General features: G+C 43.9%; 3 protein-coding genes across 4 annotated transcripts; all 3 read left to right on the top strand.

The window, feature by feature from the left end:
• Positions 1 to 12,583: 12,583 nt before the first annotated feature.
• LOC135525342 (claudin-1-like) lies at positions 12,584 to 15,836 on the top strand. The gene is made up of 4 exons (XM_064953045.1): positions 12,584 to 13,085; positions 13,464 to 13,628; positions 13,894 to 13,984; positions 14,779 to 15,836. Exons 1-4 carry the CDS (start codon positions 12,866 to 12,868, stop codon positions 14,954 to 14,956), a joined length of 654 nt encoding a protein of 217 aa, XP_064809117.1. The 5' UTR covers positions 12,584 to 12,865; the 3' UTR covers positions 14,957 to 15,836.
• Positions 15,837 to 27,858: 12,022 nt separating this feature from the next.
• On the top strand, positions 27,859 to 129,552 carry LOC135524744 (prolyl 3-hydroxylase 2-like). Of its 2 annotated transcripts, XR_010453012.1 has the most exons (16): positions 27,859 to 28,486; positions 95,826 to 95,978; positions 98,042 to 98,231; positions 101,584 to 101,715; positions 105,549 to 105,676; positions 111,444 to 111,533; positions 111,934 to 111,974; positions 112,464 to 112,555; positions 113,166 to 113,293; positions 121,175 to 121,270; positions 121,812 to 121,962; positions 122,509 to 122,626; positions 127,557 to 127,632; positions 127,760 to 127,900; positions 128,124 to 128,512; positions 128,573 to 129,552. XR_010453012.1 is itself a non-coding variant. In XM_064952531.1 (15 exons), exons 1-15 carry the CDS (start codon positions 28,067 to 28,069, stop codon positions 128,223 to 128,225), a joined length of 2,058 nt encoding a protein of 685 aa, XP_064808603.1. In that variant the 5' UTR covers positions 27,859 to 28,066; the 3' UTR covers positions 128,226 to 129,552. The 2 variants fall into 2 exon arrangements, 1 of the variants encoding a protein (XP_064808603.1); XM_064952531.1 differs by having other exon boundaries at positions 128,124 to 129,552.
• Positions 129,553 to 135,827: 6,275 nt separating this feature from the next.
• Positions 135,828 to 142,107, top strand: LOC135524743 (oxygen-dependent coproporphyrinogen-III oxidase, mitochondrial-like). The gene is made up of 7 exons (XM_064952530.1): positions 135,828 to 136,510; positions 136,896 to 137,039; positions 137,409 to 137,519; positions 137,610 to 137,751; positions 140,618 to 140,836; positions 140,947 to 141,051; positions 141,547 to 142,107. The coding sequence occupies exons 1-7, from the start codon at positions 135,967 to 135,969 to the stop codon at positions 141,629 to 141,631; spliced, it is 1,350 nt and encodes a 449-aa protein (XP_064808602.1). The 5' UTR covers positions 135,828 to 135,966; the 3' UTR covers positions 141,632 to 142,107.
• Positions 142,108 to 144,179: the final 2,072 nt, after the last annotated feature.

The raw sequence follows: 144,179 nt of genomic DNA, 5'->3' as shown, positions 1-144,179 counted from the left end.
CAGTCAGGTTTCAAGACTAGTCATTCAACTGAGACTGCTCTTCTCTGCATCACGGAGGCGCTCCGCACTGCTAAAGCTAACTCTCTCTCCTCTGCTCTCATCCTTCTAGACCTATCGGCTGCCTTCGATACTGTGAACCATCAGATCCTCCTCTCCACCCTCTCCGAGTTGGGCATCTCCGGCGCGGCCCACACTTGGATTGCGTCCTACCTGACAGGTCGCTCCTACCAGGTGGCGTGGCGAGAATCTGTCTCCTCACCACGCGCTCTCACCACTGGTGTCCCCCAGGGCTCTGTTCTAGGCCCTCTCCTATTCTCGCTATACACCAAGTCACTTGGCTCTGTCATAACCTCACATGGTCTCTCCTATCATTGCTATGCAGACGACACACAATTAATCTTCTCCTTTCCCCCTTCTGATGACCAGGTGGCGAATCGCATCTCTGCATGTCTGGCAGACATATCAGTGTGGATGACGGATCACCACCTCAAGCTGAACCTCGGCAAGACGGAGCTGCTCTTCCTCCCGGGGAAGGACTGCCCGTTCCATGATCTCGCCATCACGGTTGACAACTCCATTGTGTCCTCCTCCCAGAGCGCTAAGAACCTTGGCGTGATCCTGGACAACACCCTGTCGTTCTCAACTAACATCAAGGCGGTGGCCCGTTCCTGTAGGTTCATACTCTACAACATCCGCAGAGTACGACCCTGCCTCACACAGGAAGCGGCGCAGGTCCTAATCCAGGCACTTGTCATCTCCCGTCTGGATTACTGCAACTCGCTGTTGGCTGGGCTCCCTGCCTGTGCCATTAAACCCCTACAACTCATCCAGAACGCCGCAGCCCGTCTGGTGTTCAACCTTCCCAAGTTCTCTCACGTCACCCCGCTCCTCCGCTCTCTCCACTGGCTTCCAGTTGAAGCTCGCATCCGCTACAAGACCATGGTGCTTGCCTACGGAGCTGTGAGGGGAACGGCACCGCAGTACCTCCAGGCTCTGATCAGGCCCTACACCCAAACAAGGGCACTGCGTTCATCCACCTCTGGCCTGCTCGCCTCCCTACCACTGAGGAAGTACAGTTCCCGCTCAGCCCAGTCAAAACTGTTCGCTGCTCTGGCCCCCCAATGGTGGAACAAACTCCCTCCACGCGCCAGGACAGCGGAGTCAATCACCACCTTCCGGAGACACCTGAAACCCCACCTCTTTAAGGAATACCTAGGATAGGATAAAGTAATCCTTCTCACCCCCCCTCCTTAAATGATTTAGATGCACTATTGTAAAGTGGCTGTTCCACTGGATGTCATAAGGTGAATTCACCAATTTGTAAGTCGCTCTGGATAAGAGCGTCTGCCAAATTACTTAAATGTAAATGTAAATACATTTCACATGCTGTTGTGCAAATGGAATAGACAACAGGTGGAAATTATAGGCAATTAGCAAGACACCCCCAATAAATGAGTGGTTCTGCAGGTGATACCCACAGACCACTTCTCAGTTCCTATGCTTCCTGGCTGATGGTTTGGTCACTTTTGAATGCTGGCGGTGCTTTCACTCTAGTGGTAGCATGAGACGGAGTCTACAACCCACACAAGTGGCTCAGGTAGTGCAGCTCATCCAGGATGGCACATCAATGCGAGCTGTGGCAAGAAGGTTTGCTGTGTCTGTCAGCTTAGTGTCCAGAGCATGGAGGCGCTACCAGGAGACAGGACAGTACATCAGGAGACGTGGAGGAGGCCGTAGGAGGGCAACAACCCAGCGGCAGGACCGCTAACCTCCGCCTTTGTGCAAGGAGGAGCAGGAGGAGAACTGCCAGAGCCCTGCAAAATGACCTCCAGCAGGCCACAAATGTGCATGTGTCTGCTCAAACGGTCAGAAACAGACTCCATGAGGGTGGAATGAGGGCCCGACGTCCACAGGTGGGGGTTGTGCTTACAGCCCAACACCGTGCAGGACATTTGGCATTTGCCAGAGAACACCAAGATTGGCAAATTCGCCACTGGCGCCCTGTGCTCTTCACAGATGAAAGCAGGTTCACACTGAGCACATGTGACAGACGTGACAGTCTGGAGACGCCGTGGAGAACGTTCTGCTGCCTGCAACATCCTCCAGCATGACCGGTTTGGCGGTGGGTCAGTCATGGTGTGGGGTGGCATTTCTTTGGGGGGCCGTACAGCCCTCCATGTGCTTGCCAGAGGTAGCCTGACTGCCATTAGGTACCGAGATGAGATCCTCAGACCCCTTGTGAGACCATATGCTGGTGCGGTTGGCCCTGGGTTCCTCCTAATGCAAGACAATGCTAGACCTCATGTGGCTGGAGTGTGTCAGCAGTTCCTGCAAGAGGAAGGCATTGATGCTATGGACTGGCCCGCCCGTTCCCCAGACCTGAATCCAATTGAGCACATCTGGGACATCATGTCTCGCTCTATCCACCAACGCCACGTTGCACCACAGACTGTCTAGGAGTTGGCGGATGCTTTAGTCCAGGTCTGGGAGGAGATCCCTCAGGAGACCATCCGCCACCTCATCAGGAGCATGCCCAGGCGTTGTTGGGATGTCATACAGGCACGTGGATGCCACACACACTACTGAGCCTCATTTTGACTTGTTTTAAGGACATTACATCAAAGTTGGATCAGCCTGTAGTGTGGTTTTCCACTTTAATTTTGAGTGTGACTCCAAATCCAGACCTCCATGGGTTGATAAATTTGATTTCCATTTATCATTTTTCTGTGATTTTGTTGTCAGCACATTCAACTATGTAAAGAAAAAAGTATTTAATAGGAATATTTCATTCATTCAGATCTAGGATGTGTTTTTTTAGTGTTCCCTTTATTTTTTTGAGCAGTGTATTAACCTGTATAGTGATTTAATCTGCATCATCACCCTGTTGAATGCTGGTATGTGGGTAGAGCGAGAGCGAGAGAAAGCAGGCATTCACATCATGTTAATAAAAATAGGCAGCGGACCGTTTGGCCCAGGGCACTGTGCTCTTTGAGCTGTGTGCTGTGCCTGATGCAGGAATGACATTGGACTGGTTTGAGAGCAGCAGTCCAGAGGCCTGTGCTAAGAATGAGTCACCTCCAATACATGCCAAAGCAGTCCTCCGCATGTATTCAATTCCATCTCTGCTATAGGCCTCAGCCTACCACGAAGGGACGTTTTGTTTTACTGCATTACTGGTGTTACTTCCTGTACGTAATGTAGTTAGTTAACTTTGGTGAAGAGAATGTGTAGTCTGTAGTATGTAGATAAGGTACATAAAACAAAACAATGAAAAGAGTTGTATTGCAAAGAAACTGGACAAATTAGTTTATTGTATAGTTAATGTACATGTAGGTCTACATCATTATACTGTACATTGTAACCCATTAAGTGTGACCAAATTATGACATTTTAGCAGACACTCTTATCCAGAGCGACTTACAGGAGCAATTGGAGTTAAGTGCTTTGCTCAAGGGCATATCAACAGATTTTTTTTCAACTAATTGGCTTGGGGATTCAAACCAGCGACCTTTCGGTTACTGGCCCAACACTCTTTTTTTCTTCTTTTTTTTTCTTCATTTTACCCCTTTTTCTCCCCAATTTCATGGTGTCCAATTGTTGTAGTAGCTACTATCTTGTCTCATCGCTACAACTCTCGTACGGGCTCGGGAGAGACGAAGGTCCTCCGATACACAACCCAACCTAGCCGCACTGCTTCTTAACACAGCGCGCATCCAACCCGGAAGCCAGCCGCACCAATGTGTCAGAGGAAACACTGTGCACCTGGCAACCTTGGCTAGCGCGCACTGCACCCGTCCCGCCACAGGAGTCGCTGGTGCACGATGAGACAAGGATATCCCTACCAACCAAGCCCTCCCTAACCCGGACGACGCTAGGCCAATTGTGGGTCGCCCCATGGACCTCCCGGTCATGGCCGGTTACGACAGAGCCTGGGCGCGAACCCAGAGTCTCTGATGGCGCAGCTGGCGCTGCAGTACAGCTGCACCACCCGGGAGGCTCTGTCCCAATACTCTTAACCACTAGGCTACCTGCTGCTCCATGTTCCTTTCCCAAGAGCGTCATTATTCTGTGAGATTATTTGTGTCCTTTCTGGTCCCCCCCCCCAAAAAAAATGCTGTTTAAATATCCTAAGTATGATTTAACTGATCAAATACGTTCTAGATCTATGTCAACGGTCACAAAGTTCAGTAAGTAATAGGAAGGTGAATAGTGTTTGGGGATAATGAGAAAGGGATAATGCTACATTTGTTATTAGGAAGTGATCATGATATTTCAGGGAAAAACAGGTCAGTATGTGAGATGCTCTAGTTCACAGATCTGACTGCCACCTGTCACTTGTCTTGTAGATGTTACTTAGATGGTCCACTAGATGGCAATCTTATCCCAGAATGATAATGGATAGTTAAGCAACAAGGCCCAAAGAGGTGTGGTACATGGCCAATATACCACGGCTAATGGCTCTTCTTACGCACGACGCAACACGGAGTGCCTGGACACAACCCTTAGCCGTGGTATATTGGCCATATATCACAAACCCCTGAGGAGCCTTACTGCTATCATAAACTAGTTACCAAAGTCATTAGGGCAGTAAAACTAAACGTTTCGTCATACCCATGGTATACAGTCTGATATACCACGGCTGTCAGCCAATCAGAGTTCAGGGCTCTACCCACCCAGTTTATAGTACCAGATATACTCTACACTACACACAGTGCTGCTCCACATGTATGTACATATAACAATTAGCTGGCTGGTTTAACTGAATGTGTCTGTTTTACCTAGTATGACCTTCGCCCCCGACATTCAGTGAGTAGCCTTGCATTGATTGTGCCTTGCTCCTCAAGCCTGTGACAGCATACAAATGACAAGATAAGAAATTGGAGGCCTGTTTTAGTTGTTGTGGTTGTTAACCTATTGCATTTTTGAGGATACTGTACATTCTATCCAGTGACTATACAGCAGGCCTGGGTTCAAATTATATTTTTAATATTTTAAATACTTTGAACATTTGATGTAGCCTGCCTTGAGTGCCAGATAGGCATGATCTGCACTTTTGGGACTATTCTATTGCTCAGTCAATCACGGATAAATTATTTGAAATTATTTCAAATAGGATTCGAACCAATTAGTGTTGAGTGATTAAACCAAAATATGTGTTATTTTGAGTTTTTTTTTTTACCAACTAGACCTAATTGACCAACATTGGTTCAATGATTTATTTATTTATTGAATCCATTGTGGTCTGAGACAGTGAGATGAGACAGTTGCTTCGTGAGGTATCTCTACCTGGAAATACATGATCTAAGATTGATAGTTGGCATTCAGCAGTCATAAAAGTATGCCTTATTTACCTTGAAGAACTTGTGAAATAGTGATGTCAGACAGCATCTCTAATTTACTTTAATTGTGACCAACCTGTGATAATGTGCAGCTCAATATCTGTAACACACACAAATACAGGTCCTAAGTGTGATCTAATCAGGATTGTTTGTTAATTAGCCTACTAAACCTCATTTCCAGTAATCAGAACTGGGTGGACCAGCATAGTGCCCCTCCTCCACCTTCTTGCTTTTGTGTGATTCCTCCGAGCTTTAGCTACAGCTCATCACCTTGAACGTAAATGGTGTCTCTATCTCAGAGTGGGACTGTATTATGATTATGGATACAACTGCTCAAGGGACAATAATTCTGCTCTAATTATCCATTGTCATATTCTGAACATGACGCGGACCCCCGGACACATCATGATGAGGATGCTGGCCTATATTTCAGTGGAAATCAGTATGGACTTGGGCCAAACAATGGAGTATCTAATTTCCCCATGCTACTGAGGCCACTGTGTTCTTGGGGACCTTCAATGCTGCAGAAATGTTGTTGTACCCTTCCCCAGATCTGTGCCTCGACACAATTCCTTCGACCTCATGACTTGGTTTTTGCTCTGACATGCACTGTCAACTGTGGGATTTTATATAGACAGGTGTGTGCCTTTCCAAATCATGTCCAATCATTTGAATTTACCACAGGTGGACTCCAATCATGTTGTAGAAACATCTCAAGGATGATCACTGGAAAAGGTCAATTTCGAGTCTCATAGCAAAGGGTATGAATACTTATGTAAATAAGATATTTCCTGAGTTTTTTTAAAATATCTCCTAAATTTAGGACTGACAAGGACTGACTTGTTTATTATGCAAATTTCTTTTACTGTACTTTTTGCAATTTATAAATGTGTTACTCAATGTGGTTATATGGGCTTTAGTAGTAAAGGCCAAAATCTATATTTTTTCAAATGTTTATATTTTTTTGGATACCTAATGAGGTCCTAAAATTAAAAATCAAATAGCTAAATGATCCATAGTATGACCATCTTAAAACAATTCCATGTGTCAGCTTATCACCACCTCGCCTCACCCAACGGCTTATAAATAATACATAGTACAGTGTAAATTACAGTACAAGATACATCAAATGGCTTTGTCTCTTCACAGTCCCCTTTGTGCAGTAAGGTATTCTTTTGTACATGTTTTAATATGGTTTTATTTCTAGCTTGAGTTACCTGCACTGGCAGAGTTCCATGTAGTCACGGCTCTATTTAATACTGTCCGTTTCCCAGCCTCCGTTCTGGACCTGGGGACTGTGAAGAGACCTCTGGTTGCATGTCTTGTGTTGTACCAACGAGTGTCCGAACTGTTTGCCAACTGCTTGAACAGGTAGTTCGATACCTTCAACACATCAATACCTCGCACAAAGACCAATAGTGATGCAGTCAATCTCTCCTCAACTTTGAACCAGGAGAGATTGACATGCCTGTTACTGGCACATTCCCTCCGTGTACATCTAAGTGAAATACATGCTGCTTTGTTCTGGACCACCAACTGCAATTTACCTAAGTTCATCTTTGCCGCACTTGACCACACAGCTGGGCAGTATTCCAAGTACGACAAAACTAGGGCCTGTAGAACCTGTCTGGTCGTCTGAGATGTCAAGAAGGCAGAGCAACGCCCTGTCACGGACAGATCTGTTCCCATTTTAACAACCATTAAGCCTATATGTTTTGACCATGACAGCTTGCTTTACACTGTCCTCTAGTCTTTTTTCATCTCTTCCACACCTACTTTGCTGAACTTAAAACTACAGTGTTTGTCTTTCCTTATTAGGTTCATTATGCAATCAGTTTGCTAATCTTGTCAACAAAAAAGTGAATAAACTGGTTGGCAATATCAAAGGGGTTTGATATAAACAAGCCATTTGCCTCAATGAAGGATGGCGCCAAGTTTGCTTTCATGCCTTCAATTTCATTTAAAGTACTCCAGAAATTTTTACAATTGTTCTTTATATCATTTATATTTGTTCCACAGTAAAGTTCCTTCTTATTTTTGTTTAGTTTAGTTACGTGATTTCTAAATGTACTGTATTTTTGCCAGTCTGCTATGTTGTCAGACTTATTTGCTATTCTCTTTGCCTCATCTCTCTCATCCATGCAGTTTTACAATTCAGCGTCTCTCCATGGGGATTTGGCAGTTCCAACAATCCGTTTCTTGATGGGTGAATGCCTATCAAGTGACTCCTAAGTGGTGCAGCGGTCTAAGACACTGCATCTCAGTGCTAGAGGCATCACTACAGGCCCTGGATCAATTCCAGGCTGTATCACAACCGGCCGTGATTGGGAGTTCCATAGGGCGACGCACAATTGGCTCAGTGTCGTCCGTTGTAGGCTGTCATTGTAAATACGAATTTGTTCTTAACTGACTTGTCAAGTTAAATGAAATATCAGCAACAGAAGAAGCAGTTTCATAAATGCTTCAAGTGTAGTGTCAGGCTGTTCCTCAGAACAACAAATATTTTTCACTTATTCGACATAGGAATCATTGCAAAACCTCTTGTATTATCGTTACTACACAACTGTAGGTCCGGTCTTTGGAAAAAAAATAATCTAAATATGTCTATTATAATATGATCACTACATCTGGTGGGTGTACACTGCTTTAGTGAAGAGGCGACTCCAGGATGCTGGCCTTCTAGGCAGAGTTGCAAAGAAAAAGCCATATCTCAGATGGGGAGCGTTGCTGCATAGCTATTTTCAGGTCACTCTAGAGATGTTCAATCAGGTTCAAGTCCGGGCTCTGGCTGGGCCACTCAAGGACATTCAGAGACTTTTCCCTAAGCCACTCCTACGTTGTCTTGGCTGTGTGCTGTCATGACATTGGCCTGGGGGGGTAGGTTTATGACAGTCATAAATACCTCTTTCCCCCTTTTTCCTCTCTCTACCCTACTGATGTTACATTTGCAAAACCATTGGTTAACAGAGATTCTGGGAACATCAGAAGGTGGGGGGAAATGAACTATATTCTGGTAATGCGACCAATTGAACATATGCGGTGGTACTTAATGAATATGATGTCAGTTCGGTTGTCATCTGAGACAGTCTCATCAATGATAAGATGACAAACTCTACAGTGGAAAGTCTACACATCAGAGTTATCGGATTCACATGGAATTGTTGTTCAATTTAAATGTTTGAATATGAAATTATTCGTGTTGGGCTGAAATGTGATTTCAGCTTCTAAAATGTTGGATTTGTGTTTTCATAAGACAGGGTTCTGCTCAATCAGTGGCTCGCCCCTGTGAAGGGACATGGGCTATAAAACTTTTCAAACACGCCCTCCTCTCCCTTCCTATATAAGCCCTATAACCTCATGTTCCGAGGATGTAGGACGATGGTCCGATGTCAGAATGGTTCAGATAATAACTACTGAATGAAGCTAACATCAGCGTCAGCTTTGGTTGCGAATGGTATGAACTTTGAACTCTTATTCACTACAGAAGTGATACCTCCGAGCCGTTGAGTTAGCAACAGCAGATGCAACGAGGGTTAGGAAGGAACAGACAGAGTATCCCGTCTATCACCCAACGACGTTACAATGTATTCAACTGACAGAGAGATTCTTCAAAGGACTCGGTTTGGCAACACGGCATTCCATCTACCACCAACCTACCGAAGCGCAGCTCAGAGTAAATATTTATTGCATTTTCCTTTTCCAAATGGGCGGTAATTTAGAATGCATCAGATACTGTATTTACGATAGCATAGCTTCTCCCTGTGTCCCTCAGTCTTCCCGCTCTTTCACTCAAATCCATCCCTTTTCCTTTGTGTAACAAGCTGTCATAGCTGTTCCGTCTGCTAGTGTCACACCCTGACCATAGTTTGCTTTGCATGTTTCTATGTTTTGTTTGGTCAGGGTGTGATCTGAGTTGGCATTCTATGTTACATGTCTAGTTTGTCTATTTCTATGTTTGGCCTGATATAGTTCTCAATCAGAGGCAGGTGTTAGTCATTGTCTCTGATTGGGAACGATATTTAGGTAGCCTGTTTGGTGTTGGGTTTTGTGGGTGATTGTTCCTGTCTCTGTGTTTGCACCAGATAGGGCTGTTTTGGTTTTTCACATTTCTTGTTTTGTTAGTCTATTCATGTATAGTTTCTTTATTAAAGAACCATGAATAATAACCACGCTGCGTTTTGGTCTGCCTCTCCTTCAGCGCAAGAAAACCGTTACAGCTAGGGACATTTTCCTTTATGACGTAATTTGTAATCAAGTTATGATTTAATTATGTGTGTGTAATTACTTAGGTATTTAGTAAATAAATAATTAAACCCTATTTTGTATTGCTGATTCAAATTGTTAGCCAGGGTTCGTGCAGATAACCAAGAATTTACAACTTTCAGATGAGACTGAATTAAGATAAAGATTGATATTGACTGCTATTGATGTAAAATATTACTAGGTCTTTAAGAGTTTATTCGGAAGATAACTGCTCTATAAATAGTATTTTGTGGTGCCTGACTCTCTAGTTAATTACATTTACGTGATTAGCTCAATAAGGTGATATTAATTACGGAGAAATTATTTTATAGAATAGCATGTCATATCACTTAATCCGGCATAGCCGAAGACACGACAGTGCTGCTTAGGGTCGTTGTCCTGTTGTAAGGTGAACGTTTGCTCCAGTCTGAGGTCCTGAGCACTCTGGAGCAGGTTTGCATCAAGGATCTCTCTGCACTTTGCTCCGTTCACCTTTCCCTTGATCTTGACTAGTCACCCAGTCCCTGCCACTGAAAAAACATCCCCCCAGCATAATTCTGCCACCACCATTCTTCACCGTAGGGATGGTGCCAGGTATCCTCCAGACATAACGCTTGGCATTCAGGCCAAGGAGTTCAGTTTTGTTTTCATCAGACCAGATGCTTTTTGGCAAACTCCATGCGGACTGTCAGGTGCCTTTTACTGAGGAGTGACTTTAGTCTCATCACTCTGCCATAAAGGACTGATTGGTGGAGTGCTGCCAAGTTGGTTGTCCTTCTGGAAGGTTCTCCCATCTCCACAGAGGAACTCTATCAGAGTGACCATCAGGTTCTTGGTCACCTCCCAGACCAAGGCTATTCTACTCCGATTGCTCAGTTTGGCCCGACGGCCAGCTCTAGGAAGAGTTTCGGTGGTTCCAAACTTCTTCGATTTTAAGAATGATGGAGGGCACTGTGTTCTTTGGGACCTTCAATGCTGCAGACATTTTTTGGTTCCCTTCCCCAGTTCTGTGCCTTGACACAATCCTGTCTAGGAGCTCCCTGGACAATTCCTCTGACCTCATGGCTTGGTTTTTGCTCTGACATGCACTGTCAACTGTGGGATCTTATATACACAGGTTTGTGCCTTTCCAAATCATGTCCAATCAATTGAATTTACCACAGTTGTAGAAACATCTCAAGGATGATCAATGGAAACAGGGTGCACCTGAGCTCAATTTCATGTCTCATAGCAAAGGGTCTGAATACTTATGTAAATTAGATATTTATGTTTTATGTTTTTTATACATTTGCAAAGAAATTCTAAAAACCTGTTTTCACTTTGTCATTATGGGGTATTGTGTGTAGATTTGTACATTTTCGAATAAGGCTGTAACGTAACAAAATGTGGAAAAAGTCAAGGTGTCTGAATACTTTCCGAATGCACTGTGTGTAAATGTGATGTTTCAGGTTTTATATATATATAAATATAAAAGTTTGCAAAAATTCATTACAAAAGGTTTTTGCTATGTCATTATGGGGTATTGTGTGTAGATTGATGAGGGTGGGGAGACGATTTTTATACATTTTAGAATAAGGCTGTAACGTAACAAAATATGGAAAAAGTCAAGGGGTCTGAATACTTTCCGAATGCATTGTATGTAAACATAAACTGTGTATGTGAAACATTTAAATACCGTAAACATGGCTAACGTAAACTCACATAAACTCGTACATCGCCTGGGTCCGTACAATTGCCCTTATTTTAGCGCCCCAATAACGTCATACTTCCAGATCAACTGTAATGTCAATACCATTGTAAAGCACAATTTCTCCCCTTTCCAACAGAATCAATTACATGACTTAAACGCGGCCCGTTTCTGCATAATTCAAGAAGGCAATGAGCCCCGTCGGGTCTTTTTAAAAATGGCGGGTGGGGAAGCGAAACTAATGCGTGACAGTGAGAAGGAGAGATGTTGTGTGGGAAAATAGCTTTTTTCACTCGGTCTGTCCAACATCACCTTATTGCCTCTAAAATGTAAATAAAACACTATAAATAGTTTATATATTGTGTCATTACATACCTATTTGAAGGTTTGTGTAGAATTTGAATAATGGTGCTAAAGTGACCTTAGAAGTAAACAGTGGCTTTGAGAATGATGATCACATGCAATGATGACGAAAAAAATTACTAGGTATCCCCCTTACCCCTGTCACTGTCCATTTCTTGTTTTTAAAGGATGATAGAAGTGTTACACCTGGTGGAGAGAGATTGTAAGACATAAATAGTTGCTTTATGCCTGCTGTACGTTACGACATGACACGTCAAGATGTAACGGAGGGTCAGTTCTTTTCAACTTTTCTCCAATACTATAGATCCATAACCATGTCATCAACGCTTGAATAGAAACCTAATTCACACCCCCGATTTTGACTCAACACAGTCGCTACAGTCCCATTAGTTTTCTTTGTAGCCTCGTTTGAATGTTGCGGTTGCGCACATTTGTACGGAATGGGGTGAGTTTATGTTAGTTTTAAATACAAATTGCATACATAACCTGACAATCCTGAAAATGTAAGACCATTTATTTAGGCCTAAAATCAACTGCATTGGTTGGATTTAAAACTGGTTTGGATTTTGTGTAAACTGGGGAAAAATCACCAAGTGTTTGATTTTCATATGGGTTGGAAAAACGTAATGATAAGCAAACTCATTTAACAGCTCAGACTATGTCATAAGCATACAAATATGAATTATGTGGAAGGCCATCTAATGTGAATATATTGTAATGAAATTAATAAAACACAATTATCACAAGTAGTATGTGAGTGACTATAGCAGATTAATACACATCACAGCTTTAGTTTTGTGCCGTGGAATAAATTTGTCTCAGTTGATTTTCACGTAGTTCTTAAAAAAAAGAAAAATAGGGCATGAATGATAGAGGGAAAGACTATCACACCCATTATGAGAACGTGCTGAGCTTTTCATAGAAATCGATCTATGTATAACCACTAGCATGCGCTCGAGAATTGTCCCGCAGACGGTTTAAATAGCCAAGAGTGGATGCACTACTCACTGAACACAGGCGCAATGCTGAGAGTACGAGATAACGGTCCACAACGCGGCAGGAATTCAACTTTAACGGAGTTCGGTTTGCTTCAATAGATTTAACAGACATTGAGAATCAAGGACATTTCTACAATTTAAATATTAAATTTTCCACTGTTCATGTATTTTGTCTATTTTTCATCAACTCTCATTTTAGTAGCCTTTATTATCAAACATAATTTCATCGGAATACCATGACGAGCTCTGCGGTTCAACTTCCCGGTTATGCTCTTGCTTTGATCGGTCTTGTTGGCTCAGTGATTGCCACCACTATGGTGGAGTGGAAAAGGCACTCTTACACAGAGAGCACGGTAACATCAAAGGAAACGTACCTGGGGTTATGGATGTCATGCACCGTCGACGCCACAAGACACACGATGTGCGTCAATTACAAGTCACTCTTTCACCTGCCATGTAAGTTTTCCTTAGTGTCTGCCATCATCACCCACTATTCGATCACTAGTGGTCACTCACCTTCAGAGCAGGAACAATATAGCTTAATATAATGGTAGGCTACTTGTTGATGCCCGATTACAATGAAAAGATACAAATAAGCCTAATAATACACAATACATGTTGATAATTGAAACAGATGACTACAACCATTTATTATTACAAATCATACTTGTTCACACACTGTTCCAGTGTCTATGTTCTTTCTCTCAGTAAGTTTCACACTGACTTGTGACTTTGATATGGATGTGTTCAATGTAGCCATATTCAATCTTAGTGTATGTCCGACTGAGTGTTGAGAGTATGCGTTGGCCTTTGACATTTGCCCTGTGCGTATAGCGGAGATTCTGACCACCCGAGTGGTGATGATCCTCAGTGTCCTATTGTCAGCCATTGCGGTGCTGGTAGCCACGCTGGGGATGAGATGCACCCGATGCCTGGAGGAGGATGAAAAGCAGAAGGATAGAGTAGCCATTGTTGGAGGATTCCTCTTCATCATTTCAGGTACAGTCGGTTACATTATCATATCAGTAATGAAAGTTGTTTTTATTGATTTAGCTCTGAACAGTAAATGCTACATTGTGAAATGCCAAAAAATGGTCCCATCTGATACTACATAACTCTGTGCTTTAGCGTACAGCTCTGTACCATAGCCCAAAATGCTGCTTTTACCACTGAAAATGCTGATTGTTTTAACTCTAGGTTGAGTGAGAGAAGCTGATATGAAATAGTGTGTAATAAGATGTTCTAATATTGCTCTTCTCTGTAGGTGTTCTGGCCATATCGGTAACCTCCTGGTTTGCCAACGCCATCATCTGGTCCTTTGAATTCTCAGACTCCCCTACTTCCTTACATAACAGGTACTGTCGAGTAGCACGGTAGCAGCATCATCCACAACTCTGTGTTAAGAATTGTAATAGTCTTTAGGCTGAGCCTTATGAATGCACTACTTTTGACCAAGGACCCATAGGGGCGTTAGACTAGTAACCGGAAGGTTGCAAGTTCAAACCCCGAGCCGACAAGGTACAAATCTGTCGTTCTGCCCCTGAACAGGCAGTTAACCCACTGTTCCTAGGCCGTCATTGAAAATAAGAATTTGTTCTTAACTGACTTGACTAGTTAAATAAAGGTAAATAAAAAAAAAAAAAGGGTGGATCTAGTCAAAAGAAGGGGACAAAATAGGGAATAGGGTGCAATTTGTTGTACAAGCTAAGAAACTACACCTGGCTGTAGTGCAATTTATATCAAATTGTTATTTCGATTTAGAATTCTACACATAGTTTATTTAAGCAATAAGGGACGAGGGGGTCTAGTGTATGTCCAATATACCACAGCTAAGGGCTGTTCTTACGCACGACGCAACGCATTGTGGAGTGTCGAGATACAGCCCTTAGCCGTGGTATATTGGTTATATACCACCAACCCCCGAGGAGCATTATTGCTATTATAAGCTCGTTACCACCGTAATTAGAGCAGTAAAAATAAATGTTTTGTCAGACCCGTGGTATACGGTTTGATATACCACGGCTGTCATCCAATCAGAATTCAGGGCTCGAACCACCCAGTTTTTAATCTGTGTTTCGCGGCTGATGTGGACTACATTCTGTGGTGTTGACTGGGTGTGTTATTTTGTGTTTCTTTTTTAAACCGATAGGTTTGAGTTTGGCAACGCTGTGCTGGTGAGCTGGGGTGCAGGTATCTGCTCTGTGGTGGGCGGATTTCTCCTGGGCTGCAGGTATCTGTGGAGTTGTCCCCAGGGCTCACGCTCCGTCTCATCCTTCACCCAACCCAAAGTAATTCCTGGCACCAGGCCTGGCACCCACTATGTTTAATGGGCCACACTAAGCCTAGAGGACGCCCAAGGAAGCTCAATTCGTTGAGGCTTAAACCAGAGAGCCTCCTACTCACACTGAAGGACTACAGTAGAGCAGAATACGTGTAGTTACTCAAGTACTCTACTGTGTGTGACTCGCCTACATTATGATTGTGAGAGTTCATTTGGGAGGTCTGTGTGCTCCATGAAAGTATTTTTCTAATGAATTGTGTTTGGATGTGTGAAGATGGTTGGCTGTGGTCATGATGTGTAACACCTACCATATCTCTGTTTTCAACCTCAAGTCAAGTGCCTCCACTAAAGGAATTTTCAAATATTGCCAATGTAGCTACCATTTCATTATATACCATCACCAATGTACAGTGCTGCAGAGTAGTGTTCCTATGACTCTCAAAATGTACAGGGGGGATTAAGCAGGAAATCCGGAATCCCCTAACAAGGGCTTCTGGGAAAGCTCAGAATTCTGGTAATGTTACTGGAACTGTGCAACTCTACTGCAGAGTAAGCTTCCATAAATATCAGCTTGATTGAACTGTGCCTGATTGTGTTCTGTTGGGGCCAACAGATTAGAATACACCTTCCATTTAAATGATTTTCACTTTTCACCAAGGGAATGTATTGGTTTGGACATGCAGATGTGCATACGGTTGGTTGACCTATGACATTTCACATGACAATGTGTTCAAATTTGTACATTTGAAACGTGCACTTTAGAGTGCACTGTACTGCAATATTCCATTAATTTAGTATTTGATCACGTGCTATATATGGTAAACTTGTCATAAATCTGCTGTTATTATTATCAAGATGAATTTGCATAAAGATACTTCATTAGATAAAGATACTACTGAATGTGTGTTATGTTTTACAGCCTTCAAATTATGTCCTTTTTACATTTTCTCTTTCTTTTGTTCTATTTGACTCTTTCAGGTTTCAGTTTTTTTAACCTACTACCATACCCCGTTCAAAGGCACTTATAACCTACTACCATACCCCGTTCAAAGGCACTTATAACCTACTACCATACCCCGTTCAAAGGCACTTATAACCTACTACCATACCCCGTTCAAAGGCACTTATAACCTACTACCATACCCCGTTCAAAGGCACTTATAACCTACTACCATACCCCGTTCAAAGGCACTTATAACCTACTACCATACCCCGTTCAAAGGCACTTATAACCTACTACCATACCCCGTTCAAAGGTACTTATAACCTACTACCATACCCCGTTCAAAGGCACTTATAACCTACTACCATACCCCGTTCAAAGGTACTTATAACCTGCTACCATACCCCGTTCAAAGGCACTTATAACCTACTACCATACCCCGTTCAAAGGCACTTATAACCTACTACCATACCCCGTTCAAAGGCACTTATAACCTACTACCATACCCCGTTCAAAGGCACTTATAACCTACTACCATACCCCGTTCAAAGGCACTTATAACCTACTACCATAGCCTGTTCAAAGGCACTTCAATATTGGTATTGCCCATTCACCCTCTGAATGGCACACATACACTATCCATGTCTCAATTGTCTCAAGGCTTAAAAATCCTTATTTAATCTGCCTCCTACCCTTCATCTACACTGATTGAAGTGGATTTAACAGGTGACATCAATAAGGGATCATAGCTTTCACCTGGTCAGGCTATGTCATGGAAAGAGCAGGTGGTCCTAATGTTTTGTCCACTCAGTGTATAATAATCAGTTGTAAATTAAAACATAATACTGTACTTGCATCAGCATCAAATGCTTTTGCAAATCATCAAATGTCTGCATTTCTCTCTCTCCATGACCAGGGTTAGCTATTGGAAATCCCATACACATGTAACAGGCGAGAACTGAAACAATCCGCACTTGGCGTCCATTTTAGGGCAGAGTCTATTTAAGGCCGTTTCAATAAAACACTCAGAAACACTACTGATTCCTGGTCCTTTCAGTGAACAACCTGTCAGTTGTTTGACATTTGACAGTAGGCCCATGTTTCTCATGCCATTTGAAACAATGTGTATTGAAACCAAATCACACTAAGCCAGTTCTTTTCACACACACATCACACAATGATAAGATCATTATTTCATGTAATTTGCTGGACACTAACTAGGGGTTAAACTGCTCTTGTATGGTAAAATGCACCAATAGACATTACCTTATTTCTATGTGGGTGTATTCTTTCCATAAACTGAAAGAGTGGATGGTTCTTCTGTCTGACTAGTTCTGTTCTGTTGTTTCACTCTATATGAAGGTCCTTTATGTCTCCATGTGGGATTTATAATATAAATGAAAAGGCCTAATGAGATGCCAGGTTATTTCATAAATGTATTAATGTTGCCAGGAGAAGCCTAGTAATGGACTAAAGGAGCCGAACGTGTCTCATTTTAGTCCAAGGACCTGACATGTTCTGTTTAAAGGCGAATTGGCTCTGGAAGCCAAAACAGCCGAATACTCCATCTAAACGTGAATCGAGTCTCCATTGTGTTACAGTTCTAGAAACAAAAATCCCTTTACTTTCATATCACATCAAAATAATTTCACAAATTCAAAATACACACGGTTTTACTGGTTTTAACACAGTTAGGTGCTTCTGCACCTGCATTGCTTGCTGTTTGGGGTTTTCGGCTGGGTTTCTGTACAGCACTTTGTGACATCAGCTGATGTAAGAAGGGCTTTATAAATAAATTTGATTGAATTTGATTGATTACAGACGACAGTATTTCTCAGTGACAACACATTTGTGGCGGTTGTCTTCCATTTCCACACAGGTGTTCGGAGATGCAGATAGCTAATAGTCCACTCGGTCTCCCTTCTGCATTTCCATTACATTACATTTAAGTCATTTAGCAGACGCTCTTATCCAGAGCGACTTACAAATTGGTGAATTCACCTTCTGACATCCAGTGGAACAGCCACTTACAATAGTGCATCTAAATCATTTAAGGGGGGGGTGAGAAGGATTACTTATCCTATCCTAGGTATTCCTTGAAGAGGTGGGGTTTCAGGTGTCTCCGGAAGGTGGTGATTGACTCTGCTGTCCTGGCGTCGTGAGGGAGTTTGTTCCACCATTGGGGGGCCAGAGCAGCGAACAGTTTTGACTGGGCTGAGCGGGAACTGTACTTCCTCAGTGGTAGGGAGGCGAGCAGGCCAGAGGTGGATGAACGCAGTGCCCTTGTTTGGGTGTAGGGCCTGATCAGAGCCTGGAGGTACTGCGGTGCCGTTCCCCTCACAGCTCCGTAGGCAAGCACCATGGTCTTGTAGCGGATGCGAGCTTCAACTGGAAGCCAGTGGAGAGAGCGGAGGAGCTGTTTGCCGGAAACAAGCGCTGTAACATGGAAATATAGCCGCGTGGGAACCCTAACCTTATTAAGGGGTGGATCAATGTAACTTTTTTCTCTTGTCTATTTGTCCATGAAAAGTCGTGTTTGTAGTCTATTTTAACTAGACTAGCCGGAAAGACCCAAGATGTACAGTTTAAGATTTTCAGTTGGTTTAGTCAATTTCTTTACAATGCCAAAAATATCCCATTCTAGATGACAACTAATTCAATCCAGTGTGCTAGTATATTTTGAAATCAGAATAGCCAGGTTGGTTAGCTATCGTTTACCTTCAAATACTGTACTTCCACATACAGTACTACGATCTGACATGATGTGAGACACCGGCACTGTTTTTACTCTGGTCTGGTTGGTCTGTGACAGGGTCAAGGCAAGGACCAAGGTAAGGACCCTATTAGTAGTGATGTGTGCATGATGCAAAGGAGAGGAGGAAGGGGAGTGGAGTCGATAGGGACATCTCCAGTTGACGCTCACTATAAATCAGTGTACATAAGATAGAAACCAGTACCCCCATATCTCTCTTATTAAACCTAGCTAGTGCATAATGAGACATGATGTAATGCATTAGTCCAAATCTGACAACAGTGTGGCTTTTGTGGCAAGGACAAAATTAACACAAAAGTGTTGAGGTTTTCAGATTTCATAGTCAACTAAATGCTATTCCAATATAAATGCTTTTGTCAAACCTCTCTTTGGATGTGCAATTGAGACAAAGGCTGTAATGACTCGAGTTGGAAGCCTGTTCAAACTACGCCAAATACAGTATTGCAGTTAAACAAAACAAAAAACATTAGAATTAATAAAAGAGCACCTATGCATTAGCACTTCTGTTGTTGTGCCATCAACTTTCTTAATATATATATTTTTTACAGTATTCCAGTCACTGAGGATATCCCGTGGATCTTCATCCTCTTCCTCTCTTACCTACCCACTGCCCGGAAGGTCAACTTTTTACTGGCAGCTACATTGCGTAATGTTATTATACTAAGGTGGCTGGCTAGATAAGCGATTCTTCAGAAAGACAGGAATTACATTAACTCCTGCCTCACCACAGTTTCATTATGAGATGGGCTGTGGGCGAGGAGTAGAGCATAGGCCTGAGACAGAACACATTCACTAGTATCACTACTGTGTACCTAGTAACGAAACAAACAGAAATGGCTTCCTACTCAGAACGGATGGGAAGCATACTCCCCATTCTCCCGTAAGTCTAGAATTAGCATATCTACTGCAGGTCCGAGAATTGTCCAGACCTTAACCTCTGACCTAGAAGCAGGGATAGGACACAATGAGATGGTGGTATGCATAGGAAATAATTGTTCTGTGTAGTCCATTCAGTTCTTTTAATATTGGGTCCAGGCATAGAGATACATACTGTACATGTATGCATGTTCAATATCAATGGTTTACATAATAATTTATCTCTATGGGTCCAGGTCCATCCATTCTGGATTATCCCTATACTAATGCTCTGGGAGAACCTTGAAGTTAATCACAACATCCTTACTGATTCAAATGCTCGTACTAGATACCAAAGGTTCTCAGTGCTGATCAAAAGTTCATGTTGGGAGAAGTAGGGTGGCAAGTAACATTTGTCAATGTGCCCTTGAGCAAGGCACTGAACACTTAAATTACTAAAGATGTCAATGTAAAATGAGTGAGAAACGAATCTTTATCCTAAGTGTTGCTGCCCACTCCCTTTGTACCAATTGCATTTCATCAACAATATCAAAACAGAAAGGGTGAAAATATGACAGGAAACATTCATTACGAGTTGGCGCGAAAGTGAAAGTAAGGCATTATGGTCCGGTACCGCGTCCGTACCAGACAAATAAATAGTTGGGGAAGCCTCCTACGCCTTACCAGGAAAACCTGAGGGAGAGGTTATTTTCCTGGCACCACTCCGTCAGGGCCCTCACCTCCTCCCCATAGTCTGTCTTGTCATTGTTGGTAATCCCCTTACCACGGTTGTGTCGCCTGCAAACTTGTTGATTGAGTTGGAGACATGCATGGCCACGCAGTCAAGGGTGAACAGGGAGTACAGGAGGCGCTGAGCACACACCCTTGTGTGGCCCCTGCATATGGCAGGTGTTGTTGCCTACCTTCCCGATCTGGGGTCGGTCCATCAGGAAGTCCAGGACCCAGTTGCACAGTGTGGGGTTCAGACCCAAGGCCCTGAGCTTAGTGATGAGGTTAGAGGGTACTATGGTGTTGAAAGCTGTAGTTGATGAACATCATTCTTACATAGGTATTCCTCATGTCCAGAAGGGATAGGGCAGTGTGCAATGAGATGGCGATTGTGTCATTTGTGGATCTGTTGGGGCGGTATGTAAATTGGAGTGGGTCTAGGGTTTCAAGTTAGTTGGAGGTGATATGATCCTTGACTAGCCTTTCAATGCACTTCATGATGACAGAAGTGAGTGCTACAAGGTGATAGTCATTTAGTCACCTTTGCTTTCTTGGGTACAGGAACAATGGCGGGCATCTTGAAGCAAGTGGGGACAACAGACTGGGATAGGGAGAGATTGAATGTGTCCGTAAACACTCCAGCCAGCTGGTCTGCACATGCACTAATGAAGCGGCTTGGGATGCGTTCTGGGCCGGCAGCCTTGCGAGGGTTAACACGTCTTACTCACGTCGACCATGGAGAACGAAAGCTCACAGTCCTCATGTGGTAATGTTGTGGTGGTCCACGTCAGCAGCACTGTTTTTCTCGAAGCGGGCAAAGAAGGTGTGTAGCTTGTCCGGCGGGAAGACGGCAGTGTCTCAGTTGTAAAAGTTAAATGACAAATCTTTACAACTAGGCCCCTATTGAATTAAGGCCAGGCACCACAAGCTGAAATGAAAATGTTGCATTAGTATTTGGTAGCATTGCCTTAAAATTGTTTAACTTGGGTCAAACATTTCGAGTAGCCTTCCACAAGCTTCCCACAATAAGTTGGGTGAATTTTGGCCCATTCCTCCTGACAGAGCTGGTGTAACTGAGTCAGGTTTGTAGGATCTTTGCTCGTACACGCTTTTTCAGTTCTGCCACAAATTTTCAATAGGATTGAGATCAGGGCTTTGTGACGGCCACTCCAATACCCTGACTTTGTTGTCCTTAAGCCATTTTGCCACATTTTGTAAGTATGCTTGGGGTTATAGTGGCGGCAGGGTAGCCTAGTGGTTAGAGCATTGGACTAGTAACCGAAAGGTTGCAAATTCGAATCCCTGAGCTGACAAAGTACAAATCTGTCGTTCTGCCCCTGAACAGGCAGTTAACCCACTGTTCCTAGGCTGTCATTGAAAATAAGAATTTGTTCTTAACTGACTTGCCTAGTAAAATAAAAAATAGTCCATTTGGAAGACCCATTTGCAACCAAGCCATTTGCAATATGATCAATACCCATAGCTTGTAGGGAGGCAGGGTTGCCACGGTGTAAGGACCAGTAGTGTCTTGCCATGGGGTAGTCTTCATTGCCTACCTGTATGGCATACTTGTGTTCCGCTACGCGGTCTTGAAGGTGTCTCTTTGTCCGTCCAATGTAGAACACATTGCACTGTGGACATTCCAATCTTTTGCAGTTAATTAAATGCTTGACGTAATACTCCAATTAGGAAGCTGTGTCAACAAAATAGTTCTTCTGTGCAATATTACTGCAATGGTTGCAATGGTTACATTTAAAAGAGCCCTTGGGTTTGTGGTCAAGCCACATTTTTTAAGAGTCACCAGGAAGATAACTGTGGACTAATTTGTCATTTAGGGTAGGACATCTCTTAAAGCTTATGACTGGTGGCTCAGGAAAGACTTGGCGTAGAAGCAAATCACTTTGGATGATTCCCCAATTATTTATAATTATTATTTTAATGTTCTCTGCTTCAGTGCTGTATTTTGTAACAAAATACACTCTCTCTGATGTATCACGAGGCGCTCCCCTTCTCAAACAAGTTCTCTCTGTCAAGTAATCCAGCCCTTATACCTGCATCTTTCAGGACATGAATGCTGTAGCATTGATTCAAGAAGTGATTCTCCAATTCTGTAGATTTGTTTTCTGATCACAAATTCTGCAGACTCTTTGTAATTGGCCATATGTAATATTGTCTTTTAGCCTTATGGGTTGGAAGCTGTCAGCCCTCAGAATGATATTCCCATCTTCCTAAAGATTGATGTGTGCAAACAACCTTTGTCATTTTTACCAATGTCGAGGTCCAAAAAATGAATGTTATTCTTGCAGTACTCCATAGTTAGTTTGATGTTAGGGTTAATGAATGTTATCCTTGCAGTACTCCCTAGTTAGTTTGATGTTAGGGTTAATGAATGTTATCCTTGCTGTGCTCCATAGTTAGTTTGATGTTAGGGTTAATGAATGTTATCCTTGCTGTGCTCTATAGTTAGTTTGATGTTAGGGTTAATGCTGTTAAGGTATTGGTGGAAGGAAATAAATTAATCTTCTGAGCCGGACCAAAACAGGCAAACATCATCAATATAGCGGCCCCACCATATAATCCGGTCAAAGAAATGGTTATTAGAAGGATCCAAAATGAAGTAATTTCCCCATTTACCCAAGTACAAACCAGCATAGGAAGGGATGTAGCTCCCATGGCACACCCTTTGACCTGTTTAGAAATACGGTCCTGAAAGATAAAGATGTTGTGATTAAGAGTCCATTCAGTCAGTGAGTCAATTAGCCCAGTCAAAACTGTTCGCTGCTCTGGCCCCCCAATGGTGGAACAAACTCCCTCACGACGCCAGGACAGCGGAGTCAATCACCACCTTCCGGAGACACCTGAAACCCCACCTCTTCAAGGAATACCTAGGATAGGATAAAGCAATCCTTCGCACCCCCCCATATAATCCGGTAAATGATTTAGATGCACTATTGTAAAGTGGCTGTTCCACTGATGTCAGAAGGTGAATTCACCAATTTGTAAGTCGCTCTGGATAAGAGCGTCTGCTAAATGACTTAAATGTAAATGTAAATGTAATTAATTCTGTAGGAGGCATCTCAGTTTCAGGTCAAGAAATGGTCAATAGCTGCCAAACCTTGTTCATGCTCAATGGTGGTGTATAGAGACTCCACGTCCATGGGGACTAAAAGGAAGCTGTACCTATATTGTTCAATTCCTTCATGTTGTTCAACACATCTGTGGTATCTTGAAGATGGGCTGGGAGTGATGCCAGAAAAGGCTTAGTAAAGTCATCAATGTACTTGGAGATGGGTTCTGTCAGACTTTCATTACCACTAATGACTGGCCTGCTGGGGGGGTTTTCAGGATGTTTGTGGACCTTTGGAAGAAGATAAAAAGAAGCCAGACTGCCATTGAAAAGAAATTTGAACTCATTGTCTGAAATATAACCATTCTCCTTAGCTTCTGTGAGGATCCCTTTCAATTCAGTTTTTAGGTCCTCTGTAGGGTTGAAGGTAAGAGATTGGTAGAATTCATCATTGTCTAATTGACGGTAGGCTTCTGCCACATATTTAGCTTTACTCCACACTAATGTATCGCCACCTTTGTTTTTTTTAAACCACAATCTGTTCATTTTTGGACAATGATTCAACTGCATCCCTCTCTGTCTTATAAAGCTTACATCGTGTTTGGTTGGAGTCAATTTTACCCTTAAACAGATTCTCCACATCAAAATTCACTTTCTTGGCAAATGTTGTGTACTACTCACTTCACAGAACAGCGCAAACTGTCTCTAACCAGAATAGAAAGAGGAGAGGGAGGCCCCGGTGCACAACTGAGCAAGAGGACAAGTACATTAAAGTGTCTAGTTTGAGAAACAGATGCCTCACAAGTCCTCAACTGGCAGCTCCATTAAATAGTACCCGCAAAACACCAGTCTCAACTTCAACGGTGAAGAGGTGACTCCGGGATGATGGCCTTCCAGTCAGAGTTGCAAAGAAAAATCCATATCTCAGACTGGCCAATAAAAATAAAAGATTAAGATGGGCAAAAGAGCACAGCCACTGGACAGAGGAACTTGAGAGGAATGAGAGCCCGTTTGCGCTGTTCTGTGATGGGAGCAGTACACAGCGTTGTATGAGATCTTCAGTTTCTTGGCAATTTCTCGCATGGAATAGCCTTCACTTCTGAGACCAAGAATAACCTGACAAGTTTCAGAAGAAAGTCTTTGTTTCTGGCCATTTTGAGCCTGTATTTGAACCCACAGATGCTGATGCTCCAGATACTCAACTAGTCTAAAGAAGGCCAGTTTTATTGCTTCTTTAATTAGCACAACAGTTTTCAGCTTTGCTAACATAATTGCAAAAGGGTTTTCAAATGATCAATTAGCCTTTTAAAATAATAAACTTGGATTAGCTAACACAACGTGCCATTGGAACACAGGAGTGATGGTTGCTGGTAATGGGCCTCTGTACGCCTATGTAGATATTCCACAAAAAAATCACCCGTTTCCAGCTTCAATAGTAATTTACAACATTAACAATGTCTACACTGTGTTTCTGATCAATTTGATGTTATTTTAATGGACAACAAATGTGCTTTTCTTTCAAAAACAAGGAAATTTCTAAGTGACCCCACACTTTTAAACAGTAGTGTATATATTCCCTTTAGTATATAGAGCACTACTTTTGCCAGGGCTCATAGGGCTCTGGTCAGAAGTAGTGCACTATGTAGGGAATAGGGTGCCATTTGGGACACATATTATATCAGCCTAGTGTGGGGGTTTATTATTAAAGAGAGATACAGTTTGTCTCCATGGCGCACACCAAAACGTGGAATAGTAAAATCTTAAATCTTATCCCTTTGCCAAAACATGCTTTCGGCCCCCGAGCTCAGAGGAGTTGCCGACTTTTGAAAGTTATCCAAACAATGATTACATTTTTTTTGACTGGAGAGTAATATGATGCCTTGCCGATTTGTTGTTGTTGCTCATATCTCGCGTCAGATGTATTGAAGGGTATTGGCTCGACACATTATGGTTCACCACAGTTCCAAACACATGTTTACATTGACAGAGGTGCCTACAGAGTTATTGGTAATCTACTGAGAAAGTTAACTGTTGTGCAAAGATGACCTAATTGCTGGCTTACTAAACCGATGTTCACGTTGTGATGGGCCATATACTTTTCACTGTTTAAAAGCATTGAGTGCCCTCTACTGGGGTGGCAGGGTAGCCTAGTGGTTAGAGCATTGGACTAGTAACCGGAAGGTTGCAAGTTCAAATCCCCAAGCTGACAAGGTAAAAATCTGTCATTCTGCCCCTGAACACTGTTCCTAGGCTATTTTTTGTATTGCTATCCTTGTAGGGACCAAGGAATTGATTTCCATCCAAAATCCTATTTTCACTAACCCTAAAATAAGAATTTGTTCTTCACTGACTAGCCTAGTTAAATAAAGGTAAAAAAAATAACAGCATTCATTCCTTCAGCAACAGTTGGGTTAGGTCGAGGATTGTAATTACAAAGGCTGCAATTGTATTCATGAGTTAGCTAATCATCCATAGAGTATTCCATAGGTAAGAATTTGATGGATCACTTGCATGGATTAATGAGTTGCCAACAGGTATATGGGACAGTTGATATACAGTTAATATCACAATCCATATGGCTCATATTGTGGTATACAAATAGTTATTCTTCCCCATCCAAAATATTGATTCATAGATACTGTATGCTGTCTTAAGATCTTGTTGTTGAAAGGAAAAAAGCCGAGTTCCCCAACAGGCAGGTGGGTGATTTGACAGCTCTTTGGTCTTGGCCATAGTGGAGTTTGGAGTGTGACTGGTTGTGGACAGGTGTCTTTTATACTGATAAGAAGTTCAAACAGGTGCCATTAATAAAGGTAACAAGTGGAGGACGGAGGTGCCTCTTAAAGAAGAAGTTACAGGTCTGTGAGAGCCAGAAATCTTGCTTGTTTGTAGGTGACCAAATACTTATTTTCCACCATAATTTGCAAATAAATTAATAAAAAATCCTATAATGTGATTTTCTGGATTTTGTTTCTCTCATTTTGTCTGTCATAGTTGAAGTGTACCTATGATGAAAATTACAGTCCTCTCTCATCTTTTTAAGTGGGAGAACTTGCACAATTGGTGGCTGACTAAATACTTTTTTTGCCCCACTGTATATGTGATCGTATACAAATGTAAGCAAGGTTTGAAAGGATTATGTTTTAGTCTGTTTGGGCCTCTTGCAGTCAATTTGCAATCTACAAATGCTTTGTAATTATGGTCCGGCCCCCTGACCATCACCTCAAAATCGGCCCACGGCTGTATCTAGTTGATGATCCCTGGAATAAAGTATTGCTGATATACAGGTAACTGCCAAAATAAAGGAAACACCAACATAAAGTGTCTTTATAGGACGTTGGACCACCACAAGCCACCAGAACAGCTTCAAGTGTCTGGAAGTCTTCTATGAGAAACTCCATCATTTGGTGTTTTGTTGGTGGTGGTGGAAAACACTGTCTCAGGCACCGCTACAGAATCTCCTATAAGTGTTCAATTGGTCTTAGTTGTGGTGACTGATACTTTTTTTGTATTTCTATCCTTGTAGGGACCAAGGAATTGATTTCCATCCAAAATCCTATTTTCCCTAACCTTAACCCCTTAATCCTAACCCCAATTGTAACCCTAAACCTAACCTCTAAACCTAAAATAGCATTTTTCCTCAAATGTCTCCCAATTTTCCTTGTTTTACTATCCTTGCGAGGACTTCTGGTACCCACAAGGGAGAAACAGAAACACACACACACACACACACACACACACACAAGCCTTTAAACCCCCTATGCTCTTTTGAGACCCCTCTTTCAAAGTCACTGAGATATCTTCTAGCCATGGTAATCAACATAATAGGCAACTGGTTATTGACTCTAAGCATGATGTGATGTTAATTAACTCAGGAATCACACCTGTGCAAGCACCTGCTTTCAATATATTTCCTTGTTTTATTTATTTTGGCAGTTACCTGTATATGCCATAGGGGCAAGTAACGAAGCTCTGCAGAAAGTACTAGAAAGAGTATTGGGGCCAGTAGGGGGAGACAATATACAGTGATTGAACATTTTCAGAGCTTGTCACTCGAGAAGATCTGAGGTACCGTGGCGTTGTTCCACTCTAGCCATTCTTCGATCTCAGAACATGTTTGGTTAAAGGAAAACAGGGAATGAAAAGGGTCACATTTAACATTGTGTCGCCAAACTTGTGTATTTGTAGGAAAATATAGACTAGAATGTAGACATGTAGCGTAGCCTTATCCAACAGTACTATACAACTGAACAGTAGTTACTGTATCCCGTGTGTTACTAGTACATATTCTAGATATACATGTTGACACTAAACAGTAAGCTACGTCCAGTTAGGATTTATATGTTTTGTTATGAAGTAGCCTATAGATTTAGGCTGATTGTTGCTATGATAAAATAGTTATGTCATGTAGTGCCATCGGGCAATTCATAAAGCTTAGTCTAGTAACTTTACACTTTTGTCAAATGACTGCTAATATCGTAAGAACTCAGTGATTTGTCACCATTGATTAATCGCAGAGGAGTCGGAGTTAGTGGCGCGAGAGTGGGGGGGGTCATTACAGAAAATGTTTCCTTGACTGAAGTAGTCCCATTTACGCCCCGCCATTACCGTCCGGAACATCTGCCAAAAGACTCATTGAATGGGAAGCAAACCTTTTTCAACGTTTAGCCTACCACGTGACTATCACATCTTCTATCTGGACTCCGCAAGCTGCCCTGGTAATTTTATCACAAAACCGAGGAGCTTGTGCAAACTGGTGCGCTTGAAAAAAAGATAACTAACGCCGAAGATGGATGTTGTGCATTTTTCCATTGGTAGTATCTTGTCGATTGCTCTTCAAGCGCTGTTGTTGTCTTCTTCATATGGTTCGTTGGAGCCCTACGATCTTTTATACAACAATGCCGTCGAAGCATTTTACAGAAATGACTATAAAGATGTGGTGCGACACATGGAGGGTGCGCTCAGAAGCTTCGCAGAAGTCCGCCAGACTAAAGTCCGATGTCGGCTGAGATGCCAGAACCAGCACCCGTTTGATTCCGCCTCCATGGACCTGCAGTTCTTTGACGTGGTTCTCCGAAGATCCTATTGTCAGAACGAGTGCATTGAAGAAAAAGTTGGAACACAGTCCATGCACAAAATCAGCGAGGATGTCATCCAGGATTTCCACAGGCGAATCCCGTACAACTATCTTCAGTTGGCTTATCAGAAGGTAAAATATATTTTAGTAAATCTCACCAACAACTTTTGATGTAGTTATTTATTATATTAGTCATCTTTATTAGGCTACAGTGCATCATTCGGTGTCCTACACAGGCCACTGCAATAAGCTCTTGCGCAGCTGTATTCTCACCCAGCTGCTGCTGCTGCTGAGCAACGTGACGCCGTCTCTACCCGGTGAGCTGTTGACTGTGTTGCAGTGTTGTCCTTTCCGTAGCGACGGGAGAAAATACCCAATGTTACGTATATCTGATATAGCCTACTGTATCAGTTTTGTTGCAAATCTTTTTGGGGACTTGAGTGAAACTTTGTCTTTCCCATCCTTACTGTCTCCAATTACTAGCGTAAATATAACACAACTGGCTATAGTAGCACAGGTCCGACACTGAGAGGGTAATTTCCGTCAGTTATATGAAGCATCTTCACAAAACGTACTATTTCTCTAAAGCTAGCACGACTTTCTAACACACGCATGCACATCCATAGTAGGCCTACACACACCGCAGGTTATGGAATTGTGATAGCACCTCCCCCACTATGTCTCTCCCTGCATTCATTCATAACGTTTTCCAGAGAATACCTCTGCCATTGAATCGAAACAGGTACACACATCGGTGAACTTGTTCTCCATCAGAGAATTTCACGGTTCCTTTTTTTATGGCCTGATGTTGTGCCGGTGTCATGGCAACAGCTGGCAGCAGCCACAGAAGTGTGTGTATGTGTTTGCTTTGGCTGCCAGTTACTCCTCGATAACCAACCAGCCCATTACACAGACACTACTACACTGGTATCTGATTACTTATATTTGTATTTATTTAACTAGGCAAGTTGGTTAAGAACAAATTCTTATTTACAATGACACCTACCTTGGCCAAACCCCAATGACCCTGGGCCAATTGTTTGCTGCCCTATGGGACTCCCAATCACGGCCTGATGTGATACAGCCTGGATTACATGGTGGTGCCCCTCAAATCCAGATTTGACATTGGACTGTCTAAAAACACAAACCTGTATATGCCTGCCTAACAACATTTCAAAAATAGTGAATTATTCCCATATCTAAAGCACCAACAACATAAAATCTATTTGATCAAGATCTATTTGAACTGTGAAGAAATCTCAAGTGCCCCGTTCACCGCTCACCTCTCCTCTTTAACACTAGAACCGCTAAAGCAGTCATTTTCACTGGTCATGATTTTATAGTTGTTATTACTCTGCCATTTAAAAAAAGTCAAGCCCCCTTACTTCATTGACTTGTCCTATATAAGTCTACATAACACACTGAGCTTGTTAGAATCTTAATATCACAAACAGAACTGGAGTGTAGTTATAACCAGTTTTAGGGCATGTCACTTCTTCTGACAGTAGGGCTTGCTCCTTCTTCTGACAGTAGGGCCTGCTCCTTCTTCTGACAGTAGGGCCTGCTCCTTCTTCTGACAGTAGGGCCTGCTCCTTCTTCTGACAGTAGGGCCTGCTCCTTCTTCTGACAGTAGGGCCTGCTCCTTCTTCTGACAGTAGGGCCTGCTCCTTCTTCTGACAGTAGGGCCTGCTCCTTCTTCTGACAGTAGGGCCTGCTCCTTCTTCTGACAGTAGGGCCTGCTCCTTCTTCTGACTGTTAAAAGTGCATCTGATAATCACCCTGATAATTGCCTCAACTGAACCTAAAGTATTCCCGAAACAACTTTCACACATATAACAGCAGACTAAATACATTAAGAAAAGTATGATGGGGTAGAATGGGCGAGTTAATGAAGCAAACAATGAATAATTATGAAATCACCAATTGTGAATGAAGAACAGGTCTGGCCATTTATATTGATCCATTCTAATCTTAAAGTGGTATGTACCCGATATCAGTCCACTAAATAAAAGCAGTAGTCTATTCTGACCTACTTGGAGAAGGCCACACAGTGAGAGCGTGCGTACTTGTACATGCTGAACAGCTTTCAATATCTGGGAAAATATCCACATTGGGCAGCGGGTGAGCAAGTGTCTGAGAATGTGGTGGTGAGGCTTGTTGAACTTTAATGTCACCATGGACAATTTCTTCACTTCACTGTCAATGGCGAACAAGTTGCTTGCAAAGAAAACAAGTCTGGCCAGCCCCATGAACAAATACAGGAGCTCCCTCCCTCTGCACCAAATAAGGCACCTGCACAGCCATGGTACAGCACAACAGTGCTGAAGAATGACAAGATGACAGGGACACGATAAAGAGAAAACCAGAGACGATTACGCACAACAAACCAAACAAAAGTATGTCAAGTGTCGAGTAAGTGAAAGTTACCAAAATTGTGTCAACTGTTAGGAAAAGAGAACAGCTAAATTCAACTGTCAGAATGACTGCTCATTAGCTTGAAGGGGGGTGGGGAGTGGTCCGCCGAGACCCAGCGGTTCTAGTGTTAAGGTCTACACTGAGTGTACAAAACTTTAGGAACACCTTCCTAATATTGAGTTTCACCCCCTTTGCCCTCAGAAGAGCCTCAATTCATCAGGGCATGGACAAACTGTCAAAAGTGTTCCACAGGGATGCTGATCCATGTTGACTCCAATGCTTCCCACAGTTGTGTAAAGTTGGCTGTATGTCCTTTGGGTGGTGGACCATTCTTGATACACACGGGAAACTGTTGAGCGTGAAAAACCCAGCAGTGTTGCCGTTCTTGACACTCAGTTCCTGGCACCTACTACCATACCCCGTTAGGCATTTAACTCTTCTGTCTTGCCCATTGACCCTCTGAATGGCACACATACACAATCCACATCTCAATTGTCTCAAGACATTTAAAAAAATCATTCTTTACCCTGTCTCCTCATCGACACTGATTTGAAGTGGATTTAACAAGTGATATCAACAAGGGATTTAATTTAATTTTACCTTTATTTAACCAGGCAAGTCAGTTAAGAACACATTCTTATTTTCAATGACGGCCTGGGAACAGTGGGTTAACTGCCTGTTCAGGGGCAGAACGACAGATTTGTACCTTGTCAGCTCGGGGGTTTGAACTCACAACCTTGCAGTTGCTAGTCCAACGCTCTAACCACTAGGCTACCCTGCCGCCCCAAGTGTTTTTTTGGAAAGAGCAGGTGTTTTGTCTACTCAGTGTATTATAGTAATCATCATCATCATCATCATAATAGGGGGCATGTTTAGGTCATGTACTGTAATTGCATGGCGTTGGCCCAGCCCTATAAATCTGTGCTCAAAGGAAAAACGTATTATGATATTTTCAAGCAGAATAAAAGACTCAAGGGCGGCGCAGTGGTTAAGGGTGCTGTACTGCAGCGCCAGCTGTGCCACCAGAGACTCTGGGTTTGCGCCCAGGCTCTGTCGTAACCATCCGCGACCGGGAGGTCCGTGGGGCGACGCACAATTGGCCAAGCGTCGTCCGGGTTAGGGAGGGCTTGGCCGGTAGGGATGTCCTTGTCTCATCGTGCACCAGCGACTCCTGTGGCGGGCCGGGCGCAGTGCGCGCTCACCAAGGTTGCCAGGTGCACAGTGTTTCCTCCGACACATTGGTGTGGCTGGCTTCCGGGTTGGATGCGCGCTGTGTTAAGAAGCAGTGCGGCTTGGTTGGGTTGTGTATCGGAGGACGCATGACTTTCAACCTTCGTCTCTCCCGAGCCCGTACAGGAGTTGTAGCGATGAGACAAGATAGTAGCTACTAAAAAAACAATTGGATACCACAAAATTGGGGAGAAAACAGGGTAAAATAAAAATAATAATAGGCTCAAAACAAGGAGTTAACTAATGTCTCCATGGCTGTTTTCTAGATAGCCTCCTCCACATGTCTCTGCATGTCTCCCAGCGTGTTGATGTCTTTATGAACTGGCTAAAATGTGACATATCACCTTGAGGTACAAAGGTAGATCTGAGGCATTCCTATTGGCTGGCCTAATACGACTTTATCGATAAGAGCAGGCTCTGTGAGTGTGTGTCGAGCTGGCTGCGCGTTCGCGGTGTTGTCGAGCCGGGGGCACATGCGCGTTTGGGTGTTGTTGAGCCGGGCACGCGCGCGTGTGGGTGTTGTCGAGCCGGGGGCACATGCGCGTGTGGGTGTTGTCGAGCCGGGGGCGTGTGGGTGTTGTCGAGCCGGGGGCGTGTGGGTGTTGTCGAGCCGGGGGCGTGTGGGTGTTGTCGAGCCGGGGGCGTGTGGGTGTTGTCGAGCCGGGGGCGCGTGGGTGTGGGTGTTGTCGAGCCGGGGGCGCGTGGGTGTTGTCGAGCCGGGGGCGCGTGGGTGTGGGTGTTGTCGAGCCGGGGCCGCGTTCGCGGCGTTGTCGAGTCAGGGGCACGTGCACGCGGGTGTTTGTGAAAATATACAACATTCCTCCACTATTTAACATTCCAGCCTCGCACACTCACCACTGGACCTGCTCTCTGGCATAATGGCCCCTTTCGGGCCTGGCAGCAGACGGGCCCACAGACACCAACACAGACACGCCAACTGTTCTACTCTAGTCTGACTGGTGCGTGTCCCAATTCTCCAACCATTTTGCCAGGCAAATATTTTGTTTTCCAGTTGTTTGCTTTACTAAAAGGAGAGACATGCCAGGCTTGTGCTGGAGGTAAAGGGAGACTCTTGTTCTGCCCTAGGTAGCCCCCAGTAGTAGCTGGTGGTTGGCCAGAGCTGGCTCCACATCCTAAAGCCACAGCAGGATCAAAAGCCCTCAGCGGGCCCTGGACTCCCAGGACCTAGTCTCATCGGCTCCTAGGCTATGTTGCTTATCTCCAACATCCTGGGGAGGGTGACCGGTAGGCCACTCTGAGGGATGTGTGAACTGTTGTGAACCAAAGATTCTAACCACATTCTGTCCATATAGGCCCTGTAGGTGATGCTTTTTGGGGGGGATGTCTCTCTTTAATGACTTGTTTCCCGTGCCCATGTTTTGACATTTTGTTTGTGGCTAGGAAAGTTATTGCTTTATTGTTCATCATTTATTGCCAATTAACCACAACACATTTATAGAGACAAAGGAACGAAAGAAATTTAATCACTTAAACATCTGTATTTATTTGGGATTTGGCTAAGGTCAGAGGTGATTTACAGCTCTAAATAGGGCCAGATGGCCCAACTGTTTGATTTATAATTAATTCATGAAGTTATATGACACATGAGAACAGTCTGCCTTTGCAAATTCCATCTGGCCCACCCTATGACACATTGGACTGCACGTTGCTATGTATCTCATTGTGGATAAACTGATTTCCTATTGTCACTTTGTTTGGGAACCCCACTGTCTGGATCCTGCTGTTCTTGAAGCCACAGTGTTCCACAGTGTTTGTCTTTTATTGTTGCATTGTCGAGAAGGAACCTGCCAGTAAGCATTTTGTTTGACGGTGTATCCCGTACATATGTGTAATAAAACCTGAAACCTCCCTCTCCGGAGTGCCACGTTTTTCACCAGTTTTCGCTCAAGGCTCTACACACATGAGCAATTCAGGTACTTGTTTCTCCACTGAGAATGATGGTTTGATATCCACTCAGCAGGCTACCTGTTGTTGATCAGCTCCAACCCTCTCCTACATGGATCTCTGAGATGAAGACGTGGGCTGGACTTCCGTGGACCTGAGGAGGGGGAGGGGGGGGGGGGGGGGGGGTCGTGACCTTAACCAATTACTAGGACTCATTTTCCACTACGCAACAATGTAGTGATCATCGTGGCATCTGTCTCCTTGAAAGCGTTGTTGTCACACTGATCCAACTAGCCAACCAGCCAAGAAGAGAAGGAAAGGGAGTAGAACCCCAGCTCGGAGGGGATCCCCACACCAAATGGATCCCCAGCTAGGAGGGATCCCCACACCGAATGGATCCCCAGCTAGGAGGGATCCCCACACCGACTATATCCCCAGTTAGGAGGGATCCCCACACCGAATGGATCCCCAGCTAGGAGGGATCCCCACACCGACTATATCCCCAGTTAGGGGGGGATCCCCACACCAAATGGATCCCCAGCTAGGAGGGATCCCCACACCGAATGGATCCCCAGCTAGGGGGGATCCCCACACCAAGTGGATCCCCAGTTAGGGGGGATCCCCACACCAAGTGGATCCCCAGCTAGGGGGGATCCCCACACCAAGTGGATCCCCAGCTAGGGGGGATCCCCACACCAAGTGGATCCCCAGCTAGGAGGGATCCCCACACCAAGTGGATCCCCAGCTAGGAGGGATCCCCACACCGAATGGATCCCCAGCTAGGAGGGATCCCCACACCGACTATATCCCCAGTTAGGGGGGGATCCCCACACCAAGTGGATCCCCAGTTAGGGGGGATCCCCACACCAAGTGGATCCCCAGCTAGGGGGGATCCCCACACCAAGTGGATCCCCACATCGAATGGAAGCCCAGCTAGGAAGGTTGGAGTTGGAAACTGGGGTTTTTCGAGTAGAAAAATATCTCCCCCCACATTTCTATTACACAATGTTCTAGAGCAGTATCTGGCATGGGGAGAGCAGATCCTGGTGTTGTCCTCTGTTGCTGATAATTGAAGAGGATTTAAGAGCTGAGAAGGAGGAAGGGGTCGAGGGACTGAATATTATTTACATCAAACAGAAATCCATCCTATAATAGCGGCGTCATGGTGACTCCAGGATAGAGAGAATTTGTCTCTGGAACCTGTTGATAAGGGATATTACTCACTGATGAAGGATAGGAGCTTAGACAGGGAAGATGCTTGGTGAAAGAGCCAGAACACAACCTTCGTCTCCACATTCCTGTGTTGAGTCGGCTCCAGCCCACAGGTTTAAGGACCAGGAGCGATGCAGGGTTTTTTCTATATGCGGTGGCCCACCGACTGGAAGTGTCATTGCTAGCTTTCCCCCGCTAGTAGCAGTGCACATTCATTTCTGCATGTGTGTCACTCCTGAATCCACCACTGATTGGTTGACTCTGAAGCGTGCCGTTACTAACTTACTGCACTGTGCCCACGGTGATCATGGCTGGCCCTAGACAGAGTGGCACTGGGCACGGCCAAAGACTGTCTGCATGACTGCCTCTGAGCGGATACCAGCACAGCAGGAATGTGGGAGCACTCTCCCTAATGAACTGTTCTGTGTTACAGCATCACACTAATGCTCTCTACCTCATTTAACAATCAGAAGGCTAGGGGAAAGGAGGGAAGATGCTGGGAAGCACTGCCTAGAAGACTGCAGTGTTTGCGACGGGAGATGAGGCTGCAGAGAGGGAGAAGAGAGAAACCTGGCCAGGAAGTGACATTCTCAACTGTGTTGACATATTTGTAAAGCCTTAATCAATCCGCAGAGACAAGTTGGTTGTCCGTGCACTCATTTCTGCATCCAGGAGCAGGGGTAGTGTATACTGGGTAGTGTATACTGGGTAGTGTACACTAAAGGCAGGACAGGTGCTTCTGCTGTTTGTTTGATATTGGGTCCAGCTCCTTGCTTTAGATCAACCTGGGAATTTGGCACAATGACACACAGTGCATTCCTAATCATGTGTAATGTATTGGAGGAGCACAACATCCCTCATCATGGCAGGGAGCAGTAGCCTGTTCCAACCAGCCGGTGACCAAAGTGGAGGGTTTCTCTTACTTATTCTTGTTTTCATTAAAGAGGCGTTCATCAGTTTGTGTGGAGGGCTCCGGCTTTGGCATTGAAGTGAGAGAGTTTTGTGGTTCCTGTTTGCTCCGTGGTGTGTGAGTGCGCGTGTGTGTGGTGTGTGAGTAAATATGTGATGCGATTTCTTGTGTGGCCTGTGAGGGGACGAACTTGAGTGTATCCTTGGGAAGGATCCTGTCTATGGAAAAAGGTGAAGTCTCTTGTCATGCTCAGCATCTGTTAAACTTAACTAATGTGACTATATGATGTAGGTTTAGATCAGCTGTGGGACCTTCCATCTTATCAGTTCTGAATGAACTATCTGGGAAGTGAAACTTCGACAGCTTTGTGAGGATGGACTGCTGTGAGGCCAGACAGCACATCCAGAGAGACCAAAGGGCCATTTGTCTATGGAACCGACCATTTACTGTTAATCCATTTTACTGTTAATCCCACAGAACTACACTATGGGCTTTGAGGGGGCGCTGTAGAGGGGGCGCTGTAGAGAGAGAGCGCTGGGTTAGGGTTGGGGAGGATTGAGATGATGAGGGGAAAGACTAACTGTGGTGGATTCTTCCTGGGTGTGTCTCACTGTCCAGTCTGTCACAGTGGGGAGAAATTAGAAGGGGGTTGTGTACACTGGGTAGTGTACACTAATGGCAGGACAGAGTTAGTCACCACCAGTTTGGGGTTTTGACTAAGATGACATTGACTGATATTGTGTTCTTATGTTCTTGATTTAAGAAAGAGTCCGTTTTAGCATTGACTAAGCCCTTGTCTGAGAAGTTTCCACATGGAAAGGGACATTCTCAGAGTTTGCTGAGGGATCTTACATCAGTCTATACTGTAGCTAATTCTGCCTGGCCATGTGCTATAAATTCAGCTAGGTTCTCATGTTGCTTCTCTCCCCTGCGCAGTATTTCCTGGAAGTTCTGGAGAGCTGATGTGTTTAGGGTGGGTGCTATCGAGGTCATGGGGGCAGGAAGTACACTCTATTTTTAAATATTTGGAGGAAAAGGACTTTGAAATTGTCCTCGTCTTTTTATTTTTTCAAATAAATCTAGATGTTATCTTCTGTGAAGCCTGGACCATTGCTTAATTAATTGTACATCTGAGGAGATTAGTCTAGCTAGCTTGCATTCTGTGTGCTGCACATTCATGCTATGAATTGAACTCTGTTCTACTGAATTGAGTTAAACTCAGGGAGGACGACTACCCCAGAGTATTGAAGCCATGAAGTTCAAGGCAAACTGTGGTACTGCAGGCATTATTTGCAAAAAACAGGATCTTCCATTATAGTGAATATACCATTTTCCAATCTTAGTGTTTAATAAAAAAATAAAAAACAATCATGGTACCAATAATTACTTCTGTTACACCAGTTGTATCTCCTATAACTGATTATTTTAAAATCACACACAGAAGAAGTTATAAGGATAATTCAGTTGCTAATAAAACATTTTTAAAAGGGTTTATTGTAATAAGAACATTCTTATTTACAATGACGGCCTACCACGGCAAACCCGGGCCAATTGTGCACCACCCTATGGGACTCCCAATCACGGCCAGATGTGATGCAGCTTGGAATCAAACCATGGACTGCAGTGACACCTCTTACACTGAGATGCAGTGACACCTCTTACACTGAGATGCAGTGACACCTCTAACACTGAGATGCAGTGACTTAGATTACTGTGTCACTCAATGGCAGCCTGCAGTACCCTGTAGGCCTTTAAGTTGAGATACTCAATGAGAGGGGGCAGCACTGAGTTAGCCTGCAACGTCACTTCCTGGAGTAGCTCACTCTACATGTTATGTCTACATACATTTCCCACACAAGACGCCATCTTAACCGACTTTCCTGGCTTGAAATGCGAGTCTTCACATAGGAATGAATTGTGTCACATGATTGATGGCTTTATCCATTCATGTGTACAGTCATTGGTTAAACTTGACTGTTGTCCTCTGTAGAAATAGAGAATTGCGGAGCTTTGGTATGTGGCTGGGATAGTATAGCAGTGGCCTGGTCCTCATATGTCAGTGCAGATCCATATGTCTCTGATTACCCACTGGGATTCAATCAACACAACCACACTGCAGGAGCTGATCTGGGGCCTGTGTTGTGCAAGCCATGTCCAATCAGACAGTAGGACAAATGTAGTAGCGCTGTTGGATGACATTTACTTTCTGATGCATGAGTCCAATGTGGCAGCTATGTTAGTATTGTTTAAGGCCTTTTGAAATGGCATGTATCCTTCAAAGTCTCCTTCAATGTCTCATGTGATGAATAGGGTTGAACAATTCAGGTATCTTCCCTTTCCAGGAATCCTGTTTTAAAGATTCCGGATATCTTGCTAATATTCTAATGGGTATTTCTGGAAAATCTGGGGATTTTGGAAAAGTTACCAGTTTTACAACCCTAGTTCTGAGAAGACTTAAACAGTTAGTGCGTCTTCAAGTTTCTATATGATGTGAAAAACATGTGAGTCAGAGGTGCAGTCGCTCTCAGCTCTCACTCGTCAATCCCAAGGCTGAGGTTGTTTCCTGTGAAATTCAATTAGAGGTGTTCATTGTTTACCCACGGTCTCTATGCTGTCATCAACTCTAGACCCGAGTTTCAGAGAGGCTGTATAACAAACACATGTGTTTATATGACTATGTGTGTCTGTGTGGTGTGTGAGAGGGGGGGAAAGAGAGCGGGGGATAGAGTACAAACTAAAGGCCAATCTGTTTTGAAAAGCTTGGCTGGACTCTTGATATGGAGCTCTTTATAACACACCATAAAAAGACAACCTTAATCTCCATGGCTCAGAATTTGTCCAGACGTCCATCCTTCTTGTCAGACAACTACCAAATGTGCAACGTAGTGATGCACTGATATTACATTTTTGGCCGCACCGATATCCAATATTTTCCTTGCCCAACAAAAACGATACCGATAACTGATATTTAACATTTTAGCGGCCTTATAAGAATTCTAGTACAGTTAAATGCATCATCATTGTGTGGTTTTCTTCCAAGATGGCATAGCAGTTCAGACGTCTTTTGTCCTCGTCTTGTCGTGTCCCATATATATATATATATATTTACAACTATATTTACAACTGTTTTCACATTTTTTTTCTCCATAAACTCATCTTAAAAACACTCTCCTGCAACCCGCCTCACCAATTTATATTTATAAAAAAGTATTATTTACCTCAACTCTGTAATACTCCAAGAAGCTAGCCAGAAACTCCAAGAAGCTAGCCAGATGCTAGCCAGACGCTAGCCAGAAACTAGCCAGAAGCTAATCAGAAGCTAGTTCAGAAGCTAGTTAGCTTATTTACTGGCAAATCGTTAGTATTCAGCTAACCACGGTTTGTGGTCATCAGCTATCCTTTAGCTCGAAAATCTATTGCCAGTTTTGTACGGCGCAGCGCGGCTCGGAACGGAACATACCGGACCAATTTTTTTCTCCATGTCCCTGGATTTCAACCGCTAACTCTGGACATTCATACCTGGATCTCACAGCTAGTTAGCTGCTATCCGTGTGACTATCGGCTTTCGTCAATTCCGGAGCAATTCCATCAATCACTCCTGGGCTGCAGTCACCTATCCGGACCCATGTTACTGCCTACGTGGAGCCCCACCAGGCCTTCACAACTGGACTGCCGACGTTATCTACCCGAAGGAGTTATCCGGCTGGCTCCTCCGTCGCGATGTTACCTGAACGCCCATCTGCGGCCTGCTAACCGCTAGCTGTCTTATCGGCTGCTATCTGAATAGATAATCGAACAATTTATTTATTTTTATTATTATTTTATTTTTCCTTTTCCTTTATTTTTCCTTCTTGGGCCTCTATAACTTTTTTTTTTTTTTTTTTTTTGTACTACACGGAACCCCACTAATCTACTGACGGAACGCAAGAGGTGGCTAATAACAGACCTCCATCCTATGCAAGCTTGCTACCGATGGCCTGGCTAGCTGTCTAAATCGCTGTGACCCCCAACCAACCTCTCCACTCACTGGACCCTTTTGATCACTCGACTAAGCATGCCTCTCCTTAATGTCAATATGCCTTGTCCATTGCTGTTCTGGTTAGTGTTTATTGGCTTATTTCACTGTAGAGCCTCTAGTCCTGCTCACTATACCTTATCCAACCTATTAGTTCCACCACCCACACATGCAATGACATCTCCTGGTTTCAATGATGTTTCTAGAGACAATATCTCTCTCTTCATCACTCAATACCTAGGTTTACCTCTACTGTATTCACATCCTACCATACCTTTGTCTGTACATTATACCTTGATGCTATTTTATCGCCCCCAGAAACCTCCTTTTACTCTCTGTTCCAGACGTTCTAGACGACCAATTCTTATTGCTTTTAGCCGCACCCTTACTCTACTCCTCCTCTGTTCCTCTGGCGATGTAGAGGTGAATCCAGGCCCTGCAGTGCCTAGCTCCACTCCTATTCCCCAGGCGCTCTCTTTTGATGACTTCTGTAACCGTAATAGCCTTGGTTTCATGCATGTTAACATTAGAAGCCGCCTCCCTAAGTTTGTTCTATTCACTGCTTTAGCACACTCTGCCAACCCGGATGTTCTAGCTGTGTCTGAATCCTGGCTTAGGAAGACCACCTGAAATTTTAATTCCAAACTACAACATTTTCAGACAAGATAGAACTGCCAAAGGGGGTGGTGTTGCAATCTACTGCAAAGATAGCCTGCAGAGTTCTGTCCTACTATCCAGGTCTGTACCCAAACAATTTGAACTTCTACTTTTAAAAATCCACCTCTCTAAAAACAAGTCTCTCACCGTTGCCGCCTGCTATAGACCACCTCTGCCCCCAGCTGTGCTCTGGACACCATATGTGAACTGATTGCCCCCCATCTATCTTCAGAGCTCGTGCTGCTAGGCGACCTAAACTGGAACATGCTTAACACCCCAGCCAACCTACAATCTAAACTTGATGCCCTCAATCTCACACAAAATATCAATGAACCTACCAGGTACCTCGCCAAAGCCTTAAACACGGGCACCCTCATAGATATCATCCTAACCAACTTGCCCTCTAAATACACCTCTGCTGTCTTCAACCAAGATCTCAGCGATCACTGCCTCATTGCCTGCATCCGTAATGGGTCAGCGGTCAAACGACCTCCACTCATCACTGTAAAACGCTCCCTGAAACACTTCAGCGAGCAGGCCTTTCTAATCGACCTGGCCGGGGTATCCTGGAAGGATATTGATCTCATCCCGTCAGTAGAGGATGCCTGGATATTTTTTTTAAATGCCTTCCTAACCATCTTAAATAAACATGCCCCATTCAAGAAATTTAGAACCAGGAACAGATATAGCCCTTGGTTCTCCCCAGACCTGACTGCCCTTAACCAACACAAAAACATCCTATGGCGTTCTGCATTAGCCTCGAACAGCCCCGTGATATGCAGCTGTTCAGGGAAGCTAGAAACCATTATACACAGGCAGTTAGAAAATCCAAGGCTAGCTTTTCAAGCAGAAATTTGCTTCCTGCAACACTAACTGAAAAAGGTTCTGGGACACAAAAGTCCATGGAGAATAAGAACACCTCCTCCCAGCTGCCCACTGCACTGAAGATAGGAAACACTATCACCACTTATAAATCCACCATAATTAAGAATTTCAATAAGCATTTTTCTACGGCTGGCCATGTTTTCCACCTAGCTACTCCTACCCCGGTCAACAGCACTGCACCCGCCACAGCAACTCGCCCAAGCCTTCCCCATTTCTCCTTCTCCCAAATTCGTTCAGCTGATGTTCTGAAAGAGCTTCAAAATCTGGACCCCTACAAATCTGGACCCTTTCTTTCTAAAATTATCTGCCGAAATTGTTGCCACCCCTATTACTAGCCTGTTCAACCGCTCTTTCGTGTCGTCTGAGATTCCCAAAGCTTGGAAAGCAGCTGCGGTCATCCCCCTCTTCAAAGGGGGGACACTCTTGACCCAAACTGCTACAGACCCATATCTATCCTACCATGCCTCTCTAAGGTCTTCGAAAGCCAAGTCAACAAACAGATTACCAACCATTTCAAATCTCACCATACCTTCTCTGCTATGCAATCTGGTTTCAGAGCTGGTCATGGGTGCACCTCAGCCACGCTCAAGGTCCTAAACGATATCTTAACCGCCATCGATAAGAAACATTACTGTGCAGCCGTATTCATTGATCTGGCCAAGGCTTTCGACTCTGTCAATCACCACATCCTCATCGGCAGACTCGACAGCCTTGGTTTCTCAAATGATTGCCTCGCCTGGTTCACCAACTACTTCTCTGATAGAGTTCAGTGTGTCAAATCGGAGGGTCTGCTGTCCGGACCACTGGCAGTCTCTATGGGGGTGCCACAGGGTTCAATTCTTGGACCGACTCTCTTCTCTGTATACATCAATGAGGTCGCTCTTGCTGCTGGTGAGTCTCTGATCCACCTCTACGCTGACGACACCATTCTGTATACTTCTGGCCCTTCTTTGGACACTGTGTTAACAACCCTCCAGGCAAGCTTCAATACCATACAACTCTCCTTCCGTGGCCTCCAATTGCTCTTAAATACAAGTAAAACTAAATGTATGCTCTTCAACCTATCGCTACCTGCATCTACCCGCCTGTCCAACATCACTACTCTGGACGGCTCTGACTTAGAATACGTGGACAACTACAAATACCTAGGTGTCTGGTTAGACTGTCAACTCTCCTTCCAGACCCACATCAAACATCTCCAATCCAAAGTTAAATCTAGAATTGGCTTTCTATTTCGCAACAAAGCATCCTTCACTCATGCTGCCAAACATACCCTTGTAAAACTGACCATCCTACCACACCTCGACTTTGGCGATGTCATTTACAAAATATCCTCCAATACCCTACTCAACAAATTGGATGCAGTCTATCACAGTGCAATCCGTTTTGTCACCAAAGCCCCATATACTACCCACCATTGCGACCTGTACACTCTCGTTGGCTGGCCCTCGCTTCATACTCGTTGCCAAACCCACTGGCTCCATGTCATCTACAAGACCCTGCTAGGTAAAGTCCCCCCTTATCTCAGCTCGCTGGTCACCATAGCACCTCCCACCTGTAGCACATGCTCCGGCAGGTATATCTCTCTAGTCACCCCCAAAACCAATTCTTTCTTTGGCCGCCTCTCCTTCCAGTTCTCTGCTGCCAATGACTGGAAGGAACTACAAAAAGCACTGAAACTGGAAACACTTATCTCCCTCACTAGCTTTCAGCACCAACTGTCAGAGCAGCTCACAAATTATTGCACCTGTACATAGCCCACCTATAATTTAGCCCAAACAACTACCTCTTTCCCTACTGTATTTTATTTATTTTGCTCCTTTGCACCCCATTACTTTTATTTCTACTTTGCACATTCTTCCATTGCAAATCTACCATTCCAGTGTTTTACTTGCTATATTGTATTTACTTTGCCACCATGGCCTTTTTTTGGCTTTACCTCCCTTATCTCACCTCATTTACTCACATCGTATATAGACTTGTTTATACTGTATTATTGACTGTATGTTTGTTTTACTCCATGTGTAACTCTGTGTCGTTGTATGTGGCGAACTGCTTTGCTTTATCTTGGCCAGGTCGCACTTGTAAATGAGAACTTGTTCTCAACTTGCCTACCTGTTTAAATAAAGGTGAAATAAAATAAAATAAATAAAAATGAACTTTGGGATTGGTGGGTCCCCTGCGGGATGGTTGAGCTAATGCGATTAGCATGAAGTTTTAAGTAACAATAACATTTACCAGGACATAGACAGTTCTGATATTGGCAGAAAGCTTAAATTATTGTTAATCTCACTGCACTGTCCAATTTTCAGTAGCTATTACAGTGAAATAATACCATGCTATTGCTTGAGGAGAGTGCAGTTTTGAGCATGAAACGTTATTAATAAACAAATTAGGCACATTTGAGCAGTCTTGATACAACATTTTGAATAGAAATTTAATGGTTCATTGGTTCAGACTAAAACTTTGCACATACACTGCTGCCATGTAGTGGCCAATATCTAAATTGCATCTGGGCTGGAATAATACATTATGGCCTTTCTCTTACATTTAAAATATGATGGTACAAAAACAATACCAAAAAAAATGTTTTTTCTTTTTTGTATTATCTTTTACCAGATCTAATGTGTTATATTCTCCTACATTCCTTTCACATTTCCACAAACTTCAGTGTTTCCTTTCAAATGGTATCAAGAATATGCGTATCCTTGCTTCAGGTCCTGAGCTACAGGCAGTCAGATTTGGGTTTGTCATTTTAGGTGAAATTTAAAAAAGGGGGTAATCCTTAAGACTAGTTAAATAAAGGTTACACACCACACTGAACATGGCATTTACGGATGTCCCCATTACCAGTAAAACATAATCAAAACCTATTTATTTCACTTACTTGCTGTGCTGTTTTGTTGTTCATTTGTTCAGTTGTTCCATTCTCAACCAGGATTTCTATGAAACGCTGTTTGGGTCTTTGTGAAAAGATACACAATTTGACGTGTCAAATAAGCTTGTTGACCAATCAGGACCTGAATATGACTGCACATCACATAATAATTTAACACGACCATAATTTTTTAACATAGTTATTACACATTGATTACACCATCACTCGTATTTCATATGTCACAACGATTCATCGATATGTATGCTATGATGCTGGTAAAGTTGTCTCACACACCTATAGTGCTGGTCATAAAAACAGCTAGCTAGCTCATGGATGCAAATGATGTCCTTCCCTCAAAAACATAGCAAAAATAAGGATAAGGATTAGTCACAATAGTGGACTTTGCGGTTAGCCTTCAAAATAAAAGTATGTCATTGACAGTGAAACAAATGAATTCAAATAGTAGAATTATGCCATAATTGAATAGATGATGCTAAACGAGGTTGGAATGTTATTTTATAAAATGACAATTTGTTAATTTGACAATCTGTTGAAATCACACTATTTGACTTTAGAATTGCATTGGGGGCATACTCATTACACTGTACAGCCTTACCTGTGGATCAATGACATGGGGTATCAGTCTACTCAGTGACACCCAGAGAACATTCTCGTCTTAGCTCTTATTGCGGGACTCTGAAACAACTGAATTGAGCCACATTTATTGTCAACCTATGTGTATTGAACATTAGTCCTGAGGAAAAACAATACTGCGTGGATGTTTTGGAGAAAATGTTAAACATATTTGGGGTATTGAGTAGCCTGATACCCCGTTTCATTGATCCCCAGTCCTTAGGCAAAGCTGTACAGTGCAATATGAATGTCAACACACAATAGGCTGACTGGGGAGGTGATTTCACACAGTCACAGTCCTCACAGTTGTGTTCTGTGGGTGTCACTGAGTAGACGGATACCCAATTTCATTGCTTCACATGCCAACCTTGTTTAACATTATCTCTGCTAAATATGGCATGATTCCACCAATTTTAACCTTCTGCATCACTTTCAAAGAGGTACTTTTATTTTGAAGGTCAACCACAAATTCCACTGTTGTGCCTAATCCTTATTGTGGCTGGCTTCACAACACAACCCAGTCCGGTCGAGTGTCATTAGCCAGATGAAACTAGCTGGCTGATTATAACGTTAGCTTTGGGCAACAGGGTTAAGTAGCTGGTTAGCTATTTATTTTCTTGAACTGAAGTTAAATTTCAATAGGCAAGTGGCGACCTAGCTAATAGTTACTCACAAAGATTCCTAAATCATTGCTAAGAATAATGTAAATGACTGCAGTTTCTACTGGTCATTGTTTTCAGGCTGGTTGTATTGGTGCTAGCTAGGTACCAAGCTAAAGTTAGCTAGCTAGCTGCCCCAGCAGTGGCGTCGATCAAATAAGGCTTTATTACCAACGCGGTATTGTAAACACATTGTTCATGGCCGGTGTTTGCAGACTTTTTTGTACAGGAGTGCTGTGTTGCATGTGTAGTCATATAGGTGTGCACGTCTGCTTTGACATCCGTTTTCAGGAATACAGCAAGTTCATGCTGGCTTCCCCGTTGATTGTTATTGCACCATTGTCTTAGATGTTTGGTTATTGAAGCTGCACTAAGTTTATTTGAGACACGTTTTACGAAAAGTGTCTCACTGTCTTCACTCTTCCCCCAGACAGCCCTGCTGAAAAGTCCAACATGTGGCAGGTGCGCAAGTCTTGACTTCCACTAGGTTATTATGACAAAATGTAGTGCTGAGGGAGAGGGTGTGTATGTTGGCATCGTCTACCACTTAGGCCAGATGTCCTCGCAGAACCTTCACTGTACATCCCATGGCTTCCCCAAAACTCTGGGTTATGTATGTCACGACCCTCACGGAAAGACTCTATAGAGTTATTTCACAAGAAGATGTTCCGCTGGCTTACAGAGCACCCCAAGCAGATTAGCTTGGTTGATGGATGGGATGTGGAGAGAGTTTGAGAAGGGGATGGCTGGGATCTGGCAGGTCCTGATGACGATAGCAGTCGGTTTGGGTTCATGCCTTTTGGATAACAAAGCCTTTGTCTTGTGAAATAAACCTGTTTAATAGCACTAGGGAGAGAGTAATTGGGTTTATGAGAATTGAGCATTCTTGGTTGGGATTCAATCAAATGCAGTTGACTGACTGCTTCCTGCCAAGGTCATAACCCTGTGAAGATCCCACATGGGGTGTTGGGTTGGAGAGGTAGCTATTGCTTGTCTTAACCTCCCCTGACCAATATGGAAGAAAACCTCCAGTGAGTGTGACAGCTTAGAGATCAGTGTCAGGCTGAACCCCTGACTTGGGCCACACATGGTCCCTGTTTGTACAGGGCTTGTTTTTGTTGTCTTAGCTATATAAAAAGACACTCCACAAGCTTAACCCCCAGTTCAACCTATCAATGTTTCCCTTATGTCAGAGTCCTGTTAGGTGAAGTTTTACATGTGTTCTCTGGACGTATTCGGAATGGAATATATCTTTGATGGTAGTGAGTCTCAGGACTAGCTAGCTGTCCCTAGTGGCGTCTTTCGACTTGCTGTGGAGATTCCTCGTTAGAATGACTTAGTTCCTGGCGAGAACAGACCAGTCCAGCACAGATGACAGACAGCTGGTGCCCCTGTCTGCAGTGAGGAGATGAGGTGTGCGCTGTTTGAAAAACATTGAAAGCAGTGTAGAAGAAGCCATGTAACCGGCTAGCCACTGAGATCCGCTAAAGCTAGTTACAGAACAAGGGAGTAGATTGTGTTGTGTGCATTTGAAGAGAATGAGCAGGTCTATTTGCAATCGGTCTTCATGATCGAGACCTTGCCAAATGGATGCTGTGATGTGTACACAACTAGAACAAACTCCGCTTTCGTTTGCCCAGGAAAGCAGGCAGCACTAGCTGTGCTCTCTGCATTTAGTACTGAAGGCTTACTTGGAGAAGGAGGGATAATGAGGAAGGATTCACTCTCACTTTAAACCTCTGCCATTGAAACAGAGTAAAACCTGCTTAAAATTCTTAGACAACTATTAGCTCAAGTAGTTTGCTATCGCTAAACATGTGTGCAGAGTTTTATTTTACAACTGTTTTTACAACGCCCGCCTGCGCTTGACTTTATTAGGTCCTGTCAGCTTTATTTTCCAGGCTATTAACTTGTCATTAGGGTGCTAGTTTCAAAGTCAGACTTGCTGTGTAACATGGTCGGGTAAGCCCTCCTCGGGTTCATTTTCAAAGTATGTGGAGGCTTTGTCTCCAGTCATGATTTTGAGGGAAAATGACTGCATTGCCAAAACGACGTCCACATGCGCTTAATAAGAGGCAAGGCCTCCGTCTTCCTGGATGCCTACACACTAAGGTGACCACAACACTCTGGAAAGTAGAGGATGGGAGAGTAAACGAAAGAGATCCCTTGCGGTGAAATCGCAAACATAGTGACAAACCCCCTTAATAAGACCCCATGCAGAATAGATTGGAGTGAAGGAAGAGAGAGTCCTAGAAACTGTCTGCTTGTAGTCTCACGGATGTTGATGCTATCAAATAGCTGTATCTGACCACGCATCCCTTAGGAAGATGTTTATTGGGTGGCATGTTTACATTTCTGTGTTTTGTCTCTGAAGCAGCTTTGTTTTGTCAGGCTCCAATCTAACACAGAATTTGGCTTCATTGTAGCTATGCCTTGAGTATAGAGCTTCTTGAGGCTCTCAAGGCCACAGAGAGGGGGGGTTAGGGTAATTTTAGACAATGATTGTCCTAGATTTTTCTTAATTGGGAACATATTGTTTAGAGTTCTCTCAGCTGTTTTTCTCAGGGCTCACATAGTTATAGCATGTCCCCATCGGAACAGACTTGTCAGATGTGTGTACACAGAGCTGCTCCCCCTAATTCTCAGGCTTTCCCATCCCAATTAGCCTGGTAAATATAGATGTTTGGTGATCTACACAACTCCGTTCTGTGTACACGGTGGTGTCAGAGATCTATTTTGTGTATTGAATGAGATGAGGCCTGTTATGAGAACACAATTATTAGTTCAGCACATCACAGCTTGTATACACTGAGTGTACAAAATACTAATAACACCTTCCTAATATTGAGTTGCACCTCCTTTTGCCCTCAGAATAGCCTCAATTTGTCGGGGCATGGACTCTAAAAGGTGTTGAAAGCTTTTCACAGGGATGCTGGCCCATGTTGACTCCAATGTTTCCCACAGTTGTGTAAAGTTGGCTGGATGTCCTTTGGGTGGTGGACCATTCTTCATACACATGGGAAACTGTTGAATGTAAAAAAATACAATTAAAAATACAGCAGCGATGCAGTTCTTGACACACTCAAACCGTTTATCTTTTTTCTTAGCAATGCCGAAGCAACTACTCTCATTTGCATAATGAACATGTTGCCAATGGCATGTCAGCCCAATTTGTCATATTCTAAGTATGTATCTATCTAATGAAGGAGCCCCACATGAGATCAAATGCTTGGCAAGACAGTTTACAGTCTAGGAGAAATTAAATCAAGAAAACAATGCCTCTTTTTTTTTTGTTCTTGTACAGTGGGCAGCTCAACGTCAGCTCAATTGCCATATCAGATATCTCCATCTCAATCTCTCCTAGCATTTCCTCAGAACATCCGGAAAACAATCATCTGGGCAATTCTCTCAATTCTCCTGTCATCTTTCAACTTGAAAATGACTCTCAAGAGCTTTCTCAGATATGTTCTAAAGTGTTCTCCGGGTTAGAGCATAAGATTAAGGGTGAAGCAGCATTTTCCAGGATGTGGGGACCTCGCTGGTTCAGTGGAATCATTTCTGGGGAACTACAGTTTCATAAAAAGCTGACCTCGTAGAAATTTGATGGTTTCAAAGGCTGGCTTTGATGTTGGTTTACTAGTTAACCCTAAACTCTTGTAAAGTTAAGCCCAACATATTCTCTCTTAATGATCTAAATAAGGGTATGCACGATAGTTATGTGGTTTCAGTTAATTATAGGTGCTTATTCCTAAATACTTTTCACATGTTTACTCCATATGCTTATGCAAGAGAGAGACACTGGGATCTTGGTGGCCTACTGTACACATGTTAATATTCATTACTTAAATAAATTGTAAGGCAGACCTACATTGTATAACTTTGTATAACTGTCAGTTTGAGTAATTTTGGTCCTCACTATTCATGCAATAGGAATTTCTGAGAGGATCCCTCAAACCAAACCATTCCATGCTTTGCGTGATGGTGCAGATTTCTGGAATGGCCTTCTGCTTGTTTATTTTCACATCTCCCCTGAGTGAATAAATACTTCTACACAGTAGGACGCAGTGACGATTAACCTCTGAGGCTGGTTGCTAAGCATCGGTGAAACAAACAGAAGGACCAATGAGAGGTCTGGTTCTCTATGTGGGGACTGCAAGCATCTCTTCATCAGGGTGGAATGTCTTTTTATGGGGCTGAGCTGATGGTGAGCCTCACTTCACTGTTCGCTAACTCCTGATGCATACCGGACAGACCAGCTATGACATTCATGAGAAAATTAGGTCCATTTCCCAAGACGGTCTCCTAGCAGACTGATTCAGTCTGAATCAGAAGAGAAGTACAATATGCCATTGTTCCACCATGGTATTTGGACCGTGGTTGGACAGATTGTTGGATATTAAACAACCAGCCTTTTATAGCTTTTTAGGGAGAAATTAACTCTGTAATGTAGGTTATTACCGTCTATGAAAGCATCCATTGTTGCTTTTCATTTACAGTACATGCTCAACTGTTGTGTCAATATTAGCTTCATTCTAAATTTGATTTGTGCAAAATAATCACATTTTTTGTGTTCAAAAGCATGCGACTATTGCATTTCAGACAATTTAATTGTCAAGGGGGGGAAATGATCACTTACATTACTTTAAATGTCATAACAGTGCTGCCTGGAGTTGGAGGCGGAGGAGGCACTATAGTTCCCAGAGTGGTGGAGCAAAACGGTTCCCTGGGCCCCAGCGATGCAGAACTCCCAAACCAAACAAGCTAAATGTGTTATTATGTTATTTTTGAGGAATACAACACTGAGTCTTGCGCGAAAGCACCTGTTGTTCCGGAACGCTGCGTGATCTTGCTCTCCGTGGCCGACGTGAGAAACTTTTAAGCAGTTTAACACTCGCATGGCCGCCGGGCCAGATGGACGGCAGGTAGCCTAGTGGTTAGAGTGTTGGCCTAGTAACATAAAGGTGAATCAATGAGCTGACAAGGTAAAAATTGTTGTTCTGCCCCTCAACAAGGCAGTTAACCCGCTGTTCCTAGGCCGTCATTGTAAATAAGAATTTGTTCTTAACTGACTTGCTTAGTTAAATAAATGTTAAATTTAATTAAATCACCACGCTGGGGATCCTGGGACTAACCACCTCCCTCTGTAACTGGTTCCTGGACTTCCTGACGGGACAGTCCCAGGTGATGAGGGTAGGCAACAACACCTCCGCCATGCTGACCCTCAATACGGGGGCACCTCAAGCGTGTGTGCTTAGTCCCCTCCTGTGCTCCCTGTTCACGACTGCGTGGCTGCGAACAACTCCAACTCCAACACCATCGTGAAGTTGGCTGACGACACGACGGTGGTAGGCTTTTATCACTGACGCCGATGAGACGGCCTACAGGGAGAAGGTCAGAGACTTGGCAGTGTTGCCATGACAACGTCAACGTCAGCATATGTGGGAACTCCTTCAAGATTGTTTAAAAAGCATTCCAGGTGAATCCAGTTAAGATAATGCCAAGAGTGTGCAAAGCTGTCATCAGGGCAAAGGGTGGCTACTTTAAATAATCTCAAATATAAAGTATATTTTGATTTGTTTAACACTTTTTGGGGGGTTACAACATGATTCCCTGGTTATTTCATGTGTTATTTTATTGTCTTATTGTTTTCACTATTATTTTACAATGTAGAAAATAGTAAAAATAAAGAAACTCTAGTAGGTGTGTCCAAACTGACTGGTACTGTAGCTCCATTCTTGTGTATTTTATTCCTCTCATGTTTATAATTTGTAGATTCTGCATCGTTGGGAAGCATTTCACGGTTAAGTATACACCAGTTGTATTCAGTGCATGTGACAAATAAATCATTTGATTTGACAGTGATTAATCCATTGTTAAAAAGGTTTTCTGTGGGCTATGATGGGAACAGTTTTTCTAATCAGATTTTTTTTATTTATTTTTTTAACTCATTGGAAAAACTCCTGACCCTGGTGAGGATGTAAACCCTGTCAAACTGTAGCAACCTTGTGCTTGTTCATACGAATGACATTTAAAAAAAAACTAGACTAATGGCTGTTTCCTCTGTAGACTCCGAAATAACTGTATAGAAAAAGGAATTAACGTTCCCTATAGGAATGGCTGAAAGAACCAGAGGTATTCAGTGTTTTAGGACGTCACAATGCTGGCAAGCCCTATTGTGTTGATTGATTAATTGCGGTTAATCATTTTGAATTTTAAAGGTCTAGCCAGACCACGTTTAAATATCAACCAAATTTGATCACGTTCACATGTTCTGCTAACACAAACAAATGTACTATAAATACATAACGTTATCACTTTTACCCTGGCCAGATTGACAGGGCGCGTAGGCTGTATGCAGCTGCTGCTGTTAGTAGCCTACAGTTGATCAGACTGAAAAAATGTCTTTTTTTTCTTCTGATAGGCATACATAAATAAATCATATTTGGGTGTAGTGTAGGCTGTGGCAACATTTATGTCGAGAGTTTTGGCTTGTCTGTCGGGAGTAATGTGTTGTCACAGTTTGCTGAATAAATACCGGAGTAGTGGAAAGCGTACTTGAGCATGTGTTGTGCCCGTGATTTCTGTTAATCTGATTGGACAAGGCGCGCACAGAACCTGCAGCACACCAATGTGAAGGACATATAAATTGTGCTGGAGTTGACAAGTCAAGAGGCAAATCCGTCTAAAAAAAAACTATATCTCTTTTTAATGCTTTTGTGTCTGTTTTTTTTTTAAAGCTATATCAAAAGTGGTGAGGCACTGCCCCACCTGATTGAAAAGTGCTCGGGAACATACCAGCTCACCACACGCTTTCCAGTGGCTCTGCCTGGAGGAACATCTCTCTGTCCTCCCTGAGCTCACTAAAAAGGGAGTGTGGTCCTTGCATAAACTGCTCTCTCCCAGCCAACAGTAACCCCAGCTTCTTTTCCTCTCACTCGCCGAGCGTGATGTGGTCTGTCGAAACGTGCAGGCGTGTGATAGGCTCCCCGTTCTACAGTATGTTTTCCATGAGCTGTGTCCCAGCCTCTACAGCAGGCCACTGCGGTGGTTTTCTGCCCCGTCAGGCTGCAGGGAGGCCGTGTGGTGGGAAGCATAGAGAAAAGCCTCTATCGGGAAGGCCAGGGCACTAGGCAATGTCACACTCGGTATCATGTGACCTCAAAGACTGAATCGTTCTGGAATAGGACAGGATGGGACTGTAAAAGGAAATGAATTATATGGGAGTCTTTTGTACTTTCTGACTGTGCAACTGAATTTGCAGAGTTTCTGTTGCACTATCAATCCAGCCGTTACGTAACTAGCGTATTTGCTAGGACTACACCAAAGGTTAGCAGGGATTATGTGAGTGAGGAATTTGATGCTTGAGGGCTTTAGGGAGAAGTGTTGAGAAAATAATTTATTGCCTGAATGACTAATTTCAATCAGGGCCCCGCGTCCATTGGGAATGCTGTTATGGATGGTAATAGCTGTCACCTTCAGTTCACCCTCTTTCCCCAGTGCCCTCAGACTTACTGCGACTCATTAGGTCTTGGACAAGGTTTCTAAACCAGTACCACCCTCTGGCTAGACTTTCTGGATAAGGGGGGAGTTTTTTGTTGTTGTTAATGACCAAGAACACCCCCCTCGAGTACAAGAAGGAAAAAGCAGCGTTACACCTCTGTGGGAAAGCTGTATATGTCTAAGACATCTGTTATATTGTACCCTGTTAGCTGCGTGGGGCGACTTTCACTCACCATCACCTGGTTGACATTCGAAAGGAAGGTAAATGTTTGAAGGGTTTAGAGATGTCTTCAGCCTGGCTTTCTTTTGTCAGCCCCACAACTAACAGCTGTCGCGGCTCTGTGTGGAAAACTCACATAGAAAACAAAACAGACATCTCTGTCCCAGGACAGAGGACAGGTATTATGGAAGGGTGTAACTATAGCTTACTACTACATGGCTGTGTGGAGTGCCTGGGGAGAGTTGAGCATGCAGACAAGTAGGTCACTTACCTGTCAACCCCGTCCTTGTATAATTAAGCATGCTCTTTGGGAATGACCTCCCTTTTTGGAAGATCTTACACTATGTTTAGACATTTTAACTCCGGTTGCTCCCAGCACATGCCGTACATACACCCCAGGCTGTCACATAGCATTTCCCATTGTGACCCTTTTGTTTTTACAGTGACGTTAAGACTTGGAATGCGAAGCTGCAGCATTTTTATTGCTGTGATTATTTCCCGTTAGACTGTGCTGCTCCCTGCTATTCGCTTTCGGTGCCACACACAATCAGGACCCCAGGACTGCTTGGCAGGGAAAGCTGTGGGGAAATATATATATATATATATATATCGTTGCCATCTATATTGTGTATGATTCCTGGTCAGGGGTGTATTGAATGAACCTGCAGGAAATAGCAGTCATGACTAGAGGCTTCATGTGGGGCTGTGTCAGGCCACTTCCCTTCACCTCCAGTTGTGACAGGAAAGATCAAAGTGGAGCCCCCTGCAGGGTTCGTGCTCGGGGGTATGTATGTATGACCCCTGTCCCACCCCTGCCTAAAGAGGAAATTATGTCAATAACTAATCAGGGAGTTAAATGGATACCTTTTCTTCCACAGGCACTGGTGTCCCAATCCCATCACCAATGATAGTCACTGTGTTCCCCAGTTGTTAATTTACTGTCTATGCCCTCCCCTGTCTGTTATTCTTTGGAGAATCTCCCTCCAGGAATCTGTGGGAGGTCCCCCATGATCCTGTTACTCCTCTGGCTGGCTTATCTCTCGGCTGAGTCCTCAAGCTGAAAGCCAGATGGTGGCGGTGTGAGTTTCCCAGACCCAGACTGCTTTGTGTGCGGAGGCCTGATGGCATTGCTAGGGATTTCCCTTCGTCCCTGGGGATGGACAACTCTCCTCTCCTCACAACTCTCCTCACCGATTCAAACTGCATATCTCACTCCTTTCGCTCTGTTCACCTCTTCTAACAGGTATGGGAGGTTTCATGCATTCAACATGGCTTACGCTTATCCAATACCTTTTACAGTAGATGTATATATCAGGTAAGCCAATAAGGGTCAGGGAACAATCTAGCTGATTGAAATGGGGCCAGTCTGTACTCATGCGCTCCTGGCTCAGAGGCCGTCTGATTTGTAAGTCGCTCTGGATAAGAGCGTCTGCTAAATGACTTAAATGTAAATGTAAATGTAGAATCATGGCTTGGATCTGGAGAGACACAGTACAATGGAAAGTACTGTGTGCTCCACCCATTTACCCTACAGGGGGTGAACTCTCATCCTTTCTGAAGAAACTCATCCCTTCATGCATTCCTCATCTACTGTCAGACTGGGCCTCTCTATGTCACTCTGTCAGGGAGACATTTGAGAATAATGGGAAAGAGTTTTGAAAGCGTGGCTTACAGTACCTACAATGGAGCAGAAAGGGTAGGGATGTGTTTCCACATGAAGAACTTGAAGGTCAATACAGGATATTGTTGAGAAAGATTTTTAAATGTGTTGTAGTACATTTATAGTTGATGGGCCATGGATGATACTGCAAACCTAATGAACTTGCTGAGGTTTTGAACCCAGGGAGGTTTTCTTGTTTCAGTACAAAACTTTTGCCTGTGTTAGCATAGGATCATAAATCGTGTGGATTATTTCATGTGGGCTTGATGTTTCCTGCCAGGCTCTTACAAATAGTTTGACTTTTCCATCGGAGGGGTTCCTCAGTGGCCATGAGAGTGTGGGCCTTCCCCGGCAGGTCTTGTTAAACGGGAGAGTGATTTATGTTAACGCCGTTGTAAGGCCAAGACTGAAGTCAATTGCTTCTACTGTTGACTGATGAGGAAACCCCTGGACTTGGTGGGCTTGATGACAGAACTGAGGACTTTCGGGCGAGAGTATATATTTTTTCCCAACCTGCCACATTTCTCCTTCTAAAAATCCTGCACTTATGACGTAACAGACTATTTAAACCTCAACTTATCAAATAACATTTTATTTGTCACATGCACCGAATACAGCAGGTGTTAGCCTTACAGTGAAATGCTTACTTACAAGCCCTTAACCAACAATGACGTTTTAAGAAAAATAAGTGTTAAAGTATTTACTAAAATAAACTGAAGTAAAAAAAAAAAAAAATTAAAAGAAGAAAATAGAAAAATAACAAATAATTAAAGAGCAACAATAACATAACAGTAACCAGGCTATATACAGGGGGTACCGGTACAGAGTCAATGTGCGGGGGAACAAGTTAGTTGAGGTAACATTTACATTACATTTAAGTCATTTAGCAGACGCTCTTATCCAGAGCGACTTAGGTAACTGAGGTGATATGCACATGTACATTACCATTCAAAGGTTTGTGGTCACTTAGAAATCCCCTTGTTTTTTAAAGAAAAGCAGATTTGTTTTGTCCATTAAAATAACATCAAATTGATCAGAAATACAGTGTAGACATTGTTAATGTTGTAAATGGCTATTGTAGCTGGAAACGGCAGATTAGGTGTACAGAGGCCCATTATCAGCAACCATCACTCCTGTGTTCCAATAGCACGTTGAGTTAGCTAATCCATGTTTATAATTTTAAAAGGATAATTGATCATTAGAAAACCCTTTTGCAATTCTGTTAGCACAGCTGAAAACTGTTGTGCTGTCAACTGTTGTTGAACATCTTTCTCTGCTCAAACCATCTCTGTTTGATCCTCATTAGTCAGACCTAGAAAAGCCTGTCCTCCCTGTCATAACCCAGTCTAACCCAGTCCTAGCCCAGTCTAACTCAGCCACTGAATCAGTCTGCTCTCTGTCCTGGCCCAGTGTAACCCAGCCACTGAGTCACAGTCTGACCTCTGGGTTTGTTGTTAAACAGCTGTGTGTGGACAGTGTTCCAGACTCATCATCCAAGTTTAATACCAGTCTGGGACTGCGGTGATGAAGATGGACCTTTCAAGGAGGAGAGAGTGAGTGTGAAAGAGAAAAGTTCAGAATATTTAAAGGGATACTTCGAGATTTTGGCAATGAGGCCTTTATTTACTTCCCCAGAGTCAGATGAACTTGTGGATTCCATTTTTTTAATATGCTAGCAGATACCCATAGACGTCCAGTCTATGGGTATCGTCCAGTCTATGGTTTTCAAAACTACGTCTATCTTCCTTTATATTTGACACAGAGACATAAACCATGGTATCCACGAGTTCATCTGATAAAGGGCCTCATTGCCAAAATCCCGAAATCATTACCAAAATCCCAAAGTATCCCTTTAAATATTCTGAACTTTTCTCTTTCACACTCACTCTCTCCTCCTGTCTCTCTCTCTCACTCACACACACACACACACACACACACACACACACACACACACACACACACCACCCTCTCGCTCTCTCTGTCAGAAAGGGAAGTCGCACATAGGCGAGAACATTCTCTTCTTGGTCACACGGTTTCGCACCGCGAAGTCAGGACGGGCTGCTGGATGATGTTAGAACATGGATGTCTGTTTCTGGCCTGCTAGCTAGACGTGTCTTGACCAGACTTTTGTTACTGGACATCGCAGGGCAGATGCAGGACATGGTAGCGGTAAAGGAAAAGAGGTAGGCTTACATGACTGGCTGCTAGTTACGCTCTCTCTTTACTGCCTGTGAATGAGTGTGTGTCTCAGTTTGTCTGCGATAGATATTACTGTCCACTGTTCTGTGTTTTAGATTAGTTCATGCCGTGGTATTGTTGTAATACACTCAGAATAGAATATGTATAAGTGCTGCTCATAATTTGGCTGGTTTCCTTCCTATCCTTCTCAGTCTACTAAATTCTGTTCTTTCTGTAGATTCATCCAATAGGAGACATCATGAACAGCTCTATAATGACCAAGATATTGACTTTCATTGGTTGTAAAGTGTTTGAAAGTGTTGCTTCGTCTTTCATCACATCAAAGTTTGAGACCTCTTTCATGACATCAGTATTCATGCTTGTCCTGTTCAATCCCCAAGGGCCCAATGTGTCTTTTCAGAAGCTCCTAAACACAAAGGCACACAAAAACACTTTCAAGGTTACCAGAAGGAGTGGGAGCCGGGGATTGCAGGATCAGAGGAAAAAGTTGAGCCTTTCAGGAAACCCTCTAATGTTGTTTAATGATGAATTGCTACATTGCTTCACAGCAACATTGCTTTTGGGAATTACAGACTCTGGCTGGTGGAAGCATGCCTTTGACTGGTGTTTCTCACTGTGGTGCTGGCAGAAAGCCACACAAACTCATTTTTAATGACCTTAGAAATAGCCCTGACTGGCAACACCTCTCAACCATCTCAGTAGGTCAGAGGTGTTTTTTCAGCTTTTTAATGACAGCTACTTTGCGTTTCATAGTGTTGGTCAGCTTGAAAATGTCTTGAACTGAACAGCTTTCCATTTACTCTGACTTGAGACATGCAGTTGTTGTTTTAATTCAGGGTGCCACATCCAATCCCGAGCTTGTCTAGGCTACAGACTTCGACACCGTGCTTCTACACTTGCTGTTTGGGGTTTTAGGCTGTGTTTCTGCTATATCAGCTGAGGGTGTATATAAATATATTTGATTTACAGACAAGGAATAATTTTTTAATGATGGGGCATGTTCTGTGCAGTCTTAGTGGTGGGTGATGTTTAGGAAAACGTGTTTTAAACTTCAATCGGGATCAGGTGAATATAAACATTTATCGACATTCAACACCTTGAAGAGGCCTCTCTAGCTCTCCCTATCCCTCCCTCCCCTCGCTCCCCCCCCCACACACACACACCCTTCCCTCTTGTCACCTTGGCTCATTCCGAAATGACATCAATCCCCAAAATTTCCTGAAATACTTGTATAGTCCCTTGTGTCCAAAGATGCCACTGAACTATGGGAATTCCACAGTAACAGAGTGATGCTGAGAATTTTTCCCATTAAAATGCATGTCAAACAAAAACCAATGATCATAAAGTTTAACAAACCATACAATTCTATGCACGAGGACTACTTGTAACAATTCACTCAGAAAAGTTTGCAAAAGCACGTTTACTTGAAGAACAGTGCAGATGTTGACGGCACAAACAAGTAAGTATACAACTGTAAGTGTTTTAATGCTCTAAATAGATCAGGTGAATATAAATATTTAGTGTCATTCATCCACTTGAAGACGTTGCTGTTTTCTTCAGACAGTCACAGGACTTGTGTTAGGTTAAGTTGTCATGTGAGACGTTGTTTGTGGGTAATGCCTTTTTAAAATGTCTGAATGTAAAACAGTGGAGAATGTATAGGGTTTGTAAATGTGCCATATCAGCAGTCAGGCAGAACCAGAATTCCCCCAGAAAAGAGCTTCTGCATCCCAAATGCCATGATATTCCCTACATAGTGCACTACTTTTGAACAGAGCCCTATGGGCTGTAAGGAATCCGTTTGCGTTTGTGTGCTCACGTGTGTGTCTCGTTAAATGAGCGGTAAAAGACCTAATTGGATTTAAGCTGGATCCTTATTGACTCCTCTTTAACCTCCTGCTCCTAATCTCTGACATGTGTTTTTTATTTCAGAAGACCTCTGCAGGAAAAATACAATATTCAACTGTACCATATATATGCCGATCTTATTCCATCTGAGCCAAAGCGGGCAGGGTTGAAACCACTGCCAGGTGGAGTGTTTTAGTACAGACCCTGGGAGACCATGTGCCCCAAATGGCACCCTATTCTCAAAAGTAGTGGACTACCCTATGGGCCCTGGTCTAAAGTAGTGCACTATATAGCAATTAGGCTGTCATTTGGGACTTAACCTGAGACTGTGTAGATTAATATCTCTCCCTCTGTAAGTGTTCCAGGATATTCCGTTTTAGAAGCATTACAAAGTGTCTGTCAGTCACTGTCGTCCATGGCATTGATGCCCCAAGTCAGATGAAGGTCACATCTAGAAATGTTTAACTCATATGAACACTACCCATCTCCTGTAGCTTCCTGTACAAAGGAGGTTGATTCAGCGTAATAATGTGCTGTCTGTCAGTCACAATGCCTCATCGGCGTAGATCTCTCAGGAGGAGGAACGTATAAGATGTAGCAGAGCTCCAGTTGTTCCATCCAGGCAGGGGACCTCTGGGCCTCAGCCTGCCCAGGACAGGAGGCCTCTTTGTGGGTTGATGGTGGAGATTGCGCCGCTCTACTGGAGTGTGGTGGCCTTCTGGCCTAGTTCACTTACTGTAAGTGGATTGGCTGTTTTAGAGCAATCCCTCAACATGCAAATACCCATTCAGCAACCCAGTGGTCGGTGCCGTTTAAGATGAAGCAGATCGTTTTTTTTTACGAACATAGACTTATTTCTATTACAGCATATTAGATGACTGTCATTCGTATTCCATTCACCCAGTTCAATGTAACAGCAATAGGTTTAGGCTACTACATGATACTTAAATTTTCCCTGTACCCATCATGAGATTGCTACAACCTAGCCTATTAATGAAGGTTTACAATGCAGTTGCACACAGGTCGAGAGAGAAATTTGAGGTGACACACATGTCACTGTATGTCCACATTCAATGCCGCCTTGCACACTCTTGCCTGCATCTAGCTGATCTAGGGTGGTTAGAGCTGGGACTAGGGCGGCAGGGTAGCCTAGTGGTTAGAGAGTTGGACTAGTAACCGAAAGGTTGCAAGTTCGAATCCCCGAGCTGACAAGGTACAAATCTGTCGTTCTGCCCCTGAACAGGTAGTTAACCCACTGTTCCTAGGCTGTCATTGAAAATAAGAATTTGTTCTTAACTGACTTGCCTAGTAAAATAAATAAAAAATTAGTCCAACAGAATTGTCAGAATGAATACACCCCTGATCACACACAGTTCACTTTCAAAGCCACATGCAAACAGCTAATTGTATTACTTCTTGTATCTACACACTCTCCTCATCTCACCTTTTTCACTTCGCTTGTGGACTTCAATGCATAACACATCAGCTGTCTGTGACCTGGCGAAAAAGCCTTTCCAACCAAACCTTCATATCATAACCCCCACATGCAGCTTATATCGTTGTCACCATATTAGCTAAAGTATCGTCATAGTCAACATGGCTAATAGAACTAACGTGTTAGTAAACCACCTACAATGCAGTACAGTGTACAGTCAGTAAGCAGTTTAGCAGTTACACTGGCGGGCCTCAGTCCAAAAGGTTACTTGCCACTGAGCTTACCCAACTAGCTAACATAGCATCTCTCTGTTTGAGCCGGATGTTTGAGTAGGCTAAACTAGCTAGTTGCATTTGGTAGCTAAGTAAGTGAAAATAAATGACAATGTAGCTAGCTTTCTCTCTCTCTCTCTTGCTCCTCCTTCATATTTGAATAAATTAATTTGTTCAAAATTTTTCAACTACTGTCTTTCTCTCTTTTAACTACTCATCACATTTTATGCACTGCAGAGCTAGATAGCTGTAGCTTATACTTTCAATACTAAATTAATTCTCTGATCCTTTGATTGGGTGGACAACATGTCAGTTCATGCTGCAAGAGCTCTGATTAGTTGGAGGAAGTCCTCCAAAAGTTGTCATAATTACTTTGCAAGTCTATGGAAGGGGGTGAGAACCATGAGCCTCCTAGGTTTTGTATTGAAGTTGGTGTACCCAGAGGAGGACGAAAACTAGCTGTCCTCCTGCTACACCATGGTGCTACCCTACAGAGTGCTGTTGAGGCTACTGTAGACCTTCTTTGCAAAACAATGTTTCAGTCAATTATTTGGTGATGAGAATTTATTTTCTGTAGTTTTATCTAAAAATTAAACTTTTTATGAAATTCACTGAAGATGGTCCGCCCCTTCCTCCTATGAGGAGCCTCAACTGATGCAACCCCCAAACTCCCCCCAAACCCCACATGCAAGCATCCCCACATAGCCTACATACGCACAGAGATTTCCTCTCAGCCATACCCCAAACCCAGCCCCTGCTGAAGACATTCATAGGGACATGGATCATATTAATGGATTCCATTCCAAATGGTTTGGGTTGAAGTCAGCACCTTACAGGTGCTCAGCTCTGTGACCTTTAAATGCAATATCCAGAGCTCAGTGTGTGGCCAAGGGCTATGTGTGTCATGTGTCGTTAAGTTTGCTAGTTAGACAGGATATGGACTAATAAATGATCAGACAGAGGGATGTGTGATTATAAACAAACCACAGCTGGGGTGGTCCTGTTCCCTAGTTGTTTTAGTCTGTGTTTCTGTTGGTGTTTGTCACACCATCCACAAATCAGGCCTGTGCTTGTTTTCTCTTGCGGTTGCTAGTGTTAGTGGCCTTACTGGCTTAGCTAAGAGCTCAGTTGCTCTGTAATGGGCTCAATCACATGGAATCATATAGATACTGAGCCAGGTTCTGGTTCTCACCAGGCACGGAATGAAAACCAAATGCACACGAGGCCTACAGTACACTGCCATGGTCAATTGACTTCCACTAGAAGACGTCCGCAACCACTCCCGGCCATACCTCCAACAGACAGTGCTTAAGACTTATGTTCTGAGGGAAGGTTTGTCAGCGTAGCAATGAACAGTGGAGGTAGAAAAAGTCAATTGGAAACAGCCTTTTCATAATGAAGTATGAAAATCATGGCTAGCGGTTAGCCTTTTCCCCCTGAACAACACATGGACCACATTACCAATGTTTAGGGTTTTGAATTGGAGATTGTCAAGTGTTATGATAGCCAGGGGATACAATGTTCTGTGAATTGTTAATTCCTTACAGATTTAATTTGAAAATATGGCCTAAACTTCTTCTTTTCTTCCCATGTGGAAGTGTATTTGAAGAAAATAGTCTAAAAGTTATATCTTTATACCTACAGTGTGTTTCAAACCGTGTGCTGAACTTAACCACGGAAAAAATGACAAATGAAAGTGATGTCAATGTAATGTAATGACAAGGTTGTGCTGAGCCTGAGCTTCACGTTCCGTCCATGTCGTATGACCACAAATAACTTAATGACAGGACACTCACCGTCCCCTCCTAGACCTGCTAGCACATTCCCTTTCTCCCTTTTCTATTACAGGCCATCACAGGCCATCACCAAGGCCCATTACAGGCCATCACCAAGGCCCTACAACTAGTCATCAGGCGATGGGAGGGCCATGACAGCATCGCGTTAGCTCTGCTGCTCCCCGCAGGCGGACCCAGGTCTAAAACGGGCAGCTGCTCCTCATGTACAGATAGGCTAGTGGTTTGTGAAGGGTTCCACTGCTAGGAGATGCCAGCCTGCTCTTGGGTGGTTACAATCTCTCCACTGCTGCCTCGATGATGATGATGATGATATCTGTCAGTAGGTAGGCGTCTCCCAATAGTCAAAAGTGTCTTCTTTGACCTTTCCTTGTCTCCTTTCCTTTGTCTGCACTAGACTGTGAAAAACTAGACAAGGAAAACCATTTCACCAGTTATTTTATAGCCTTGCAGATGGAGACAAGGAGAGAGACTTTAGACTATTGACACACAGAGGCGTTGAAGAACACTGCTGATTGCTGACACTGTCCATTCCATGTGGCCTTGAACTCCGCCTCCAGAGACGTGTTCCTGAGTCAAGAAAATGTTCTTGGGTCAGTTTCTGAATTTAAAATGGATTAAATTGAGATGGTTTTTTTGTCACCCCCAGGGGTACGCGCAATGCCGTCGGCGGTACGCCAAATGAAAATGTGATTTACATTTTCTTTTTTGTAAATACAGTTGAAGTCGGAAGTTTACATACACCTTAGCCAAATACATTTCAACTCAGTTTTTCACAATTCCTGACATTTAATCCCAGTAAAGATTCCCTGTTTTAGGTCAGTTAGGATCAAGATTTTATTTTAAGAATGTGAAATGTCAGAATAATAGTAGAGAATTATTTATTTCAGCTTTTATTTCTTTCATCACATTCCCAGTGGGTCAGAAGTTTACATACACTCAATTAGTATTTGGTAGCATTGCCTTTAAATTGTATAACGGGTCAAGCGTTTCAGGTAGCCTTCCACAAGCTTCCCACAATAAGTTGGGTGAATTTTGGCCCATTCCTCCTGACAGAGCTGGTGTAACTGAGTCAGGTTTGTAAGGCCTCCTTGCTCACGCACGCTTTTTCAGTTCTGACCACACATTTTTCATAGGATTAAGGTCAGGGCTTTGTGATGGCCACTCCAATACCTTGACTTTGTTGTCCTTAAGCCATTTTGCCACAACTTTGTAAGTATGCTTGGGGTCATTGTCCATTTGGAAGACCTGTTTGCAACCAAGCTTTAACTTCAGGACTGATGTCTTGAGATGTTGCTTCAATATATCCACATAATTTTCCTACGTCATGATGCCATCCATTTTGTGAAGTGCACCAGTCCCTCCTGCAGCAAAGCACCCCCACAACATGATGCTGCCACCCCTGTGCTTCACGGTTGGGATGGTGTTCTTCGGCTTGCAAGCATCTCCCTTTTTCCTCTAAACATAACGATGGTCATTATGGCCAAACAGTTCTATTTTTGTTTCATCAGACCAGAGGACATTTATCCAAAAAGTACAATCTTTGTCCCCATCTACAGTTGCAAACCGTATTCTGGCTTTTTTATGGTGGTTTTGGGGCAGAGGCTTCTTCCTTCTTCCCTGCTGAGCAGCCTTTCAGGTTATAGGATATAGGAATCGTTTTACTGTGGATATAGATACTTTTGTACCTGTTTCCTCCAGCATCTTCACAATGTCCTTTGCTGCTGTTCTGGGATTGAGTTGCACTTTTCGCACCAAAGTGCGTTCATCTCTAGGAGACAGAACGCGTCTCCTCCCTGAGCGGTATGACGGCTGCGTGGTCCCATGGTGTTTATACTTGTGTACGATTGTTTGTACAGATGAACGTGGTATCTTCAGGCATTTAAAAATTGCTCCCAAGGATGAACCAGACTTGTGGAGGTCTACACTTTATTTTCTGAGGTCTTGTCTGATTTATTTTGATTTGTCCATGATGCCAAGCAAAGAGGCACTGAGGTTGAAGGTAGGCCTTGAAGTACATCCACAGGTACATCTCCAAATGACTCAAATTATGTAAATTAGCCTATCAGAAGCTTCTAAAGCCATGACATCATTTTCTGGAATTTTCCAAGCGGTTTAAAGGCACAGTCAACTTCGTGTATATGTAAACTTCTGACCCATTGGAATTGTTATACAGTGAATTATAAATGAAATAATCTGTAAAAAAAAATGTTTTACTTGTGTCATGCACAAAGTAGATGTCCTAACCGACTTGCCAAAACTAGAGTTTGTTAACAAGAAATTTGTGGAGCGGTTGAAAAACGAGTTTTAATGACTCCAACCTAAGTATATGTAAACTTCCGACTTCAACTGTTTACATACACTTAGGTTGGAGTCATTAAAGAGGGGGTATGCAGCTGGAGGTTGAACGTTTGAAAGGGTACGGGACTATTAAAAGTTTGTGAATGAATGCCGTAGAGCAGGGGTGTCAAAGTCAAATGGACGGAGGGCCAAATAAAACATTTAGCTACAAGCCGAGGGCCGGACTGTTCGAATGTTCATTGAAAAATTTTTAAATGACGCATATAGTCTAGTGAACCTAATTGAACCTACTGAAAACCTAACAAATATATTCCAATATGATCAGATAAATAAAGCAATATTTTCTTATGGCTCTGTCAGTAATCTTTAATTTTCAACAGACACAAAAGACAAATTTCCTTTATATAAAAATCCCCATAACATGAACATTAAATGAAAGAAACCGGTATTCAAGGCACCATCAGTAGCCTATATTTTCTATTTTAGCAAAAGTGGGCTAAATTTACTTCAAAGAAAAAACAATAATAGCAATTTTCTATCATCCACTCAACTGAAATATTTTTAAAATATAATTGGATTGAAATACAATAAAATAAAGTGCAAAAATCTATTAATCAAAAACAACACTTTGTTTAAGGAGAAGTAACATGCAGTGAAAACAAATATTAAACTTTAACTTTTAAACTTGAACTGAGTAAAAACTCTAAATATGTGATTGCACAGTAATGTTCACTTGTTTGAGGTTGAGGGTGATACTTGGTGGTGTCCCATCTTTTCCACAAGTTCATCAATGTTCGGGGTAAGGCTCTGAGCTGAGGAAATCCTCAGAATTGAGTGGAGGTGTTCAGCAGTAAGTCGACTTCTGTGTGATGTTTTGTTCAGGTTCATCAAAGAAAAAAGTTGTTCACACAGGTATGTGCTGCCAAACATAGACAACGTTTGAGCAGCCTGGATGCGCAGCTGGGGCATTGTGTCGGGGAGGAAACGGGCGAACTCCGCAGCACCCACTGCCGCATATTTTGCCCTCAGTGCATCATTGCATTGGAGGTCAATCAACTCCATTTGGAGGTTTGGTGGTGAGCTTTCCACGTCAACAGCAAATGGGTTACCGAGCAGTTCCAACCTGCTTTTTGTGCTTCAAAGTCAGCAAATCGGCGTCGAAAGTCAGCGGCAAGCATACCTATTTTATCAGCCAACTGTGCGCTCGGAACGCACTGGTAGAGAGCTTCTCTTTCATGGTCTGGCAGCTGGGAAAGTGGCTCAAATTTTCTTTCCGCATCTGCGTCTCCCACAGAGTCAGTTTGGTTTTAAATGCCTTCACTGTACTGTACATATCAGAGATGACATGATCCCGACCCTGCAGCTGCAAGTTCATTGCATTCAGATGACTCGTAATGTCACACAGAAAAGCCATTTCACACAGAAACATTTCGTCTCGGAGTTGTGTTGTGTCTTTCCCTTTGCTGTCCAAGAACAGACAAATCTCCTCACGAAGCTCGAAACATCTTTGAAGCACCTTTCCCTGGCTTAGCCATCGCACCTCTGTGTGATAAGGCAAATCACCATGCTCCGTTTCTAACTCCGTCAGAAATGCCTTGAACTGGCGGTGATTCAAACCTTTGGCTCTGATAAAGTTAACTGTGCGCGTGATGATGCTCATTACATGCTCCATTTTCAAGGCTTTACCGTACAACGCTTCCTGGTGTATGATACAATGATAAGCTGTCAGCTCACCTGTCGCGTTTTCCTCTTGCATCTTTTCCCGTATCTTCGCCACCAGTCCGCTCCTGTGTCCACACATCGCAGGTGCTCCGTCGGTTGTCAAACCCACGAGTTTTTCCCAAGGCAGCTCCATCTCATTTACACATCTTGACACCTCTTCATACAAATCATGCCCCGTAGTTGTGCCATGCATAGGACGTAAAGCCAAAAACTCCTCTGTCACGCTTTAGGCTGGAGTCCACTCCGCGGATGAAAATTGACAACTGGGCAATGTCAGAAATGTCGGTGCTCTCATCCACAGCCAAGGAATATGCAATGAAATCTTTTCCCTTTTTCACAAGCTGCTCTTTTAGATTGATGGACAACTGGTCTACTCTCTCGGCAATGGTGTTTCTGCTCAGACTCACATTTAAAAAGAGTTGCCTTTTTTCTGGGCAAACTTCGTCACAAACTTTAATCATGCAGTTTTTGATGAAATCCCCCTCCGTAAATGGCCGGGCTGATTTAGCGATCTCTTCTGCCAAAATAAAACTGGCCTTGACAGCAGCCTGGCCTTGTGATTTGGCTTTTTTGAACAGAGCCTGTCGAGATTTGAGGCCTCGTTTTAATTCCTCTGCCTTTTGTAGCCTTTGTTCCATGTCCATATTCTTGTTTTTGTCCGCGTGTTTCGTTTCATAATGTCGTCTCAGATTATACTCTTTCAGTACCGCCACACTTTCTCCACACAGAAGACACACAGGTTTTCCAGCTACCTCCGTGAACATATACTCCGACTCCCACCTTGTTTGAAACCCCGGTTCTCAGTGTCCACCTTCCGTTTTGCCATTTTTGATGGGTATCTGAAAGTTAATTTTACTGTGATGCTGACGACTGCTGTGCCAATAAATATTGAAATGAAGCAGCCTACTGCTCGGTGCGTCACCGTTGCATTGTGGGAAATGTAGTATTGGTGCGTGTAAAAGATCTGCGGGCTGCCGGCTTGCTGCGGTCTGCGGGCCGGTTCTAATAATAAATCAAGATCATCCCAGGGGCCGTAAAAAACCTTCTCGCGGGCCGGATGTGGCCCGCGGGCCTTGACTCTGACATATGTGCCGTAGAGGAAGGAAACCGCTCAGGGATTTCACCATGAGGCCAATGGTGACTTTAAAACTTTTACGGAGTTGAATGGCTGTGTTAGAAAAAAACTGAGGATGCATCAACATTGTAGTTACTCCACAATACTAACCTAATTGACAAAGTGAAAGGGAAGCCTGTATAGAATACAAATATGCCAAAACATGCATCCTGTTTGCATCAAGGCACTGAAGTAATACTGCAAAACATATGTGGCAAAGCAATTCACTTTTTTTCCTGAAGTGTTATGTTTGGGGCAAATCCATACAACGCATTACTGATTTCCATTATCCATGTGTTTAAGCATAGTGGTGGCTGCAAATCCATACAACACATTACTGATTTCCACTATCCATATGTTCAAGCATAGTGGTGGCTGCATCATGTTATGGGTGTGCTTGTAATTGTTAAGGACAGGGGATTTTTTTCAGGAGCTAAGCCAGGAAAAACATGGTTCAGTCTTCTTTCCACCAGATGCTGAGAGATATTAATTCACCTTTCAGCAGGTCAGTAACCTGAAACACAAGGCCAAATCTACCCTGGAGTTTCTTTCCAAGAATACAGTGAATGTTCCTGAATGGGCGAGTTAAAGTTTTGACTTCAGTCTGCTTGAAAAGCGATGGCAAGAAAATAGTTGTCTAGCAATGATCAACAACCAATTTGACAGATTTTGAAGATTTATTTTTAATTTTATCATGGGCTAATATTGTACAATCCAGGTGTGCAAAGATCTTAGACTTACCTAGTAATACTCACAGCTGTAATTGCTGCCAAAGGTGACTCTAAATACATTTGCAAAAACATGTTTTCACTTCGTCATTATGGGGTATTGTGTGTGTGTACAAAAATCTAATTATTTTGAATTCAGGCTGTAACACAACAAAATGTAGAATAATCAAGGGGTATGAATACTTTCTTAAGGCACTGTAATTAAGACCGTGTCGTGGATGACTTATACCAATTGATAAAGTATAGGCTTGAGGTCTACAGTCATATGGATCATGGGATTGTATTTATGGCCAGCTTTAAAGAACATGTGTTTTGGGGATTCTTGTGAAGAGAGTTGAATTCCCCTATTTAACCCTGTTGAACCTGTCCTGTCACACACACCCAGCTTCTTGCATTACCAATTATCACCAAAGCATAAGAAGTTAGCTTTTTTTGGTCCATCAGCCACAGTGGCAGGTAGATTTTTTTTTTTACCTACCCAAATATTTTTCTGCCGTAATTACACCAACAACAAACATGTTTGGGATGAGCATGCTTTCTGTTTTTCTAAAACAATACATGTATTACTAGTAAGAATGGATGGGGTATATAGTTTAATTTCATTTAATTTGCATGTTAGAATAAATAATTTAGTACAATAATAAAAAGGGGTAAGCAGTTCTAAACCTGAACATCAAGAATCAACCTAGTGCCTTCCCAGCCACAAAGTGAGTGATACGGCTTATTCATTATTACAGTTCAGGGCTCTACGCTGACACATTTTACAGGTACATGATGTGCTCGTAAGTAGAAATGTAGAAGCACACACAATAATCTAGAATAACAATTATAGTTTGATAAGAAATTACTAAATGTTTTCAGGAGTGATCAATGCTCAATCAAGCGCAATCATTAGGTGAGACCAACATTTTTAGCTGGCCCTCTAAGGAATGGGCCGTTACCATGGTAACCTGGGCACTCGCTTGTCTGTGATGGAAAAACATATCTGACTGAGATGTTTTCCTAGCAGCAGATAGTTTGAGTTTGCTGCAACTAACATTGAAAAACAACCTAGCGTGTGAACAAAACGATATAACTGTCCAGGAAACACGAGGACAAAGTCACTCTTTAGTAGCCTTTCTGGTCAATTCGACTAACTCCTACATGTGGCCTTTGGATTTAAAAAAAAAACTGTTCCCAAATGCTCCGTCTGACCACCCACCAATGTGGCTGGTGAAATAGACATTCTTACCCCTTTCTTACAATGACAAAATCTACCCGCATTTGTCAGATGGCGGCTGTTAATTTCCAACCCTGTTGAAGACAGGCCAGGAGATTTTATTAAATCGGCCACTCTCGAGAAGTAGATCAGCATATCATCCATACACATGTAAGCACGCAACACACACACACATGCACACACACATGCACACACTCAACACACACACACAACACAACACACACACATGCACAGACACAACACACACAGGGACAGTGAGCGAGTGAATGCGAAAGGAAAATATGTAATGTTGCCAACATGGCAGGGTGTTGGTGGTACAGAGCAGTACCCCTGAGGGAAGTAGCGAGTCACTGAGAATATGGACAAAAAGAGCTGGCTGTGAGGCTCCTAACACTGCCATACCGCCTGGTTCACTTCTACTGAAGAGTTATAGCTGCTGTCTCACACACACACACACACACACACACACACACACACACACACACACACACACACACACACACACACATTCCAAGTCACACTGTGTGTATATGTGTGAGTTTCGGGGTGAGCATGCTTACTTGTGTGTCTGTGTGTCCTGCTGGTGCTATTGTTGTGTGTAGGACAGTGTTTTATGGGTAGAATGATTTAATGTACATTCTATCAGGATTAAAGGGGAAATTCGCCCAGATTACAAAATTACATATTGGTTTCCTTACCCTGTAAGCAGTCTTTGGACAAGGTATGACAGCAATCCATCCACCGATATTAGCATTTTCCACACATGTTCAAATCATCTAAAAGGGTATTTTTGTCCTACCTTGTCCATAGACTGCTTACAGGAACCCAATGTGTCATTTTGTAATTTGGGTGAACTCTCCCTTTAACACATTTATCTCCTTTGTTCTCATTGTGCGCATCCAAATTTGCACCCTATTCCCTATATAGTGCACTACTTTTGACCAGGATGATATTTAGGACTCCGCCATTATGTAACCAAAGAAAGTGTTCAAACGTGTCTTTGTGGTGGAGTTTAGGTTGGCAGTTGCCACCCTTTCCTCACTACTTTATACAGGGCCCTATCAAACCTTGCGGAGAATGCAGACGGAAATCACGGAATCTTGACATTATAACAGAATTCAACAATATTAAAACTTTGTAGTAAATTAACTAAATGTATTGAACTTATTAGAACATGCACTAATTTGACCAAGTTAATCATAAGACATGAACAAAATCCATCTGATTATTATTTTCCAGTAACTTTTGTAAAACAGGCACGCACCACACACTCGCACTGTTATGTCTACACTTTGTTTAGCCATTAGCGATGATGCTAATGATAACCGATTTCTGGTAGATGGAAAGGCTTTCCCAAAAATCTTAAAAAACAGAGAACCGAATTTAGGAAAAAACTAAATGGAATCAGGTCAAAAATGTCATGGATTTTATAGGGTCCTATTTATACAACCAGTGCCAGCTTGTTAAGCCAATGCCAGCTTTTTAACAATACCCTTTGTTTAATCTCCTGTGATTTATGTGTGTGTTTTTCATTGTGTGCAGCATATGTTTATGTGCGTTGCTTAATAGAGTTTAATGTTGCACTGTATTTATTCATGGTATGACAGGATTTATGAGACATCCCAAATGGCACCCTATTCTCTACATAGTATACTACTTTTATGGGCACTGGGCAAAAGTAGTGTACTACATAGGGAATAGGGTGTCATTTGAGATGCATACTTTGTACAATAGGGGTTCTCTGAGGACTGGACATGAGTTCTGGGTCAGACTAGAGAGGATTCTTTTTAAGGACACGACCTCATAAACCTTCCCAGCACTGTTCCGTTTGTAGGAGACGTTGAGGAAGAAGAAAGATTAGCCTTGAGGAGAGGACAGCCAAGGGGCTCGGACGATGACGGACTTCTTCCGTTTCACGGATCTTTGTAAAGAGTCATGAAGAGAAGCAGCAAGTACATTCACGCTTAAATGGACAGTTCACTCAAAAACCATCTCTGTATTTTGGTCCACTGTTAATACTATACCAAAAAAAATGGTGTATATCAACAGTCAAATTATCAAGATTTCAGTACAGAGCAACAAAAAAATTGAGGGGATGATGATGCATTTTTCATCATGATGATTTAAGTGGTCGCTATACTGTGAGAACCCCGAAGTTTAACTCTAATAGAGGTTGACCGATTAATCGGAATGGCTGATTAATTTGGGCCGATTTCAAGTTTTCATAACAATCGGTATTTTGGGGCACAGATGGTTTTTTTTACTGTTTTTTTTTTTTTTGCAAGTTCAAACCCCCGAGCTGACAAGGTACAAATCTGTCGTTCTGCCCCTGAACAGGCAGTTAACCCACTTCCTAGGCCGTCATTGAAAATAAGAATATGTTCTTAACTGACTTGCCTAGTAAAATAAAAATATTACTAGATATTATCTAGCGTATCCTGCGTTGCATATAATCTGACTGAACATACAAGTATCCGAATGAGCGGTGGTAGGCAGAAGCAGGCTCATTAACATTCATTCAAACAGCATATTAGTGAGTTTTGCCAGCAGCTCTTTGTTATGCGTCAAGCATTGCGTTGTTTATGACTTCAAGCCTATCAACTCCCAAGATGAGGCTGGTGTAACCGAAATGAAATGGCTAGTTAGCGTGCGCTAATAGCGTTTCAAACGTCACTCGCTCTGAGCCTTCTAGTAGTTGTTCCCCTTGCTCTGCATGGGTAACGCTGCTTCGATGGTGGCTGTTGTCGTTGTGTTGCTGGTTCGAGCCCAGGGAGTAGCGAGGAGAGGGACAGAAGCTCTACTGTTACACTGGCAATACTAAAGTGCCTATAAGAACATCCAATAGTCAAAGGTTAATGAAATACAAATGGTATAGAGGGAAATAGTCCTATAATTCCTAAAATAAGTACAACCTAAAACTTCTTACCTGGGAATATTGAAGACTCATGTTAAAAGGAACCACCAGCTTTCATATGTTCTCATGTTCTGAGCAAGGAACTGAAAAGTTAGCTTTCTTACATGGCACATATTGCACTTTACTTTCTTCTCCAACACTTTGTTTTTGCAGTATTTAAACCAAATTGAACATGTTTCATTATTTACTTGAGGCTAAATTGATTTTATTGATTTATTATATTAAGTTAAAATATGTGTTCATTCAGTATTGTTGTAATTGTCATTATTACAAATTGTAAAAAATTAAATCGTCCGATTAATCGGTATCGGCTTTTTTGGTCCTCCAATAATCGGTATCTGCGTTGAAAAATCATAATCGGTCGACCTCTACTGTCTAACCCATATTGGATGCATTTTATGTTTTGAATGTTTTGATAAACTGCGCTCTGCTCTGCCTCCCCAGAGCTTTCAGAAAACAAACTTCATCCCTGTGTCTTGTTGGCTAAGCCTCCCAAAGTTATTTGACCGGAGGAGTAAAACCCTCCTCGGCTGTTGTCCAGGTTAAATGGATTTACTGTCCTTATATTGGCCTCCCAGACTGCTCTTCTGTTTCCTGTTGCCTCTGCTTTGCTGTTATGTTGTCCTCCGTTGGGAAACTCCTATGAGAGAGGGGGAGGGCGATGGAGAGAGAGAGGGAGAGGAGGGGTAAAGAGAGTCTGAGAGGGGGGCGAGTGAGACAGAGAGAGGAAGACATGTTCCTGAGCCAGGTCTGGTTCTATGTTCAATTAGGAGCCACGTCTGGTTCTATGTTCCATTAGGAGCCACGTCTGGTTCTATGTTCCATTAGGAGCCACGTCTGGTTCTATGTTCCATTATGAGAATCCAGTAGAGTCGGCAGCCAAGAGAGCTGCATGCCAGGCTACTGTCAGAACTAAGGCTCAGTCTCCACTCCTTTCCAAAAATCCCAACTCTTTAGCCCCACACACAGACACTCACACAGACACTCACACAGACACTCACAACAACCCTGCCACACTGACCTGCCAGCCTGCCTGGTTACTTTGTTAAATGACTCCATGCTGTGCTGGGAGACAATGGTCTTATCAGAACCTCTGGTGAATGGACTCTGCATGGGAGCCCCACACACACACACACACACTCTGTCCCTCCCTCTTCCAGGAGTCTAAAAGTTATCTCATCTCTGTTATTGTCTCACTCAGAGCAGCTTAGCCCTGGCTAACTGATTACTAACTGATTACTTGGAGATAGCATCGGAAGTTCGCTAGCTGATGACATTGAATTCACTTAACTAAACTGTGCGTAAAGTTAGGTAGCTTGCAGCCCAGTTGAGTTAGCCTTGAAATGTAACATTCAATATGGCAGCTCTTTCACAAACCTGACATTTTTAAAGAGACTGTGTACAATTTTCAATATAATGCATCTCAATTGGAAAATTGTGCTTTTACACAATGTAGAAATCTATTCCACAAATGACTTTGTAATTTCAATGACAGTAGGGCACAACATGTGCTTCAAAGTAGCTAGAATTCATAAAGGCTCAAAATAGGCTGTATCTTAATACATGTAAAAAATCTATTTTCTGGTGCTCCTACATTTAAGTTGGAAGCACCAGTGCCACAAATGATTTGTTAAATTTTAGAGCCCTGCTTAAGGCTAACTTTATTGGAAGGCATGTCTACGTTTCACTGTTGTGTCCCATGACACACCACTGAGGAATGTGGTTGTTTTTTAATCATTGTGTTTCTGTATTTTTCTTTGTGTGTTTCCTATGCTCCTGACCCCCCAGTTTTGATAATTTATTAAAAATCTAAAATTAAATAACACATTAACTTATGTATTCAGACCCTTTACTCAGTACTTTATTGAAGAAACTTTAGCAGGGATTACTGCCTCAAGTCTTCTTGGGTATGAAGCTACAAGCTTGGCACACCTGTATTTGGAGAGTTTCTCCCATTCTTCTCTGCAGATCCTCTCAAGCTCTGTCAGGTTGGATGAGGAGCACTTCTGCACAACTATATTCAGGTCTCTCCGGAGATGTTTGATTGGGTTCAAGTCCGGACTCTGGCTGGGCCATTCAAGGACGTTCAGACACTTGTCCCGAAGCCACTCCTGAGTTGTTTTGGTTGTGTGCTTAGGGTTGTTGTCCTGTTGGAAGGTGAACCTTCACCCCAGTCTGAGGTCCTGAGTGCTTTGGAGCAGGTTTTTATGAAGCATCTCTGTACGTTGCTCCATTCATCTTTGCCTCGATCCTGACCAGTCCCAGCCACTGAAAACATCCCCACAGCATGATGCTACCACCACCATGCTTCACTATAGGGATGGTGCCAGGTTTCCTACACACGTGACGCTTGGCATTCCGCCCAAAGAGTTCTTGGTTCTCATGGTCTGAGATTCTTTAGGTGCCTTTTTATTGAGGAGTGTCTTCCGTCTGGCCACTCTACCAAAAAGGCCTGATTGGTGGAGTGCTGCAGAGATGGAGAACCTTCCAGAAGGACAACCATCTCCACAGAGAACGGATACTATATACTTGTTGTTGGGGTGGGATTGGTGTGGGGTGTGTCTAACTCATTGATATATTTATTTAATATTATATGAATCCTTTACATTAAAATTGCCAATTTGGGTGCAATCAGTATCTGAGATCAATTATATTTCAACAAAATAATGTTGCAGGAATGTTAATCTTATCAGTTTCTAACAACAGAACCATTTCATTTCAGAACAATCTGAGATGGTAGATGTCAAAATCCTCTTTCCTGTGCTTTTTGATTTTGAGATTTGGAATAGGAGCTGTGCCTGTGGGGGACTTCTCAGAATGTTCCGCTTTTTAAGGTAATGGCTGTGACTTGTGAGACTCAATATTGTGCTGTTTTTAAGAGTTTGTTTGAGGATGTTGATGGGATGTTGATACACAGCAGTCCAGAGCGAAGATCAACATTCTTGTGTGACATGTCAATGGTAATATCCTTCAGTGCAGAGCCATTTACAGCTAAAGGTCAGGGAGCTAGTAGAAAGGTTACGGAACATGTAAATGATGTATGTTTTGCATACTGTGACTGGTGGTCTTGAAGATCCACTCTCCAATTTAAAATGATTTGGACAGCAGGTGGAAAACCATGTGAATGATCCATTAATTTCAGCTTGCTTTAAATTCATCTAGGATTCCTAAAGTGTCAATGTGTTTCCTTTAAGTAGAGCTTTTCAAATGGAGATGCCTGATACTGCAGGCTATGTGTACCGCCTTCCTTTTAAGAACCTCTCATAACAACATGAGCAGATTGATTTCGACATGGAAAAATACATTTTACATTTCTCTGGGGAGGAGGCTGTGCGGAATACAGTGAATGCTGGGTGGCTGGATGAATGTTGGCATTGTCTGGGCACACACATACCATAGCCTCCCTTGTGTGTGAACAAAGTGCTGGCCTGCTTTTGATTTAACACTAACACTGCAGAGAATGACCCCTGACCTGTCTCAGAGGGGTCTGTCCATAAATGTTTCTGTGAAATGTGACGTATTTCATGAATGTCATCCTCAGGTGGGAACCCCCCTTCAGAGTGATTCCGTGGGAGATAATTACACTTTAGAAGTCGTGCGATCTCCTGTTATCTCCTCGGTGGCGTTGGTCAGTTGTATGGGACCAAGAAGGCATTTTGGTGATGAGGGTAGACACATGCTGGCCATTGGGGGGGAGGCTGCTGCCCCAGCCACAGCTTTGGCCTGCTGAGGAATGCCATATAGTGGCTGAAAGCATAGCTATGTATAGTCCACACACACACACAGGCTTACCCACAGACACACACATTTAACCCTACGGACTGACAGGGACAAAACACGTCTATTGGCTACATTTTCTGGCGCTAATATCTAATTGGAAATCTTTTCAGTTTTCCACCAGAAAGGCCTCCTTTTGGCTGGTGGAAATCATAGATATTTGAAATTGTGTGCAAGAGTGGTTTAAAATAACACTGGGCTTACCAAGCCTGTTTTTAGAAGCTCCTGGGACAAAGGACTTAATGTTACTGTACACGGGGAGGGAAAGGAAGGAGGGAGTGAACGTGAGAAGTTTAAAGCCCTGATTTCCACCCTGTCTGAAAGTCACACACTCACACCTTCTGTTTTCAGGATGCCACACAAAGCAGACCTTGTGAGTCAGCACAGTTCAAGAACAGGGGCCAGACTGCGGGGAGTGGGTGATGGTTGACTGAGGATACAGTAGCCAGTGTTGCTTCAGAATAGGTGAGGAGAAATGGGCTAGTCTTTTAATGTCAGTGATTTGACAACAACTCCCATGGGGGTAGAGACATGAGTCCCTCAGGAGTCATAGGAAGTGGTCTGTCCTGTCCAATTACTGAGCTCCAGAGAATAGTGATGTTACCCACAGGACCAGTTTTGGTTACAGAGTACTGCTGTTAGAAACCAGAATAAACATCTACATTTTCCATCTGGCCAAACCCAGATTTCCACCAGGAGACTGGCATCTGAGATGCATCATAATGGGCACGAATTGTGTTTTGTTTGCTAATACGTTCTCTACGATGGCCCTCTGTTTCCCACTCTGGGCCCTCTCTTTGTTTCCGACCGCAGTGACTGAGCCTCAGTGTTCTCTAATTAAAACCAGCTGGCCCCATCCAGACCACACAGCCAGGGCACCTCTACTGTGTAAAGTGGCAAGATTATTACACCACTGTTTTCTTTGCTTTTCAACAAACATATCTGGACCAGGCCTTTAAAGAGGGGAGGGAGGGATAAAGAGGGAGGGATGAAGCCATATCCTGTCTCTTCAAGCAGTCTTGTCATAGTGAAAGGGGCTGTGTGATGTCTCCGGTCTCTTCAAGACGTCTTGTCATAGTGAAAGGGGCTGTGTGATGTCTCTTCAAGAGGTCTTGTCATAGTGAAAGGGGCTGTGTGATGTCTCCGGTCTCTTCAAGAGGTCTTGTCTTAGTGAAAGGGGCTGTGTGATGTCTCTTCAAGACGTCTTGTCTTAGTGAAAGGGGCTGTGTGATGTCTCTTCAAGACGTCTTGTCTTAGTGAAAGGGGCTGTGTGATGTCTCCGGTCTCTTCAAGACGTCTTGTCTTAGTGAAAGGGGCTGTGTGATGTCTCTTCAAGACGTCTTGTCTTAGTGAAAGGGGCTGTGTGATGTCTCTTCAAGACGTCTTGTCTTAGTGAAAGGGGCTGTGTGATGTCTCTTCAAGACGTCTTGTCTTAGTGAAAGGGGCTGTGTGATGTCTCTTCAAGACGTCTTGTCTTAGTGAAAGGGGCTGTGTGATGTCTCTTCAAGACGCCTTGTCTTAGTGAAAGGGGCTTGATGTCAAGAGTGAAAGGGGCTGTGTGATGTCTTTCAAAACGTCTTGTCTTAGTGAAAGGGGCTGTGTGATGTCTCTTCAAGACGTCTTGTCTTAGTGAAAGGGGCTGTGTGATGTCTCTTCAAGACGTCTTGTCTTAGTGAAAGGGGCTGTGTGATGTCTCTTCAAGACGTCTTAGTGAAAGGGGTTGTGTGATGTCTCCTGTCTCTTCAAGACGTGTCTTAGTGAAAGGGGCTGTGTGATGTCTCTTCAAGACGTCTTGTCTTAGTGAAAGGGGCTGTGTGATGTCTCCTGTCTCTTCAAGAGGTCTTGTCTTGTCTTAAGTGAAAGGGGCTGTGTGATGTCTCTTCAAGACGTCTTGTCTTAGTGAAAGGGGTTGTGTGATGTCTCCTGTCTCTTCAAGACGTGTCTTAGTGAAAGGGGCTGTGTGATGTCTCTTCAAGACGTCTTGTCTTAGTGAAAGGGGCTGTGTCTTGTCTTGTCTTAGTGAAAGGGGCTGTGTGATGTCTCCTGTCTCTTCAAGAGGTCTTGTCTTAGTGAAAGGGGCTGTGTGATGTCTCCTGTCTCTTCAAGAGGTCTTGTCATAGTGAAAGGGGCTGTGTGATGTCTCCTGTCTCTTCAAGAGGTCTTGTCTTAGTGAAAGGGGCTGTGTGATGTCTTCAAGACGTCTTGTCTTAGTGAAAGGGGCTGTGTCATGTCTCTTCAAGACGTCTTGTCTTAGTGAAAGGGGCTGTGTGATGTCTCCTGTCTCTTCAAGAGGTCTTGTCTTAGTGAAAGGGGCTGTGTGATGTCTTCAAGACGTCTTGTCTTAGTGAAAGGGGCTGTGTCATGTCTCTTCAAGACGTCTTGTCTTAGTGAAAGGGGCTGTGTCATGTCTCTTCTCTTCAAGAGGTCTTGTCTTAGTGAAAGGGGCTTGTGTCTTGTCTCTTCAAGAGGTCTTGTCTTAGTGAAAGGGGCTGTGTGATGTCTCTTCAAGACGTCTTGTCTTAGTGAAAGGGGCTGTGTGATGTCTCCTGTCTCTTCAAGACGTCTTGTCTTAGTGAAAGGGGTTGTGTGATGTCTCCTGTCTCTTCAAGAGGTCTTGTCTTAGTGAAAGGGGCTGTGTGATGTCTCTTCAAGACGTCTTGTCTTAGTGAAAGGGGCTGTGTGATGTCTCCGGTCTCTTCAAGAGGTCTTGTCATAGTGAAAGGGGCTGTGTGATGTCTCCCGTCTCTTCAAGAGGTCTTGTCTTAGTGAAAGGGGCTTTGTGATGTCTCCCGTCTCTTCAAGAGGTCTTGTCTTAGTGAAAGGGGCTTTGTGATGTCTCTTCAAGCGGCCCATCAGGCTTGTAAGGCATTTCTACCTTATTGGATGAACACACGTTGGGCCCTTGGTGGGGTGAGGACAGCCAGAATGGGGCCAGGTGGGGCGAGGACAGCCATAATTGGGCCAGGGTGGGGCGAGGGATAGCCAGAATGGGCAAGGGTGGGGCGAGGGACAGCCAGAATGGGGCCAGGTGGGGTGAGGACAGCCAGAATGGGACCAGTGTGCAGAGCTGTCAACAGGAAAGGGGGAGGGAGGGAAGGAAGAATGGGGTGAGTGTAGGAGGGTTGAGGCGGGGCCGAAAGCTCACAAGGAAGGGCCGAAAGCACATTTATGACATCACATAAGAATGTTCCCCTTTTCCACGTTCTTCTTAGTACAGACACATTTTCATTGAGATGTGCTTAACGTGTTATATACGCTAGCCATGTCTATGTAATGGACACTGCAGCTGGCTGGCTGGCTGGTTTTAGTTGAGAGCTTGTGTGTTAGTGTTTTGTGCTTTAGAGGAGGGAAAACAAGTCCATGTCTGGTTAGTGTAACCACTCAGCAGAAGTGATCAGAGTCCATGTACAGTAGCCTACTGACGATCTACAGTCCTTGTGTATGTAGCATAAAACGGCTTTAATTAATTAGCTTAACAACTTGAAATGTTTTGAAAGATTTATTTGGAGTGACATCACAAGAAGCACTCTCTCGCGTGAATTCCACTAACGGGTCCGTATGTAGCCAAACGTAGCTGCTGCTCATGTTGGTATCTGTACTGATGGCGCAAAAGCCATGAGAGGGAGACATAGTGGCGTGGTAACGCTCGTGCAAGCAGTTGCTCCCGACGACACTTGTGTACACTGCAGCATCCACTGAGAGGCTCTTGCTGCCAAGGGAATGCCTGACAGCATGAACGCCGCTTTGGACACTACAGTGACAATGGTTAACTTTCTTAAAGCAAGGCCCCTGAACTTTCATGTATTTTCTGCACTATGCAATGATATGGAGAGCGACCATGTAACGCTTTTACAATATACAGAAGTGTGCTGGTTATCAAGTGGCAAAGTATTGACACATTTTTATTAAATTGAGAGACGAGCTTAATGTTTTCTTTACTGACCATAATTTTCACTTGTCTGACCGCTTGAACGATGACGAGTTTCTCACACGACTGGCTTATCTGGGTGATGTTTTTCCTCGGCTGAATGATCTGAATCTAGGATTACAGGGATTCCCCGCAACTATATTCAATGTGCGGGACAAAATTGAGGCTATGATTAAGAAGTTGGAGCTCTTCTCTGTCTGCATTAACAAGGACAACACACAGGTCTTTCCATCATTGTATGATTTTTTTTGTATGCAAATGAACTCAAGCTTACAGACAATGTCAAATGTGATATAGCGAAGCACCTGAGTGAGATGAGTGCGCAATTACGCAGGTACTTTCCTGAAACGGATGACACAAACTACTGGATTTGTTTTCCCTTTCATGCCCTGCCTCCAGTCCACTTAACAATATCTGAACAAGAGAGCCTCATCGAAATAGCAACAAGCGGTTCTGTGAAAATCTGCTTTAATCAGAAGCCACTGCCAGATTTCTGGATAGGGCTGCGCTCAGAGTATCCTGCCCTGGCAAATCTCGCTGTTAAGACACTGATGCCCTTTGCAACCACGTACCTATGGGAGAGTGTATTCTCTGCCCTCACTAGCATGAAAACTAAATACAGGCCCAGACTGTGTGTGGAAAATGATTTAAGACTGAGACTCACCAATACAACCCAACGTTGCAGAGTTATGTGCATCCTTTCAAGCACAGCCTTCTCATTAACCTGTGGTGAGTTATTCACAATTTCTGGTGAACAAATAAAGTTTTATATGTAAAAGGGTTAAACAAATAATCAATAATACAATTATTGATTATTGTTACTGGTGCCCTGGTCCTATAAGAGCTCTTTGTCACTTCCCACAAGCCGGGTTGTGACAGAAACACTCATTCTTATGTTTAATAAATGTATTGTATAGTGTGTGTGTGTGGCAGGCTTACAATGATGGCAAAAAACAACATTTGAGAGTGCGCTGACCCTGGTGCTAGAGGGGGTACAGCTGACCCTGGTGCTAGAGGGTTTACGCAGCTGGAGGGTGAATGTTTGAAAGGGTATGGGACTAGTTTGGGAACCACTGCTCTAATAGAACAGGTCATTGAACATGCACACATTTAGTTGGAGTACACAATGCAAAGTACTTCTGCCAAAACACAGCTTCTACAGCCAGTAATGGCTGTTTACACAAATGAAATGGTTTGTTTAATGCGCTAGTGAGTGCATTTCCAATGACTGTTCTGGGCAAATAGAAGTCCACTCATACTCCCAAGTGTTAACCATTTACAGTACACCCTGTTGAATGGGGATGGGAGTTTTCTTGGACGTTTCCCCAGATGCTTTTATCGAGGTGCCAAGCAGTGATGAATTGTGTGGTAGTTTCTGAAAGTACCGGTCTGTTTTCAGCTTTCAGGCAGAATCCATACGAGCCAGTGAGTTTACAGTGGAAACTCAGAGCACTGTTTGCGATGTATGAATAGGCTGTATCACATTTATCCCTGTCATTATGCTTGAAGACACAAGGGTCTGCTTACAGTTTGGGACAACAAAAAAACATACAAAGCCAAACTACTACAGCTGCTACTACTAATACCTTCATTCATAATAATAATCATTAAATGTGCCATTATCAGTTCCGTTCTCTCCAAATGGCTTGATTTGACTTGTCTGTCCTTCACTGTTGAGCCTTTCTTCATGACTGCTATTGTCAGTGAGCAAAACAGATGTCAAGTGCCTTATTGGTATGCTCTGGAATGATCCAGTTGCATTTACAGATCCTTGTGAAGATTAAACAAAGATTAAAACACTCCCAATGTTGTGTCTAAGCAGATACATTGTGTTTAGTCTATACAGACATAACAACTTGGCCTTAACATCTTCCTGATTAGACTGCCATACTGTAGATATTCTGTTGAATGCCTCCCTGTTTGGGTATGCAACCCCAGTCCAAATATGACTCAACCTCATAAATATTGAGTTAGCAACAGTAAACTGTCTGTTTGTAAAAGGACTGTCTTTAGACCAGTAAATATTATAACACATCATCAAATTAAATGTAGTCTATATTAGTACAATATCTTATATTTTATTGGCAGCATTACATAGTGACTTAAGAGATGACTGGAATGTACTGTATGTGAAGAGCGCTAGGTGATGTAAGTAAACGTTGTCTGGTGGAATGATGAGTGACAGATTGCACAGCACTGTCTGTGCAGCTCTGTTTCATGTTGAAATATACTCCATACATCAGACTTCAATATGCACCACCTGGTTTGTGACTTGACTTGAGAAACAATGTCTTCTTTCTAGACTAGGGGTGTCAAACTCATTTTGACCGGGGACCACATTCGGTCTTGCCTTCAGAATTTGCATAAAAATTGTCCTCTATCGATCGATTTTGGAATTTACGATGCTCCCTGATTGTCTAGCTTTCTTTTGGGTGATTATTAGAGAGCTGGACACAGTCAACAAACAAAGACTGTAGGTCCATTATCATTTATACACAATTTCGATTTGGTTTTAGATATTTTAAAGTATATTGAGTTCGTCAACAAAAACACTAAAAATAGCACCCCGTATACCCTGTAATGGTACAGAAATGGTATGACAGTATGAACATGTTGGTATCACCCAACCCGAGCGCTAAACTGGTGGCAGTTGTGAAAAAAGTAAATAGTTGGAAGAGTTGGTTGAATATAATGCCACTGTTAATTAGATGGTTTTTTCATTAACCGGGCTATTTTCTCTTGAACAGTATGGTCTATCTACTGGAAACTCGTGGACAATATGGACACAGATATAATAATTGAATACATTTAAAAAAAGTTATTCTATTATAAATTACCTAAATTAAAATAGATTGCCATAGATTACCTGTTAATTACCAAAATTTCTGGTAACTTTAATAAACTGCCAGTAGTTTTGCAATCCTAGAGATAATGGATATAATATCAACAAAACAAGTTTCCTCTTAGATACCTTCTCTGACAGATGTTTAAATTCTACGCTAGTCAGCAGTGCTAGTCAGCAGTGACTAATGCTAGTCAGCAGTGACTAGTGCTAGTCAGCAGTGACTAGTGCTAGTCAGCAGTGACCAGTGCTAGTCAGCAGTGACTAGTGCTAGTCAGCAGTGACTAGTGCTAGTCAGCAGTGACTAGTGCTAGTCAGCAGTGACTAGTGCTAGTCAGCAGTGACTCGTCAGCAGTGACCAGTGCTAGTCAGCAGTGCTAGTGTCAAGATCATTGGAATAAATGGACCAAGGCGCAGCGTGCGTAGAGTTCCACATGTTTAATTAATGCAACTCACCAAAACAATACAGACACGAACGTGAAGCTATAAAGTTCTCAAGGCAACTAACACAAAAAAGATCCCACACCAAACAGGTGGGAAAAGGCTGCCTAAGTATGATCCCCAATCAGAGACAATGATAGACAGCTGCCTCTGATTGGGAACCATACCAGGCCAACCTAGAAATAAAGAAACTAGAATGCCCACCCTAGTCACACCCTGACCTAGCCAAAATAGAGAATAAAGGATCTCTAAGGTCAGGGCGTAACAGTACACCCCCCCCCCCTCCCCAAAGGTGCAGACTCTGGCCACAAAACCTGACTATAGGGGATGGTCCGGGTGGGCATCTAACCTCGGTGGCGGCTCCTGTGCGGGACATAGACCCCGCTCCGCTCGAGGATCCGCCCGCTTCGGTGGCGACTCTGGTGCGGGGATCGTCACCGGAAGCTCCGGACCGTGGATCGTCGCCGGAGGCTCCGGGCCATGGATCCTCTCTGGAGGCTCCGGGCCATGGATCCTCTCTGGAGGCTCCGGGCCATGGATCCTCTCTGGAGGCTCCGGGCTATGGATCCTCTCTGGAGGCTCCGGGCTATGGATCCTCTCTGGAGGCTCCGGGCCATGGATCGTCGCTGGAGGCTCCGGACTGCAGACCGTCGCCGGAAGCCTGGTGCGTGGAGCTGGCACAGGACGTACCGGGCTGGGAAATGCACTGGAGGCCGAGTGCGTGGAGCGGGCACAGGACATACTGGGCTGTGGAGGCGCACTGGAGACGTGGTGCGTAGAACCAGCACACATTGTACCGGAACACTGACACTCTCCTCAAAGCGAGTGCGGAGAGCTGGCACAGGTGGCATCGGACGGCTAACATGCTCCTCAGGGCGACTGTCTTGCCTCTCCAGCCAAACCAACAGCTCTCTCCCATCACTCTCCTCAACTTTCTCCAACCACTCCTTGCTTGATCTAGCCCAATATTCCTCCTCGGTCTCTGACTCACCCCTCAGCTCCGCCAGCCACCCCGTGTTACCCCCCCCCCAAAAGAAAATTGCTAAGGCTGCTTCTTGGGCCTACGTCATGGCCGCGAACCCCGGTGTCGTCGCTGAGCCTCCCTCGCTGCTTCCGTCTGCTTCCATGGAAGGCGATCCTTTCCGGCCAGGATTTCCTCCCACGTCCAGGATCCCTTCCCGTCCAATATCCTCCCACGTCCAGGATATCTGCTCCTCCTGGACACGCTGCTTGGTCCGTGGGTGGTGGGATCTTCTGTCAAGATCGTTGGAATAAATGGACCAAGGCACAGCGTGCATAGAGTTCCACATGTTTCATTTATGCAACTCACCAAAACAATACAGAAACAAACTAAACGAACGTGAAGCTATGCAGTGCTCAAGGCAACTAACACAAACAAGATCCCACACCAAACAGGTGGGAAAATGCTGCCTAAGTATGATCCCCAATCAGAGACAATGATAGACAGCTGCCTCTGATTGGGAACCATACCAGGCCAACCTAGAAATAAAGAAACAGGAATGCCCACCCTAGTCACACCCTGACCTAACCAAAATAGAGAATAAAGGATCTCTGAGGTCAGGGCGTGACAGCTAGTCAGCAGCGCTAGTCAGCAGTGACCAGCGCTAGTCAGCAGTGACCAGCGCTAGTCAGCAGTGCTAGTCAGCAGTGACCAGCGCTAGTCAGCAGTGACCAGCGCTAGTCAGTAGTGCTAGTCAGCAGTGACCAGCGCTAGTCAGCAGTGACCAGCGCTAGTCAGCAGTGCTAGTCAGCAGTGACCAGTGCTAGTCAGCAGTGCTAGTCAGCAGTGACCAGTGCTAGTCAGCAGTGACCAGTGCTAGTCAGCAGTGCTAGTCAGCAGTGCTAGTCAGCAGTGACCAGTGCTAGTCAGCAGTGACCAGTGCTAGTCAGCAGTGCTAGTCAGCAGTGCCAGTGCTAGTCAGCAGTGCTAGTGACCAGTGCTAGTCAGCAGTGACCAGTGCTAGTCAGCAGTGACCAGTGCTAGTCAGCAGTGCTAGTCAGCAGTGCTAGTCAGCAGTGACCAGTGCTAGTCAGCAGTGCTAGTCAGCAGTGCTAGTCGGCAGTGCTAGTCAGCAGTGACCAGTGCTAGTCAGCAGTGCTAGTCAGCAGTGCTAGTCAGCAGTGACCAGTGCTAGTCAGCAGTGCTAGTGACCAGTGCTAGTCAGCAGTGACCAGTGCTAGTCAGCAGTGACCAGTGCTAGTCAGCAGTGACCAGTGCTAGTCAGCAGTGCTAGTCAGCAGTGACCAGTGCTAGTCAGCAGTGACCAGTGCTAGTCAGCAGTGACCAGTGCTAGTCAGCAGTGCTAGTCTACTATTACCTCAGAAGTCGTAAACCATTGTTGGCAGATGTTGGTGTACTTTTGTTGTCACAGAGACATATCTGCTATTGGAATGTGTGTGATGCAAATGACCAGGGCTAAGGAGCTCACTGTACTGTACTTCTCTAATCGGTGAACATTTTTAGCGAAGGTAAAACTTCTGTCAGTGAAGGATTAGCAGGCTATGCCGGGTGTTTTAGCGATGAAGAATGTTTATACATGTAATAGCCACTGGCATACATTTGACATCTCAAACGCTACATGCACTCAATGCTATGAGAGTGTAGTTAGGGTGTTGTTGTTCTACAGGTCCCAAGAGAAGGCTCACCCAGTAATAGGCCTGGATTAGGCTAGGGAGTATTGACCTCTCTGCTTGTTTCCATTTCTGTGTCCTGACTTCAGATATACTGTAGCGTACACAGTGTGGTACTGTGGAGTTTTGGCATAATTCCTCTAAATCTACCCACCCCCCACTACAATGGAGCAGGTTTCAACACATTCAAGCTATCTCTGGCATATCTGTGAATTTCACTTTTTCTCAATGCAGTTCATCTCCATGTCAGCTATGTCCATCAAGGTGCAGGTATGTGCGTTGTGTGTTTCCAGAAAGCAGCTTACGTAAAGAGGTTTTTCCTTTGTGTGCAGGCCATTGGCTGCCAGATTGCCCCAGTTTTTCCCAGTTTGTGGGAAGGCAGTAGATGCTGGTTGCCTGGTTGGTGAATACTACTGAATCTTGACGCCCATGCTTGTCTCCCGATCATTAGAGAGGGAGGGATACAGTACGTGCTTGTCTCCCGATCATTAGAGAGGGAGGGATACAGTACGTGCTTGTCTCCCGATCATTAGAGAGGGAGGGATACAGTACGTGCTTGTGATCATTAGAGAGGGAGGGATACTTGTCTCCCGATCATTAGAGAGGAGGGATACAGTACGTGCTTGTCTCCCATTAGATCATTATCATTAGAGAGGGAGGGGATACAGTACGTGCTTGTCTCCCGATCATTAGAGGGAGGATACAGTACGTGCTTGTCTCCCGATCATTAGAGAGGGGGATACAGGGGATCATTAGAGAGGAGGGATACAGACGTGCATCATTAGAGAGGAGGGATACAGTACGTGCTTGTCTCCCGATCATTAGAGAGGGAGGGATACAGTTGCTTGTCTCCCGATCATTAGAGAGGGAGGGATACAGTACGTGCTTGTCTCCCGATCATTAGAGAGGGAGGATACAGGTCTCCCGATCATTAGAGAGGGAGGGATACAGTACGTGCTTGTCTCCCGATCATTAGAGAGGGAGGGATACAGTACGTGCTTGTCTCCCGATCATTAGAGAGGGAGAGGTACAGTGTGCTTGTCTCCCGATCTTTAGAGAGGGAGAGGTACAGTACGTGCTTGTCGTCACAGCGGCCTGGCTACAGCACTATTTACATATTTAAAGTGAGTGGCTCCTAGGGAGAGAGACATGCACATTTGACTTGAGTTTCTCACCTATCCCACATCAAGAGGTTTTTACTCAGAGTGAGTAGCAGGGTTTCTAGAGTACTAGCATCTCTGAACAGAGAGCGGGCTGTGATTTGCAAACCAAGTGCAATGCGAAAATGTCAGCAGTCAGACGTCCACCAGCAGGTGGTCCCTAAAAAGCAAGGCCAAACGAACGGCCGATCGGTGTTTAGCTGGGAGGGTAGAGTGAGGGCACTAGTTATTTCCCCCAATACAGGTGCTCCTTTGTACAAGGAGTGCTGGTGGTTAATGGTAGGGTTGTGAGCTTTGAAGTTAAACAGGTGATATACATATTTGTGTGTATACATTTTGTTTCTCTTTTGAGATGAAAGGGAAAATCGAACATGTTGTTGTGGGGAAACCGTTGATAACAAGGATTGGGGAGGTCAACTGAAAGCAGTTTATCTATTTTGGAAAACTTGCTACTGGAAGACCGTCTGATAGTGATTCTGTGGGAACCGGAAGTTTTCTCATCCATCCCACTCATCCCAACCTCGCATCCTGGTTAGGGGGTCAAACCTCCCCTATTTACTAATAGTCTGTCACCATGGCAACTCAACACAGCCCCGGAGAATTCCCACCAATGCATGTAAGAGAGATTGTGACTGTTGGAGTCCTCACTAGAAAAAGAGAATATATATGGCTGATTCAACTTCACTTTTTGAAACGAGTCTCCTTTCTTGATAATGGAAAGATTTTTGATATACCAGCACTATCTATGCTACCAAACACACTATTTGATACTGTTAATCTATCGTGCTGTAATCCATCTTTAAACATTTGATCTGCACTGTCATACTCAGGGGATATTTTGACTCATTTCAGGGGGTTTGTATTATGTGCACATGTTTCTAATGAAATAATCTGAGTGGTTGAATCATGCTTTAATATGTGACAGTTTGATTCTGTACTCCTGGAAGTCTCCTCCAAGCCCCTCCAGCCTCCCAGATCTTTCCTCTCTTCATAAACCAGCGACCTCACTGGATGTGTGAGGTCAGCACTGTGGAGTTTCGCTGTAAATCTACCATCACTAGAGAATGAGTCACTCAGCACGGCTCCTCCAGTCCTATCTGTTGCCAGTGGGATACCCCTGAGGTCCTCATGTTACAGTCTTTCATAGGGAACCTTCACGCTTACTTCACCATTTTTTATTTAATTGCGCCATTTTTTTTAAACATCTGTTTTTCCAAGAGGAAACTACTTCACACAATGTAGATTTAAGCAAATGTTGTGAAAACTTTACTTTTGGCACTTTGACCTTCTCTAAGGGTTTTGATGTTGATATAGAATTGTGAACAGAGATTTGTGATGGTTTGGTGGCTCCCCATGATCAAAGCTGGATGGCAGTCTCCTCCTCCGCTTTCTCTCGCTAGTCTCTCATGTCTCGGGACAATCGGTCTGGCAGTGCTAAGACGCAGCTGTGTTTGTACTGCAGTGGCGTGCTGGACTTTATCCCCATTCCTCCTGCTGACCCTCTCTGGAGGGGTTGGGGGAGAGGAGAGGAGCAGAGCAGAGTGGTAGGTGGGGTTAGTCACTCCCCAGGTGGCTGAATCTCCCCCATCTCCTCTCCTGGACGCCACAGCCCTATCCTTGGCTCTTACTCTCGGACGCAGAAAACTATGGTGGAATTAGCTGTGATTACCGGAAAAGTGGAGAGGTCAGCATTTGGATGGGACACAAAAATGCCTCCCCCGTCCCCCCGGCTGTCCTGCCGACAGGCCGTTAGCCTCGGCATGGGCAGTAAGAGGGAGAGGTGGACTGTGCAGGAATGCAGTCTACGGCAGTTTACTGTTTTGCCTTTCAGAGGTAACCAAGCATGTCCACACAGTTTTTCTTTCCCCTGCTCCTCTCCGGCAGAGATAAAAGAGGCTGCTTGGAAAAGGAGAGGGGGGGGGAGGATTGTTGATCGGCACAGCCCCAAGAAAAGGGCTCAGCGGCCAGCCTTTCTGGTCAGAAGAGAGTCTAGAGCCAGCCTTTCTGGTCAGGAGAGAGTCTAGAGCCAGCCTTTCTGATCAGGAGAGAGTCTAGAGCCAGCCTTTCTGATCAGGAGAGAGTCTAGAGCCAGCCTTTCTGGTCAGGAGAGAGTCTAGAGCCAGCCTTTCTGGTCAGGAGAGAGTCTAGAGCCAGCCTTTCTGGTCAGGAGAGAGTCTAGAGCCAGCCTTTCTGATCAGGAGAGAGTCTAGAGCCAGCCTTTCTGATCGGGAGAGAGTCTAGAGCCAGCCTTTCTGGTCAGGAGAGAGTCTAGAGCCAGCCTTTCTGATCAGGAGAGAGTCTAGAGCCAGCCTTTCTGGTCAGGAGAGAGCCTAGAGCCAGCCTTTCTGGTTGGGAAAGAGCCTAGAGCCAGCCTTTCTGGTTGGGAGAGAGCCTAGAGCCAGCCTTTCTGGTCAGGAGAGAGCCTAGAGCCAGCCTTTCTGGTTGGGAAAGAGCCTAGAGCCAGCCTTTCTGGTTGGGAGAGAGCCTAGAGCCAGCCTTTCTGGTCAGGAGAGAGCCTAGAGCCAGCCTTTCTGGTCGGGAGAGAGCCTAGAGCCAGCCTTTCTGGTCAGGAGAGAGTCTAGAGCCAGCCTTTCTGGTCAGGAGAGAGCCTAGAGACAGCCTTTCTGGTCAGGAGAGAGTCTAGAGCCAGCCTTTCTGATCGGGAGAGAGTCTAGAGCCAGCCTTTCTGGTCGGGAGAGAGCCTAGAGCCAGCCTTTCTGGTCGGGAAATAGCCTAGAGACAGCCTTTCTGGTCAGGAGAGAGTCTGGAGCTGGTTGTGGAGTTAAAATCTTGGAGCTGGGTTTTTGGTCCCTGGTCACTGGTCTCAGACTATTCTTATCTGTAGTCCCAAGGTAAAAAATCTTGCCTTTTACGTTCCACACATCTGGAAGTTCTCACAAAGACATGTACAATAGCCCACCTGTGCTTCATAACTGCAGCGGTGCTGGTGAAGACAGGAAAATGAAGTCCTCAAGTTTCACAGCACAGGATGAATCATGTCTGTCTGCTGAGGGCTCAGTGCTGTTAGTGAATGATGCTGTTCGTCTGGTTATATTCACCAGCTATGGAGCCTTTGCACAGTTTCCCAAATGGTGCTATGGTACTCACTGGTGTGTCTTGGCTATTTCAAAGGAACGAAACATTGGCTAATTCCATTTGTCTGTCATGAACGTTATAAAAATCATTAGGTTTTTGGCCAAAACAATTTAAGAGCTACTGCCTTCGAGAACTTTTAGAAGAACACTATATGTATGGGGAAATATCAGTGTCGAAACAGACCTGCTGGTAGTCAACAAATGTCACACAGGTCACTGAAAGCACCATTGGGCTGTTCTACGGCTAGTTAACATGGACCCTATGTGAGAGTTCAGAGCACTTCGGAGCGGAGATTGTGTCGGCAGCTGCTGGCTTTTACTGAGCTCATTTGTTCCCACTTACCATGAATTACAACTATATAAAGGCTTTATATAGCATACATAAAAAACACCCTATCATGCGTCATAAGCACTACATGAATGCTTCACAAATTATCTCTAAGCATATATCTTACTCTATATGTCATTATTATGAAGCCTTTATGTATGCTCTATAAAGCCTTTATAAGCTGTACTTCGTTTAACGTGTGACTGCTCATTTAGATTGTCTGCCCCAAGGCCTGTACAGTATCCATGTCACTATTACAAAAACACCCTATCATGCCTCTGATAGTGGTTAGTTCAGGAGGCCTCTGATAGGTGGTTAGTTCAGGAGGCCCCTGATAGGTGGTTAGTTCAGGAGGCCTCTGATAGGTGGTTAGTTCAGGAGGCCTCTGATAGGTGGTTAGTTCAGGGGGCCTCTGATAGGTGGTTAGTTCAGGAGGCCTCTGATAGGTGGTTAGTTCAGGGGTATCCATGTCACTCTGATAGTGGTTAGTTCAGGATAGTGGTTAGTTCAGGAGGCCCCTGATAGTGGTTAGTTCGGGTTGGCCTGTACAGTATCCATGTCACTATTACAAAAACACCCTATCATGCCTCTGATAGTGGTTAGTTCAGGAGGCCTCTGATAGTGGTTAGTTCAGGAGGCCCCTGATAGTGGTTAGTTCAGGAGGATCTCTGATAGCCTCTGATGGTTAGTTCAGGAGGCCTCTGATAGGTGGTTAGTTCAGGCCTCTGATAGTGGTTAGTTCAGGCAGGCCCCTGATAGTGGTTAGTTCGGGGCCCCTGGCCTGTAGGCCTCTGATAGTGGTTAGTTCAGGGGCCTCTGATAGTGGTTAGTTCAGGAGGCCCCTGATAGTGGTTAGTTCGGTTGTACAGTATCCATGTCACTATTACAAAAACCTATCATGATAGTGGTTAGTTCAGGGGCCTCTGATAGTGGTTAGTTCAGGAGGACCCTGATAGTGGTTAGTTCAGGAGGTCACTCTGATAGTGGTTAGTTCAGGAGGCCTCTGATAGGGTGGTTAGTTTAGTTCGGGTTGGGACTCTGATAGGTGGTTTAGTTCAGGGGGCCTCTGATAGTGGTTAGTTCAGGAGGCCCTGATAGGTGGTTAGTTCAGGGGGACTCATGATAGGTGGTTAGTTCAGGGGGACTCTGATAGGTGGTTAGTTCAGGAGGCCTCTGATAGGTGGTTAGTTCAGGAGGGACTCTGATAGGTGGTTAGTTCAGGGGGACTCTGATAGGTGGTTAGTTCAGGGGGACTCTGATAGGTGGTTAGTTCAGGAGGACTCTGATAGGTGGTTAGTTCAGGGGGACTCTGATAGGTGGTTAGTTCAGGGGGACTCTGATAGGTGGTTAGTTCAGGGGGACTCTGATAGGTGGTTAGTTCAGGGGGACTCTGATAGGTGGTTAGTTCAGGGGGACTCTGATAGGTGGTTAGTTCAGGAGTCCTCTGATAGGTGGTTAGTTCAGGAGGACTCTGATAGGTGGTTAGTTCAGGAGGACTCTGATAGGTGGTTAGTTCAGGAGGACTCTGATAGGTGGTTAGTTCAGCAGGACTCTGATAGGTGGTTAGTTCAGGGGGCCTCTGATAGGTGGTTAGTTCAGGAGGACTCTGATAGGTGGTTAGTTCAGGGGGACTCTGATAGGTGGTTAGTTCAGGAGGACTCTGATAGGTGGTTAGTTCAGGGGGACTCTGATAGGTGGTTAGTTCAGCAGGACTCTGATAGGTGGTTAGTTCAGGAGGACTCTGATAGGTGGTTAGTTCAGGGGGCCTCTGATAGGTGGTTAGTTCAGGAGGACTCTGATAGGTGGTTAGTTCAGGAGGACTCTGATAGGTGGTTAGTTCAGGAGGCCTCTGATAGGTGGTTAGTTCAGGAGGACTCTGATAGGTGGTTAGTTCAGGAGGACTCTGATAGGTGGTTAGTTCAGGAGGCCTCTGATAGGTGGTTAGTTCAGGGGGCCTCTGATAGGTGGTTAGTTCAGGAGGACTCTGATAGAAGTCAGAGATGCTTGGAAGGCCCCGTTTCATTCTTCTGTTGTTCATTCTTCTGTTGTTATTCATGCAACGAGCAATCCCGTATCCGGGATCCTATTTATAGCCTCAAGCTCATTAGCATAACGCAACGTTAACTATTCATGAAAATCGCAAATGAAATGAAATAAATATATTTGCTCTCATGCTTAGTCTTTTGTTAACAACACTGTCATCTCAGATTTTCAAAATATGCTATTGAACTATAGCTAAACATGCATTTGTGTAAGAGTATTGATAGCTAGCATGGCTATAAGCCTAGAATTCAGCCAGCAACATTTTCACAAAAACAAGAAAAGCATTCAAATAAAATCATTTGCCTTTGAAGAACTTCAGATGTTTTCAATGAGGAGACTCTCACTTAGATAGCAAATGTTCAGTTTTTCAAAAAATATTTTTTGTGTAGGACAAATCGCTCCGTTTTGTTCACGTTTGGCTACGGAAAAAACCTGTATCCAGTTATAGCTTCAAGGTCATTAGCATAACGCAACGTTAACTATTCATAAAAATCGCAAATGAAATGAAATAAATATGCTAGCTCTCAAGCTTAGCCTTTTCTTAACAACACTGTCATCTCAGATTTTCAAAATATGCTTTTCAACCATAGCAAAACAAGCATTTGTGTAAGAGTATTGATAGCTAGCGTAGCATTTAGCGAAGCATTTGGTGGGCAACATTCAAATAAAATCATTTACCTTTGAAGAACTTCGGATGTTTTCAATGAGGAGACTCTCAGTTAGATCGCAAATGTTCAGTTTTTCCTGAAAGATTCTTTGTGTAGGAGAAATCGCTCCGTTTTGTACATCACGTTTGGCTACCAAAAAAAACGAAAATTCAGTCACCAAAACGCCAAACTTTTTTCCAAATTAACTCCATAATATCGACTGAAACATGGCAAACGTTGTTTAGAATCAATCCTCAAGGTGTTTTTCACATATCTCTTCATTGATATATAGTTCGTGGAAGTCTGCTTTCTCCTCTGAATCACATGGAAAAATACTTGCAGCTGAAGTTTACGCACCAATTTCGACGCAGGACACCGGGCGGACACCGGGCGGACACCGGGCGGACACCGGGCGGACACCGGGCGGACACCTGGTAAATGTGGTCTCTTATGGTCAATCTTCCAATGATATGCCTACAAATACGTCACAATGCTGCAGACACCTTGGAGAAACGGGAGAAATTGTAGGCTCGTTCAGGGCGCATTCACAGCCATATAAGGAGACATTGGAAAACAGCGCTTCAAAAATGTTGCTAATTTCCTGTTTGAAGTTTCATCTTGGTTTCGCCTGTAGCATCAGTTCTGTGGCACTCACAGATAATATCTTTGCAGTTTTGGAAACGTCAGTGTTTTCTTTCCAAAGCTGTCAATTATATGCATAGTCGAGCATCTTTTCGTGACAAAATATCTTGTTTAAAACGGGAGCGTTTTTTTATCCAAAAAATGAAATACTGCCCCTAGAGTTCCAAGAGGTTAAGAGCTTCTACCCTCAAGCCATAAGACTGCTGAACAATTAATAAAATGGCCCCCCCTCCATTTGTTTTGCACACTGCTGCTACTTGCTGTTTATTATCTATGCATAGTCACTTCACCCCTACCCTACCCCACCCCTACCCCTACCTATGTACAAATTACCTCAACTAACTTGTGCCCCCGCATACTGACTCAGTATTGGTACCCCCTGTATATCGCCTCATTATTGTTTTTTTATTGATACTTTTTATAATTTTTTACTTTAGTTTATTTGGTAAATATTTTCTTAACTCTTCTTGAACTGCACTGTTGGTTAAGGGCTTGGAAGTATGCATGTCACGGTAAAGTCTAAACTTGTTGTATTCGCCGCATGTGACAAAGTTTGATTTGATTTGAAAGCTGCTTCAGTGTCTGCACTGTCAGCATCAATATAATCAAAGACTTTGAGGCCATTGCCATTGGGGTGATTACAGGCAATTGGAGTGGCCACTTCTGTAGAAGTAATCAATACCCTTAGGGGCTTGTCTCGTCTCGGTGTAGGAGGCTGGGAAAGCTTGTCTCTGTGTAGGAGACTGGGAAAGCTTGTCTCTGTGTAGGAGACTGGGAAAGCTCGTCTCGGTGTAGGAGGCTGGGAAAGCTCGTCTCGGTGTAGGAGACTGGGAAAGCTCGTCTCGGTGTAGGAGACTGGGAAAGCTCGTCTCGGTGAATTAGACTGGGAAAGCTCGTCTCGGTGTAGGAGGCTGGGAAAGCTCGTCTCGGTGTAGGAGACTGGGAAAGCTCGTCTCGGTGTAGGAGACTGGGAAAGCTCGTCTCGGTGTAGGAGACTGGGAAAGCTCGTCTCGGTGTAGGAGACTGGGAAAGCTCGTCTCGGTGTAGGAGCTCGTCTCGGTGTAGGAGACTGGGAAAGCTCGTCTCGGTGTAGGAGACTGGGAAAGCTCGTCTTGGTGTAGGAGCTCGTCTCTGTGTAGGAGACTGGGAAAGCTCGTCTCTGTGTAGGAGACTGGGAAAGCTCGTCTCGGTGTAGGAGACTGGGAAAGCTCGTCTCGGTGTAGGAGACTGGGAAAGCTCGTCTCGGTGTAGGAGGCTGGGAAAGCTCGTCTCGGTGTAGGAGACTGGGAAAGCTCGTCGGTGTAGGAGACTGGGAAAGCTCGTCTCGGTGAGACTGGGAAAGCTTCTCGGGAATTAGCCATGTATCGTCTTTGTGTGAGATCAGTGCCATCCATTGTGTTTCATGTGAAGGGGGCGGTGATGAGAAGGATGGTCAGGGTGTGTCTCCACTTCCTGAGGTGAACACTGTCATTAATATACTCCATTGTCCTGTACTTACCTCGGCCACACTGATGTAGTTGGTGTTCTGTGCTAATGTCTCTCACTCTCTCTCTCTTGCTCTCTCTCTCTCCTCCCCCATCCTCCCTGTATAGTTGAAACAGTTGGACAAGGCAGCGGCGGCGGCCCACACCTATTTCCAGGCAAACCCGGAGAGCGTGGAGATGGATCAGAACCTGGAGCAGTACAAGGCTCTGGAGGGCACCGACCTGGACCACTTTGTGGACAGAGAGGCACGGCCACATCAGGTGAGAGTGTGGAACAGGGACCTTTTTGTTCCGGTTTTCCAGACTCGGATGAAGCCTAGTCCTGGACCCTGAAGTATTTTCAATTGAGTTTTTCTTTTGAGAATGATTTTTAATCCAAGACCAGGCTTAATCTATGTCCGGGAAACCTCCCCTCAGTGTCAGTGTTCTTTAGACTGTCATTGATCCATGGAATTTACTGAGTGCCTTTTTGATTATTTAACAAATTCAGGCCTTGTTCCAATACCTTTAAACGACATCCTTCTATTCTGTTTTCCCTGATTAACTAATCACTAATCTGACATGGTTGGATTGGCAATAGTGTGCTAAGGAACCATGCTTTTACTTATCCAATCATGTATGGGTCAGTAATTACTTAAAGGGAGAAAGGATGCATTTGAATGCTTTTGGAACAGGCCCTGATACAGATAGAGGCTCCTCAGAGCACCCAGTGCTTGCCTTATCGTTGCTTTGGCAGGACCAGGCAGGGTTGCTCTCTCTTAAATCCTCTTGCCTCTTTCTGCCAAATAGAATTTGGTGTACAGTCTTGGAGTTGAACGTGATGGTGTTGTCAGGTCTTTGTATTGCATTGAATACCGTATGAATCCTGCCTACAGTACAGTTCATACATAGTCCGTGCCAGTTAGCGTCAGCTAAAACCAGGGGCTGTTTTTAACATTGTTTTCCTGCTTCCTTTCTCTCTTTTGCTGTTCTAAATTAAACTTTGTGGCTGCATTCTTTGTCTAAATGGTTGTTTTGTCTTCTGTGGAAACATTTTCATGTCTTTAGGGTGACAGTGGTCACTACAGTTTAATGAGAGGAGAAGTTTATGCCATTGACCTTTGCTTGCGGAGAGCACGGAAGCCAATAAAGGTCTGATTGTGGAGGGCTGTGTCAATGCTCACACACACTGTTGTCATTCTGTGGAGGGCTCTTCTGTGGAGGGCTGTGTCAATGCTCACACACACTGTTGTCATTCTGTGGAGGGCTGTGTCAATGCTCACACACACTGTTGTCATTCTGTGGAGGGCTGTGTCAATGCTCACACACACTGTTCTCATTCTGTGGAGGGCTGTGTCAATGCTCACACACACTGTTCTCATTCTGTGGAGGGCTGTGCCAATGCTCACACACACTGTTGTCATTCTGTGGAGGGCTCTTCTGTGGAGGGCTGTGTCAATGCTCACACACACTGTTGTCATTCTGTGTAGGGCTGTGCCAATGCTCACACACACTGTTGTCATTCTGTGGAGGGCTCTTTTGTGGAGGGCTGTGTCAATGCTCACACACTGTTGTCATTCTGTGGAGTGCTGTGTCAATGCTCACACACTGTTGTCATTCTGTGGAGTTCTGTGGAGGGCCTTGTCAATGCTCACACACACTGTTCTCATTCTGTGGAGGGCTGTGTCAATGCTCACACACACTGTTGTCATTCTGTGGAGGGCTGTGTCAATGCTCACACACTGTTGTCATTCTGTGGAGTGGAGGGCTGTGTCAATGCTCACACACTGTTGTCATTCTGTGGAGGGCTGTGTCAATGCTCACACACTGTTGTCATTCTGTGGAGGGCTGTGTCAATGCTCACACACTGTTGTCATTCTGTGGAGGGCTGTGTCAATGCTCACACACTGTTGTCATTCTGTGGAGGGCTGTGTCAATGCTCACACACTGTTGTCATTCATTGTATCACTCGGTGGTGTCTGTCTGTCTCCACATACAGACTACACTACACAGGTTTACTCTTATGTTTTCGTCATGTAGCAGGCAGATGCAACTTGTATTGAGTAGCTCACAGTAACTGTCTTGGCTGCAACTCTGTGTGTATAGTTATCATGGTCCCAAGCTCAGCTAAATTCTTCCTCCTCTTTTTCTCCCCAATGCTCCCCTCACTTATTCTCTCTATCTCTCCCACTTTGTCCTCCTCCCAAATCCTCTTCTTCCTACCTCTCTCTCCCTCTATCTCTTTCTCAATCTTCTCTCTCTCTTCTCTCTCTCTCTCTCTCTCTCTCTCTCTCTCTCTCTTCCCACCCTTCACCCCATTCCACTCTCCCCTTTTCTCCCCACAGCGATCCTTCTCAGCGGGGGTGAAGCTGTATGACAATGCAAACTATGAGGAGGCCATCTCCCTGTTCGAGGAGGCCCTCCAGGAGTACTACAGGGCTGATGTGGAGTGTCGGGCCCTCTGCCAGGGGCCCCAGAGGTTCGAGGAGCAGGACCATGTCCTCTACCGCTACAGCCTCTACCAACTGGTCTCAGGTCAGTCACTATCTTGTCCTATGTTTCGTCATTCTCGGTTCTATAACACCTCCTTTGTGGTGACTATGTAGAGTCTTGAAAACCTATGTAGGGTCTAGAACACATCCTATGTAGGGTGTATAACGCCTATGTAGTGTCTATAACACCTATGTAGTATATATGTAGGGTCTATAACACCTAGATGAAGTGTGTAACAGCTATGTAGTGTCTGACACGTGTAGTGTCTATAAAACCTATGTAGTGTCAATAACCCCTGTATGTAGTGTCTATAACACCTATGCAGTATCTATGTAGGGTCTATAACACCTATATGTAGCGTCTATGTTGTGTCTTATATGTTATGCTATGTTATTCATATTGTCTCATGTTTGGTTTTATATACTTTTATTTTTACATATTGTTTTACTGAAATCAGAGTTTATGTGTGCCATTCAGAGGGTGGATGGACAAGACAAAAGATTTAAGTGGGTTTGAATAGGGTATGGTAGTAGGTGTCAGGTGCACCGGCTTGAGTTGGTCAAGATTGGTCCACCAGCCAACTTGACACAACTGTGAGAAGCATTGGAGTCAACATGGGCCAGCATCCCTGTGGAACGCTTTCAACACCTTGCAGAGTCAATGACCTTGACGAATTTAGGCTGGTCTGAGGGCAAAAAGCGTTGTAACTCAACATTAGTACGGTGTTCCTAATGTTTTGTACACTCCGTATACTTACGCACATGCACACAGACAGACACACGCACACCTCCAGTGACATCACTTTGATGTCATCTCAGTGTTTTTTTTTTTGTGTGACCACAGGGAACATATTTAATTTCATAAACCTCAGTTTCCCCTCTAACACTCCACAGCAACTCTTGGAGGACAGTGGAAATTGAAAATAGCGGTTCTTTATTGTTAAAAATAACAGCAATTAGTTCCTCCATCTACCACAGGGGGTAGCATTAGGCTAACTGTAGTACACCTCAGTGGCCAGGCTAACTGTAGTACACTTCAATGGCCAGGCTAACTGTAATACACCTCAGCGTCTCAGTGACCAATCTAACTGTAATACATCTCAGCGTCTTTGTGACCAGGCTAAATGTAATATACCTTAGCTTCTCAGTGACCATGCTCACTGTTGTACACCTCAGTGACCAGGCTAACTGTAATACACCTCGGCGTCTCAGTGACCAGGCTAACTGTAGTACACCTCAGCATCTCAGTGACCAGGCTAGCTGTAGTACACCTCAGCGTCTCAGTGACCAGGCTAGCTGTAGTACACCTCAGCATCTCAGTGACCAGGCTAACTGTAGTACACCTCAGCGTCTCAGTGACCAGGCTAACTGTAATATACCTCAGCGTCTCAGTGACCAGGCTAACTGTAGTACACCTCAGCATCTCAGTGACCAGGCTAACTGTAATATACCTCAGCGTCTCAGTGACCACGCTAACTGTAAATACACCACAGTGTCTCAGTGACCTGGCTAACTGTAATATACCTCAGCGTTTCAGTGACCAGGCTAACTGTAGTACACCTCAGTGACCAGGCTAACTGTGGTACACGTCAGCGTCTCAGTGACCAGGCTAACTGTAGTACACCTCAGTGACCAGGCTAAATGTAAATACACCTCAGCGTCTCAGTCACCAGGCTAACTGTAATATACCTCAGCGTCTCAGTGACCTGGCTAACTGTAGTACACCTCAGCGTCTCCATGACCAGGCTAAATGTAATATACCTTAGCTTCTCAGTGACCATGCTAACTGTAGTACACCTCAGTGACCAGGCTAACTGTAAATACACCTCAGCGTCTCAGTGACCATGCTAACTGTAGTACACCTCAGTGACCAGGCTAACTGTAAATACACCTCAGCGTCTCAGTGACCATGCTAACTGTAATACACCTCAGTGACCAGGCTAACTGTAAATACATCTCAGCGTCTCCATGACCAGGCTAAATGTAATATACCTTAGCTTCTCAGTGACCATGCTAACTGTAATACACCTCAGTGACCAGGCTAACTGTAAATACACCTCAGCGTCTCAGTAACCATGCTAACTGTAGTACACCTCAGTGACCAGGCTAACTGTAAATACACCTCAGCGTCTCAGTGACCATGCTAACTGTAATACACCTCAGTGACCAGGCTAACTGTAAATACACCTCAGCGTCTCAGTGACCAGGCTAACTGTAATACACCTCAGCGTCTCAGTGACCATGCTAACTGTAATACAATTCAGCGTCTCAGTGACCAGGCTAACTGTAGTACACCTCAGCGTCTCCATGACCAGACTAACTGTAGTACACCTCAGTGACCAGGCTAACTGTAGTACACCTCAGCGCCTCAGTGACCAGGCTAACTGTAGTACACCTCAGTGACCAGGCTAACTGTAATACACTTCAGCGTCTCAGTGACCAGGCTAACTGTAGTACACCTCAGTGACCAGGCTAACTGTAGTACACCTCAGCGTCTCAGTGACCAGGCTAACTGTAGTACACCTCAGTGACCAGGCTAACTGTAGTACACCTCAGCGTCTCAGTGACCAGGCTAACTGTAAATACACCACAGCGTCTCAGTGACCAGGCTAACTGTAATATACCTCAGCGTCTCAGTGACCAGGCTAACTGTAGTACACCTCAGTGACCAGGCTAACTGTAGTACACCTCAGCATCTCAGTGACCATGCTAACTGTAATACATCTCAGTGACCAGGCTAACTGTAATACACCTCAGCGTCTCAGTGACCAGTTAGTTCTCATTTACAACTGCGACTTAGCCAAGATAAAGCAAAGCAGTGCGACACTAACAACAGAGTTACACACAGTCTATATACAGTGTGTGCAAATGTAGTAAGATTAGGGAGGTAAGGCAATAAATTGGCCATAGTGGCAAAATAATTACAATTTTGAAATTAAACACTGGAGTGATAGATGTGCAGAAGATGAATGTGCAAGTAGAGATACTGGGGTGCAAAGGAGCAAAAAATAAATAACAATATGGGGATGAGGTAGTTGGGTGGGCTGTTTACAGATGGGCTGTGTACAGGTGCAATGATCGGTAAGCTACTCTGACATCTGATGCTTAAAGTTCGTGAGGGAGATATAAGACTTTGCAATTCATTCCAGTTTTTGGTAGGAGAGAACTGGAAGGAAAGGCGACCAAAGTAGGAGTTGGCTGATTGAGTTGGCTGGTGATAACAATCATAATAACCAGTGGAATGAAAAACACCGTATGAAATACCAACATTAGGGTAGCCAAATATTGTTAGTGGTTCATCGTCATTATTATACAACTCAATGCTTTTTCTGTGCTTTACATGAGTAATGAATTAATTGACCTGTATCCTCTCCACCCTCCTGTGTGTGTTTCAGACCACTTCACCCAGGTGCTGCACTGTGAACACGAGTGTGTTAGAGACCTGTCCACTCGGCCCGGTCGTCTGTCTCCCATGGAGAACTACCTGCCTCTGCACTACGACTACCTGCAGTTTGCCTACTACCAGCGTGAGTAACATTACCTTACTCTGCCTCTACACTATGACTATCTGCAGTTCACCTACTTCCTGAGTGAGTAACATTACCTTACTCTGCCTCTACACTATGACTATCTGCAGTTCACCTACTTCCTGAGTGAGTAACATTACCTTACTCTGCCTCTACACTATGACTATCTGCAGTTCACCTACTACCAGCGTGAGTAACATTACCTTACTCTGCCTCTACACTATGACTATCTGCAGTTCACCTACTTCCTGAGTGAGTAACATTACCTTACTCTGCCTCTACACTATGACTATCTGCAGTTCACCTACTTCCTGAGTGAGTAACATTACCTTACTCTGCCTCTACACTATGACTATCTGCAGTTCACCTACTTCCTGAGTGAGTAACATTACCTTACTCTGCCTCTACACTATGACTATCTGCAGTTCACCTACTTCCTGAGTGAGTAACGTTACCTTACTCTGCCTCTACACTATGACTATCTGCAGTTCACCTACTTCCTGAGTGAGTAACGTTACCTTACTGCACCTTACTGAATCTTACTCTGCCCTACTGCACCTTATTGAATCTTACTCTGCCCTACTGCACCTTATTGAATCTTACTCCTCGCCCTACTGCACATTACTGAATCTTACTCTGCTCTACAGCACCCTACTGAACCTTACTCTACCTTACTGAAGCGTACTCTGCCCTACTGCACCTTACTGAATCTTACTCTGCTCTACAGCACCCTACTGAACCTTACTCTTCCCTACTGCACCTTACTGAACCTTCCTCTACTTTACTGAACCTTACTCTGCCCTACTGAACCTTCCTCTACCTTACTGAACCTTACTCTGCCCTACTGCACCTTACTGAACCTTACTCTGCCCTGCTGCAACTCTAGACTATGGTTGCGTCCGAAATGGCTCCCTATGTAGTGCACTGTATAGGGAATAGGGTGGCATTTGGGATATAGGTTATTGTGATTACCTGAAGTTCACCTACTACCAGCATGAGTATTACCTTACTGCACCCTACTTCACCCTACTTTACCTTGCTTGACCTTGCTTGCAGACATGGTGTGTTGTTCAGACTTCAGGGGTGGCCAGCCCTCATCCTGAAGGGTTGCCGTGTGTACAGGCTTTTGTTGATTGACTAACACACCCATCTTAAATGAGATAAGTATTCACCTGATGACTCACACAGAGAGCTGGGAAATGCTCTGTGGAGAAAGACTAGGAACCGTATTCATAAAGCTTCTCAGAGTTAGAGTGCTGATCTAGGATCAGCTTTGCCTTTTAGATTGGGATGAATGGACAGAACTGTGATGATCTGTGATGTTTTGTGAGTACAGGCCTACACAATCAACACCCAACAGACCAGGACCACACCTCAGTAGGAAACCACACAAACTCATTCAGCAACATCTGGTGTCCGTATCTAAAAATATATGCACGCATGACTGTAAGTCTCTCTGTATAACAACCTCTGCTAAAGGGCGTGTATTATAATAGGCCGGCAGCCTTTGTCTTCATCCTAAATGTCACCCTATTCACTGTATAGTGCACTACTTTTGACCAGAGTCCATAGGGAAATAGGGTGCCTAAATAGGGAATAGGTTGCCATTTGGGACAGTCTGTGTAGTCTGGGCTGATTGGGGATCAGACGTTAGAGGGAGAGAGAGAGACGGGTTGGCAGGACAGTACAGCAGCGGAGAGAAGGAGGGAAAAGACGATGTGATGAATACTTATGAGCTCATCAGATCATGTCTAATGTCCCTGCACCACATGTCTAATAAACCAAGTGGATCATGGGATTCTAGGAAAAACAGAGCTCAATGAATCATTCCCAACAGCGGCACTTACTGTGTCGTCTTCCCTATATAGTGCACTATTCCCTATATAAAGAACAGGGTACCATTTGGGACACATCTGTGTGAATACTCTGTGAATACTGTGTGTGAATACCGTGGGAAGCTCTGCAAGGCTCTACAGTTGATGTTACTTGGAGACTGTGGGAGATGCCGTTAACCGTATAATTAGTTATTTATATACCGGAGACTGTGGGATGTTAACCATATAATTAGTTATTTATATACAGTTGATGTTACTTGAGACTGTGGGAGATGCCGTTAACCGTTATTTATATACAGTTGATGTTACTTGGATGTGGGAGATTATTAACCATATAATTAGTTATTTATATACAGTTGATGTTACTTGGAGACTGTGGGAGATGCTTAACCATATAATTAGTTACCGTTGATGTTACTTGGGAGAGACTGTTACTTGGAGACTGTGGGAGATGCCGTTAACCGTATAATTAGTTATTTAATAGGATCTCTATGCTATTGACAGTGAGGAGTGTCAACGCTGAGTCTATAGCAGGCTGGACTTTCGAGGCAAAGGAGAGATTTTCAGTCCGGTTTAAATGCAAAGGCCTTGTCACCCTTTGAGATCGTATGGGGTCTCTTGGTCTCTTTTACAAGGCCCCCATGTAAAAGTATATGTCTAACTTTTGCATGGGGGAGAGAGGTAAAGAGAGAGAGACAGATTGAGAAAAAAGAGCAAGAAAAATTGTCTTAAATGTTCCAAAAAGTTTTTTATTGTCTATTGTTGCAATGTTTCATGTCATGCCAATAAACATTTTAAATTGTTAAAATGGAAATTGAGAGAAATAGAGAGAGAATGTGCAGTCATCCATCAAGTGTCTAATTGCTTGTTAAAAAGACAAGTCTCCTCACTCAGCAGCCTCTCATTGCTCTGCGGGAAGCTGTTTCCTCAATGATCCGTGCGGTGACATTGTCGTTTTTATGGCCTGAAAGCCCCTCGCTGTTTAAGACCTGGGAACCAGGGCAACCTGAAGAGACGTGCTGACCACAGAAACACTCGCTGCCTTTGCCCCTCCAAGAAGTGGTTTCAGAGCCAAGCTGCTTTACAAGCTAGTAAAGCACACGTGTGTGTGTGTGTGTGTGTGTGTGTGTGTGTGGGGGGGTGTTTACAGTGTGTGTTACTAGCAAGTCACTACTTGCTTTAGGATCTTTAGATACAGCAGATCTACTGCACATCCTCCTCACACCTAGTCAGTCCCACCAGCCATCCTCCCCAGTCCCAGTTCTCTCCTAGCCTGGAGCAGCGGTGTGGGAGTGCGTGTCGGTGTTTCCACTATCTCACCCAGCCTCTGACTGCCTGTCACTGCTCTAGCGTCTTGCTCCAGTTGTGCTCATGGTTCTGGAATGTTCAGCTGCTAGACTTCCAGAAGCTCCAGACACACATCTCATCCATGGCCTAGGGGGCTTTGTTACATGTGGCTTTGTCTGTGCTGACCTGTATGAGTGGGGAAACTCTTCCTCAACAGTGTAGAATAAGTGTAAAGTAGCGAAACTATCAATATACATTAGTGCACTCTATAGGGAACAGAATGCCATTGGGGACATACAGCCTTACAGGGTAGTTCAGGGAGGGAGTCTGAGGTGTGGTGACCGGTCCTCACACCTAATTCTGTTGATCATTTTTCTCTCTCACTCTTTGTTCATCTCGCTCTCTTTTTCTCTCACTCCTTACCCACTTCTTTCAATTTCAGTATTCAATTCCATTTTCAATGTTCAGCTCTATTGGCACAGTAGGAACCAGCCAGTGTCGCCAAAGCAACACAACACAGTAATATTGATATCTACCTGATAATGTGCACTGTCCCTCTCTGTCTCTCCAGTCAATTTCAAAATTCAATACCGTTTTCAATTCAAACGAGCTTTATCGACACAGGAACCTCACAACGTTGCCAAACAATACAATAGAACAAAACACTACTGTCCATTTCATAATGTCTTCTTTCTCTCTCTGTCTCTCCAGTTAACATGGTGGAGGAGGCCTTGGCGTGTGCCCAGTCCTACCTGCTGTTCCACGAGGGGGACGAGTTTATGACAGAGAACGTGGAGTACTATAGAGAGGCTATAGGTCACGACCTCAAACCCCGGGAGGTAAGACCTTGGCTCTGTCCAAAATGGCACCCTATTCCAAATATAGTGCACTACTATTAACCAGGACCCATATGATCTATTCCCTATATAGTGCACTACTATTAACCAGGACCCATATGAGCTATTCCCTATATAGTGCACTACTATTAACCAGGACCCATATGAGCTCTTCCCTATATACTGTAGTGCACTACTATTAACCAGGACCCATATGAGCTATTCCCTATATACTGTAGTGCACTACTATTAACCAGGACCCATATGAGCTATTCCCTTTATACTAGTGCACTACTATTAACCAGGAGCTATTCCATACTGTAGTGCTATATCCAGGACCCATATGAGCTATTCCCTATATACTGTAGTGCACTACTATTAACCAGGACCCATATGAGCTATTCCCTATATACTGTAGTGCACTACTATTAACCAGGACCCATATGAGCTCTTCCCTTTATACTGTAGTGCACTACTATTAACCAGGACCCATATGAGCTCTTCCCTATATAGTGCACTACTATTAACCAGGACCCATATGAGCTATTCCCTATATACTGTAGTGCACTACTATTAACCAGGACCCATATGAGCTATTCCAGGACCCATATATACTGTAGTGCACTACTATTAACCAGGACCCATATGAGCTCTTCCCCAGGACCCATATTATACTGTAGTGCACTACTATTAACCAGGACCCATATGAGCTGTTCCCATATAGCTATTCCCTATATACTGTAGTGCACTACTATTAACCAGGACCCATATGAGCTCTTCCCTATATACTGTAGTGCACTACTATTAACCGGGACCCATATGAGCTATTCCCTTTATACTGTAGTGCACTACTATTAACCAGGACCCATATGAGCTCTTCCCTTTATACTGTAGTGCACTACTATTAACCAGGACCCATATGAGCTATTCCCTATATACTGTAGTGCACTACTATTAACCAGGACCCATATGAGCTATTCCCTATATAGTGTAACTTGCATAATTTGTGTTTACTGGGACTGTAAATGTGGCAGTAATTCAGATCAGACATTGGGGGCAGTATGCATTCTACATGGGACACTGCTGTCTACATAGAGAACATGGTTCCATTTAGGACAGTATGCATTCTACATGGGACACTGCTGTCTACATAGGGAACAAGGGTCCATTTAGGACAGTATGCATTCTACATGGGACACTGCTGTCTACATAGGGAACAAGGGTCCATTTAGGACAGTATGCATTCTACATGGGACACTGCTGTCTACATAGGGAACAAGGGTCCATTTAGGACAGTATGCATTCTACATGGGACACTGCTGTCTACATAGGGAACATGGTTCCATTTAGGACAGTATTCATTCTACATGGGACACTGCTGTCTACATAGGGAACAAGGGTCCATTTAGGACAGTATGCATTCTACATGGGACACTGCTGTCTACATAGGGAACAAGGGTCCATTTAGGACCGTATGCATTCTACATGGGACACTGCTGTCTACATAGGGAACAAGGGTCCATTTAGGACAGTATGCATTCTACATGGGACACTGCTGTCTACATAGGGAACAAGGGTCCATTTAGGACAGTATGCATTCTACATGGGACACTGCTGTCTACATAGGGAACAAGGGTCCATTTAGGACCGTATGCATTCTACATGGGATACTGCTGTCTACATAGGGAACAAGGGTCCATTTAGGACAGTATGCATTCTACATGGAACACTGCTGTCTACATAGGGAACAAGGGTCCATTTAGGACAGTATGCATTCTACATGGGACACTGCTGTCTACATAGGGAACAAGGGTCCATTTAGGACAGTATGCATTCTACATGGGACACTGCTGTCTACATAGGGAACAAGGGTCCATTTAGGACCGTATGCATTCTACATGGGACACTGCTGTCTACATAGGGAACAAGGGTCCATTTAGGACCGTATGCATTCTACATTGTGTGTGTGTGTGTGCGAGCCAGCCAACATACTGTGCAGCTAATGACTGGTCACTACTAGTGTGTTTGTATTCCTCAAATTCCATTTCAATTTAAGGGGCTTTATTGGCATGGAAAACACGTGTTTACATTGCCAGAGCAAGTGAAGTAGATGATAAACAAAAGTAAAATTAACACAGAAAAAAATTATATTAAACATTTACACTCACAAGTTCCAGAACAATAAAGACCTTTCAAATGTCATATTATGTCTATATACAGTTAAAGTACAAAAGGGAAAATAAATCAACATAAATATGGGTTGTATATTGATTTGTTTGCTTATTCTGCTAATACATCCCCATAGTACATTACTTTTTTCTTTTTGTTTCTTTTTCACTGGTTTCCCTTTTCTTGTGGCAACAGGTCACACATCTTGCTGCTGTGATGGCACACTGTGGTATTTCACCAAATAGATATGGGAGTTTACCAAAATTGGGGTTGTTTTCAAATTCTTTGAGTCTGTGTAATCTGAGGGAAATATGTCTCTCTAATATGGTCATACATTGGGCAGGAGGTTAGGAAGTGCAGCTCAGTTTTCACCTCATTTTGTGGGCAGTTTGCACATAGCCTGTCTTCTCTTGAGAGCCATGTCTGCCTACGGCGGCCATTCTCAATAGCAAGGCTATGCTCACTGAGTCTGTACATAGTCAAAGCTTTCCTTAAGTTTGTGTCAGTCACAGTGGTCAGGTATTCTGCCTCTGTGTACTCTCTGTTTAGGGCCAAATAACATTCTAGTTTGCTCGTTTTTTTTTGTTAATTCTTTCCAATGTGTCAAGTAATGATCTTTTTGTTTTCACATGATTCGGTTGGGTCTAATTGTGTTGCTCTCCTGGGGCTCTTTGGGGTGTGTTTGTGTTTGTGAACAGAGCCCCAGGACCAGCTTGCTTAGGGGACTCTTCTCCAGGTTTATTTCTCTGTAGGTGATGGCTTTGTTATGGAAGGTTTGGGACTTGCTTCCTTTTAGGTGGTTGTAGAATTGAACAGCTCTTTTCTGGATTTTGACAATTACTGGGTATCGGCCTAATTCTGCTCTGCATGCATTATTTGGTGTTCTACGTTGTACACAGAGGATAATTTTGCAGAATTCTCAATTTGGTGTTTGTCCCATTTTATGAATTCTTGGTTGGTGAGTGGATCCCAGACCTCACAACCATAACGGGCAACGGGTTCTGTAACTCATTCAAGTATTTTTAGCCAGATCCTAATTTTTATGTCAAATTTTCCTTTTGATGGCATAGAAAGCCCTTCTTGCCTTGTCTCTCAGATCGTTCACAGCTTTGTGGAAGTTACCTGTGGCACTGATGTTTAGGCCAAGGTATGTATAGTTTTTTGTGTGCTCTAGTGCAACGGTGTCTAGATGGAATTTGTATTTGTGGTCCTGGCGACTGGACCTTTTTTGGAACACCATTATTTTGGTCTTACTGAGATTTACTGTCAGGGCCCAGGTCTGACAGAATCTGTGCAGAACATCTAGGTGCTGCTGTAGGCCCTCCTTGGTTGGTGACAGGAGCACCAGATCATCAGCACACAGTAGACATTTGACTTTTGACAGATTCTAGTAGGGTGAGGCCGGGTGCTGCAGACTGTTCTAGTTCTAGCTTAATTTTGTACTCTTTTCGTGCCTTAGTATTTTTTACATACACAGGGTACTATATTTTAATGACCTCTGAACAGTGGGAGGCAGCTTCAAAGCCCTCTGCATTTGGTTGGAGTAGCCGGTTTGAGTCTCCTGCCATTGTTGGGCTAAAGGACTTTGACACCGGTCATTGGACACGTCAGTGCTAGTTGAAGATGTATCTCTTTGTCCTAGCAGCTTGGTAGCCTAACTTAGCATTCAGTCCTTATAAAGTCAAATCTATCGTTGTAATGTATTTTTCTTCTTGGCTTTTGAAAGTAAAAAAATAGCTTCAGACTAAACATTACTCACTCAGTTCCAGGTTGGATGGTGTTTTCAGTTTGTTTGCCAGAGCATTTGCTTTATAGCTCGGGCCTTCCAGGTAATTCTGTAATTCTGTCCAAAATCAGGTTGTAGGTTTGGAGTTTTGATTTGAAGTGAAGGTTATGTTGTGGAGGGTAGCATCCTGTATGTGACCCTGCCAAAAAATACAAGTTTATCTAACTCTAAATTTATCTTTTTTTAAGAACATGCTGAAAAATGCAGGAGCTCATCTGCTCATGACCTCTCTCTGTCTCTCTCTGTCCCTCCAGCGCTCTCTCTCTCTTGCTCTCACCCTTTCTATCTCTCTCTCCCTCTCTCTCTCTCTCTCTCTCTCTCCCTTGCTGTCTCTTTCTCTCTCTCCTGCTCTCTCTCTATCTCTCTCTCCTGCTCTCTCTCTCTCTCTCCTGCTCTCTCTCTCTCTCTCTCTCTCCTGCTCTCTCTCTCTCTTCTCTCTCTCTCTCTCTCTCCTGCTCTCTCTCTCTCTCTCTCTCTCTCTCTCTCTCTCTCTCTCTCTCTCCTGCTCTCTCTCTCTCCTGCTCTCTCTCTCTCTCTGCTCTCGCTCGTTCTCCTGCTCTCTCTCTCTCGCTCTCTCTCTCTCTCTCTCTCTCTCTCCTGCTCTCTCTCTCTCTCTGCTCTCTCTCTCTCCTGCTCTCTCTCTCTCTCCTGCTCTCTCTCTCTCTCTCCTTCTCTCTCTCTCTCTCCTGCTCTCTCTCTCTCTCTCTCTCTCTCTCTCTCTCCTGCTCTTTCTCTCCTGCTCTCTCTCTCTCTCCTGCTCTCTCTCTCGTTCTCCTGCTCTCTCTCTCTCTCCTCTCTCTCTCTCTCTCTCCTGCTCTCTCTCTCTCCTTCTCTCTATCTCTCTCTCCTGCTCTCTCTCTCTTCTGCTCTCTCTCGTTCTCCTGCTCTCTCTCTCTCTCGTTCTCCTGCTCTCTCTCTCTCTCTCTCTCTCCTGCTCTCTCTCTCTCCTTCTAGATAATATATAAAGTGAAATAAACAATAAAAATTAACAGTAGACATCACACATCCAGAAGTCTCTCTCTCTCTCTCTCTCCTGCTCTCTCTCCCTCTCCTGCTTTCTCTCTCTCCTGCTCTCTCTCTCTCTCTCTCTCCTGCTCTCTTTCTCTCGCTCTCTCTATCGCTCTCTCTCTCTCTGGGGACTCAGGGACCTCATTTACTCAGTATAGCACAGTAGAGAGCTGTGGTCTGCCTCCCTGCCAAATAGACCTTTCAGCAACAGGGAGGAGGGGGAAATCATGTCCCAATGCCCACAGAAACAATTTAGGAGCTGTTTGCATTACGGGTGAAAAGAGGATTTTTCTGGAAACCACAAATGCTACTAGCTGCTCGGGTTTCATAACAAAGCGTCAGATCTTCGCCCATTCTTTTTCCCTCTCCTCTTCTCCTACTCCCAGCTACTATAATGTAAGTCCAAGACAAGACTTTTTTTATCGGGTCAGGTCAATGCTTAAGAGGCGTCAGGCTGCGTTCCAGCCACTCCAGTCACAGCAGTCCTCCTTTAAGGCCCTGCCAACTAGTAAAAAGGTCATCTGTGAAATGCTGAGATGGCAATATAGCACAGCCATTGGGTTCATCACTGAGGAGAGGAGAGGATGGTACCCCCCACTGGGTCAGGCCTGTAGGATGCTTGGCAGCTGAAAAGGAAGAGGTATTAGGGTAGGGATGTACATACAGTGCTATAGTACTACAGATGTGTAGTGGTTAGGGACATGGTCTTCCTAAACGTTATGCTTCCAGGGAGATTCAGTAGCTAGGTGATGTGCTAAGTCAAAATGGATTGTACCTGTGGAGATGAACAGCCCAGTGTGTCTCCAGAAGGCTGAGTGGTACCTGCGACGCCATGAGCAGGAGCTGGAGCTACTGATGATCGGCAGTGACAACATGCACGTGGAGCTTACAGAGGGGGTGAGTAGTACGCTGAGGACCAATGTCGACGTAGCCTCTTATTGGAACTCTTTGGGCTGTCTGTAAAACTTGTGAATGGCTTTCCTGACTAATGACAGAGCTTGGGCCGTATGAAGCGTCTCAGAGTAGGAGCGCTGATTTTAGGATCAGTTTTTGCTTTTTAGATTATAAAATGAATAAGATAGCATGGATGGAGGAGGACCAGATCCTAGATCAGCACTCCTACTCTGAGACACTTGATTCATAGTGTGCAGCACAGTAACAGGTGCCTGGTAGTTACACCATTACTCTCTCAGCACACAGCACCACCTGGTGGTCATGATGGATAACCATTGGTGCTGTGTGCTGCATCATTTCCATGTTGTGGACATTTTCTGATCTGTCAATGTTTTACTTGTAGCATTATTGGACCAGCACAGGAGGCCGAGAGGATTCTAACCGGTGAGCTGAAATATCCCCTTGGAAATGTTCAATAGTTATAATATTTTTTTTAAATTGTATAGCTTACAAAGATATGGTTTTACATAGCCCATTAGTAAAATCAGGCTGTATCACATCAGGCTGTGATTGGGCGTCCCATAGGGTGGCGCACAATTGGCCCAGCGTTGTCCGGGTTTGGCCACGGCTGGCCGTCATTGTGAATAAGAATTTGTTCTTAACTGACTTGCCTAGTTAACCTTTATTTAAGTAAGGAATCTATCTGAATACTTCAATATGTGGTACTTTGATCTGCAATACTATGTCTTGTATAAGATTGCACTGACATCTACTGTATACTTCTAGTATGGCGGCCTATATGATGTCACTAGTCTCGTAGTTACTCCCATGTAGAAGACCTTGACGAGAGGCAAAGAACGGTGTATTTCAGCTGTGTTGATGGTCTCCGCCTTATTTAAATGAACTGCCTCTGTTCTTCCATTCCCCCTGCAGGATCCCTTCTGGTACTGATGGATGGATGGAGTACGTGCCCATCTCAGAGAAGAAGAACTTCACCCTGGCCCCGCCACAGGAGCTCAGAGAAGGTACGACCACATACTCTGTTCTCTTCACAACTGCTCAAATGGAATGGAAGTATTCAGTTAGAATTGACAAAGACATAAGACAAAAAGGTAATGCCTCAAAATATTACCATTTGGTCAACTCCAGCCCCCTTTCCAGTGTTGGGGAACATCCTCTTGTTGGCATAGAGAACATTTAGCAGGTTAAAAGATTATTTCCTGCAATTCTACACATTTTGACATGGGGTGCAGAGAACATTTTGCCATTTTTAAGCTCATTTTCTCTGTGTATTCATGTGATATTTGAGTGACTAGAACATTACAACAAAATCTATGGACTTAAAAACCTAGCTAAAAAACTCTGCTGACATGGGCTAGTTGATCTGGACATGTCTGACAAGTTATTAAGAGCTCTCTAAGGTCTGTAATGACTGACATGACAAGAGGAACTGATTATTCACTACCCACTTTCAAAATGGCAACCTTTGTATTGTACTATTGCAAGAGTCAGTTGAAAGCCGGACGGGGTTCTTTTTTTGTGGGGGCCACAGTTTGGGAACCACCGCCATTGAGGGGTTAACACATTTCCTGATCCTCTGTGCTGGTCTGCGTGTGTTCTGCGTGTGTTCTGTAGGAGGACCCCTGGTGTATGACAGTGTGCAGCTGATCCAGAACTCACAGGCCCTGAACGGACCTCAGAGGGTTCTCCTGGATGATGTCATGTCTGTGGAGGAGTGCGCCGAGCTCAAAAACCTGGCCCATGTAAGATAATTGATATTAAACATATATTAACTGCAGTCGATTTCATGTATTTTATCATATTTACACTGGGAACAGTATCGACGTATACACTGTGTGTACACAGTGACTGGGTTCATCAGGAAGTGTATAGAGGATGTTGTTCCTACTGTGTCGCTTACAACTTATCCAAACCAAAAACAGTTGATAGATGGCAGTATTCACACAAAACTGAAATGCGAACCACCACATTTAACAAAAAATCTAATTTTATTGGTCACATACACATGGTTAGCAGATGTTATTGCGAGTGTAGCGAAATGCTTGGCAAGGTGACTGGGAATACGTGTACAAACAGACCAGCTATGCTCTCCATACGGCAATCAAATAGGCAAAATGACAGTACAGGGACAAAGTGGAGAAGCAATTCAATGGCTTAGACACGAAGCACATGGCAGGGACTCCAAACAACTACTGACTATAAGGGGAAAGCCAGCCGTGTCGCGGACACCGTCGCCTCGCAACCGGACAAGTTGAACACCTTCACTCTCTTCAAGGAAAACAACACAGTGCCGCTCGCGAGGACTGTGTGTTCCCGCCACTCGCGAGGACTGTGTGTTCCCGCCACTCGCGAGGACTGTGTGTTCCCGCCACTCGCGAGGACTGTGTGTTCCCGCCACTCGCGAGGACTGTGTGTTCCCGCCACTCGCGAGGACTGAACTAAATGACTATAGCCCCATAGCACTCACTTCTGTCATCATGAAGAGCTTTGAGAGGCTGGTTAAGGATCATATCACCTCCACCTTACCTGACACCCTAGACCCATTACCATTTGCGTACCTCCCCAACAGATCCACAGACGACGCAATCGCCATCGCACTGCACACTGCCCTATCCCACCTGGACAAGAGAAATAACTATGTAAGAAAGCTGTTCATTGACTACGGCAACACCAAGCTCATCACTAAGCTCGGGGCTTTGGGTCTAACCCCTCCCTGTTCAACTGGGTCCTATACTTCCTGACAGACCCCACATGGTGAAGGTAGGCAACAACATCTCCACCACACTGATCCTCAAGACAGGGGTCCTACAGGGATGCGTGGTCAGCTCCTCCTGTAATCCCTGTTCACCCACGACTACGTGTTCACGCACTGCTCCAACTCAATCATCAAGTTTGCTGATGGAAACAGTGGTAGGTCTGATTACAAAAAACAACAAGACAGCATCTAGGGAGGAGCGGAGAGCCCTGGTGTAGTGGTGTCAGGAAAATAACCTCAACGTCAACAAAACAACGAGACATCCTCTAGGGAGGAGGGGAGGGCCCTGGTGTAGTGGTGTCAGGAAAATAACCTCAACGTCAACAAAACAACGAGACATCCTCTAGGGAGGAGGGGAGGGCCCTGGTGTAGTGGTGTCAGGAAAATAACCTCAACGTCAACAAAACAACGAGACATCCTCTAGGGAGGAGGGAGGGCCCTGGTGTAGTGGTGTCAGGAAAATAACCTCAACGTCAACAAAACAACGAGACATCCTCTAGGGAGGAGGGGAGGGCCCTGGTGTAGTGGTGTCAGGAAAATAACCTCAACGTCAACAAAACAACGAGACATCCTCTAGGGAGGAGGGGAGGGCCCTGGTGTAGTGGTGTCAGGAAAATAACCTCAACGTCAACAAAACAACGAGACATCCTCTAGGGAGGAGGGGAGGGCCCTGGTGTAGTGGTGTCAGGAAAATAACCTCAACGTCAACAAAACAACGAGACATCCTCTAGGGAGGAGGGGAGGGCCCTGGTGTAGTGGTGTCAGGAAAATAACCTCAACGTCAACAAAACAACGAGACATCCTCTAGGGAGGAGGGGAGGGCCCTGGTGTAGTGGTGTCAGGAAAATAACCTCAACGTCAACAAAACAAAACAACGAGACTTGTCATGCAGAAACAGGAAAGAGCCTTCCCCAAGCTGTTGCCACAAAGTTTGGAAGCACAGAATCGTCTAAAATGTCATTGTATGCTGTAGTGTTAAGATTTCCCTTCACTGGAACTAAGGGTTCTAGCCCGAACAATGAAAAACAACTCTCGACCATTATTCCTCCTCCACCAAACTTAACAGTTGGCACTACGCATTCGGGCAGGTAGCGTTTTCCTGGCATCCGCCAAACCCATATTCGTCCGTCAGACTGCCAGATGGTGAAGCATGATTCATCACTCCAAAGGACCTGTTTCCACTGCTCCAGAGTCCAATGGCAGCGAGCTTTAAACCACTACAGCCGACGCTTGATCTTGGGCTTGTTTGAGACTGCTCGGCCATGGAAACCCATCACATCTCATGAAACTCCTGACTAACATTTATTGTGCTGACGTTGCTTCCATAGGCAGTTTGGTCCTCGGTAGTGAGGTGTTGCAACCTTGCAATGCGCTTCAGCACTCAGAGGTCTCGTTCTGTGAGCTTGTGTGGCCAACCACTTCCTGGCTGAGCCGTTGTTGCTGCTAGACATTCACAATAGCACTTTACAGTTGACCGGGGCAGCTCTAGCAGGGCAGAAATTTGACGAACTGACTTGTTGGAAAGGTGACATTCTGTGATGGGGCCACGTTGAAAGTCACTGACCTCTTCAGAAAGGCCATTCTACTGCCAAGGTTTGTCTATGGAGATTGCATGGCTGTGTGCTCAATTTTATACAAGCAACGGGTGTGGCTGAAATAGCTGAATCCACTAATTTGAAGGGGTGTCCACATACTTTTGTATAATGTATATATTTATATTCTGGACTGTGTTCAGGAAGTTAAATTCTTGCAATTCTATCCATTTTACCATGGGGTTTTGTATTGTATATTTAAATACTGTATTCTCATCATAGTTCATTCTATTATTTATTCTACTGCACATTGCAATTTAGTTGTCTGTTTATACACACCACATATTTATTTACATACTGGATTCTTGACATAGCTCACTATAATATAATCTACTGTTCTTAGCATATCTGGTGGAAATTCATCCGGTGTACATACTGTGCCCTCTGTATTTATTGTGACAGTGAAGCATTTGTTCTTTTGGCTCTATACCTCAAAAGTTTGGATTTGAAATCAAACAAGGATTATGAAGTTAAAGTGCACAATTTCAATTTCATCCATATCGGTTGAGCCGTTTAGAAATTACAGCACATTTTGTACACAGTCCCCCCATTTTAGGGGAACAAAAGTATTGGGACAAATTCACTTGTGAATGAATATGTGTCTAAACACTTCTACATTAATGTGGATGCTACCATGATTACTGATAATCCTGAATGAATTGTGAATAATGATGGTGAGAAAGTTACAGACACCAAATATATACCCCCAAGACATGCTAACCTCTCACCATTACAATAACAGGGCAGGTTAGCATTTTATATCATACCCCAAAGACACGCTAACCTCTCACCATTACAATAACAGGGCAGGTTAGCAATTTATATCATACCCCCAAGACATGCTAACCTCTCACCATTACAATAACAGGGCAGGTTAGCATTTTATATCATACCCCCAAGACATGCTAACCTCTCACCATTACAATAACAGGGAGGTCATACCCCCCAAGACATGCTAACCTCTCACCATTACAATAACAGGGGAGGTTAGCATCTTATACCATAACCCCAAGACATGCTAACCTCTCACCATTACAATAACAGGGGAGGTTAGCATCTTATACCATACCCCCAAGACATGCTAACCTCTCACCATTACAATAACAGGGGAGGTTAGCATCTTATACCATACCCCCAAGACATGCTAACCTCTCACAATTACAATAACAGGGGAGGTTAGCATCTTATACCATACCCCCAAGACATGCTAACCTCTCACCATTACAATAACAGGGGAGGTTAGCATCTTATACCATACCCCCAAGACATGCTAACCTCTCACCATTACAATAACAGGGCAGGTTAGCAATTTATATCATACCCCAAAGACATGCTAACCTCTCACCATTACAATAACAGGGCAGGTTAGCAATTTATATCATACCCCCAAGACATGCTAACCTCTCACCATTACAATAACTGGGGAGGTTAGCATTTTATATCATACCCCCAAGACATGCTAACCTCTCACCATCACAATAACAGGGGTGGTTAGCATTTTATATCATACCCCCAAGACATGCTAACCTCTCACCATTACAATAACAGGGGAGATTAGCATTTTATATCATACCCCCAAGACATGCTAACCTCTCACCATTACAATAACAAGGGAGATTAGCATTTTATATCATACCCCCATCATATATTGTCTGTAACTCTCCCTTATCATTACTCACAATTCATTCAGGACTATCCATAATCATGGTAGCATCCACATACATGTAGATGTGTTTAGAAACATATTCTATTCACAATAAAAGTGTCCCCAAAATGACACAAATGTTTTACCATTAATTCCTATAGGACACAAAAACACAACCAAAACAAACAGCAAATTTTGCAACAAATGTGTAAAGTCACAAGCTTGATGTAGTCATTGAGTGCTATAAATATGGGAACAAACACTTAACTTTTTACTACTTGAATACACATATAAGTTAATTTGTCCCAATACGTTTGTCCCCCTAAAATGTACTATGTACAAAAAGTGATGCAATTTCTAAATGGTTCACCTGATCTGGATGAGAATACACTAAAAGTAAATCTGACAGTCTGCACTTTAACCTCGTAGTCATTGTTTGAATTCCAATCCAATGTTTAGAAGTATAGAGCCAAAAAAAGAACAAATCCTTCATTGTCCCAATAATTACGGACTGCACTGTATGTATACCATGCATTCAGAAAGTATTCAAACCCCTTGACTGTTTCCACGTTTTGTTATGTTACAGCCTTATTCTAAAATTGATTAAAAAGATTAAATATTAACACACAATACCCCGTAATGACAAAGCTAAACTGGTTTTTAGAAATGTTTGCAAATTTATACAAATTAAAAACAGAAATACCTTATTCACATAAGTATTCAGACCCTTTGCTATGAGACTTGAAATTGAGGTCAGGTGCATCCTGTTTCCAATGATCATCCTTGAGATGTTTCTACAACTTGATTGGAGTGCACCTGTGGTAAATTCAATTGATTGGACATAATTTAGAAAGGCACACACTTGTCTATCTATATAAGGCCCCACAGTTGACAGTGCATATCAGAGCAAAAACCAAGCCATGAGGTCAAAGGAATTGTCCGTAGAGCTCCAAGACAGTGGAGGCACAGATATGTGGAAGGGTATCAAAAAAATGTCTGCAGGATTGAAGGTTCCCAAGAACACAGAGGCCTCCATCATTCTTCCATGAAATGGAAGAAGTTTGGAACCACCAAGACTCTTCAAGATTATCTGGTCTGATGAAACCTAGATTGAACTATTTGGCCTGAATGCCAAGCATCACGTCTGGAGGAAACCTGGCACCATCCCTACGGTGAAGCATGGTGGTGACAGCATCATGCTGTGGGGATGTTTTTCAGCGGCAGGACTGGGAGACTAGTCAGAATCGAGGCAAAGATGAAGGGAGCAAAGTACAGAGAGTGGCTTTGGGGCAAGTCTCTGAATGTCCTTGAGTAGCCCAGCGAGAGTCCGGAATTGAACCCGATCAAACATCTCTGGAGAGACCGGAAAATAGCTGTGCAGCAACGCTCCCCATCCAACCTGACAGAGTTTGAGAGGATCTGCAGAGAAGAATAGGAGAAACTCCCCAAATACAGATGTGCCAAGCTTGTAGCGTCATACCCAAGAAGACTTGAGGCTGTAATTGCTGCCAAAGGTGCTTCTTCAAAGTACTGAGTAAAGAGTCTGAATACTTACAGTTGAAGTCGGAAGTTAATACATTTAAACTCAGTTTTTCACAATTCCTGACATTTAATCCTAGTAACAAATTCCCTGTCATAGGTCAGTTAGGATCACCACTTTATTTTAAGAATGTTAAATGTCAAAATAATAGTAGAGAGAATTATTTATTTAAGCTTGTATTTCTTTCATCACATTCCCAGTGGGTCAGAAGTTTACATACACTCAATTATTATTTGGTAGCATTGCCTTTAAATTTAACTTGGGTCAAGCGTTTCAGGTAGCCTTCCACAAGCTTCCCACAATAAGTTGGGTGAATTTTGGCCCATTCCTCCTGACAGAGCTGGTGTAACTGAGTCAGGTGTGTAGGCCTCCTTGCTCGCACACGCTTTATCAGTTCGGCCCACACATGTTCTATAGGATTGAGGTCAGGGCTTTGTGATGGCCACTCCAATACCTTGACTTTGTTGTCCTAAAGCCATTTTGCCACAACTTTGGAAGTATGCTTGGGGTCATTGTCCATTTGGAAGACCCATTTGCGACCAAGCTTTAACTTCCTGACTGATGTCTTAGAGATGCTGCTTCAATATATCCACATAATTTTCCTACCTCATGATGCCATCCATTTTGTGAAGTGCACCAGTCCCTCCTGCAGTAAAGCATCCCCACAACCTGATGCTGCCACCCCCGTGCTTCACGGTTTGGATGGTGGCCCTTCGGCTTGCAAGCCTCCACCTTTTTCCTCCAAACATAACGATGGTCAAAATGGCCAAACAGTTCTATTTTTGTTTCATCAGACCAGAGGACATTTCTCTAAAAAGTATGATCTTTGTCCCCATGTGCAGTTGCAAACCGTAGTCTGGCTTTTTTATGGTGGTTTTGGAGCAGTGGCTTCTTCCTTGCTCGTTTTACTGTGGATATAGATACTTTTGTACCTCTTTCCTCCAGCATCTTCACAAGGTCCTTTGCTGTTGCTCTGGGATTGATTTGCACTTGTTTGCACCAGAGTACGTTCATCTCTAGGAGACAGAACGCGTCTCCTTCCTGAGCGGTATGACGGCTGCATGGTCCCATGGTGTTCATACTTGCGTACTATTGTTTGTACAGATGAACGTGGTACCTTCAGGCGTTTGGAAAGTGCTCCCAAGGATGAACCAGACTTGTGGAGGTCTACACTTTATTTTCTGAGGTCTTGGCTGATTTCTTTAGATTTTTCCATGATGTCAAGCAAAGAGGCACTGAGTTTGAAGGTAGGCCTTGAAATACATCCACAGGTACACCTCCAATTGACTCAAATTATGTCCGTTAGCCTATCAGAAGCTTCTAAAGCCATGACATAGTTTTCTGGAATTTTCCAAGCTGTTTCAAGGCACAGTCAACTTAGTGTTTTGTAAACTTCTGACCACCTGGAATTGTGATACAGTGAATTATAAGTGAAATATTCTGTAAACAATTGTTGTAAAAATGACTTGTCATGCACATAACCAACTTGCCAAATCAATAGTTTGTCAACAAGAAATTTGTGGAGTGGTTGAAAAACAAGTTTTAATGACTCCAACCTAAGTGTATGTAAACTTCCGACTTCAACTGTATGTAAATTAGGTATTTAAGTTTTGTATTTAAAAAAACATTTTTTTTTACAGAAATTAGTCAAATTCAAAAACCTGTTTTTGCTTAGTCATTATGGGGTATTGTGTGTACATTGATGAGGGGGATAAAACATTTTTTAAATAAAGCTGTAACGTATCAAAATGTGGAAAAATTCAAGGGGTCTGAATTCTTTCCAAAGGCACAGTTGACAGCATTTGGATTATTGTTATAGTGCTATTTATTTTAATTGGAATCGTGCCTGTATTTCAATATTTCTTCCTTTTTAAATGTTGTATTATTTGTGTACTTGTTTGATGTTGTATTGCATTGTTCGGAGCTAGTAACATAAGCATTTCGCTGCACCCGCTATAACACCTGCTAAACTGGGTACACCACCGATAAACTTTGATTTGTGTTTTAACATGTTTACATTTTACATCGTCATTGACACGTTATCATTGTAATGAGTGCAGGGGTTTATGCGTCTCTGTGTTTGGTCCACAGACTATCACTATGGCAGGAGATGGATACAGAGGGAAGATGTCTCCTCACACACCCAACGAGAGGTTTGAGGGAGCCACTGTGTTAAAAGCCCTGCAGGTAAGCAAGCTTCTATACAGAGAGACACATTGGAGGAGATAAAAGGAGCCTCCGTTTGAAACCAGATAGTAATGATTACATTATGAACACTTAACACTTCATTTGTATTTGCCCTTTTGATATAATAATCTCTCAGTAACAGTCTTTTCTTGACGTTATCAAAAGTCACTCTTTCAGTACCTTAGTGGGCAACTAGTGAATATTTTCAGTTGCTTCTCAGACAACATGTTGAAGTGAATGTTTATACCATGTTTCTACTGTGTTTTACCATGTTTCTACTGTTCTACCACGTTTCTACTGTGTTTTACCATGTTTCTACTGTTCTACCACGTTTCTACTGTGTTTTACCATGTTTCTACTGTTCTACCACGTTTCTACTGTGTTTGACCATGTTTCTACTGTGTTTTACCATGTCTACTGTTCTACCACGTTTCTACTGTGTTTTACCATGTTTCTACTGTGTTTTACAATGTTTCTACTGTTTCTACTGTGCTTCTGCTGTGTTTTGTTCTACAATGTTGTTACTGTGTTTTACCTTCAGTACGGCTATGAGGGCCGTGTCCCTCTGAAGAGCGCTCGTCTGTTTTATGACGTCAGCGAGAGGGCAAGGCGCATCATCGAGTCTTACTTCCTGCTCAACTCAACACTTCACTTCTCCTACACACACCTGGTGTGCCGTACTGCCATCACAGGTGAGCCACATGTTCGATATTGCAGGCATATGTTAAATGATTGATCGACAAATCACCTTGCATCATACATAACTTATTTAATTATTTATAGATCAGTCACAATTTACCCACAATGCATCACATAATTGATGCTCTCAAACATGCCCGTTGATTATTGTATCAATATATCTGTTGTTGAGTTCCTGCCCGACCTAGATTTGCAGGCATTGCATCAATCAATGGTTGCGTTCCATGTCATTGACGGTGCTGTGGAGCATCAGATGGCTGTATCCTTTGATATAGCTGACGTGTTAAATACCAATCCAGGCGTTGTAGGATCTGACATGCGTCTGCAATGTAGTCGGGTAGGAACTTGACCCATATCAAACTTTCCTTATAGTGTCATATAACTTTGAACATCATGTGAATTTCAGCATGTTGGTTCAGTCAAATTTGGTTTGTTTGCCTCTGTGTAGATTAAGTAAACTTAGTCTGTTTGGTGTTAATAAAGTTGATCTCTGTTTGGTTCTGTTTGGTGTTAATAAAGTTGAGCTCTGTTTGGTTCAGGGCAACAGGACCATAGAAATGACTTGAGCCATCCCATCCACGCTGACAACTGTCTGTTAGACCCAGAGGCCAACGAGTGCTGGAAAGAAGCACCAGCCTACACCTACAGAGACTACAGGTTAGTGCTTATACCTTAAGCAATAAGGCCCGAGGGGGTGTGGTATATGGCCACTATACCACGTCTAAGGGCTGTTCTTAGGTACACCGCGTTGCTTCGTGCCTGGACACAGCCCTTAGCCGTGGTATATTGGCCATATGTCACAAAACCCTGAGGTACCTTATTGATATTATAAACTGGTTACCATCGTAATTAGAGCAGTAAAAATAACTGTTTTGTCACACCCGTGGTATAACGTCTGATATACCACAGCTTTCAGCCAATCAGCATTCAGGGCTCGAACCACCCAGTTTATAATGCATCTTAGGGTTGAAGCTCAAATCAAATCAAATTTTATTTGTCACATACACATGGTTAGCAGATGTTAATGCGAGTGTAGCGAAATGCTTGTGCTTCTAGTTCCGACAATGCAGTAATAACCAACAAGTAATCTAACTAACAATTCCTAAACTACTGTCTTATACACAGTGTAAGGGGATAAAGAATATGTACATAAGGATATATGAATGAGTGATGGTACAGAGCAGCATAGGCAAGATACAGTAGATGGTATCGAGTACAGTATATACATATGAGATGAGTATGTAAACAAAGTGGCATAGTTAAAGTGGCTAGTGATACATGTATTACATAAGGATGCAGTCGATGATATAGAGTACAGTATATACGTATGCATATGAGATGAATAATGTAGGGTAAGTAACATTATATAAGGTAGCATTGTTTAAAGTGGCTAGTGATATATTTACATCATTTCCCATCAATTCCCATTATTAAAGTGGCTGGAGTTGAGTCAGTGTCAGTGTGTTGGCAGCAGCCACTCAATGTTAGTGGTGGCTGTTTAACAGTCTGATGGCCTTGAGATAGAAGCTGTTTTTCAGTCTCTCGGTCCCAGCTTTGATGCACCTGTACTGACCTCGCCTTCTGGATGATAGCGGGGTGAACAGGCAGTGGCTCAGGTGGTTGATGTCCTTGATGATCTTTATGGCCTTCCTGTAACATCGGGTGGTGTAGGTGTCCTGGAGGGCAGGTAGTTTGCCCCCGGTGATGCGTTGTGCAGACCTCACTACCCTCTGGAGAGCCTTACGGTTGAGGGCGGAGCAGTTGCCGTACCAGGCGGTGATACAGCCCGCCAGGATGCTCTCGATTGTGCATCTGTAGAAGTTTGTGAGTGCTTTTGGTGACAAGCCGAATTTCTTCAGCCTCCTGAGGTTGAAGAGGCGCTGCTGCGCCTTCTTCACGATGCTTGTCTGTGTGAGTGGACCAATTCAGTTTGTCTGTGATGTGTATGCTGAGGAACTTAAAACTTGCTACCCTCTCCACTACTGTTCCATCGATGTGGATAGGGGGGTGTTCCCTCTGCTGTTTCCTGAAGTCCACAATCATCTCCTTAGTTTTGTTGACGTTGAGTGTGAGGTTATTTTCCTGACACCACACTCCGAGGGCCCTCACCTCCTCCCTGTAGGCCGTCTCGTCGTTGTTGGTAATCAAGCCTACCACTGTTGTGTCGTCCGCAAACTTGATGATTGAGTTGGAGGCGTGCGTGGCCACGCAGTCGTGGGTGAACAGGGAGTACAGGAGAGGGCTCAGAACGCACCCTTGTGGGGCCCCAGTGTTGAGGATCAGCGGGGAGGAGATGTTGTTACCTACCCTCACCACCTGGGGGCGGCCCGTCAGGAAGTCCAGTACCCAGTTGCACAGGGCGGGGTCGAGACCCAGGGTCTCGAGCTTGATGACGAGCTTGGAGGGTACTATGGTGTTGAATGCCGAGCTGTAGTCGATGAACAGCATTCTCACATAGGTATTCCTCTTGTCCAGATGGGTTAGGGCAGTGTGGTTGAGATTGCATCGTCTGTGGACCTATTTGAGCGGTAAGCAAATTGGAGTGGGTCTAGGGTGTCAGGTAGCGTGGAGGTGATATGGTCCTTGACTAGTCTCTCAAAGCACTTCATGATGACGGAAGTGAGTGCTACGGGGCGGTAGTCGTTTAGCTCAGTTACCTTAGCTTTCTTGGGAACAGGAACAATGGTGGGCCTCTTGAGGCATGTGGGAACAGCAGACTGGTATTGGGATTGATTGAATATGTCCGTAAACACACCAGCCAGCTGGTCTGCGCATGCTCTGAGGGCGTGGCTGGGGATGCCGTCTGGGCCTGCAGCCTTGCGAGGGTTAACACGTTTAAATGTTTTACTCACCTCGGCTGCAGTGAAGGAGAGACCGCATTTTTCCGTTGCAGGCAGTGACAGTGGCACTGTATTGTCCTCAAAGCGGGCAAAAAAGTTATTTAGTCTGCCTGGGAGCAAGACATCCTGGTCTGTGACTGGGCTGGATTTCTTCCTGTAGTCCGTGATTGACTGTAGACTCTGCCACATGCCTCTTGTGTCTGAGCCGTTGAATTGGGATTCTACTTTGTCTCTGTACTGACGCTTAGCTTGTTTGATAGCCTTACGGAGGGAATAGCTGCATTGTTTGTATTCAGTCATGTTACCAGACACCTTGCCCTGATTGAAAGCAGTGGTTCGCGCTTTCAGTTTCACGCGAATGCTGCCATCAATCCAAGGTTTCTGGTTAGGGAATGTTTTAATCGTTGCTATGGGAATGACATCTTCAACGCACGTTCTAATGAACTCGCACACCGAATCAGCGTATTCGTCAATGTTGTTATTTGACGCAATATGAAACATGTCCCAGTCCACGTGATGGAAGCAGTCTTGGAGTGTGGAGTCAGCTTGGTCGGACCAGCGTTGGACAGACCTCAGCGTGGGAGCTTCTTTTTTAGCTTTTGTCTGTAGGCAGGTATCAGCAAAATGGAGTCGTGGTCAGCTTTTCCGAAAGGGGGCGGGGCAGGGCCTTATATGCGTCGCGGAAGTTAGAGTAACAGTGATCCAAGGTTTTTCCGCCCCTGGTTGCGCAATCGATATGCTGATAAAATTTAGGGAGTTTTGTTTTCAGATTAGCCTTGTTAAAATCCCCAACAACGATGAATGCAGCCTCCGGATAAATGGTTTCCAGTTTGCAAAGAGTTAAATAAAGTTCGTTCAGAGCCATCGATGTGTCTGCTTGAGGGGGGGGGATATATACGGCTGTGATTATAATCGAAGAGAATTCTCTTGGTAGATAATGCGGTCTACATTTGATTGTGAGGAATTCTAAATCAGGTGAACAGAAGGATTTGAGTTCCTGTATGTTTCTTTCATCGCACCATGCCTCGTTAGCCATAAGGCATGCACCCCCACCCCTCTTCTTACCAGAAAGGTGTTTGTTTCTGTCGGCGCGATGTGTGGAGAAACCCGCTGGCTGCACCGCATCTGAGAGCGTCTCTCCAGTGAGCCATGTTTCCGTGAAGCACAGAACGTTACAGTCTCTGATGTCCCTCTGGAATGCTACCCTTGCTCGGATTTCATCAACCTTGTTGTCAAGACTGGACATTGGCAAGAAGAATGCTAGGGAGTGGTGCACGGTGTGCCCGTCTCCGTAGTCTAACCAGAAGACCGCTACGTTTCCCTCTTTTTCTGAGTCGTTTTTTTGGGTCGCTGCATGCGATCCATTCCGTTGTCCTGTTTGTAAGGCAGAACACAGGATCCGCGTCGCGAAAAACATATTCTTGGTCATACTGATGGTGAGTTGACGCTGATCTTATATACAGTAGTTCTTCTCGGCTGTATGTAATGAAACCTAAGATGACCTGGGGTACTAATGTAAGAAATAACACGTAAAAAAAAAAAAAAAAAACTGCATTGTTTCCTAGGAACGCGAAGCGAGGCGGCCATCTCTGTCGGCGCCGGAAGCTCTGGTCCAAGGCTAAGCTGCTTCCTAACTACACTGAACCAAAATTGAAATGCAACATGCAATAATTTCAGATTTTACTGAGTTACAGTTCATATGAGGAAATCAGTCTATTGAAATAAATTCATTTGGCCCTAATCTATGATAATCTACAGATATGCATCTGTTGGTCACAAATACATTTGTTTTTAAAAGGTAGATGTGTGGATGAGAAAAGTAGTCGGTATCTGAAGAGACCACCATTTGCAGTGCGACACATGTCCTTTGTGTATGGTTTGATCAGGCTTTTGACTGTGGCCTGTGGAATGTTGTCCCACTCCTCTTTAATGGCTGTGTGCAGTTGCTGGATATTGGCAGGAACTGGAAAATGCTGATGTATATGTTGATCCAGAGCATCCCAAACATGCTCTACGTGTGACATGTCTGGTGAGTATGCAGGCCATGGAAGAACTGGGACATTTTCAGCTTCCAAGAATTGTGTACAGATCCTTGCAACATGAGGTGGTGGCGGCGGATGAATGACACGACAATGGGCCTCAGGATCTCGTCATGGTATCTCTGTGCATTCAAATTGCCATCAATAAAATGCAATTGTGTTAGTTGTCTGTAGCTTATGCTTGCCCAAACCATAACCCTACCACCAACATGGGGCACTCTTGTTCACAATGTTGACATCAGCAAACTGCTCGCCCACATGACGCCATACATTTTTGAGAAATAAGCTTCTTTTTTTGCATTGTGTTGTGTGGCAAAACTGCACATTTTAGATTGTCTTTTTATTGTCCCCAGCACAAGGTGCACCTGTGTAATGATCATGCTGTTTAATCAGATTCTTGATATGCCACACCTGCCAGGTGGATGGATTATCTTGGCAAAGGAGAAATGCTCACTAACAGGGATATAAACTAATATTTGTGCACAACATTTGAGAGAAATGTACTTTTTGTGCATATGCAACATTCCTGGGATCTTTTATTTCAACTCATGAAACATGGGACCAACACTTTACATGTAACATTTATATTTTTTGTTCAGTATACATTGAAATCTACTCATGCTGCCAATGGCACCATACTATACCATTACCTAGTGTTCAATAAGCATGGCTATTATACATTTCTAATGGTTTTCATTGTGTTCTCAGTGCTCTGTTGTACCTGAATGGAGACTTTGAGGGCGGGGAGTTCATCTTCACAGAAATGGATGCCAAAACAGTCACAGTGAGTCCTCTCCCAAGAAGGGACACTTTTTGTTGGCTGTATTTCCTGACATTTTTATTGGTCTTACTATCTAACCCTTTCTTTGTACTTCAGTACTGACCGTGATCTCCTCCTCCTCCTCCCCCAGGCTCAGGTGAAGCCAAAGTGTGGTCGTATGGTGGGCTTCTCGTCCGGAGGGGAGAACCCCCATGGGGTGAGGGCAGTCACCAGGGGGCAGAGGTGTGCCGTGGCCCTGTGGTTCACCTTGGACCCCCTCTTCAGAGAACTGGTAAACTGTCATGATGACCCCATCTATCATAATATCTTCCATAGTGACACATATAGAGGATAGTACATCATGCTATGTATATTATTGCTTTTTTATTTAGGAGTATGTTTATTGGTATTTATTTAGGAAGATGTTTATTGGTATTTATTTAGGAAGATGTTTGTATCGTAATACATTGTTCCTATTTTTTCTCCCCCCCCCCCACCCCCCCTCTCTCCTCCAGGAGCGTCTACAGGCTGATGAGGTGGTGCAGGCATTGGACAACCAAAGCAGCCAATCAAAGTGGGACACGAGCCTCAACATCAACCCCAAAGATGAGCTGTAGTAGCCAACCAACACCCAGCTCTGCATCCCCCAAATCTTTATGTCTATTTATTTAATGAAGTTTGGATCAGAACAATTTTATTTTTGTACTGTTTGATGTGCAAGGTTATATCGTTGTTGTTCTTAGTTTTGTTGTCGTCTTGGCTTTAGTGTTGTTGTGATTTTTATTTCTGTAAATGCCAGTACTTGAGTTCCCATTTGGGTCTTAGTTTTTCTCTGTGTTGGGTTGAAACCCAGTCGTTGTACCTCACACTTTAAAGTTTCAGGTCACTTCCAGGTCACTTCCAGGTCACTTTGTGATAAACTTTAAAGTTCCAGGTCACTTTGTGATGAACTTTAAAGTTTCAGGTCACTTCCAGGTCACTTTGTGATGAACTTTAAAGTTCCAGGTCCCTTTGTGATTCATATACAAGGTTGTTTCAATACCACCCTGTCCTACATATGTCCAGTTTTTACTGCACTGTGAACCAGCCAAAGAGAAGAAAGCCAGTTGACATTGTTTCTCTCTGTTAGAAAAAATAAATAAAAAATGTCTGTTTATAACATTTAAAACATGCACTCATAAAACAATATTTCTTTCAGGCGGTGTGAACACAGTACATGTTTATCTATTTATTCATTGAATTATTGTATTGAATATGCATTTACCGAGTGAAAGCTGTCGGGCATTATTTTTACAAACAGGGAGCTATAATCCTTTTCAGTGACGGACAGTAATGTCTGATCTTATCTGTCCCGACTTGATGTGCACTTCCTGTTTGTAGTGTGATAAAGACGTCATCCCTTCCTAGCTCTGGTCCATGACGTTAGTGCTTCTTACTAGTTTTAGCAAGCCTTAGTAACGCCTTGGACCAGAGCTAATCCCTCCGTTCAGTGTAATCGAACACAGAGTAAGATAACTGTTTACAAGTTAGCTGACACAATGGTGTGTTTTAAAGATCGACAGCTGCTATTGCAATTGTCGGCATTTTATTATTAGAACCTTTTTAATAAAAGATGTAATTTATTCCTGTTTAAAGGAATGATTATTTTAATGTGGCGTAACGTGTCCTTTCAAAACGTCCTCATTTCATGGGTAACAATAGACAGGCAGGCACATGCACTGTTATAGTCCAATGGAAAGAATGGGCCTTGTGTGTACTGTGATATTTCAATGATACAACTGCTAACTAAATGTAACTTAGCATTTTAAGTTAATAGAGTAGGGTTTTAGCTTATCTTTTGATAGGGAGGATGGCCACTTGTGTCTAACTAATATTTAAATATGAATTGCTGTAGCCATCTCTTTTGTTGTAATGTGTACTTATAAATTAAAAAGACAATACTGCATAAAATAGTTTCAACTGTGTGCTTTATTTGGGAATGTGTACATTGTTTACAGTTTGTCAACACATTTTAAATAGGTTCAGTTAACAAACATTTAGAGAAGTGGTTTTGGAAAAATGTATTTGAAAATCTAAATATGAATATGACAGCAGTAAATCATTAAATCCTTCAAAGTACTGACTGATTAAACTAAACTTTTTCTATACTGAAGAAAAATATAAACAACATGTAAACTGTTGGTCCCATATTTGATGAGCTGAAATAAAAGATGCACGAAATGTTCCATACGCACAAAAAGCTTATTTCTCTCATATTTTGTGCACAAAATTGTTTACATTCCTGTTAGTGAGCATTTCTCCTTTGCCAAGATAATCTATCCACCTGACAGGTGTGGCATATCAAGAAACTGATTCAACAGCATGATCATTACACAGGTGCACCTTGTGCTGGGAACAAAAGGACACTAAAATGTGCAGTTTTGTCATACAACACAATGCTACAGATGCCTCATGTTTTGGGGGAGCGTGCAATTGGCATGCTGACTGCAGGAATGTCCACCAGAGTTGTCAGAGAATTTTATGTTCATTTCTCTACCATATGCAGCCTCCATCGTTTTAGAGAAACCTCCTCAGGGAAGCTCATCTGCGTCCTCACCAGGGTCTTGACCTGACTGCAGCATCTGTACACAGTTCCTGGAAGCTGAAAATGTCACAGTTCTTCCTTGGCCTGAATACTCACTAGAAACATCCGCCATAAGGCAGATGGCACAGCCATTGAAGAGGCGTGAGACAACATTCCACAGGCCACAATCAACATGCTGATCAAATCTATGCAAAAGTGATGTGTCGCGCTGCATGAGGCAAATGTTGGTTACACTGGATACAGTCCTAGTCTGGGTTTTTCTGATCCAAGTCACAACTTTTTTTTAGGTATCTGTGACCAACAGATGCATATTTGTATTCTGAGTTGTGAAATCCATAGATTAGGGCCTAATAAGATTATTTCAATTGACTGATTTCCTAATATTGTATGAACTCTAACTCAGTAAAATCTTTGAAATTGTTGAGTTTATTTTTGTTCAGGGAAATTACAAATGATAAATACATTATCGAGCCATCTTTCTTTTTAAAACTAACATTTATAGTCATCTATGTCACTACTATAAATTAATAAACGCAAGAGTAAACTTAAAAACACTTCAATTTAGGGTTCGATTCAATCCGTATCGCCAAAGTTGAATCTAGCCCTTAAAGTTATTATGGTAACAGTAAATCAAATCAAATCAAATGTATTTATATAACCCTTTTACATCAGCTGATATATCAAAGTGCTGTACAGAAACCCAGCCTAAAACCCCAAACAGCAAGCAATGCAGGTGTAGAAGCACGGTGGCTAGGAAAAACGTCCTAGAAAGGCCATAACCTAGGAAAAAACCTAGAGAGGAACCAGGCTCTAAGGGGTGGTCAGTCCTCTTCTGGCTGTGCCGGGTGGAGATTATAACAGAACATGGCCAAAATGTTCATCAATGACCAGCATGGTCAAATAATAGTAATCACAGTGAACAGGTCAGGGTTCCATAGATGCAGGCAGAACAGTTGAAACTGGAGCAGCAGCACAGCCAGGTGGACTGGGGACAGCAAGGAGTCATCATGCCAGGTAGTCCTGAGGCATGGTCCTAGGGCTCAGGTCCTAGAAAGAAAGAGAGGATTTGAGAGAGCATAGTTAAATTCACACAGGACACCGGATAAGACAGGAGAAATAAGAGCAGCAATATGGCTACCCACACTGGGACTGTCTACTCAGACTGAGACTGCCTACTAGACCTGAGACGACAGCCTGCTGGCCCTGAGACGACAGCCCGCTGGCCCTGAGACGACAGCCCGCTGGCCCTGAGACGACAGCCCGCTGGCCCTGAGACGACAGCCCGCTGGCCCTGAGACGACAGCCCGCTGGCCCTGAGACGACAGCCCGCTGGCCCTGAGACGACAGCCCGCTGGCCCTGAGACGACAGCCCGCTGGCCCTGAGACGACAGCCAGCAACATCAGGCTGTGGTTGACCGTCTTTCTTCCCTCCCCACCTCAAGACTTGCTCCCATGCCCTCCTCCTTCAGCTTCATGTGGGGAGATTGTCAGCTTAGAGTGCTTCCCCGACACCTCACTCTCTACCTCATGTCCTTGCCGTTGATCGGGCTGTGGCACTCCTGTTCTACCACCTCTGTCCTGTGGTTGGCGCCACTGTCGCTCTCACTATACTTCAGCGGGGGCATCACCAGATCCACCAGCGTTTCTTTGAAGTGAAGGCGCAGAGTCATGTCCGGTGCTTTCTGATCTCGCAGCTGCCGATTGGCCAGCTGGATCTTCTCCATTATGTACTACTCTTCATCAGGTTGGTCCTCCAGCACCGGAGGGGGCAGAGCTACAGAAGATCCGCCCTTATATGGACTAATCGAACTCCAGAGTTTCCATAAGCGAGGGCCACCTCTCCTCCGTGCACTCTCTCTTCTCTTTCGGACTTTTCTTGTCCTTCCTTCCTCGCTTATTGTTCTCCTCTTCCTCCTCCTCCTTGTCTATTTCGACTTTGATGTCCTCATAGTCAGGGTCCTGTTAAGGAGGAACAAGGGTGCATTATCATTAGTGCACACTGTAGCAAAACGTTTTTATTGGCCAAATTTCCAGTTTTGCAACGTTTGCTTTCGTTCGGTTCCGAGTGAATACATCCCAGGAGAGATCTGAGTGATAGTTATATCCACCCGAGTCTCTCAACAGACAGTGTGTCAGCAAGCAATATGTTAACTAGGTACTTTGATACTTTATGAGAGACATGACGACTTTGTGTGTGTGTCTGTATGTGTGGTTATCAATCATTTATCCAGTGCAGAGCCATATTCCCTGACACAGTGTCTGAATGTGATTCAGTAGCTAGGTGTCCGTTCAATTGGAGAATATTCTAAATTCTGCATGACTCCCACTAGAGATGTGTTTCCATGAAATGCACTTGTTGGGGATTTTAAACAACTGTGTGGGATGACGTAGTGCACATAAACATGCCTTTTCCACTTAATTTCCCATGTACCAAATACATGTAACGTGTGCTGCTATCAATAATATATCCAGTGCAGAGCCGTATTCAAGACCCTCTAAATTTAGTGGAGAAGAGCATCAAGCTCATCACCTTGCACTTTCACCACACACCTTGTGAAGTTCATCGTAACTTATTTCATCTGTAGCCTAATAAACTGCTTTCCTGACGAGTCATCGCATGACTTCACATTTACTTCCACTTGATCAATATTTCCGCATTGAAAGTGTTTCCACCGACATTTCTCTGATAATGAATTTTACCGACACAAAACGATCCCACCTTGTCTAGCAAATTTGGAAGTTTATCGACAAATGTTCTGTTTTCATCAGGCCTCGTGACATTTTTAATCCGACATGTACTTAACTCACATAAGAATGTTGGAAACCTGGTTAATGACGTGGATTCACACTCAGACACTGAGACGTGGCACACAGGGAGTACAACGCCACACACTGTGAGAGGAAGAGACGGGTGACCCACCAGCCCACTGACCTACTCCCAGTCATTCCTCCCCTTCTTACTGATCAGCCAATCCCCACTGACCTACTCCCAGTCACTCCTCCCCTCCTCACTGATCAGCCAATCTTCACTGACCTACTCCCAGTCATTCCTCCCCTTCTTACTGATCAGCCAATCCCCACTGACCTACCTGGCTGTCGCTCCTCCCCTCTTCCCTGATCAACCACTGACCTACCTGGCCGTCGCTCTTACCCTCCTCACTGATCAGCCAATCCCCACTGACCTACCTGGCTGTCGCTCCTCCCCTCTTCCCTGATCAACCACTGACCTACCTGGCCGTCGCTCTTACCCTCCTCACTGATCAGCCAATCCCCACCAACCTGGCTGTCGCTCCTCCCCTCTTCCCTGATCACCACTGACCTACCTGGCCGTGTCGATCAGCCAATCCCCACTAACCCCTGGCTCTTCCCCTGATCAACCACTGACCTACCTGGCCGTCGCTCTTACCCTCCTCACTGATCAGCCAATCCCCACTAACCTACCTGGCTGTCGCTCCTCCCCTCTTCCCTGATCAACCACTGACCTACCTGGCCGTCGCTCTTACCCTCCTCACTGATCAGCCAATTCCCACTAACCAACCTGGCTGTCGCTCCTCCCCTGTTCCCTGATCAACCACTGACCTACCTGGCCGTCGCTCCTCCCCTCCCCTCCTCCCCAATCAGCCAATCCCCACTGACCTACCTGGCTGTCGCTCCTCCCGTCCTCACTGATCAGCCAATCCCCACTGACCTACCTGGCCGTCGCTCCTCCCCTCCTTACTGATCAGCCAATCCCCACTGACCTGCCTGGCCGTCGCTCCTCCCCTCTTCCCTGATCAACCAATCCCCACGGATTTACCTGGCAGTCACCCCTCCCCTCCTCCCTGATCAGCCAATCCAGGTCCTTCAAAATGTCGTCCTCATTCTCCTATTGGGTCCTGGTGCTGGTCACCACCTGACGTATCTTTTTCAAATGAAGCAGAACATCCAGACAGGATCAACCAGAGCAGGCCCACTGCTGAAGACCACAGGAGGTTGGTGGTACCTTAATTGGGGAGGTCAGGACTGTGGTAATCCTGGAGCGGAATGCACTGGAATGGTATCAAACAAATTGATTATATCTGTTTGATACCATTCCATTTGCGCCGTTCCAGACGTTATTATGAGCCTTCCTCAACTAAGCAGCCTCCACTGGTGAAGATTGCGCCAACATTGTACTTTCAAAGAGTATCCATATTTGCCTTTAGGCCAAAGTCAATTCTCTTTCAATTCACACCAGATCAGGGCAGTTTGTGCACTGACAATCCCTCGTAACACAAAAAGATAATACAATTCCAAACTCTGTAAGCACGCATCACAAGCGTTCAACTCACAGATCATCAGTCATATAGTATAGTGGACCTGTATTCATTCTATGACTCATGATGGCCCTCTCCTGGCCGAATGATGTATAGCGCAGGAGATACACTACGCCTCACGGTGGCCCTCCACTGGCCGAATGATGCATAGCGCAGGAGAAACACTTCAACCTGCTCCAGCTGCAGTTTGCATTACATTATGGGGACGACATTGTGAGATGTACTGTCTTAACTGGGATCGGAGTTACTGTTAGATGTATTGCAGCTTGTAAAATCCTGCGGATATACAAAAGGATAACATGATGTGACAAGCAGTCAGACGTAGTCTGGTTTCTATGGTCCACGAGTAAACAGCCTAATAACGACAAACGAAGAGCTATGTATGCAATAGAGAATGTGCAAATACAATCCCATCAAAATAAACTCACCACGAATAAAAAAATAAAACACGTATGCATTATATCCTCTTCTATGGACTCTGTCTGCCTTTGTTTTACCCGCCTACATGTTCGTGATTCAGCCAGAACACCTGTCCAGATCATCTCCTATGCTTCTTCCTCTCCCTGGCGAAACTAATTAGGGTTTAATATTGCTGTTGTCATAGATAATTAAGACAACATGCACTTGCTTAAACCAGAAAACAGACACACACACAAATACGTTTTGTTATTATATTCTTGTAGGCATCTAAAATGAATTTCCATTTGAAATCCTATTTTCCCAAACCTGTAACCCTAACCCACCTCTTATCCTAATTCCAACCCTAACCATAAACCTAACCCCTAAACTTCAAATAACATTTGTCCTCATGGAGACGTGTCCCCACAAGGGAGAATGTTCCATGTTTTACTATCCTCGTGAGGATTTTAGGTCCACCACAAGGATAGAAGCACCAACCCACACACACACACACACACACACACACACACACACACACACACACACACACACACACACTTCCTTTCGTGTGCATAATGGGGCAGCTTTTATATTGTACACCCTTTTCAAAAAAAGTTGGGGCACATAAGCAATCCTTTTTCTGATCATTGTAATCTACGATTTGTGTGAGAGAAAAAATGCATATGGCAGAATTGTCTTCATGCTTTACAGGAATAAGAAAAGAAATGTAAATGTAAATGAAATCCATCAGTCATTATGGGCCAATCACTCTTATCTTGACACAGAGAGCAACGGGTCGCTTGTCACGTTCTGGTTAATAAAGACACGCCTACAGAAAAGCACTGGCTTGTGGGTCTTGCTGTTTGCTGCAATTCACTATCAGTTAAACAAGCCTGCAAAGTCTCATCGGGAAACACCATTCCCCATGCTTCATCGCTCGGTTCAAAGCAAGTACACCCCCCCTTGCGGACCTGTCTGCTTGCACGTCTGTCAACTTGTGGTAGTATTTTTCAGTTTTTGCTAGATGTCTACCAATTTGTACCTTTTACACGGAGACGATAGCTAGATAATTTACTACTAATGTCTACCATCGTTCTTTATTCCATAAACAGAACGGCGCAAACCACCGTGAGACAATGTTTGATTCCTTATTCGAAGGGAGCTTCCAGAGTCGACTCGCACCTTTCTGTCTTCTTTAAAACTTCAGTCCGCAGGTTAACTTCGCTTCCGAGAGTGAGATGGGTTCCCAACGCTACTGGAGTGCGGTTCATGTCCCTCGGGACAGCAGGCAGAACTGCACCCGGGCGGACCAGGAGAGGCGCAGTGCTTGTAGCTGGAGCAGCAGCGACAGTGGCGGGGTTTGTGGCCAGCGCTATTCACTTTCAGCGAGCTGAAATGGCATCGGTGATCCCCAAAACCGAGGATGAGGACACGGAGATAGCGGAGAAATGCAAGACATTCATGTCTCCGCCGTGTACCGATGTCAAAGTTCTACAGCAGAGGAAAGAAGAGATGTGCACGAGGATGGAGATGCTGATCATGGAGACGCAGGCGGAGTTCTGCAGAGCGCTCGAGGAGGTGGACGGCGGCAAGTTCAAAGTGGACCGATGGGAACGGAAAGAAGGCAAGTATCTCCCCTTTGGCACGTGCCGATGCGCGCCCATGGATAAACTAGTCAGTCAACCTCTAACTAAATCCAGTGTATAATCTTACTTAGGCCTATCTGGCAATTATCAACCCTGGCACATTCACAATGACACAAGCAAAACATAGAAGTGTTCAATGAATGTACAAAAACTAATCCGAGGGTTGTCCACCCTGTCCTTAGTCCAGTAACCAGCCACAGCCACACTGTGAACCCATGCCAGTATCGGTATGACAATATAGCAAAGTGCTTGGGGTTTTGGGCCTTTCTTTAGTTTAATAACATAACGTCTGTCTCTGTGCTGCCTATATGCTTGTCCATGCCTGTCTGTCTCTGTTCGTGGGTTGATCCGTCTGTCTTTCAGGTGGCGGGGGCATCAGCTGTGTGCTGCAGGATGGGAGGGTGTTTGAGAAGGCGGGGGTCAACGTGTCCGTGGTGTTTGGGAACCTAACCGAGGAGGCCGCCAAGCAGATGCGCAGCAGAGGGAAGGTCCTCAAAGGAAAAGATGGTGAGTATAACCCTCACAGTTCATATCAACCTCATAAACTACAGCAGAACATTGTGTTGTCTTACAGTATAGTGTGTCACCTCATGCTACGTGGTTCACCCGAGACCAGAGATGGCCATTCTGATAACAGAATGTGTTAAAGGAATTGGTGAGCAGGGAGGTTCCAGATACCATGTCAGATGATTGGGTGGTCTGGGTGAGCTCCTGCAGATCTTTCACTATGGTTTGTATAATATCAGTAGATGTGGTGGATGTAGATACAGACTGGAGGTAATTATCTGTTGTACCTTCCTTGATCCTTGAGTCGGACTATGGTTAAGAGGAATTGAATTCTATTTCATTTGATTGTATTGTTTTGTCCTCTCCCAGGCAAGCTGCCGTTCTGTGCCATGGGAGTGAGCTCCGTCATCCACCCCACGAACCCCCACATTCCCACAGTGCACTTCAACTACAGATACTTTGAGATAGAAGAAGGAGACGGTGAGGCTGTGACCTATGACCTTATACCATTCAATAGTCAGAGCTGACATAATGAATGATCACTATTGTCTCTTTCTTTCTCCCCCCCAGGTACTAAACAGTGGTGGTTTGGTGGGGGTACAGACCTGACTCCTACCTATGTCAATAAGGAGGATGGTGCTCACTTTCACAACAGTCTGAAGGAGGCCTGTGACAAACATCACCCTCAGTACTACCCCGACTTCAAGAAGTGGTACGACACGTATCTGTGACACAATGTGAAAAGTGTGTGTGTGTGTGTGTGTGTGACTACACTGGGTGGGTCTCTACTGTTCAGCAGTGATAAGAAGACTGTTTGTTCAGTGGTATCTAGATATAAAATGACATTGTGAGTGAGCGTGGGTGCTGTTCGTCTTTGTGTGTCAGTGTTGTGTGGCTTCCTATAGGCTCTTTGCTTTTTAAACATTCAGTTCTGTCATTTTTTTTTTCAGTAGTTGTATTTTTAAATAACTTTTGGTTGCATTTTCATTTAGTGTAGTAACATTATTATAACTACCTCTGTCTAGAGTCTTTGAAACTAGAGGTTGACCGATTTAATTGGAATGGCCGATTAATTAGGGCCGATTTCAAGTTTTCATAACAATCGGAAATCTGTATTTTTGGACACTGATTAGCGTTTCAAACGTCACTCACTCTGAGACTTGGGAGTAGTTGTTCCCCTTGCTTTGCAAGGGCCGCGTCTTTTGTGGAGCGATGGGTAACGATGCTTCGAGGGTGGCTGTTGTCGATGTGTTCCTGGTTCGAGCCCAGGTAGGGGCGAGGAGAGGGATGGAAGCTATACTGTTACACTGGCAATACTATAGTGCCTATAAGAACATCCAATAGTCAAAGGTAAATGAAATACAAAAGGTATAGAGGGAAATAGTCCTATAAATACTATATTAACTACAACCTAAAACCTCTTACCTTGGAATATTGAAGTCTCATGTTAAGAGGAACCATCAGCTTTCATATGTTCTGAGCAAGTAACTTAAACATGAGCTTTTTTACATGGCATATATTTCACTTTTAATTCTCCAACACTTTGTTTTTGCATTATTTAAACCAAATTAAACATGTTTAATTATTTATTTGAGGCTAAATTGATTTTTATTGATGTACTATATTAAGTTAAAATAAGTGTTCATTCACTATTGCTGTAATTGTCATTATTACAAATAATTGTAATTTAATCGGTTATCTGCTTTTTTTGGTCCTCCAATAATCGTTATCGGTATCAGCGTTTAAAAATCCTAATCGGTCGACCTCTAATTGTAACTAGTAGCTCCACATTTCTACCATGTTTTTTCACCCCGAGGTCGTTGCCCACAAGGAAATTGAATTAGCATAATACAAAAATCCCAGTTAAAATCTGTCAGTTTTAGCTAGAGAGATGTTGTTGTTTTTTGCATTGGATGCGTCTCTATCCTCCGCATATGTAACACTGTGAGAGTGGTGTTTGTCAGACCATGAGACATCCCGAAAATCAGTCTTCTCACAAAATCGTCTGTAACATCCGAACGGTTTGGCCTACAAACCATTACGACGTCTCTATGGAAAGACAAGACTTTCACGACCTTTGCTCTACGACCTCCACAAGTGTCAGGAGACTTGTCTAAAGTCGGTACAGCCGATCTGCCGACTTCTGTCTGTACCGTTTGGGCTCCACACTAATATGAACCGTTTGGGCTACACCCCTCTGTACAAAGGTTAAAGTCTCAAGGACATGTACACTACCGTTGAAAAGTTTGGGATAACTTAGAAATGTCCTTGTTTTTGAAAGAAAAGCACATTTTTTTTGTCCGTTAAAATAACATCAAATTGATCATAAATACAGTGTAGACATTTGTTAATGTTGTAAATGACTATTGTAGCTGGAATATGGAATATCTACATTGGTGTCAGAGGCCCATTATCAGCAACCATCACTCCTGTGTGGAAACAAAGGACTTTTTTCTGAAATTCAGTGAAGGCTATTCCATGCGAGAAATTGCCAAGAATCTGAAGATCTCGTACAACGCTGTATACTACTCCCTTCACAGAACAGCGCAAACTGGCTCTAACCAGAATAGAAAGAGGAGTGGGAGGCCCCGGTGCACAACTGAGTAAGGGGACAAGTACATTAGAGTGTCTAGATTGAGAAACAGACACATCACATGTCCTCAACTGGCAGCTTCATTAAATAGTACCCACAAAACACCAGTCTCAATGTCAACAGTGAAGAGGCGACTCGGGGATGCTGGCCTTCTAGGCAGAGTTTTATAAAGAAAAAGCCACATCTCTGACTGGCCAATTAAAAAGAAAATATAGGCTAAAGAACACAGACACTGGACAGAGGAACTCTGCCGAGAAGGCCAGCATCCTGCAGTCGCCTCTTCACTGTTGACGTTGAGACTGGTGTTTTGCAGGTACTATTTAATGAAGCTAACAGTACATGTCGGTTGTTTTCCTCTGGGACCCCCACAGGCCTCACAAGACCCATCTGAAGGTCCCCCGGTAGCAGTTGAAAAGTATATATGGAGACAGTTTAGTGCCAAAAATATGGGGTTAAATGCATGTAAAAAATAGAAGCATTTATTTTTTTTAAGAAACGTTTCCTAATCTTTCTTATATCTCTCAAATATAGGAGAGACACATCAGAACATACTTAATTTTGATATTTTTGGGGGACTCGGTTGTTCCATGTAATGAATATGTTATTCAATGCGTTTGTATGGGCTAATAGCAGTATTTTTGGGATCCTTCAAGGGGTCTTAAAATTCTAAATCAAATAGCTAAATGATCCTTGGTATAATCTTCTTAAAACTATTCCATATAGTTTAGTAGAACCCCCCCACCACTCCCCGGCTTAGACTAACTGATTGGTTAAATATCTGTAAAAGGAATGCACTGTACCAGTTGTTATGCAGTTTTGCAGGGACTGTAAATATTAATAACATGGGAAACACTTTATTTAAAGCCTGCTGAATCTAAGTTCTAAAACAATATACCTGCAGGCAGGTACAAGTAGTGCGACCATAACATGCAACAGAACATGTTTCCTCAATCTAAAACACTCCTCCTGGTATGCTGCTCTGTAGGTGTGACCGGTACTTCTACATTCCCCATCGTGGCGAGACGCGGGGAATCGGTGGCATCTTCTTTGACGACCTGGACTCTCCCAGCCAGGAGGAGGCGTTCAGCTTCGTTAAGAGCTGTGCCCACACCGTGGTGCCCTGTTACCTGCCCATTGTCCAGAAACACCTTAATGACCCCTTCAGCCCAGAGGAGAAGGACTGGCAGCAGGTGCGACGAGGAAGGTGGGTACAGATGAGAGGGCTGTCTGTGTGTGCCATTTAATAAATATACATCTTGTGTGAATTCTCACAATCATGCCTGTCTTCTGTCTGTAACTTGTGAGTGTTTTCAGGTATGTGGAGTTTAACCTGGTGTATGACAGAGGGGTGAAGTTTGGACTGGCCACGCCAGGCTCCAGGATCGAGAGCATCCTCATGTCCTTGCCTCTCACAGCCAAGTGAGTTCTGTGACATCACACGGCCGTGCTGCTGATAGCACTGGTGATTGGGTACTGGGCTGGTGAGGACTGTATGTGGGGTGTGCTACTGTCTACAGGAAGGTATGTGTGTTGTTGAACAGACATGAGAATAGGGATCACATCAGCTTTGTGATCATCCCTCCCTGATTAATCTTCACCGGTTCAGAGAGGGAAATGCTGGTGTCAATCTACCAATCATGTAATCAATTTCTTTATTGTTCCAATTAGGAAACAGGGTGAGAAACAACGTTAAAACATCCCTAAAACAGATTAATTTGAAAGGAAATGAGAGCTGGCTTCCTGTTGAGTCAAGGAGACGGTGCTCAGTATGTCTGTGTGGTGGGTCCTATTGTATCAACCAGAGACAGACCTGTGGAGTCAACTCATCCAGCTTGGCGCATGGCATTTCTATCTGCAGTCCCTTGAAGTAGACCCAGGTCTCTCATTCATGCTGACAGTATTCTCTCTCCCCAGGTGGGAGTACATGCATGAGCCTCCTAAAGGCACCCTGGAGGCCGATATGCTGGAGGTGTTACAAAACCCCAAGGAGTGGGTCTGACACGGACATTAACATGGCAATAACATCCTGACTCAGCCTGTTGATGACTGGAACAGGTGTCCGTCCCCTTTCGACTGCAGATCATTGCTTTTTCTCATTGGTCAACTCAACTGCAAACTCGTCACAGATACTATTAGCTATAGTGTTCACTGGAAAAAGCACACTCGCTCTTATTGCTTTTACACTTTGTTTTAATAATGTCTGTCACTTAAGCCTTGTTGCCTGAATTACTTTATCATGGATGTCTTTTCCTTTTTGGATCGATTGCTTCATCTGTTTTGTCTCTGTGTCCTCTGGTTGTGTTCACCAGGCAGTCTAGGCACCAAACAGATGGGGGATTCTCATTTTCAGTTTCAAACTGTTTTCTTTCGTCTGTTCGTGCTGAATGTGTACAAGAAGAGAAAGTGGATCTATACCCCTCGGGGTTTGTGGGCTACGCCATTGATGTAAACATAATTAAAGATGTTTTAATATCATATCTGTCATGTCATCCACCAACAGAATTTATTAATACAAGTTCTATGAAAAAGTGCATCGTCAAGATTGGAGCCTGTGATCTTCTGTTCTCTAACTCAGGATCTAGTCTGGTGAGCCAGAAAGGGGGGAGGGCACCAGGATTGTTTGGTTACATACTTAAAGAAGCGAGTTGGGCAGCCCGTTTAACAAAAAAAATGTAAACGACACAAATTAGTCTTTTGACCAATCAGAAAAAATAACAATTGTCACATGTCGAATACAGTAAAATGCTGAATACAACAGGTTTAGACCTTATAGTGAAATGCTGAATACAACAGGTTTAGACCTTATAGTGAAATGCTGAATACAACAGGTTTAGACCTTATAACGAAATGCTGAATACAACAGGTTTAGACCTTATAATGAAATGCTGAATACAACAGGTTTAGACCTTATAGTGAAATGCTGAATACAACAGGTTTAGCCCTTATAGTGAAATGCTGGATACAACAGGTTTAGCCCTTCTAGTGAAATGCTGAATACAACAGGTTTAGACCTTATAGTGAAATGCTGAATACAACAGGTTTAGACCTTATAGTGAAATGCTGAATACAACAGGTTTAGACCTTATAACGAAATGCTGAATACAACAGGTTTAGACCTTATAGTGAAATGCTGAATACAACAGGTTTAGCCCTTATAGTGAAATGCTGAATACAACAGGTTTAGCCCTTATAGTGAAATACTGAATACAACAGGTTTAGACCTTATATTAGACCTTATAGTGAAATGCTGAATACAACAGGTTTAGCCCTTATAGTGAAATGCTGAATACAACAGGTTTAGCCCTTATAGTGAAATGCTGAATACAACAGGTTTAGCCCTTATAGTGAAATGCTGAATACAACAGGTTTAGCCCTTATAGTGAAATGCTGAATACAACAGGTTTAGCCCTTATAGTGAAATGCTAAATACAACAGGTTTAGACCTTATAGTGAAATGCTGAATACAACAGGTTTAGACCTTATAGTGAAATGCTGAATACAACAGGTTTAGCCCTTATAGTGAAATGCTGAATACAACAGGTGTAGTATACCTTACAGTGAAATGCTGAATACAACAGGTTTAGACCTTATAGTGAAATGCTGAATACAACAGGTTTAGCCCTTATAGTGAAATGCTGAATACAACAGGTTTAGCCCTTATAGTGAAATGCTGAATACAACAGGTTTAGCCCTTATAGTGAAATGCTGAATACAACAGGTTTAGCCCTTATAGTGAAATGCTGAATACAACAGGTTTAGCCCTTATAGTGAAATGCTAAATACAACAGGTTTAGACCTTATAGTGAAATGCTGAATACAACAGGTTTAGACCTTATAGTGAAATGCTGAATACAACAGGTTTAGCCCTTATAGTGAAATGCTGAATACAACAGGTGTAGTATACCTTACAGTGAAATGCTGAATACAACAGGTTTAGATCTTATAGTGAAATGCTGAATACAACAGGTTTAGCCCTTATAGTGAAATACTGAATACAACAGGTTTAGCCCTTATAGTGAAATGCTGAATACAACGGGTTTAGCCCTTATAGTGAAATGCTGAATACAACGGGTTTAGACCTTATAGTGAAATGCTGAATACAACGGGTTTAGATCTTATAGTGAAATGCTGAATACAACGGGTTTAGCCCTTATAGTGAAATGCTGAATACAACAGGTTTAGACCTTATAGTGAAATGCTGAATACAACGGGTTTAGACCTTATAGTGAAATGCTGAATACAACGGGTTTAGACCTTATAGTGAAATGCTGAATACAACAGGTTTAGACCTTATAGTGAAATGCTGAATACAACAGGTTTAGACCTTATAGTGAAATGCTGAATACAACAGGTTTAGACCTTATAGTGAAATGCTGAATACAACAGGTTTAGACCTTATAGTGAAATGCTGAATACAACAGGTTTAGACCTTATAGTGAAATGCTGAATACAACAGGTGAAATGCTGAATACAACAGGTTTAGACCTTATAGTGAAATGCTGAATACAACAGGTTTAGACCTTATAGTGAAATGCTGAATACAACAG

Source organism: Oncorhynchus masou, chromosome 31 (assembly GCF_036934945.1).
Source record: "Oncorhynchus masou masou isolate Uvic2021 chromosome 31, UVic_Omas_1.1, whole genome shotgun sequence".
NCBI lineage: Eukaryota > Metazoa > Chordata > Actinopteri > Salmoniformes > Salmonidae > Oncorhynchus > Oncorhynchus masou.
This window is presented reverse-complemented; position numbering and strand designations above follow the sequence as displayed.

Excerpts from the sequence above, each read along its gene's own strand:
- LOC135525342 (XM_064953045.1), top strand. The coding sequence starts at position 12,866 with ATGACGAGCTCTGCGGTTCAACTTCCCGGTTATGCTCTTGCTTTGATC. Across the intron at positions 13,086-13,463 it reads GTCACTCTTTCACCTGCCAT|CGGAGATTCTGACCACCCGA; the intron begins GTAAGTTTTCCT and ends CTGTGCGTATAG. Across the intron at positions 13,629-13,893 it reads ATTCCTCTTCATCATTTCAG|GTGTTCTGGCCATATCGGTA; the intron begins GTACAGTCGGTT and ends TCTTCTCTGTAG.
- LOC135524744 (XM_064952531.1), top strand. The coding sequence starts at position 28,067 with ATGGATGTTGTGCATTTTTCCATTGGTAGTATCTTGTCGATTGCTCTT. Across the intron at positions 95,979-98,041 it reads GAGAGGCACGGCCACATCAG|CGATCCTTCTCAGCGGGGGT; the intron begins GTGAGAGTGTGG and ends TTCTCCCCACAG. Across the intron at positions 112,556-113,165 it reads GCCACAGGAGCTCAGAGAAG|GAGGACCCCTGGTGTATGAC; the intron begins GTACGACCACAT and ends TGTGTTCTGTAG.
- LOC135524743 (XM_064952530.1), top strand. The coding sequence starts at position 135,967 with ATGTCTACCATCGTTCTTTATTCCATAAACAGAACGGCGCAAACCACC. Across the intron at positions 140,837-140,946 it reads CAGCAGGTGCGACGAGGAAG|GTATGTGGAGTTTAACCTGG; the intron begins GTGGGTACAGAT and ends GAGTGTTTTCAG. Across the intron at positions 141,052-141,546 it reads TCCTTGCCTCTCACAGCCAA|GTGGGAGTACATGCATGAGC; the intron begins GTGAGTTCTGTG and ends CTCTCTCCCCAG.